This window comes from Lampetra fluviatilis, chromosome 38, assembly GCF_964198595.1.
Source record: "Lampetra fluviatilis chromosome 38, kcLamFluv1.1, whole genome shotgun sequence".
Taxonomy (NCBI): domain Eukaryota; kingdom Metazoa; phylum Chordata; class Hyperoartia; order Petromyzontiformes; family Petromyzontidae; genus Lampetra; species Lampetra fluviatilis.
The window spans coordinates 9,496,009-9,600,566 of NC_136312.1; the positions used below are offsets into that span (position 1 = coordinate 9,496,009).

Here is a 104,558-nt window from a genome sequence, read left to right on the forward strand (position 1 = left end):
TTGTTCCACAGATGTTTGGGTCCTTTTCTGTCTGCCTCATAATGTAAGCTCTCTTCATTTATTAATATATTTTTTAAAAAATACGAGCACGTCATTTTTTTTTACTTCCTATGTACTGCCGTTTAGTGCTCGGCCAATGTTATGGCCCTTATTTAGAACTAACTTCTACTGCACGTGTATGTTTCACATTTAGTTCACCCAGCCTCTCCAATGTATTTGTCCCACCGCCATTCTTAAAGGGACTTCGTGCTCAACCGAGCATTGAGGCAGTGCTCACCTCCCCTTTACAGCCCTGAGCCAGTGGTGGACATTCCTCGTTACTATGGCGGGGACGAGGTTCTTCACAGGACAACCACTGTTGACTTCCCCACAAACTGGTACTAATGTTATCGGCCACAGGGAGATGATGGGCTGAGTCGACCTTCCGATTGTGAGTCAATTACTTAATTCGTTGCCTATGCTTCCTATTTGGGTTTAATCTTTGTTATTCTTGGTTCTTTCGGTAAAGTCACGTAGAAGGGAAATAATAAAATAATAAAAATAAAACTATTACTTTTTATTTCCTTTCTACGTGACTTTACCGAAAGAACCACTAATATGAATCCCTGCATTCACGAAAGCTTTAAAGCTATGAATCTGAATGTAATCTTTGTTGTTATTGCATTCTGTCTGTGTTTTGTTTGAATGTAATTTTTTTTGCTATAAATATCTGACGGTCATTTTGAGTCTACTCATTTGAAAGGCGCTTCATAAAAAATGATTTTATTGTTGTTGTTATTATTATTATCTACCACTGAGCTAACAAACTACTATTTTACCTGATTAATTACCACCAAAAGCTTCTAAACACCCTGTAAAACATAATAGTGACTCGTAAGGAACACGACAATACAAGTGATGATTAGTTCCATCAAAATAGTTCACAAGCTGAAACACTTGCGCCCGGATTACTCGACCGACACATTTAATATCTAAACAACCTCAGGTGACGTAATAACCTCATCGAGAACACCTTTCTCCACCACAGTAGTTTCATCTCCGAACGTTTAGACAGCCGATCGGGAGACGTTCAGTTCAAAATTTCGTGTGTTTAATCGGCTGCATTTTCTTTGTAGAACACGCATTCCCACTGCAGCCGGTGACTGGGGAAACATTCAGCGGAGGCGATTGTGAGAGGACTGCCTCACTCTGGAGATGCGAACCGAGCACACGGAAGATGGCTGGAAGCGGCTGAGGAAGTTATTGATTGACTCTGTGGGCTTCCTGAAGGTGGGTGGATGTTACAGCTTCTTCAAGCGGCCACGAACATCATGAAGCTTCAGCTTCATCTCTCTCTCATTCGTTGATCTCCTGTCGATGAGACGGCTTGTCCCAAAATGCGGACGTCATCATCGAAGTTTGCGCGTTCGTTGAACTTCTTTTGCACCGTACGTAGCCAACCGTGATAGTCGGAGATGCGGGGGAAGTAAAACAAACGAAACATCTTCTTGGTTCTTTCGGTAAAGTCACGTAGAAGGGAAGACAGCGTCTCCCCGACAGACCTGGTCTTCACCTGAGGACGGCTGCTGGCTTTGTGGCCGAAACGTCGCGAGAATTATTTTATTATGTTTTAGTTTTTATTATTTTATTATTTCCCTTCTACGTGACTTTACCGAAATAACCAAGAAGATGAATCCCTGCAGTCACGAAAGCTTTAAATCGAAACAAACGAAACATTTAAAACATTTATTTTAAATAACTGAGTTTTCAGTCTAGATTTAAAAGTGTTTAGCTTCAGTGGCTTCCTAATATCGGACGGAAGAGCGTTCCAGACGGCCGTGGAAGCGCATCTGAAAGCGTGCCGTGCGGTGACCGTCTTTGTTCGATGGCCAGCCAAAAGATTGACGAGTGTTAGCACCTCGCTAGTTTTCAAGCACCTAGGTTTACTCAGCCTAAAACATGTTCCAGGTGCAATGTGATTACGATGTTCGTGCTGGGAAGACAAAGGTGGCTGGACATCGCAGAGGCCAGCGCGCTCACTAACGACGTTCACCAGGGCAGCAGCAACAGTCCCTGTTTTCTCTCAAAAACTCAGGACAACTGGACGGGAAACGTGAGCACATTCGGCATCTCTCGCCTGCCGCGTTCTTGAAAAGGAAACTCCCGCGATCAAAAAAAAACACCCGTTTCGGATCGTGCCAATTGATGGTGAAATTGACTGTGCTCCAATAGGCCGCGCACGGCGATTTTGTGGACCTTCCTTCGACTAACGTAGCGGAATCAAAACGTGAAAACATTCTTGTTTTACTTCGGGGCAACAGGGGCGAGCGGGGGTGGTGTGGGATGCGTGAAGTGCTTTTTAAATCCGTTAGCGCTGCGTCCGTTGCGATACCTCCACACACTCCGCTGCACTCTTTCTGCCGTGCAGAACTGGACCGCTCGACAAAACCAAAATAGCTTTCAGTCCCCCCCGCCCACCCACCACCACCCACCACCACCCTATCCCCCAGCTCGCGAAGACCGAGCAACACCCAGGCACGTTCGGAATGCACCGGAACGTGTGCGCGCGCTTCTTCCGGAAAACTATATGCGCGCAAAACGGTCAAATAGTATTCTTAGGTTTTTTCGGTAAAGTCACGTAGGTTAAAACATTATTTTATTTTACTTTTATTAATTTTAATGTTTGTACCTACGTGACTTTACCGAAAAAACCTAAGAATATGAATCCTTGCAGTCACGAAAGCTTCAAATCACGGTCAAATAGTGTTTTGACAGCGTGTCATTGCCATGTATCCTTCTTCGCTACCTCCTCGCTGACTTGATAACCGTTCATCTTGACTCACGTGCAAACAGGCGCTCGTGCACACAAAGACAAAGATGCCCCCCCCCCCCCCCCGTGTAGCCTGAGCAGACTGTTGGGGCAAGTGCTGTTAGCGAGCACCTATGAAGGCCGGCACGGCACACGAGGGGGTGGGTGGCCAGCACCACGCCCGGCCGCCTTTGTCTCCCTAGTGGCGATGTTTACACGTCGCACCAGGTACACACACGTGCATAGAGACGCGCGTGTGTTACGTACGTACATAAACGCGTCGAGAGACGCACATCAAAATAACATGAAAAGCCCTATAGCGTTTGTGGGAGGCGTTTGCCTTTTGACATCAGCAGCATTTGTAACGCAGGCTACACGCTGCTAATGGGCGCCGTGGTGGTGAGATGTTAACTCCCTGGCCGAGTGTTCAAGGAGGTCGTGGGTTCGATTCCGACCATGACGCCTGCTGTGTATTTGGAGTTTGCATGGCCATCTCTCTCCCCGTGGTTGCGTAGAACTTTCTCCGGTTTCTCCCCTCCACATTTAGAAACATGCACTTAGAGTATTTGCCGGCTATAAACGTCCACATTATTTGTGTATGTTGAACGTCTTTTCGCACCGTACGTAGCCAACCTTGCCAATCAGAGATAAGCCACTTCGTTCAGCTATCATTTGTGGTCAGGTCGTTTCTAAATAAAGAACTATATAACTAAATGGGCCTTACCTGGTAAAATAAAATAAAAATTGTTAAAATTTTTGGATGAGAGTCCCAAAGTCTAAATCGGCTCCGAATTGCGGCGCTTAAATAAACGCTGCTGAAAATCCATTGGTCCAAAGGCCCACGAATGGACCTCAATTTTGTTGTTTTGTTATTTGTTTAATTAAACAAACCATCATTGTCGATTTATTTACGTGTTAAGTAAATAAAGAGTAAATGTAAGTTATTAGGCAATGCCTCTTGATGATAGTAGTGATTGAGCATTCTTTAGTCTGTAAACTTGCGACTGGATTCAACTTTATGAGCCTAATCAGTAAGCATGCGGCCGTTAAACAAATGCAACTGGGAAGGGGAAAATATTGTCCAGAAGACTTTAGTATCATTCTATTCCGACAAATGTTGGTCACAAGACAGACGATCGCCCTTGCCCGTTCATTTGCTTATTAAATAATTCTAGATTTGAAGCTTTCGTGACTGCAAAGATTCATATTCTACGGTTTTTTCGGTAAAGTCACGTAGGTTAAAAAATTAAAATTAGCCGTAGTCTCAAGCCACACCTTACCATAATAATAAAAAGTGGGCCGTTCCTGGCCCATCCCCCCCCCCCCTCAACCATTATATATACGGAGTGGTATCTCTTGTAATCTCTTGATACAGCTATCGTGCTGTGACGGTTCCACCTGAAGACGGAAGCTTGTGTTGCCTCCGAAACGTCGTGATTTTTATTTTTATTTTATTTTTATTTTACTTTTATAAATTTTATTTTTTTTTACTTACGTGACTTTACCGAAAAAACCTAAGAATATGCTTATTAAATACTCAATTATTATTATTCTCGTTCACTGATTATCATTATTACCCTTTTCTGTTCAACGGCTTACGATTCATGATCATCATCCGCTTTTGAAGCGACTCAAACGTTGAACGTTTGAGTCGCTTTGTCGGCCCCCTACGAAACGACGGCGCGCGCGCGCGCGCGTGCGAGTGAAGAATTCTTTGGCCCGGACGTCGAAGAGAATTCGCGTGCTCTTGATCAAAGGGCACTCGAGAGGGAAGAAAGCCTCGGAAACCGTGATGGCTTCTCAGAACGGCCTTGGCGTCTTCCTCGGCACGACACTTTTCGAAGTACCGTCCGGCAATCAACGCCTGCATTGAATCGCATGCATTATTCAGAGCAATAAACATTTCAGCGAGTCGCATACATATTTTACCGAGTGCAAACGGTGACACCTTCGGCAGCATCCATTATATATTATTCAAGAATTTCTCCCCTTTTCGCTTCCCCCATCTCTCTCTATCTCTCACTCCACGCAATCCCCCCCTCCCACTCCACTCCACCCACCCTCAGCTACCTCGCACTCACCCATTTTAAGAAGCGGAAGTCACTTTAATGTCTGAAAGCAATTAGACGTTAGCACTAGCAGCGTGACTGCCACACCGCGATTTATTTAATACTTTACCGCACTAATGGCTCTCGCTCTCTCACATATTTTCTTTTCTCCTACGAAAGGAAAGATAAGCCAGTGTTTTTTCTCTCGTCTCCTTGCCAATAAAGTGTTAAAGACAATGTCACACCATAACATATAAATACCATCGCGTGCGCGTGTAACGTGACATGAAAACATTTAGAAAAGTCAGCGTTCAGATTATAGTTATTGCTCAAGTGAAGGCACCGCTGTCAATTAATCATCATAGCCAACGCTTTCACGTGATTTGGCACCTAATGATAATCTGTAGAATGAATGCACGTACGCATCTTTAACTTCTTTCGCACCAACGTACATAGCCGACCGTGCTAATCGGAGGATGCGGGGGAAGGACAACAAACGAAACACAAAAAGCTGTTCCAAAGAAATAGGTTTTCAATCAAGATTTAAAAGTGCATATCTCACTGAATCGCGCGTTTTAAGATGCGCTTCTGTGGCCGTCTGGAACATTCTTCTTTGCCATACGAGGAAGATTTGAAAACTCGTTTCTGAAGAAACTGCTTTTTGTGTTTAGTTTGTTGACTTTCCTCCGCACCTCCGATTAGCAAGGTTCGCTACGTACAGTGAGAAGTAAGTTCAACATACATAAGTAAGTCGGTCACACTTGCTCACGTTTACTGTGACAGTGGCCTAAGGAAAGAACACCTTAATGTACTTCTTCAGAAAATGCTGTTGGTGTTTTGCATATACACAAAGGCTGTGAGCCACCCTCCGGCTACCCAGTAGTTAACCACGTTCTTTAATGGATCACTGCATATAGACGAGCGACAGCATATGTAATGTCATTATTCTTCAAAACTAAAAAAAAAGTCTTCCCGCTGTTAGCGTGGTACCAGAATGCAGTTTAGGATGTCCATTTTTTTCTCTCTCGGGGAAAGTGAAATCACCAGCACTGCTAATATATCACGAATAGAGCCGTTCAATAAAATGTAACCTTACCAGCCATTGCTTAAGAACACGTTGGGGGAAGTTATTTAAAAAATGCTACCAAACAAAAATAAATGCGGACGTCTTTTTGTGCCACACTTGATATCACGAAGTGCGTGGGGCCCTGTTGAGCAAAGACTAGAGCGCTCTACCACTACTCGTCGTTGTTGTTGTTTCTAAAAAAACACCTTCAACACCGAGCCATAGGTCACCATTTTAATGACTAAGACAATAGTGACACGCTGGGATCTCAACGAAGGCTCCCTCCTCCATTGACAATTCTAAGCGTAGCAGGGTAATCGTTCCAAGCCAGCTTGTTTGTTTCGTCCGCCTTGTTGTTTCAATGTTCTGCTGCCTGTCGTGGCGTAATGGTTAGTGCACCGGACCTGCAATTTAGTTGTCGCAGCGTAGCAGTTGAAACAATGGGGGGAAGTTTTTTTTTCACCTTCGCTTCTGGTCGAACCGGCAGTAGAAACGTGTACGACACTGTCTCCCCGACAGACCTGGTCTTCACCTGAGGACGGCTGCTTGCGTTGTGGCGGAAACGTCGTGAGAATTATTTTATTATGTTTTATTTTTATTATTTTATTTCTTCCCTTCTACGTGACTTTACCGAAAGAACCAAGAAGATGTACGGCGCAGTTTAGTCGATGGTCAGGATTTGCTTTCCATCGAGTCAGGGCCCATGAATTAAGTAGAGGGCGTCGTGGTGGCGAGATGTCAACTCCCACGCCTGGTGTGAGGGAGGTTGTGAGTTCGATCCCGATCCCGATCCCGACCCTGACACCTGTATATTTGTATATTTGAAGTTTTCATGTTCTCCCCGTGGTCACGTGGGTTTTTCTCCGGGTCCTCCGGTTTTTTTCCCTCCACATTTACCATCAACATCACGCGTTCAGAGTATTTGGCTGCTATAAATGTCCACACGATAAGCCACTTCGTTGAGATATAATTTGTGGGCAGGTCGCTTCTGAAAAAAAAGCTATTATAGTTCAGTGGGCCTCTATCTGGTCAAATAAAACAGGGTTCATGGCTTGGTTTGGTAAAGCCCTACAAACTCGTAAGTGAATAATACGGGGAACGAGTCGTAGGATTTCAGGCTGTGAATTCTCGGTAACAGTAATTGCGTGCGCTGTGCGATTCGGGGAATGTTTTTAATGAGCCCAGGTTTCGGGTGGCACGGCTGATGCATTTGTTGCTCGAAGATTTCCTAATTCCCGCCCTCGTAAGAACCACGACCACGGCACTCTGATCGTGCGATGGCTTTTTAAGCTTCGCTCTCTTTAGGCGATGTGCACGTCACGTGGAATTACTGCACACAAAATTGCCAAGTTTACCCAAGCTTGGGCTTTTTTGTGCAAAACTCGGCTTCGTGCAAATAATGTGCATTCCAGAAAATGACGTGATGGAATTATATTGTGTTTGTTGCTATTTTGTTGTTGTTCAACCCATTCGATGCAAATGAATGTTATTAATTTTGACTCAGCCCACCATCCCTCCAAGATTAATAAATAGAGTCCCGCTTCATGTGGTGAAGTCAACCAGGGTTCACCTTTGGAAATACTCACCCCTGCCATTGGAATGTGGAATTTCCATCCGCCGGCTCTGGACTGTAAACAGCCTCCATGCTCATTTGAGCTGGAAATGACGTTAATGTACCCACGTATTTATTAGTTCCCATGCCTTTCCATTATCCACTGCTGGATGAAAGAATCCCAAAGCCAACCGTGGGGGTGGTTTCACCGGACCTCACAACACAGCCTCGTCGTGCATCGTTTTGATAACAGAACTAGGAACACATTACCGAGGCAGGGCACATGTTCGGGCTACGTCTTACTCACCGGAGCATCTTTACAACCTGGAGAATACGGTTACGTTGCCGTGCGGAGAACAATCACTCGCATTGTGCTCTCAAAGCATGGTGATTTGTGCAATGGGACGCTTCGCATGCATTGTTCCGAGTGATATGTATTTTTAAAACTATTAAAGGCACTGGTTTCTAATAAGATGTCTTGAAATGTATAAGTAAGAAGGGAAATCCGGTTAATGTTGCTTTACATTTTATTTTTTAATCCTTCAGTGTGCAGGAGATCATTTTTGTCAACTATTCACAAACCTGTGCGTTGACAAAATGTCTGCGTTTGTGCTGATTTTTTCAAACCATGAACTCAAGAACAGCATCAACAGCAAACCGGCTCCTGAAATAGCAATTTGGCCACGAGGGGGACATTTTAATCTTTAAATACGGTGGGATATGGTTTGGCATAGAAATTAAACCCGAGTGATGTTTTATTGAAAAAAGAAAATGATACCCACATATCACAAACAGTGTTATCACCCCCTTTTCTTCGCTGCTTTAATTTATTTTCTATTTGAACGTAAAAATACGTGTGTTTATTATAGCAACGGAACCATGAATCAAGTAGTTAACATTCAAACGTACACACAGTGCCATTGGTATACTGCCGTGTTAGGTGTTTGCACCAATCACGTCTCAGAATGTGCTCTCTAGGCCCTTCGTACACTCAGATGTGTCCGTCACGTCAAGTCGGAATGGTCCTGGACGTTGACACTGCAGAACTACTTCAGGAGTCACTTAAATCGTCCAAATATCACCGAACACTCGACTTTCGCGACCAATAGCATCCATAACAGGTTTTTTATATTCTTGGTTCTTTCGGTAAAGTCACGTAGAAGGGAAATAATAAAAGTATAAAACAATAAAATTCTCACGACGTTTCGAATGCAACACAAGCAATCGTCATCAGGTGTGAAATCCACAGCAAGAAAATTTGAAAAAAGTGGCGGTTTTTCTTAACGTCAGCACCAAGGACAGCGATTTGGCAGTTGGTCAGATGGACGAGTCCATCTATGTTCGGGAAAAAAGGAGGGGGGAGAAGAAGAGAATGGAATGCGGTCTGAAAGTCACCGTAAGCGTGAACACAATCAATTAAGAACCGAAATGGTTTATCAAATCCTTCCAATGATTGCTAAGCCAGAATCCATCTTCACGGTTGAAATTGTCTCTGTGTTTGTATATTTTTATTGTTATTTTATGATTTCCCTTCTACGTGACTTTACCGAAAGAACCAAGAAAATGAATCCCTGCAGTCACGAAAGCTTTAAATCTAAATGTAATCCCCTGTATTACTTTGTGTTGTGTGTGTGTGTGTGGTGGAAAACGGGGGCGCAGCGGTGAGCGCACTGCGCGAGTTCGATTTCCGCACACGGCCAACACCGATGACGAGTATTGAAACGGTACTGGGCCTTCGCTAGGTCGACTCAGCCTCAAACGAGGAGCTGGTGCGGTGTGTAAACATCGCCACTGTGGAGACTAAGTCGGGTCGTGTGCGGTGCCGGCCTTCATAGGTGACCCCTAACAGCACTTTCCCCAACAGTCTGTTGCAGGCTATATGGGGGGGGGGGTTGTCTTTGCGTGAGGGTAAGGCCGTAGCAGAGGCGAGGGATGTATCTTACCGAGGCAGGCATGGTGGCGGAGCAGTGGTTGACGCTCGTGCCTCAAAGCAAAGAAGTTCCTGGGTTCGTTTCACGGGAAATCCCCGGGCACATTTTAAAAAGTTACCCTGCACGGTATCAATGCCGCAGCCTGCACCCACCCCCAACCCCCGCTCCTCACCCCACGCATCTCCATGCCCCCCACTCCATCGAAACCACTTTGCACACCACAAAAAAAATGTGTCCGTTTTTGAAGTGGTTAAACCCTTTTGCAACATCCATTGAGATTATATAAGTGGATCGTGTGTTTATAAAAAAAAAAATTGCACACATTTATAGCCGAAATACGTTTTCTTTTCTTTATTTAATAATAGGCAAAATATATATTCGAACAGAAAAGTAGCAACAGGGAATTGTAGTTTTATCCTTAAGCACTACTCTACCATAATATGTATGTTTCCAATGACCAACCTGATAAATAAACGTTTATTAAATATACCAAACCACGAAAACACAATAGCATCTCCAAAAGTGTAAATAAAGGGCAGGAAATGTGCTTCTTAAGTCAGTGTCGTGGAGTTCAAATGGGCAAGGTTTATTGCGAGAAAACTGGAGAAATGTTTCCAATTTACCATCAGAGTGCATTAAACTAAAAAAAATCTGTAATAATGCCTTACGTTAAAGCATTGCATTAGATTGATAACTCATTTCTTTAGGACTGCATTTTGTGTTTAGTTTGTTGTCCATCCCCCGCACCTCGGATTAGCACGGTTGGCTACGTACGGTGTGAAAGAAGTTCAACGCACGTACTCATAAATACAAAACGCCACCATCCACCCAGGCAAATTAAAATATAATTGTAAATACATCCCCTCCAAAAAAAGTATCAATCTCCTACAAAATTTGACGATATGTTAGTGACTGCACGTTGGTCAATCTACCTCGATACATGCGAACCACTGTGCCAGTCGGTAAAATATGTTTCAGCGCTTAACACCCTGTCAAAGCAAGTCGTGTAGAAGTGTTAAATTAATGGACATTCAGTGAAAATAGTCTCCTTTTACAAAGCCTCATTAACTCATACACAGTTATAAAATGGGTCAGTTATGCTTCAACATGTGGCACAGCTGATGTAATGTCTCGTATAACCTATGTACATACAATCACCAGACATGTATCGATTCAGCGATGCAATACTTCGTCACGATTTGGACTCAAGGTTCAATTCTAGAATCGAATAATATTAATAATATTAATTTTCATCTACAAATTTTACCGTCTCATTAGTATCGTTGGCTAAGCAGCGGTGTTTCTTTGAGCGTTTGTGCTTAAGCAGTTCACGGTTCAAACCCGCGCGGCCGCCCTGGTTAACAATAAAATACGCGCCGACCAATTCACTGCGGACGTTAAAGATACGGGCGACATCATTCACTGAGGAGGCCATTGTGTTGTCGATGTCATGGTCCAGATTTGCAAACATTTGCACATTGCTCAATTGGGATTATACACACAGCAATCATCGCCTCCCCCTACTGTGAAACTATCACAAACCGCGTGAAGCACGGCGCCTGTGACGATAGTCTTTGAGCCATAAAAATTGGCATGACTATAAAATGTACCTGTAAATTTTGCTTTGCAAATTAAGTTTAAAAAATACCTATATTTATATGAACGAATCGATATTTGAATTGTGAGCATAAGAACTGATTTCAATCGACGAATTGTTACATGTCTCATGTACGTGTGCATTTTGTTTTTACTAATGATAAGAGCCACACGGTTTAAAAAAAGAAAATCTGCGAAACGTGATCCGTAACCCAGACTCACACCATGATCGTTTGTATCTCAAAGGGTCCTTTAAAAGTTGTGTTTGTACACAAGTAAATAAATAACCTAACTAACAGGACGTGAGCGAATGTCAACGCGAGTTCGCCAAAAAAAACCCATCGGTCCTACTTCACGTCCAAATATTCAAAACCATAAAACGAAACAAAGCGACGGGGCTTCTGGAACGTAGTGAAAGGAACCCCGTTTCAAGGGCGTTGAAAGTCGGACAAAATTCGAGCTGCGCCCGTGCCACCACGGCAGACGCCGGCGAAACGTCGCGGGCGGCTTTGGATTTGGATTGCGGCTCGGCGAGCACGTGACGAGCACGTGGCAGGCACGTGACGGCCACGTGACGAGCACGCGACGAGCACGTGACAGACACGTGACGAGCACGCGACGAGCACGTGGGCGGCTGTGACGTCGGCAGTCGATAACCGTCGTTCGGCGACGACACCACACAACAACCAAAAAATTAATATTTCGGGTTTTTTTGGTTGTTGTTGTTGTTTGAAAATTTGCAGAGGAAAACAGCAGCTGGTAATTGTTTGCCACGGTGCAAACGGTCGGCACCACTTGCACGTACGTACGTTGAACTTCTTTCGCACCGTACGTAGGCGACCGTGCTGATCGGAGGTGCGTGGTGGGAACAAAAAAACAACTTTGACTCGCAATACAGAGGTGACGGGTACTATTCAATATCCAGGCGCCGGCGGTTGAAACAACGGAGCAACGTTCTTAAATCGCCCACCTCTATCCAAGACGTCTCTGCAACCAGCGTGGGAGAGCAGAAGGCAAAATAGCATCTCGAAGTGGCTCTTCCAGAGCTCCCTCTAGTAGGAGGTTCCTTTCGCCAGCAGTGGCTTGAGCGAGCAATTGCAAGATTGCGCCTTTACCGTTTGCCTTTACGCACCCCGCCACCACCCCCCCTCAACCGTGGCGAGAGCAATGAGACGGCAAAGCCTAGGAAGTGACAGAATTGAGCGGCTCACGGAGTGACGGGCACGCACGCAGGAGCACGCAGGAGCACTCTCGCACGGAAAGAACTCGCAGCAGTAAGGGACGGAGCGGGTCGTCTGGAGCCGATACCGTGCACTCTAGACAAAACGTAAACAAAAACATTACTTTATACATGGCTATGCATTTACCAGGCTCCGGATAAATAAAGAGACCCTGGGCTTTAGCTAAGAAACGGAGTGGAATCAGTATAAATACATTTGCAAATCATGACACGGTACTTTTGACTTCAATATTTTTTCCACAATTTTTGTTTTTTTCTCTCTCTCTCTCTCGGCGTCTCTCCGTAAGGCTAGGGACAACTGTGTTGGGGCGTTTTATATCTCGTGGATTTTTATAAGAGTCTCTCTCTCTCTCTCGCTCCCCTCCCTCGCCCCCTCGTTTTTTACCCCCTTGTCCGTTTCACTCTTCTGTTTTGACGCCAGTCACATCTGTTGAATAAAAACCATCCGCTTCAAACGAAGCACCGTGGCGTGCATAACCAATGCTTCCGTTCACCCCTCACCGTTACCCCAACGTGGCAAAACCGCCCCCGTCTTTTGCAGCCCGGTGACGTTGCAGTCTTCGCCCGGAGAGCGAACGGCGCCGTCGCTTTACTCACACGTGGCGTTTTGTTTTTATTGTATCTCCGCCGTCGTGGTTTTCGCGGTTTTGGCATCGTCTCCTCCGTCGTCACGTGCCATTCGTCGTCGTCGTAGTCATCGTTGTCGTCGTCGTCATCTTCGTCCGCAAAATTTGAAACGTTCCCGCGAAAGTTGTTTTTATTTCTCTCTTCGGAGGGACGAACCGAGAAGCTTGCGTGGCCATTCACATAGGCTACGTCCTGACCTGTACACGCACACAGACACGCGCACGCACACAGACACGCGCACGCACACAGACACGCGCACGCACACAGACACGCGCACGCACACAGACACGCGCACGCACACAGACACGCGCACGCAAAAAAAACCAGTTAGGCAGTTTAACGCGTTGAGGCATTCGCGATCAAATATGATCCTTAACAGAGGTTTTTTTTTGGGTGACAAGATTTTTGGGTAAAAAATTACAACCAATCTCATCAGGCGACAGCCAGAGTTGTGGAGATATCTTCCTCCTGTGTCGTTCTTAAATAGAGCGATAGATGTGACGTCGTCGCTTGTGGGCCAATCAGGCGCAAAGACCAGAGGGGGCAGTTAATGTGTTCATTTAAATTACAATGGATAGTTGACTTGAAGCTTTCGTGACTGCATGGAATTCATATTCTTTGTGTCTTTCGGTAAAGTCACGTAGCTTTAAATATCAACGTCAGTAAGGGGACCACCTCTGCGGTGCTAAAACACATTCCTGCGGAGGGAGCTGGTAGGAACGTTGGGTTGCTCGATAAATGGCCAGGGTCAACGGCGGCGTGGTGTATTCCGCAAATATGCCCGACTGTGAGGGCGGGCACAAGCCGGCGTGAGTAGGTTAAACGTTGAGTTTTATAAGGGCACCACGGAGTGATCAGCCCCTCCCCACCCAGCCCCACCCCTCCCACCCCCCACCCAGCCCCACTCTCCCCACCCAGCCCCTCCCCACCCTCCCCACCCAGCCCCTTCCCACCCTCCCCTCTCCACCCAGCCCCACCCCTCCCATTTTAGATGCACGACGGACGGACGGACACAATAATCCCCTGTGGGCTGGTGGAACCAGGTGGTTCCTACCAGTATAACAGGGGACATATCATGGGAAGAACAAGAATGTCTCACGCAACTGTGCCGGGAAGACTCGCAGATTTCCGACAGGACGGCTGCCTCAATAAGCGCGGCATGCCTCGTTAAACCAGCACAGGTGGCAACTCTAGCCGGTGTTCATGACATCGCAAGCACACCATGTAATCATTTTATGCTGAGTTAACCTAGTGGTAGCCCAGACCAGCTTCAATAACCCAGTTTCTGCACAGTTTCCCAAACTCCAGTCCTCTCGACCCAGCACGCTCCGTCTTTTCCCGTTCGCGCAACTTACTCATCTCGTTAAAATGACAAATTAACTCGTTCCACGCCGCGCGCGCGCGCTGATTGTTAAACGCGTCCCCACGTGACGAGCTGAGCGTCTCTCAATCGGGAGATCACGGCACCGCTGACACCGCTGGTGTCACGGCCAAACAGTCGTGACACCATCTCTCACGCGCTCGATAGAACATAAAGCTTGCCGGGCCTCACGGAACCGGCCACAGCATCGCGTTCTTCTCCCTTTTGCAGGCCTGATAATTATTAAGTCATTAAATCGTCGGTCATTAAAGCTCAGGACCATGGTGGTGGACCTCAACCCATGCGTGAGCAGCTGTGGCAATTTTTACAAACACCCACAGGCCCACCAGTCGGCGTGTTAAAACACCCTAACGAGCACTCAGCTCCGGATTTATTGATCCGAGAGCGTGCTGGGATTGTACAACGCCGAGACTCTGTGTGTGTGTGTGTACTTTTACGACAATGTTGTTTCGCAAGTACAACTTTACCGTTGTTCTCTCTCTCTCTTTCTCTCTGTGTAAGTGGCAGTGCCAGAGCGAGTGTCAACCTCGTTCAAGTTCTTGCATCGAAAGTTGAATCACCGTAAAATAATTGTTTACAAGGGTCACGGCCGCTAAGGGGCCGAAGGTCAGGAATAATGATAATCATGGAATGGCTGTCATGAGAAAAAAGGAACGCGTCAGAAAGGATCGTCTACCAAGGAGATGGAGTGATGAGATCAGCCCGCGTGCAGCGTGGATTGTTGCATCACAGGATATCAGTGACTTGGGAAGGCCTTCATTGAGCAGTGGATTGACCATGGCTGATGATGAGTGACAACATCTTGCATTAGGCATTCATGAATTGCAAACGTCCTTAAATTGTGTTTTATTATTCACGAGGTAAAGCCCACTGATCTAGTCGTTCATTTTCACAGGTGACCTGGCCACGCACGATGATAGCTCACCGAAGTGGCCTACAGCATCACAACTTGGGATTGATAGTCGCAGCCAAATAATCTAGACGCATATTCTAAAATGTGGCGGAGGTGGGGGGGGCAAACCCGGAGGAACCCAGAGGAAAATCCACGCGACCACCACGGGCGAGAGGGAGAGAACATGCGGCCTCCAAATATACAACAGGCATCGTCAGGGTCCGGAATCGAACCCACGACCTCCTGCGTACCGGGGGGAGGGGGAGAGAGAAAGCATATCCTGGCCATGGCGCTGCCATTATGCTCCTCTTTCTGTCTCGCAGTGCAATTCCAAGCATGTACTGTATCTCTCCATGCTTCTTTGTTCCACGTTCTTCGTCATTGTCCATGTTTCTGATCCATCATGTGTCGCGGCAGGTGATGTACACTGATTCAAGCGTTGATCCTTCGGGCACCTGGGAATGTTTTCTTACAATACTAAGGCACTTTAAATGATCACTATAATTTCTCGCATCAGAAGTCCCCCGCAATGCATTTTAACATTCATGATTGACGTAAAAAAAAACAACTATGAATCATTTTCCCCACTTTCTTCTGTCGAAAACAAAACAGTTTCCCGTGCACTGCTTAGCGGAAGCGTTCCGGCACCAAACTTTGTGCGCACGCAACGTTCCGGAACCAACGCGATTCTTCAACGGGGCGGAAATAGTAGACTCGGCGACATTGTATCAACCTGAACATTAGCCTTTCATGACAGCAGCAAATGATCCATTTCGTGCGGAATTATCTTCACAATTGTAAATCTCTTGCCAAGCCTTGTAACCCATTAGGCAGAAATGTATGTACAGCTGAGGACATATTGCATACGTCGCTAATTTGACAAGCCGCTCCCTGAACACATTCATTAAAGGTTGAGTAATACATTAGTGGTTCCCCTTTCACGAGGCCCATCTTCGTCATCATCCAGTCGCGTAACGAGCATGGGGTGGGGGGGGGGTGTCTTGCCGCTCCTCCCCCTGGTGGCCAAAGCTGCGAGTTGGAGCCCCCCTTGACAGCCACCAAAAGTGTCAGAGGACGTAACAATAATTTAAAACGCGGTGTAAATTTATTTTCATGAAAGTGCTTTCATTTACGTGCCACGACTTTTTTTTTTTACTATTTAATTAGAGCGGAAAGGTTTGGCTTCCGCGAATTGCAGAAAATCAAATATTGGCGGCCACGTGACCAACTGCCGCACCCCCTGAGCTGATAATGTCGTGACTACGCCTCTGTTATCATCATCATCATCATTCAGAAGCCACTCACTGGCACCTGCCAGCAAGCGTGCGCACGAGCTAGCACCCTCTGTGGGGCCGTCCATAAATGACGTCACGCGATTTTGGACGATTTTTGACCCCCCCCCCCACCTTCGTTACACGGCGTCACAAAAAGTCAGACCCCCTCTCAAATATGACGTCACAAAGCTCTGCCCCGCCCCCCCCAAAAAAAAACATGCTTCAAATCGCTTTAAACTATTGTCATTGTAGTGCGTATTTAATGTGGCGCTGCACTCTGATGTTGTAGGAGAAAACATTTATTAAAACGTCTATTTAATTAAGTAGAACGTGTTGTCTATATTTTTATTTTATTTTACTTTTATTAATTTTAATTTTTTACCTACGTGACTTTACCGAAAAAACCTTAGAATATGAATCCTTGCAGTCACGAAAGCTTCAAATCTAGAATGTAACGTGTTGGTTTTAATTGTGCAGACATCAGTGGCCGGTCTGAGACAATCAACTCACTACACTTGGGAGGCCGGCCACGTGGATTCAAACGTGGGGATCTGAATCGTACCATCTCAGTGCTCGAACCCTTGAGCACACCTGGCCACGGAGATTACTACTACCGGTGAAAGCGATCAATATGTTCTGCAAAGAGTGTTCACGTGTTGACTGACAAAATGAAATGCAGCCCGTTGGAGCCGCGCTGTGCCGGAACAAGTGTAAAACCAAACATGATGACGTTTTGTTCAGCCAAAGGTTACCAGACTGACTCCGTCAAACCACTACGGTTGAGAACATAGTTTTACGTTGAACTACTCACTAGATTTGACCCCAAGGTTCAGCAGTGCTGGCTCAATGGTTTGAGCACGGCCATCGTGAAACAAAAATAATGGACTGTTCTGGCAAGGGGCAGGAAAGCGAGATTTTCGTCCGACGATACGCTGCTTTTCAGCGTGTCGGGCAAAGGGCCCTTCTTTCGACTGTGAAGATGCACCATGGCCATTCTGAGTCCCCTTGGAGAGAGAAAAACCCACCACGCGACCACTCCACCTGGTTCCTGAATTCGAGGCCGAGGCATCCGTCGAGGTCAGGTCAGCATCAAGGGGCTGTCCCCTATGTACGTATGCTGAACTTCTTTCGCACCTTACATGGCCAACCGTGCTGATCGAAGGTGTCACGACATGCGCCGTCACGCGTGACGTCCTCGTGGTCGGGTAGAGGAGGTGAGCGCACGACATCATCGACTCGGTCGACAAGAATCGCCGCTTCAAGCGCCGCGCTTTAGTCGCCAAGCTTCTGGGAAACTCCCTGAACGATTTCTGTCCGAATATCTCCACGGTACGACCGCAGCAACGTCACCCTGAAGGGGTTTTTGTCGACCATTGGATCGTCTTCGCGAGAGTTACCGAGACCCGCCTGCTAAGTTGCGCGTCACCGGTTTGAAACGCGACCAAACCCACGGACCGAGGGACATCCCAGGGTCAAGGGGCCCCCACAAGCTGCCCTCAAGGGCCGAGGATTAGCCTCGACGGTCCAGCACTTGCTGGGCCCCAGGACCTCTCTCTAGCTGCTGGCTCAGCCTACTGACACGGCCATGAAAAGCCCGACCACCTAATGATGATCGCTTGTGTTGCAATCGAAACGTCGTGATTTTATTTATTTTATTTTATACCTACGTGACTTTACCGAAAGAAACAAGAGTATACATTTGTTATCATGTTACAGTGTACTATCCATTATTTTCCCATTAAAAACGATAGTCCCATATAAGTGTGAACATTTTTTTGAAGCGTCCTGTATGGGGAGAGAGACAGGTTGAACGACCTACTTTCGCTGTGCTACAACTGCGTCGAAACGGGATTTGTCACGATTTGCGCTGTGAATATTACACAGGCGTGCCGCCTATTGACCACCTCAATGCAATAAGCTGGGGGCGCGTTTCCTCACCGCGTGTTTGTCTCTATCGGTAAGCTGTGTGGCCGGGCAGACCCAGTTACCTTGGTGGTTTTGACCTTGTTGCCGTTGGAGCAGGTCCACCCCGTGCGGTCGGGCAACACCTTGCACTCTTCTCCCTCCAGGCACGGCTTCATTTCACACCACCACTTCTGCACGACTATCGACGCTGCAGCACACACACACAAACCCACACGAGCACTCGCTGAAGAAAACCTTTACATAACTGGAAAACACAATAGCGGAGATCAGCACGGTTGGCTACGTACGGTGCGAACGAAGTTCAACATACATACATAGGGGCTGGGTTGGAGGGTTGGGGCTGGGTGGGGAAGAACTGGTCACCCCCGTGGTGCCCTTATAAAACTCAACGTTTAACCTACTCACGCCGGCTTGTGCCCACCCTCACAGTCGGGCATATTTGCGGAATACACCACGCCGCCGTTGACCCTGGCCATTGACCGAGCAACCCAACGTTCCTTCCAGCTCCCTCCGCAGGAGGAATGTGTTTTAAGAGGCTAGTGCGTGTGTGGGGAGAGGTAATGTGGCGGTTAGCACGTCACACTACAACCCCGACGACACGATTTCGACTCCCGTTCATGGCCAACACCAGTGACGATTATCTGAAATGGTCCGGGGGCCTCCCTTAGGTCGACTCAGTTTCAAATGAATACCTGCTGCAATGCGTGAACATCGCCACGGGGGAGAGAAAGGCGACCGACCGTGGTGCTGGCCACCCACCCCCTCGTGTACCGTGCCGGCCTTCAAAGGCGTTCGCTAACATCACTTGCCCCAACAGTCTGTTAAAGGCTATGCGGGGGATCTTTGACTCGCCAGCACTCTGCTATCCCTCCCCCTTGCTTCTGTGATCTTTGTCTACCCAGCGCAGGCGTTAACCGCAATGCATCACCCCCATCATCAGCAGCAACTGTCGATGCGCTGCTGGACAAAAGCCTCCCCCACACGATCATCCCTCGTGGCCCTGCGAAGCCACAATCCATCTCAATCCCGCACAAGAACTGATCTCTTCGCTCAAGCACGCCAGTTACTCACCGCAGGGTGAGATCACTTAGGAAGGGGGGCGACCCAGGTAAGTCGAATGCCAGCTGCCGCAGGTGTGGTCTGTCGTAAACTGAGAGTAAACCCACGTCTTTACTTATTTTATATTTGTCTAGCGCCTTCACTCGAGGCGCTTGACGTGGTTTTAAAAAATATTAATAAACAGTCATAAAATAGAAAGATTTTGATGGCAGGGGGCATGCTACAAGGTATTGAGGATTGGGCGACCGCGATAGAGGGGCAATTAGTGGGGTCGTGAAAGGGTAGGGGAGGGACGGGAAGGATTGGCGGGGGGGCGAGGGGAGGGACGAGGAAGAGAATGGACGATGGAGAAAAGGTGAGGCTTCAAGAGAGGAATGGATGGAGGTTCAGGAGGGGGAACTGCTTCATGTGCAGGGGCAGTGTTGAGTCTATGGGCAGTGTTGAGTCTGTGGGCAGTGTTGAGTCTATGGGCAGTGTTGAGTCTATGGTGCAGTGTTGAGTCTATGGACAGTGTTGAGTCTATGGACAGTGTTGAGTCTATGGTGCAGTGTTGAGTCTATGGTGCAGTGTTGAGTCAATGGACAGTGTTGAGTCTGGATGATCTTTGTTCAGTGGATGAAGTACTCCACATATAACAACACTAACGCCTATTGTCTTGTATTCCATGGTTTATCCCATAAGCAGGGCCATGTAGAAGAGGCATGAGACTGGAGGCACAGGGACACGATGTCTTATTCATGAGCGACAAAGAGCGCATTGTGGGGCCCTCTTTTACGTGAAATTAAAACTAAACTAAACAAATTTTACTTTAACAGGTAAAACCCACTGAGCTATACAGCTTTTTTCAGAAATGACCTGGCAACAAATGATAGCTCAACTTAGTGGCTCATCGCGTGAAAATTTATAGCAGCCAAATACTCTGGACGGATATTGATTCTAAAATGTGGCGGGGGAAACCGGAGGACCCGGAGAAAAATCCACGCGACCACGGGGAGAGAGAACGTGCAAACCCCAACTATACAGCAGCAGGCGTCAGGGTCGGTATAGAACCCACGACCTCGTGTAGACCAGGCGGCGAGATAACATCTCGCCACCGTGGAGGCTCGGGCAAAACTGCCTTTTCTTTCTTACCGCTCCCTCCCATTGGACGATCAATTTCAGCAAGTACTCAGAATTTCAGAAGGGTGTCTGCTCAAAGCATTGTGGCCGATTGCCATACGAGAAAGAAGTTCAACATACGTACATATGCCTTGTTTTGCATGTGGGAGAAATCCAGAGTTGGTGCCATATAAAAACCAACACGTACTTGATAATCACACAAAATATATATACAAGGTGCTTCAAAAAAATGTTAACGCTTCTAAGAATTTGCAACAACGCCACAAGGAATGTGCTGCCGCCGGGCTCTGAAGACCACCTGGAGAAGATTCCAGGCACGCGTTGACAATGATGGAGAACAAGTGGGAGACTCTATGACTTTTTGAAGCTATCAACATACATTTGTTTGAAGTTTTCGTGACTGCAGGGATCCATACTCTTGGTTCTTTCGGTAAAGTCACGTAGATATAAAATAAAATTAATTAAATAACGACGTTTCGATTGCAACACAGCAATCGTCATCAGGTGGGAAAACCACAGCAAAAAATTGTATTTTTTATTCTGAATGTGCAAAAAATTAATGTTATTCTAAATGTGCAAAAAAAATTTGCACATTTAGAATAAAAAACAAATTTCTTGCTGTGGTTTTCCCACCTGATGATGATTGCTCGTGTTGCAATCGAAACGTCGTCATTTAATTTATTTTATTTTATACCTACATTTGTTATCATGTTACAGTGTACTATCCATTCTTTTCACATTAAAAACGATAGTCCCATATAAGTGTGAAAAAAAAATGAAGCGCCCTATATAGGGAGAGAGACAGGTTGAACGACCTACTTTCGCTGTGCTACAACTGCGTCGAAACGGGATTTGTCACGATTTGCGCTATGAATATTACACAGGCGTGCCGCCTATTGACCACCTCAATGCAATAAGCTGGGGGTGCGTCTCGGTCGCGAGATTACACCGGGGCAAGCCGCCAACGCCTATACGAATCCGCCGCGGCTGTGTGAACACAACGGCGGTTACACAAAAAATACAAATGACTGCACCGCAACGCGGTTGGGCGCTAAAACTCGGGCAACTCTCGGCGTCAACTCACCAACTCTTTTTCGATTTAAAGCTTTCGTGACTGCAGGAATTCATCTTCTTGGTTCATTCGGTAAAGTCACGTAGAAGAAATTCAGACGCTGTCTTCCTAGAGTCGTGGAGTTCTGCCATTACCAGTACGGTACACTTCATTACAGCGTGTGTTTTTTTAAAGTATTTTTAAATATTACTCATTCCGATGTACCTTCAACGCAGGATGGCCGGGCGCGCGTGGTGCCGGCCACCTGGCCCGGCAGGCAGGAGCACTTGACGGTCTGCGATCGCTCCTCGATCTTGTTCTTGTTGCAGCAGCGGTGGGCTTCCACCACCTCGCACGTGCCCATCTTCACGTGGCCTGACGCACACGCGCGGGAGGACACGCGGGGAGACAAAAGATTGGGCCCCCTCCAAACCAACCCTGTGGCATTCGCGGGAACATTGGGGGGAGGGGGGTAGGGAGGGAGTCCTGTGAAGCGAGCACACCTGTTGCAAGCCAACGTGGCCCTCGTGTCGGGCCGGAACTATGCCCGGCCGTCTTTGTTTCTCCAGCGCCGGTGTTCACACGCCGCACATAGGTGTTCGTGTGAGGCTCAGGCCGGGCGAGGGAACGTCTGGGAACAGTTCGGATTGTTCGTCGTCGACGTTGGCCGCGAGCGGGAAATCGAACCTTGGTCGCCAAATTCGTAGCTCGTCGCGCTAACCACTGCGCTGCCGCTCGCCACAACAACAAAAAACTCGGGCTCTTAACCAGGCATGTAAATTCCATACATATTCCCGTGGCCGGAAACAGTAGCAATCATTAAAAAAAATGAAAGAGAGGTCTGCATTGTGTTGTTTGGCCAATTCCATTTGCGTTTGGCGTGTGTGAGACAAAATATTCGTAATCAACGTTTTTGGGTTAGATCGCGTTATTTATAAATGTGTCGTAACCCTCCACCACCCGACACGGCCAATCAGCAAAAAAGTGTCACGTTGACAAAAGACAAATAGTTCACTGCTTTAGCCCACCGGCATCAGGAGACGAAATATGATACCTAGAGAAACCCCACGTGTACGAAGGAGTATAAGACGTACACTTCTCCACGTGTCGATGCTACAATCCACCGCCATCCCGTCATCTCCCGTTGACCACCTCGCAAACCCCGAATTCTCACAAAATCTCTCATCCAAGGACCAACCGGACTCAACGCCACTTAGCTTCTAAGATCAGACTCATAACCGCTTGGCTTGCAGGCTTGTGTTGCGTTCGCCTTGGGGCGCGCAAGGACCCATTGCCACCAGGGTCCCCTAGGCTAAAATCTGCACTCTGTGACATGCATTACCTCGCGGGCGCAACGTAAATGCCAGCTGTGGTCGCCTTACAGGCTCAAGACAAAAACGGGTGACATCTCAACATGCGCGTCTCGTTTTTACCGACTTGCAACTAGGCGAGGATTTCTAAGATGTGAACTTGCGCGTCTCTCGTCGCGAAGGCAAGAATCCTATTCGCTGCGCCAGCCGGGATGGATCTGTGTGTGTGTAACAATGATTAAAAATTCAACGGAGTCAGGAGGTTGAAAATAGCCGCATGCGATACGAGCCTCGGTACGCGATGTTCAGGAACGCAAACTCTCAGGAGGTGGCTGTCGGGTTACCGAGGGGGGATCGTCGCTAAAACTAAACTATTTTTTTATTTTACCAAATACGGCCCTCTGTGCTACGAAGCTGTTTTTCAGAAGCGACCTGGCCGCAATTGATAGCTCAACGAAGTGGCTTATCGAGTGCGAATTTATAGCAGCAAACAAATATTCTCAAAAGCATAATGTGGAGGGGAAAACCGGAGGACCCGGAGAAAAATCTACGCGACCGCGGGGAGAACACGCAAACTCCAAATAAACAGGTGGCAGGGTAGGGATCGAACCCACGACCTCCTGTATACCAGGCGAGGTAGTTACACTAGTTCTTAGTCCATCAGCCATTCGGCTATCCAGACAAATATAACCAAGCAGCATTTAATGAACAAGCAAAGACTTATCCGGTTTCAACCTTCTCGGTCTCATCAGCAGCGTGGGACTCGTCAGATAAACGCCACTGGCATAAACATTCCATGTAAAACGTGGAACCTCATTAAAATGCAAACTAAAAAAAACAATAAAGCAAGCAAATCTAAGAGAATGCAATTCTTAGATTTGCTGGTCTGTGTGGGAAGAGCTCTGCACGTGCGTGCTGGATTGGACAGGGGAGACACCCCAGGACAGGTGATAGATGCGGGCACCGTCCTGACAGATGACACCAATTTGCTTTGAGCACCCGGGCGATGGCTTACAGTTACTGATCCCCCAATTAGCAGATACAGCAGTTCAGCGGCAAATGGGGAGGTTTAATTGATCAATCAGCAAACGAGTGCTATTGTTTGGTTTTGGAGTTTGGGGGGGGGGGGGGTGTTTGGCAGCGTTACAACTTGCCAGTTAAAAATAACTATAATCTGCGGACCAGCAAATGTCGCTGTGAACTTGTGCAGTTTTTGGTACCATTTACGCTTCCTTCCGATATCAGGAAGTCACTGTGGAGCTATGCACTTTTAAATCTAGATTGAAAACTAAATCCTTCAGGACTGATTTTCGTGTCGAGTTTGTTGTGCTTCCCCCCGCGCCCTCCGATTGGCACGGTTGGGTGCGTACGGTGCGAAAGAAGTTCAACGTACTTTGCGTTTCAGAAAAAAAAAACTATTGAGTTTAAGGAATCTTTGCGGGTTAAGCGAGATCTCTAAGTGGCAGGACAGCAAGTAGGTTTGTTATCAAGGCTGTCCGTGCCACCTATTTGATTACCCCACCATCTTTAAGTTTTCCACACACACACACAAAAGCTGCTGGGTTTAATGATGAAAAAATGTACAAATTATTGATGAAGTGGAGGTCTATTTTTAACAAAGATAATGGCAATTATAATTGTGATCGAGAATGTAATTTCCGTCGGTTAGGGGCGCCCTTGGAGGCGGCGCATTGTGGGTTTTCAATGATTTGCTTTGTAATGGCTAAGGAAACCTTATCACAAAAGCAATCATGCTGTGCGCCATACTTGTAATTTATAAATCTTTACCCAATAAAATATAGCAGAGCCTCAAGATGCCTTTAAGACAACAGTGCTTCTTGGGATGTTTGCATGTAATGTGGTGTTTTTTTAAAATGTGAATATAGATGTGTGCATATATATGTCTATAGCTGTGTATTACTGGTAGGAACCGCCAGGTTACACCAGCCCACAGGGGATTATTGTGCCCGTCGTGCAGGGAGGGGCTGGGTGGGGAGGGGACGGTGTGGAGGGGCTGGGTGGGGAGGGTGGGGCGGGGCTGGGTGGGGAGGGTGGAGAGGGGCTGGGTGGGGAGGGTGGGGCGAAACCATCGACCCGCAGCATCGTAACGTCAACGGGCCAAATGCGTGCATCTCCTTCGTGAATGGAAACAAAATAAAGAGAAGCCGCAGGAGGACCATCGTGGCCACGCACACCACACTGCGGGCCATAGTGTCAACCCTCCGTAGCTCGCTCTTCTTCAACAAGAGGACGATATTGTTTTCTCCGATACCAAGGTACTCTGCAAGGCGTCTGGATACCACCAAAGATTTGTCCATGAGGCTATACAGATATACAAACATAGACATCACTTCAACCGAGAAGATGGATTCAAATTGAGCAATCGTTGGAAAGATGTGATTAACCATGTTAATGACATGTTAATGACATGTTCAACCTCAACCGCCACTCTCCCCCGCTCTGCGTCCCCCCTCCCCCATCCGGGGCTCCGTCCTTCTTCTCTATCACATTCCTGGATCCGCCCACACCCCCCCCCCCCCATCCTGCGCCCGTCCTCCTTGGCTCCTCCCCCTCCTCTCAACCTCCTTGTCAATCACCTTCCTGGCTCCGCCCACACCCCAACCCCCCCCCCCCATCCTGCGCCCGTCCCCCTTGGCTCCTCCCCCCTCCTCGTCCCCTATGTAACAATGTCTCATCACAAATAACTCTCGCTACAGTTATTTTGCTGTGCCTCTGTATTACACCTGACGAGGGAGGCTTGTGTTGCCTCCGAAACGTCGTGATTTCATTGAGTTGTTTTCTTTTCTTTTATTAATTGTTTTACCTGCGTGACTTTACCGAAAAAACCAAAGAGTAAGAGGAGGAGGAACAGCAAAACGACACGAACACTCTTTCGCGAAGCCGTCTCGTCGTGGCCGCCTCGTCGTGGCGAGCAGACCTCGACAAAGGCATTTTTCTCCTGCACGTGGTGATGGAGCCATTGTGAGATGGAGTAGAAAATTATTCGTGTGACGTGCCTTGGAAACGGTCGTTTGCACTTTTTTTTGTCAATCCACTGGTGGACGAGGCCCTTCGCGTGCAATGCGAGCCAGCGGGGGCGATGAGGAGCAAAGGGGCCGTCCATAAATGACGTCACGCGATTTTGGACGATTTTTTACCCCCCCCCCCCTCGTCACACGGCGTCACAAAAAGTCAGACCCCCCCCCTCCCATCAAATATGACGTCACAAAGCTCCGCCCCCCCCCTCACCCAAATAAAACATGCTTCAAATCGCTTTAAACTATTGTCATTGTAGTGCGCATTTAATGTGCCGCTGCACTCTGATGTTGTAGGAGAAAACATTTATTAAAAAGTTTGCTTAATTATGTAGAACGTGTTGTCTATATTTATTTAAAGTTGCGCATTTAGATGTGACGTCACATTTCTCAAACCCCCCCCCCCCCGCTCGTCACACATCGTCACAAATGTCTGACCCCCACCCCCCCCCCCTAAGTGCGTGACGTCATTTATGGACGACCCTAAATCTCCAGGGACGCGGAAAGTACTGCACACAACAAATCGCCTCGGGATGACACTCACAAACTTCACATTGCAAGCTTTGCTTGCGTTGTTTTGTTTTGCTGCAATAAGCGATACGCAATTAAGTCGCAGTGCTAAACAGGAAACATTATTTATTTAAGTGTATTTACAAATTGTAATTCAACAGCTATTCTCATCATCAAAAACAACTGGAATCTTTTTTTTTCTTCCTCCTCTTAAATCTTGCCTTTGGCCACAACAAAACATAATCATTATGTTAATTTAATTTGATTCGATGTGACGAGAGTAACTGTGTCAGAGCTAGCAAACGAGTTCCGAACGGCTTAATTTGATGAGAGGAAAGAAAGAAAGAAAAAAAGTCATCGCCAACAATTTACAGGCATCGAAACTTTAACACGCAAATGTGCAGGCCCGCTCGCTGTTGTTGTCTGCATTTAAAGAGGCGGCGGTGGTGGGTGGGTTGTGGTGGTGGGGGGGGGGAAGAGAAGAGTCGGAATGATACCCGGCCAAGTTTTCCCGGCGTTGTCACTACGAATCTGTCACGAGCCGCAGCTAAACGTGATCGCATTTGCTGAGAGCGAGGCCCCCCGAATGTTTGACGTGAACGCAACTGAACGGCCCAGCTGACAAGGCCGCCAATTATTCTTCCATTCGTCTGACGGGGCTCGCCGACGAGAGGCTTCGAGTTCAAAGTTACTCTTCCAGAACTGCGGCCGTTTAGCCAAACTGCCATTGGGCAATATCTGTCGCAAGCGTGACACAACGCCGAACGATGTCGTTTGTTCATCTGCTTCAAGTACGTTTCCATTGGACGCATCTGTTTTGAGATGAACACGTTTAAATCGTTAAAGCGGCCACCACCCGACACAGCCGATTAGTAAGGTGTGTCACCTTCTTGGTTCTTTCGGTAAAGTCACGTAGAAGGGAAATAATAAAATAATACAAATAAAACATAATTAAATAATTCGTATGTTTTAGTTTTATTATTTTATTATTTAAAAAAAACATAATGAAATTAATATTATGTTTTATTTTTTTTTATTTCCCTTCTACGTGACTTTACCGAATCGAAATTTAAGGTGTGTCACGTAAACAGAACACGCCAATTCGTTACTAGTACAGCACACCGGTGTGTTGGAGAGTAAACCCACAACATTTACGATGCGAGTGAGTTGTTCAACCAGTAATTGCAACCAGCATCATCAGGCGACGAACAGAGTTGTGGTGAAATCTTACTGTTTCAGTCTTAAATAGTTCCCATTTAGTAGTAGTTTTTTACCATTTCAACTGGTACAAAAACTGTCACCTTTATACAAGGCATCATGTTTGCAATAACCGCAACACAAGCAGTCAAAATGGAAACAAAAAGAAACAACTCTGATGATGATAATGATATGCACTGTCCTTGAAGTTGATTGGTCCACACCCGAGATGTGTGTTGATTGGTCCACACTCGGGTGTGGGCCAATCAACTTCAAGGACAGTGCATATCATTATCATCATCAGAGTTGTTTATTTTTGTTTGCATTTTGACTGCTTGTGTTGCGGTTATTGCAAACATGATGCCTTGTATAAAGGTGTCAGTTTTTGTACCAGTTGAAAGGTTAAAAAACTACTACTATATTTTGCCACTGGTAAAGGAGGTCTCGTAGTTCACATTTCATCCGCTGCTCTTAAACATTTTACTCGCTACAATTCTTGTGGCGGGTCGTAGGAATTAGTTGCACCAGTGGGTGTTGGACCTGGCCGGATGTTTTGTTGAGCATGAGTGAGATTCCAGTTATGATGCTGGGGTTATGATGTTGGGGTTATGATGCTGCTTTCGTGTGACATTCCAAAGCGTTACACAAACCCCTTAGATTGAGGTTTCATCTGTTAGGTGGAGATTCACACTCAAGCGCGCGTGTACATGTATCAAATCACCAACCAACCCACTCCCTCACTCACCCTACCGAATCACCCAAAAACTCACTTTAGTCACCGAGACATTTACTCATGCACTCACTCACTCACTCACATATTCAAGTACTCGCTTGTCCACTAGCTCAATGTCACTCACTAACTCACCAACGCACTCACCCACGTACTCACCCGCACACTAACTCACTTGTCCATTCCCCTGAATGGAATATTCATAAACATGCTCACGGGCTAATTCAAAACTCACATATTCAACCACTCACTCACTCGAGTGCTCTCGCTCACCACGTATTCACTAACATGCCCACACACCAGCATGTTACTGGTAGAAACCTCCTGGTTACATCAGCCCACAGGGGAGTATTGTGTCCGTCGTGCAGGGAGGGGCTGGGTGGGGAGGGAGGGAGGGGCTGGTTGGAGAGGGGAAGGTGGGGAGGGGCTGGGTGGGGAGGGTGGGAGGGGCTGGGTGGGGAGGGTGGGAGGGGCTGGGTGGGGAGGGTGGGGAGGGGAGGGTGGGGAGGGTGGGGAGGGGAGGGTGGGGAGGGGATGGGAGGGGAGGGTGAGGAGGGGCGTTGTGGGGAGGGTGGGGAGGGGCTGGGTGGGGGGTGGGAGGGGTGGGGCTAGGTGGGGAGGGGCTGGTCACCCCGTGGTGCCCTTATAAAACTCAACGTTTAACCTACTCACGCCGGCTTGTGCCCGCCCTCACAGTCGGGCATATTTCCGGAATACACCACGCCGCCGTTGACCCTGGTCATTGACCGAGCAACCCAATGTTCCAACCAGCTCCCTCCGCAGGAATGTGTTTAAAACAGCAGACTCACTATGTCACCGAATAATACAGCCGATTACATGACATGTACCGTACATGTGTCGATGTAACGTACAATCCCGTGTGTCAATCCACTGCTGGATGAGGGCCTCCTTGCACGGTGCGGTTCATGGGGGGGGGGGGTGGGGGGGGGTTCGTTGACCATACTTCACCGCGCGGGTCACTGCGGTGTTGGTGAAGACGGAGCGTGGTATATCGCTGGACACCGAGTGTTGCTGAGACCCTCTCTGCTGCCCCGCACGCTGTAGGCCCTCATTGTGCACGGTAGTCGCCCATCCACGCACAAGCCAGACTCAAGGCTGCTTAGCTCGCGAGGTTCTGACGAGATGGGGCGATGAGCTCACCGACGCGCAGTGGAACGGCCTAAATGAAACTTTGGGAAGTAATATATTTTACAAGTCAAAATGATATCGAAGCCACTTTAATTATTTATCCCACGTAAGAATAATAAAATTAACGTGCACGAAAGTTGTGAAACATTAATCGAGGTGGCTCGTCAGATTAAACGAAGCCAGCATTTCCTTTGAATCTGACGATTAAAATATCCCGGTTAAGCGCTGCTAATTGGCGCGCGTGTCTGACGTTGCGCAATGAACAAAGGCGACGCAAATTGAGATTGCCAACTTTGGGATGGGTCTAATTGGGTATTTAAATACTTGGGGGGAAGCGTGCTGTTCGGGTTTTTTTATTGTAAAATCGAGACACGTGGCCTGCATCGTACGGGGTGGGGAACTAATTCAGAACAGAGAAGATCACGTGAAATTTCGATTTAAAGCTTCCGTGACTGCAGGGATTCATCTTCTTGGTTCTTTCGGTGAAGTCACGTAGAAGGGAAATAATAAAATAATAGAAATAAAATATAATAAAATACAATTCTCACGACGTTTCGGCCACAACGCAAGCAGCCGTCCTCAGGTGAAGAACAGGTCTGTCGGAAAGACAGCGTCTGAAGGACGAAACGCCGTGAGAATTGTATGTTTTTAGAAGGGAAATAATAAAATAATAAAAATAAAATTTATAAATTATTTTACAAAATAATAAAAATAAAACATAATAAATTATTTTATTATGTTTTGCTTTTATTATTTTATTATTTCCCTTCTACGTGACTTTACCGAAAGAACCAAGAAGATGAATCCCTGCAGTCACGAAAGCTTTAAATCGAAATGTACGGTATTGTTATCTTGCCATGGTTGCGTACGTAGGTTGGTGGACCCAACCTCGTGGTTGCTGGGTTTCCACGGGGCCCATTGCCTAGGGGGTCCGAACGGGAAGGGGGTACGACCCACAGAGGTTGAAGTTGCCTGTCGACTCAAGGCATTACAAGCCGTGGAATCAAACACGTGGAGCGAACGGCACAGCGCGATTGCGCCCGATGCGGCCACGGTTGCCAACTGGTTCATGTGATACTCACGCACGCAAGTATGTAACCCGTACGTTGAACTTCTTTCGCACCGCACGTAACCGACTGTGCTCGTTAATTAATCGATGGATGTTTTGCATGCCCATCGCAAGCCACCCCGCCCCCAACTTGTGAATATCGCCCCCCCTCCCTCCCTCCACGCTCGCCCACCCGCCGACTGCGAAGCGGCAACTGCACGCTCGGCCTGTGACACTCGGCAATTCCCACACTCGCCCTGCAAACACAACGCACGGGAACCTCGCCGGCTTTCTACGTCAAGAACACCGCAGCGCCAGCCACGAAGGTCTCACGTGTGTGTGTGTCTGTGTGGGTCTGTGTGTGTCTGTGTGTGTCTGTGAGTGTGTGTCTGTGTGTGTGTGTCTGTGTGTGTGTCTATGTAAAGCATCTCGGTTAACCCCATGGCACCTGGGTCTGCCCCGTGACCTTCTGGCAGAGGGCGTTCGTCAACTTCGCGTTGGCCTTAACGTGCACCTAGCCTGGCACAAGCGCCACGGTGACGTTACCGCCACGGTGACGTTACCACCACTTCGCGGCGAATGGCGGTTGTTGTTATTGTTGTTATGAAGTAAAAACAAAAAAACATTCGGGAAGATTTTCAAATTATGCATAACACCATTCCCAGGTTAACATTCGAAACTCGTGGCAACCTCGGTGGTAATTACAAAGATCAAGCAATTAACATCGCCAGCTCTTTGTGGGTAAAATGCACTCCCTCGCCGGGATTGTTATTAAATCTCGCCTTTATTAATTCTGTCCGCTAAACTGCGGGCTTTACTTTGGGGGAAGAGGTGCATTCACACACGAGCCTTCGATACAACCGGAATGCAAATGACATCCTCGGTGGAGCCTTAATTAAGCGAACCGCCCTCATTATTCCAATTATGTCACTATTCGTACGAGTGCGGCCACTATTGTGTGTGCGTGAAAACACGTGACCGGAGACGTAGCTTATGTGCGATGAACAGAGCCACCATGCATTAATGTAATATCCGTAATAATTATAGGGGAAGATAAATACAAATGGTATGGCCATTATTAAACAGTCGCAATATGCGTACAGTTTATGGGCAATGAGTGTCCTTTGGGTTTATTGGGCCATTCCATAGGAATGTGGAATTGGCACATGCTTATGAACTGAGAGATGTCACCAGTTAATGCTTGTTTGAGTGTGGAGATATTTTGAACTTTGATTTGAATATAAATATTGTAAGCTATATAATGTCAATATAATTTGTCTAAGAAAGCCCCCATTGAATCTCATGACTCTTTAGCAGGAGGGTTCTGCATTGGTGTTTGGCCGAATCATTTTTAAAAAGTGTTTGGCGCATCCCTTTGCGATGGGACCATTTTGTCTACTGCTGCTACTACCCATTTGAGAATGAGCAAACCTTTGGGAAAACACCATAGGTTTCACAAAACATCTAAATGTGACTGCATCTCAAGATGCTGTGAAAATGTGGTGACGTACTTCGACATAATTTGCACCAGCGAGGCTGTTTTTAGAATGTCTACATTTTTTTAAAGCCGAGGGGAAAGAAAAGGTGCGGCCTGCCATTGAGTAAAGGCTCACTCGGGGGCATCCAAGAGGTCCAGTGTCATGGTTGGCGACATGGCCCAGAGGTATCAGGATCGCCGCCTTTTGCGGAGGTTCATCATCCGAATCTGGCAGACCGCCCAGGAGCGCCACGGTGGCTTGGAGATGTTAACTACCTCGCCCGGTATACAGGAGGTCGTGGGTTCAATCCCGACCCTGACGCCTGCTGCTGTATATGTGGAGTTTGCGTGTCTCTCACTATCATCATCACGGTGGCTTGGAGATGTTAACTACCTCGCCCGGTATACAAGGTGTCGTGGGTTCGATCCCGACCCTGACGCCTGCTGTATATGTGGAGTTTGCGTGTCTCTCACTATCATCATCACGGTGGCTTGGAGATGTTAACTACTTCGCCCGGTATACAGGAGGTCGTGGGTTCGATCCCGACCCTGACGCCTGCTGCTGTGTATTTGGAGTTTGCGTGTCTCTCACTATCATCATCACAGTGGCTTGGAGATGTTAACTACCTCGCCCGGTATACAGGGGGTCATGGGTACGATCCCGACCCTGACGCCTGCTGTAAATTTGGAGTTGGCATGTCTCTCTCATCATCATCACGTGGCTAGGAGATGTTAACTACCTCGCTCGGTATACAGGGTGGCGTGGGTTCGATTCCGACCCTGACGCCTGCTGTATATTTGGAGTTTGCGTGTCTCTCTCTCCCCGCGGTCGAGTAGATTTTTCTCCGAGTCCTCCGGTTGTCTCCTCCACATTCAGAAACACGCGTTTAAGAGTATTTGGCTGCTGCCATAAATGTCCACGTGATGACAAGCCACTTCGTTGAGCGATCATTTGTGGCCAGGTCGCTTCTGAAAAAAGAGCTACGTAGCTCAGTGGATCCTACTTGGTCAAAATGAATATCTAAAAAAATTTATTCTTTCTGGTGTATCAAAGACACAGGACCTGCTTGTCCCGCATAGGCCTCTTCAGCCACCAGCGTGCCTGCAGAAGACGTGGATGTCCTTCCTAGATCTTCGTTCGCGAAGCCAAGCCATGATTAAAGGCACAAAAAAACGCACACCGTCTGCTTCCTAGCAGACGTTAAAGATGTCCTGACGTCATTGGCAAAAGTGGGGTCAATTTTGTGCCAGCGTGAAGGTCCAAATTTGCCAAATTGAAAAAAAAATTACACCACAAATGACTCAATTGGGATTTAAATTAAATATATGTATATCAATCAGCGCCCCCTACCTGCAACCCCAATGCCCCTGGTCGCTCTCGCAGATGAAGACTCTACCCTGGGTCCCTTGAGTTCCCACGTGGTTAAACAAAATTTACTTGACTTGATTCAAAGTGCGAGGAACGCGGCATGTTACAGTACTGCGTGCTCCGGCGTCGGAAATAAAGCGACTTTTTAAAAAAAATAACCTTAGCGTGTTATGCCCGGTTCATTCTCAGACTCAGTGATGCACTGCTTACTGCGAGAGTTCCAAATCTTCAATCACGTTAACTCCAAGACCGCCTTCTTCATTTCAAGAAGATGACGCGGAATCGCAACATCAGCGATACAATTGAAGAAAGCAAAGCAACATCGTGTTTTTTTATCTACATAGTATATATGAATTACATTGTTGAACAATGACCAGCAATTACAACTTCACAATGCTGCATTTTTTTGTTGTTTAGTTCGTCCTTGGCCCCCACACCTACGATTAGCACGGTCGGCTACGTACGGTGCGAAAGAAGTTCAACACGGCACATACATACCGACAGCAGGCCACGGCAAATGCCAAACGGATAGAGAGACATCTGGGTTGCGACGTGAACAGAATAATCGCGCGAGGTTTTTGGTCGGCCACGAGCGATCATTTCACCGGGGCATTTTCGGCGATTCCCAAGCCCAGCGTCCGATCGCTCCTTACAAGTGCGACATTTACTGCCGGGCGGCGGGGCCGCGAGCATCGGGCCACCTTACGGCCACAGGGCCACTGCTGCGGGCTTTGCCGTGTACGACAACGTGCGCCTTCGTGAAGCGGCAACGCCAAGGGGCACGGCCCTCGCAGCAGCGCCGGGCCGACACGGACAAAACAAAAAAAAACAATAATTGTTTTTTTACCCTTCTATCTGGCAACAAAACTGACACCTATTCTTGGGTTTTTTCGGTAAAGTCACGTAGGTAAAAAATTAATAAAAGTAAAATTAAATAAAAAATTAAATAAAAATCGCGACGTTTCAGAGGCAACACAAGTTTCCGTCTACTGTCTGTGTTGCCTCCGAAACGTCGTGATGTTTATTTTATTTTAATTTAATTTTATTTTTATTAATTTTTTACCTACGTGACTTTACCGAAAAAACCCAAGAATATGAATCCTTGCAGTCACGAAAGCTTCAAATCTAAAACTTACACCTTTTTTACAAGGAGTCATGTTTGCATAGACCACAATACCTGCAGCCATAATGCAAACAAAAAACATAACTCTGAAAATATATGCACTGTCCTTGAAGTTGATTGGTCCACACCCGAGACAACTTTCCTTAGAGCCTAGTCTCACATGGGTTGGACCAGATGACGCCAGATAGAAGGGTAAAAAACCAATTATCATATTTTTTTACTGGCAAATGAGGTTCCAATGGGGTAAAAAAAACGAGCCACGCTTCTCGAGATACAAAGAAGTTAAAAATAGGGGGGGAGGAGGTTTTGCTCTCGAAAACGGCACTGACCGAGCCGGCGAGTGTCAACTCCACGGTTGCGTGGCAAGGCTTGAGACGTCGTGATCATTGCCCCTTAATTGTCAAACTGGCCGCCCCAAAAACGAACTTCGTGTCAGCGCCGAGTCACTTGCACTGCACGGAGACAAGCAGCCTGCCCTTTGAATGGTGGCGATGTATATGATGCAAGGGCACTGTGAGATGCCGAGGCATTTAAGTGTCTTGTAAGTGCAAAGATTACGAGTATTATTATTATTATAATACCAACATGCACAGCTCAAGTTCCACGAAGCGGTCCTCATTTTATCTACGGGGATTTTCACTCACAACCCTTCCAGTCGCGAGCCATCACTGGATCAGCAGTGTGCCACCTGGGCAGATGTCCACACACAGTGCCCAGATCACGCAGTCTGTAGACGCCCTGCGCCCCGCGTAACCTCCTGACCCTTGCCTGTCCCCCCTTGCCCCCCCCCCCCCCTCAACAATCACCGCCTCTCATCTCCACCTCGGGCCTCGTGTGTAGCTGTGGCTGCCCTGGAAGTCATTTGGTGCTGTCCTGGCTACCCTGGGTGTCCCCTAGGACTTAGTGTTGTTGTCGGTGGTGGTGGTGGTGGTGCTGTAACAAGGCGTTGTCTCTATGTTACGTATTCCTGTCTGACATACCCACCCACCTGTCATCATCATCATCATCACGATCCGTGGACAGATCGCCTGCACATCTCGTCATTTGTTTTCACTTTGCGCTCTGTCTTGTGCGAGCATGCTCACGTAGTGGCCACGTCTCTCTGGCACCAACCTCTTACGTCGTCAGAGCCATCCTGCGTCATAGGAATGTGGACTTTCCATCACTGGCTGTCAACAGGAGCCGAGTGGCACGCCTACGCTGATTGGAGCAACAACAACAACGAATACTTTGCACTGGATAAGAATATGGACAGACTACGCAACGCTGTAGCTTGTGATATTCGCCGAAGCTGAACGTATACGTAGAAGGCTCTAATGTCCCAAATGTACTTGAATCAGGTGTTACTCTCCCCCCACCACCACCACACCAGTGTAACGTAAGCCCGTGTAGCTTATATTAGAGAGCTGCGCTTACAAAAGGTGTTCGTATATCCATTCTAGATTTGAAGCTTTTGTGACTGCAAGGATTCATATTCTTAGGTTTTTTTTCGGTAAAGTCACGAAGGTAAAAAAATTAAATTTAAATTAATAAAAGTAAAATAAAAATAACATAAAAATAACGACGTTTCGGAGGCAACACAAGCTTCCGTCTTCAGGTGGAACCGTCACAGCACGATAGCTGTATCAAGTAAGAAAAATTCCAAGAAAACAGTCCTTGTATATATACTGGTTGAGGGTGGGAGAAGCCAGGTAGGCCCTGGATATTATTATTGTGAGGTTCGGTGCGGCTGAACAGCGTGCTTCAGCCGCTAAGAATATTTCGTATATCCAGTTTGTATTGACAATTCTCACTCTCAACCATGACCGAGCCGACAAAAAGGTCAGTAACTCCACAACATCAAGCGTCATATGTTTTTATCGCTTGCGACGAAAAGTAAAACGAGTGGTTACCGCTGTCAACAAGTGCACAAGTATTCATCTTCTTGGTTCTTTCGGTAAAGTCACGTAGAAAATAAAACATAATAATTATTTTATTATGTTTTATTTTTATTATTTTATTAGTTCCCTTCTACGTGACTTTACTTATTATTTTATTATGTTTTATTTTTATTATTTCATTACTTCCCTTCTACGTGACTTTACCGAAAGAACCAAGAAGATGAATCCCTGCAGTCACGAAAGCTTTATATGCACAAGTATTCTTTACTATCGCCAACCTAGTAGCACACCCCTGTAGCCTGCTCTTAACATAAACACGACACGAGCTCTCTCCCTCTCTCTCTCTCCTGAAGCCCTCTCGTCGTGACCAGCAGCAGACCTCGACATGGGCACCATCACTGCTGCCATATGCACGAATGCAATGGAAGCATCAACACCAGAGGGGCGAGTATTTAACCACCCCAATGTGCTGGGCGCGTGGACACGCGCACACACATTGGATCGGTGCGAGGTTCGAATAGGGACATCACAATGAAGCAGAATATTGATGTCTCCATTTGGGGTGATGGGGAAACCACATTACCTGTCAACCCACACGGTTTACCCGTATTTTTGTGCAAGGAAGTTGGGGGTTTTTAGGTCCATACGGCATACAACCGTTTCAGTATGGGCAAATTATTATTTGTGTCTATTTGTTTGTGTTTCTTCCTTTGTAGGGTGAACTTTGAGATTTATAAGGGCACGGGGTGACCAATAAGGTCTGAATAGGTCTGTCATAAGGTAGGCACTGATAAGGGGTTTACAGGTTTGGGAAACACAAAATGAGACGAGATCCTCCGGCCTGAATGATGACACTTCAGCACACCGGTGCATTGGAGAGGAAACCCACAACAGTTTTAATTTAAGTACGACGTTTCGCTGGTGATTACAAAACCAGCTTCACCGGCGATTTGTCAGAAACGTTGTGAGTTCACTCTTCAACACACCAGTGTGCTGAAGTAGAAATTAATTGGCACGTTTTGTTTACGTGACAAACCTAACTAGTTAGCTGTGTCGGGTGGTGGTGGGTTAACGACACATTTATATTTAAGCGATCTAACCCATAAAAAAAACTTAATTATGAATAACAAAGCCGTAGCCATGGAGTCAACATTGGGGGGGACCAAATCGTCCAGGGTGCCTGGGGGTCCCAACCCAGAAAAAATATCTAAATTTGAAAACTACTTTCCTGCCTAAAATATAAAAAAATGCACTCACACATGGGATGGACTTTTTTTTTACAATAATGTCTAATCGTATATTGTATTACATTGCTCTGTTTTTACTTTTTTTTACCATTTCTTGTTTCATTGTATGTAATGGCAGAGAATAGGGATTAATAAAGTACAACCATAACCACAATCATATAAACAGGAATCTATGCCTTGATTTATATGAAAACAAGTGCAGATATTGTGGCCAAAGTTTAGCAAATTGTTTTTATTTACATAGCATAGCAATTATTTTTTCTATAGCAAGATATTGGGGGGGGGGCATTTTGAGCATATTTGAATATTGGGTGGGGATGTGTCCCCCCCAATATATATTATAATTACGGCCTTGATGAATAACATTTCTCGCGAAAGCCTACTACTCCGTGTTAAATTGAATAATGATGATAGCTCAAGGCGCATTGCTTGTCCCATAGTTCACGGTGGATGGGTACCGCCACCTAGCGAACGGAACGCACAATGGACGCGCTGGCTGCGAAGGGCTCCCTCTGACACAAGAAACCTCATTTTGCTTTACCCTTCCCCGTGTCGTTTCATCACCGCGTAGCGGTCATCTGCCGGCCGTGCCTCCATCCGAAATGACCAGTGCGCCGTACAGGAGCCCAAAAAGCAAAACCAAAGCAGCTAAATAACCACAACCGTTGGAACATCTTAACACCTCCCGTTTTAAATTTGGGTTTAAAGCTTTCGTGACTGCAGAGATTCATATTCTTGGTTCCTTCGGTAAAGTCACGTGGAAGGAAAATAATAAAATAATACAAATATTAAACAATAAAAATTCTCACGACGTTTCGACTGCAACACAAGCAATCGTCATCAGGTGTGAAATCCACAGCAAGAACATTTGAAAAAAGTGGCGGTGTTTCCATATATATACCTCCCTTTTTAATTGCCAGCGAGGGTAAAACCCCCTCCTTGTTTTTCACACTTTGATACCGGCAAAAACAAGGTCCCATGCTACACCAGTGCTGGTTCATGTTGTGTTTATACTTTAATGTTCTCAACAGAGCGACGCTGGTGATTACTTTGTGTCATTGTATCACCCAGTTTTGCTGTCGAACTAAAACCCAGAGCTAACAGAGGGGGTTCCTTGCCTATAAAAACACCGGGCAGTCGACCAGCATTGGTTGACGTAGGTCTGACTGCTGATAAGGACTCTGATCGTCGAAGCCGGTGCCGAGTGTTGTTCGCGTTGAATCAATGTCACCGACAAAGATGCACTCCCAGATGCCTGTGTGGTTGATGGGATGTGTAGACAAAAGAGATTTGTGTGGAGGAATATGGAATGGGGGGGGGGGGGGGTAATTAGTTATTTAGATTAGACTTAGACTCTCAATTCACTCTTAGCCAAAGGTAATCCAAATATAGGCCCCAACATCAATGAGCCATGAAGATGGAGTGGACCAAATCTATACATAAATTAAGCAACATTTCAACGATTGCCAAACATCATAATGTGACACTTCAAGGCAAATTTGGGTGTGGGTGAAAGGGTGGTAACACTTGGTGCCTCACGGCAAGCAAAGGGCCTGGGTTCGACTCCCGACTCGGGCAGCTTTCTGCATGGAGTTTGTGGGCCGACACGGTGGTGAGATGCCGCCTGATGGACAGGAGGTCGTGGGTTCTATCCCGAGCCTGACGCCTGCTGTATATCTGGAGTTTGCAAGTTCTCCCCGTGGGCGTGTTGATTTTTTTCCTCCGGGTCCTCCGGTTTTTCCCTTCACATTTATAAACGTGCGTTTAGAGTATTTGACTGCTGGACATTTCCACGTGATAAGCCACTTCGCTTCTGTTAAAACCTATACAGCTCAGTGGGCCTTGCCTGATAAAATACAAAAAAATGTTTAGTTTAATCTCCCTGTTCTGCATGGGTTTCCTCTGGATTTGCTGGTTTCCTGAACATCGCTAAGACAAAACAACACACACACAAACCAAGTCATTTACCTCCAGCAGAGTGTGAAGCGAAAGCTGATATTAAACGAGCAAAGCCTGCTGCTGGTTAATTCATTGGCCATGGTCAATCCACCGCTGGATCAAGGCCTCCTAAAGCTCCAACCAGCTCTCCTGCCACGATCAGCTGTGATGCAATTCAAGGCCAAAATTTGAAACACGCTTTAAACTATTTTTTTTAATCTACTAAAGATAACGTTAATAATATAATCCTCGCTCAGTTTGAAGACTCATTTTCACGAGGGTCGTGCTTGAGATGTTTGGCCAATGCCTTAATAAATATGTTTATTTGTTTTTTTTCGTAAAGGTGGAAAAACTGGAGCACTCGGAGACAACCCCACGTGCGGTCGACGGGGATGTCACTCACGAACACGGACAAGTCAAACAATTGCTTGGATTGCCTTCCAATGTCATCCCACTGCTGTAAAAAAAACAATAATAACAGTGATTCAATAATAATCATCATCCAGGAGAAGCCCTCTCAACGGCGGTGATTTGGTTCCACAAAAGCGGTCGTTAAATGATTTTGTCGTCAAGTGATTTCGTCGTACTCGGATTGTAAATGTTGTGGCTTGGCTCTCCAACACACCGGTGTGCTGTACTTGTGACGAATTGGCCACGTTCTGCTTACGTGACAACCCTTACTAGTTGGCTGTGTCGGGTGGTGGCGGGTTTAACGACACATTTATATATTTACACGATCTAACCCAAAAAACATGCATTGTTGAGTCTAGGAAATACGCGTTAAAGACTTAATTCGTTCCAATAGCATCGAAAGTTACCCCTTTTCACCCAAAAAACGAAACTAATAAAATTTTAACAATGGATATGAATCCATAAAGATACTAACAACATTATGAACACAATATTAAAATAAACATGGTTAATCAATGCGTTAATTATTTCTTACCGTACCTACAACAGCCCATCGTTAACAGGGGAATGGTGGGTAAGTGAACACATTGGGCTCTCTGTGTGGCACATTAGGAATGGGCCACTCTTTTCATTATTTCCTCGTGTAGCAAGGGAGTAAAGTGTGGTTTTGTGAAAGTCCTTACGTGCTGCGCAGTACATCAATACACGTGTGTACACCAGCGTGCGATGACTGAGTTGGGCCTGTGGGTGGCTGGCAGGGTTATTGATTAAACGGACTTGTAAACCAGTCACGTGGTTAGTCGTTAACAGGGGTGGTCGTTAAGCGGGATTCTACTATACACTACACCACTATACACTACAATACTATACACTACACTATACACTACACTATACACTACACTATACACTACACATTGGGCTCTATGGAGGCCCGTCGTTAAGTGATTAGTCGTTAACAGGGGTGGTCGTTAAGAGGGGTTCTACTGAACAATAATCAATGACAGTGCTTTGTCAATCCACTGCTGGGAGAAGGTCACCCCCCCCCCCCATTCCCGTGCCAGTCACGGGGGGTGGTTTGACCATACTTCACCACACTGGTCAGTCCGTGTAGGTGAAAGTTTGACCATACTTCGCCACGCTGGTGGTGTGTACAGTGACGATTATCTGAACCGGTCCTGGGCCCTCCCCTAGGTCGGCTCAGCCTCAAATGAGTACCTGGCGCGGTTAACATCGCCACGAGGGAGACAAAGGCGGCCGGGCGAGGCGTTGTCCAACCCACCTCCTCGTGCTCCGCGCCGTGCCTTCACAGGCGCTCGCGAGCGGCACTTGCCGCAAAAGTCCGTTCAAGGCTATACGGGCGACGTTCGTCTTTGCCTTTGTTAATGGTGGCACAATTTGTAACGGAGGCTGGAAAAGTGAACTCGCTCGCAGTCACCGGGAGAAGCTAATTAGGAGTAATAGAGCTGTGTTGTCCTCATTACGGCAATCGTCGAGCGGAGAGACGTATCGCTCCAAATTAAGACCGCCGCTGCTCACAGTCAATTGCAAGCAAACATTATTCCGTGAGCAGAATTATTTTTTCGCAAGCTCAGCGGTTGGTCCACCCCCCCACCCCCCATACTTTTCACGTGGCCGATGTTATTCAAAATAACGGGAAACATTTTTTTTGTTTACGTTCGCAGAAACCTCGCGGTAAATCGTTGTGCCCAGTTTCTCTGTTGTTGTGGGTTTCCGGCATCGTATCGTTCCACGCATCTTCACAGTCAATCTGCCAATAGAGCTCAACTCCACTTGGTTTTTTTTCATTGACTTCCATTTTAATCATCAGACTTGAACAAGGACATCTGTTTAAATACTTAACAAAAAATACTTTTGCGTTATCCAACTGACAACTTTTGTTGAAGATGTCTGTGAGATGCAAACTCCCTCGCCTGGTATGCAGGAGGTCGTGGGTTCGATCCCGACCCTTACGCCTGTTGTATATTTGGAATTTGCGTACCTCTGTCCATGTTCTCCGGGTCCTCCGATGTTTCCCTCCACATTTAGAAACATGCATTTAGAGTATTTGGCTGCTATACATTTGTACATGACAAGCCACTTCGTCGAGCTATCATTTGTGACCAGGTCGCTTCTGAAAAAAGAGATAAATGGCTCAGTGGGCCTTACCTGCTAAAATATAAAGTTTGGTATTGAGACGGGAGATCTCCAGATCCCTTCCACCGGTTTCCAAACCAATCCTGGATTTCAAAATGATAACTTTTAAACAAATTAAACGCCCTCGCTGTTTCGGGGCACATATCTTGATGGTCGAGTGTGAGCCGTGCAAGTGTCAGGATTTGAGCGATAACGCGCGCTGAGGTGATTTCTGGACAGCAAAAGGCGCGACTGAGACAATTAGATCAGTCGTCGACTGGCAGGTCACGTGACATCACCACCAGACTGCTTGGTATCACGCTCGCTGTCTTGTCTAAAGTTGCAGGGTTTCGCAGAAAGCAAGAAACTGGAACAAACGGTGGCACCAAAATCCACTGCACCTGTGAAGGCTGTGAAGGCTGTGATGATGATGATGATAATAATAATAATAACGATGACAATACAAACGTTTAGTACGTCTGGTATTCGAGCGATTTTTCACACATTCCTGCGGAGGGAGCTGGTAGGAACGTTGGGTTGCACGGTCAATGGCCAGGGTCAACGGCGGCGTGGTGTATTCCGCAAATATGGCCGACTGTGAGGGCGGGCACAAGCCGGCGTGAGTAGGTTAAACGTTTAGTTTTATAAGGGCACCACGGGGTGACCAGCCCCTCCCCACCCAGCCCCACCCCTCCCACCCCCCACCCAGCCCCACCCTCCCCACCAAGCCCCTCCCACCCTCCCCTCCCCACCCAGCCCCTCCATTCCCACCCAGCCCCTCCCTGCACGACGGACGGACACAATAATCCCCTGTGTGCTGGTGTAACCAAGAGGTTCCTACCAGTATAACGCGAGAGCTATCATGGTGAAGGTGGTCCCACAGTAGGGAGGCGATGGGTGCAATTGCAATTTTCAGAATTTGTAAAATTCGCAACGCAATGGGCTACGCGTTCCGAAAGACATCAGCGGATCTTAAACGTCCCCCGTGAAGCAGATGGAGCGGATGTTTGGCACCGTTACCCCCCCCCCACCACCCGCCCCCTCACCACCGCACTCTCCCCCCCCCCTCACACCACCCCACTCCCCCCCACCACCCCCCCCCCCTCACCACCGCACCCCCCCCTCACACCACCGCACTCCCCCCCTCTCACACCACTGCACTCTCCCCCCCACTCACACCACCTCACTCCCCCCCCATCACCACCGCACTCCCCCCCCTCACACCACCCCACTCCCCCCCCCCTCACACCCCCCCCCTCACACCCCCCCTCACACCCCCCCCCTCACACTCCCCCCCTCACACCACCCCACTCACACTCCCCCCCTCACACCACCCCCACCCCCCCCCTCACACCCCCCCCCCTCACACCACCCCACTCCCCCCCTCACACCCCCCCCTCACACCACCCCATTCCCCCCCCTCACACCACCCCCCTCACACCCCCCCCCTCACACCCCCCCCCTCACACCCCCCCCCCCCTCACACCACCCCACTCCCCCCCTCACACCCCCCCCTCACACCACCCCACTCCCCCCCTCACACCGCCCCCGCCCTCACCAGGGCCTCTGTGGTGGCTGGAGCCTCTGGCCGTGGGAGCCCCGGCCAGCACCAGCAGGCTCAGCAGCAGGGGGATGGACAGCGGCCCGCAGTCCTTCGCAGACCAGGGCAGCATCATCCTTCTACTCCCTGCTCAGCCACGTGGTGCGGGTGGAGGGGATGGGGTGGGGGGAGGGTCAGAGATTGGGGGGGTGAGACACAGGCGGGTAAAACAACGTCGTGGAAGGTGAGAAAGGGGGCAAAGGCTCCCCGTGTAGCCTTAACAGACTGTAGGGGCAAGTGCTGTTGGCAAGCAGCGAAGAACACCGGCACGGCACACGAGGGTGTGGGTGGCCAGCACCACGCCCGTCCGCCTTCGTCTCCCCAGTGGCGAAGTTTCCACACCATGGCAAGTACACATTCGAGGCTGAATAAACTTAGCTGGAGGCCCAGGACCGGTTCAGATAATCGTCGCTGGTGTTGGCCGTGAGCGGGAATCGAACTCGGGTCGCCGGGTTCACTGCTACACCACCGCTGCCCGTCACTCAAAAGACTCACAATGGCCGTGTCCCCACAGCTATTTTGGGTGAAAATTTAATTTCAGCATCGAAATGGCATGGACCAGTTCTTGGTTTTTGCCCGGCACGTCCACCTAAACGCTCAACACAGCTCATCAGCGAGCCCACGGCCACACTGCCTGGCTTCCACCTTCCACGGAAGCAATGGGCAGAGTGAATTAACCGGGTCGGCGCCAAGCGCGGAAGATGCGAAACGTCGAACGCACGAGCAAAGAATCCACGACTCTTCCCCCTTTGCCAACAACAAACCGCGGCGGAGCGCGTAACATCGCGCGCTGCACGAGACACATAACGCGAGAGGTGTGTCTGCAATTGACCAACTCTCACAGAAAGCAATTGGATGGCAAAATCACTTCTCTCTCTCTCTCTACACACAAAGCCGTACAAAAGATGAGGAATTGGCACCATGTCAGAGCACGGGGGTTTGGCAACTACCCCGCACCTCCGATTGCCACGATTTGGCGACGTACAGTACGAAAGAAGTTCAATATATTTTTAGATTTAAAGCTTTCGTGACTGCAGGGATTCATCTTCTTGGTTCTTTCGGTAAAGTCACGTAGAAGGGAAATAATAAAGTAATAAAAATAAAACATAATAAAATAATTCTCACGACGTTTCGGCCACAACGCAAGCAGCCGTCCTCAGGTGAAGAACAGGGCTGTCGGAAAGACAGCGTCTGAATGAATATGCTTGCATACCATGCCAAGTCCGGTGGGTTCTTGCCACGAGAGCGGTTGTCCGTCTCCCCGCGGGCAGCTCATGATGTGTTGTGTAACTGTGCATTTTATGAGACATCTCCTTTACCAGTGGCAAAATATAGTAATGGGTTTTTACCCTTGTATAAAGGTGTCAGTTTTTGTACCAGTTGAAAGGGTAAAAACCTATTACTATAACTGTGCATTGATTCATTGAGTTAAACCGAGTTGTATTCGTAATTTGGACGTATAGCGACTACTCTGCATAAAAACGGGTGCTGTAGGCTGCTACGGGACCACGTTTTGGGCAGCAGAGGGCAGTCAGTCAAAATTGAAAACGAATTTTTTTAACTGAAAACTCATCTCGTCCGAGCAGCTTTTTGTGTTTGGTTTTGTTGTCCTTCCGCCCGCATCTCCGATCAGCACGGTTGGTCTACGCACGGTGCAAAAGAAGTTCAACATGCATACATAAACCACTGCCAATTAGGCAATAGCGTCACAAATAAAAAAACGAATTGTATAAAATCAAGGCTGGATAAATGATCAACAATACGAATGAAATGACAAGGAATACATCAAATGCTTTCATCGCTATCGCAAGCCCCGAATCACGAGGAATTCATCTCATCGCTTAGAGAGTGATTCCTCAGGGTGCTGTCACATCGCTGGTATAGGTGCTATAGGTTTAACCCACGGTAACCGGGCAGCAGTCAGGGAGCTCACGATGGCCGTGTCAGAGCAATTAGCCAGCGCGACTGAGATTCCGTGCTTTAAGCCATATAACAGGTCATCTCGGTTGCTCGCTCTCTTGGGTGGTACACGATGGCCGTGTCAGAACGTCGGGACAATTTTCCATAAATGATATGAGGGTGGGTTGGTTGGTACCACGTGAGGTGACAAACACGACTTTTGCAGAAAGCGCGGCTTACCTGCATATCTGTTTTATAGGCACACATTTATACTTTAATATTTTGTAAACGTTTCAAAGCGCGTTTATTCTTTTCGGAAACTACGCGGTCAACATTGCAGCGTTGGCCCAACGGGTGCCAACTATTTCATGTTTACCCAGTATATCCTCGCTTGAAATGTGCCCCTTTTTTAACAACCTTTGTCTCAATAAGAGCTACCACCATGACTTTGCTATCCGACAAATGTGTAATGTAGAGATACAATGATTTAAGAAAAATCGTTGTCAGCATCTGCCACCCTGGGTGTTACCGATAAGCAGAATTGTTTTTATTATTTTTGGCAAACGGCTCAAGGCTGCAAACTACCGTTACATTTGTTGAAAAAAAAAATGTTGCTCCAAATCAAGCGCCTCGTCAACGGAGGTGTAGCGACACCTTGTGGCCACCATCGACATTTGCGCCGGAGTTGTCTGGCCCACGAAGAGCCCCTTCAAAATCAAAGTCGCCCCCATCCCCGCCTTCCTCCCCAACCAACCGCCACCCTCTCTCTTCCACGTTCCAGATGGCCACCCAAGCAGGGGTAGGCCACACTTCATTAGGCAGTTTCGTCAAACCGGATGGAGGCTTAACCCACTCTGACAAGTTTGCTCCTTGATGTCCTATTTATAACAAAGTCGTGCTGTGGCCATGCACGCCACAAGCAGCCACAATCGAGGGCCCGATTAAGGTTTGGGATTTTGGGGCCTCCAGCCCACGGACACAGATGTTAAGGTGTCCGGAAAAAAATATATCATCAGCAACAGCAGTAGCCATGTTCGATCCCCTGCTGGATTAAGGCCTCCCAAAAACCGCCTCTCGCAATCCTGCGGTGTTGCCAATCCACCCCAGCAACTGCACGTGAACAAATGTAATTCCGCTCCATCTCCGTCTAAAATACATTGTACTACTTTACAATGATTGGAATACAATATTGTGGCACTGTGATAAATAACCAGAGCAACGCGATGCGTACAGTTACAGTGCCGAAATTAAAGTCGTGTCGTTTTATATTTAATACAGATTTTACGATTCCGATATCACATTTACAAGCCAGACCCGAGATAACTAAGGTCGATGGAATATCAGTGGAGTGGTTGGCATTGGGCGAGGGTGGTGGTAAGAGTCAAGGAAAGGAAGTGAATATACAGAGGGGGGCCATTAAAACACGAACAGCACCCATCAAACTCCGAGACATATGTAAAGAAAAATAGCTTCATAGCTCATCGGATTCCTCTAGTATAGATAAATATTCCACCTGAAGACGGAAGCTTGTGTTGCCTCCGAAACGTCGTGATTTTTATTAATTTTTTATTTTAATTTTAATTTTTTACCTACGTGACTTTACCGAAAAAAACCTAAGAATATGAATCCTTGCAGTCACGAAAGCTTCAAATCTAGAAATAAATATTCTGATTCTGAAACGTAATCCGGTCGTGTCACAGCAATGCTTTTGCCCGAATGTCCAGGATTGGGAGTCTGAGCTCCTGGAAGTCGCACGACAGTGCCGTAGTTGGACAAAAGTCAAATTGAAATTGGGAGTTTGACATTCGATGCGTCCACTGTGTGCTTCGTGCGCAACAAAGTCGCCGCAGCGAAATGCAGTCACATTAGTGAGGCATTCGCTTCATGTCCGTGTATCGGTGGGATTTCGTGTTGTTTGTTTGTATGTTTTTTTGCTTTGTTCGTAAGGCATTTGTTTGGCGGCATGTATCGGTGTGATTTGTGTTAGTAAGGCAGTTGTTTCGTGGTTGATGTATGTTGAACTTCTTTCACACCGTACGTAGCAAAGCGTGCTAATTAGAGGTGCGGGCAGGGAGGGGGGGAAGGACAACAAATAAGTTTTCAACCGAAGATTAGTTTTCAATCAATGTTGTTAATTCTCAGTGTGTTTCATGTTCCCAAGGCATTTGTTTCACGTTGTGTTCTAGGTGCGCTGTCGCTTGCAACGCGGCAGCCTGTACCCAATTGCCCTCTTCGCCTGTGCCACGCCCATTTAAACCGCTTGTACATTCATAATAAAGGTTTTTGGGTTAGATCGCGTTATTTATAAATGTGTCGTAACCCTCCACCACCCGACACGGGCAAACAGTAAAAAATGCGTCACGTTGACAAAGGACAAATAGTTCACTACTTTAGCCCACCGGTGTGTTGAAGAGTGAATCAACATCATTTCAAACTTGAGTACGACGTTTCGCTGGTAATTGCATCCAGCGTCATCGGGCGATTTTCCAGAATGGTGAGGCTCTGCTCTTGCTCCCGGTCTTAAATAGAGCAGCAGCAGCAGGGTGATTCAACAGCCGTGCCAGGAGATCGACATCAGTGAACTATGGATAGTAGTTGCATATCATTTGTTCAGAGGCATAAATAATCTATTATCATGTGCACGTTTGCGCGTATTGCGACGGTCAATGGTTCGATGCACTTTTAACAGCCGCTAATCATTGAACAGATTAGGTAACTATATCGTCATCGTAATAATCATCATCTACCATTATTAGTTTTGCTTCTAAATAATTTTTACTTTTGATGTTTTCAAAGAAATTCGGCTGCAGAAACCTATATCTACGAGAGAAAATGTTATTTGATTTAATATTGATAATCATACATATGTTTCAATTGAGCGGCATATTTGAATTCTCATGAAACGCAGTTGTTCTGCTCCAATTCTGTTTGATTTTTCTTGTACGGTACTTTTCATTTGTTTAAAAGATGTTTTTACTCAGTTTTGACCTCTCTTGCAAATGAAACTCCTGAGAATCTCCTGTTCTCATGAGTTCTCACCTAGATAAACCAATCTGGATGAACACCTGGATAAATCAATCTGGAGAAACACCTGGATAAACCAATCTAAGCTAATTATGGCGGTAAAAAAATTTAAATTTAAATTAATAAAAGTAAGATAAAATAAAAATAAAAAATCACGACGTTTCGGAGGCAACACAAGCTTCCGTCTTCAGGTGGAACCGTCACAGCCACGACAGCTGTATCAAGTAAATGAGAGATTACAAGAGCTACCACTCCGTATATATAATGGTGGAGGGGGGAAGGGCCCGGAAAGGCACACTTTTTATTAATATGGTAAGGTGAGGCTTAAGACTAAGAATAGACTTGCAGATCAAAAGACTGAGCCTTTGTTATGGAGAGGTGCGGTTTGTGACTTTATTCATTTTAATTTCTATTTTTTACCTACGTGACTTTACCGAAAAAACCTAAGAATATGAATCCTTGCAGTCACGAAAGCTTCAAATCTAGAATTAATTATGGCGGCCCTGCTAATCACCACAAACTACCGCTAATTTACCGGGATGTGTGTGTGTGTTTGGAGGCGGCACAGTAAAAACCAAAAATCCATTCTCATTCTATTAGACTTTTTTTATTAAACAATTTTTTTTATTCTACCAGGCAAGGCCCACTTAGCTATACGGCTCTTTTTCAGAAGAGACCTGGCGACAAATGATAGCTCAACAAAGTGGCTTGTCGCGTGGCAATGTATTGCAGCCAAATACTCTAAAAAATCATGTTGATACTAAATGTGGAGGGAAAAACCGGAGGACCTGGAGAAAAATCCACGCGACCACCGGGAGAGAGAGACACGCAAACTCGCAATGTAAACCAGGCGCCAGGGTCGGAATCGAACCCAAGAACCTCCTGTATACCAGGCGAGGTAGTTAACATCTCACCACCGTGGCACCCCACGTCACCTCTCCTTCCCAACGTTCAACACAACGTTCAACACACCGTTCAACACAACGTTCAACACAACGTTCAACACAACGTTCAACACAACGTTCAACACAACGTTCAACACAACGTTCAACACAACGTTCAACACAACGTTCAAACAAACGTCGAGACGCTGGCTGGCGCGTGGGCTATACGCCAATCAGAACGTGCGAAGGGAATGGGTGGGGGTGCATCATAATAATAATAAAAGCATTCCCATCCCCCTGTACGCACTCCGCCGAACACCTGTACGTATGCATGTTGAACTTCTTTCGCACCATACGTCGCCAACCGTGCTACTCGGAGGCGCGGGGGTTGGTCAACAAACTAAATACAAAAAGTAGTTCTAAAATAAATGAGTTTTCAATCTCGAGTTAAAAGTTGCGTAGCTCAAGTGGCTTCCGAATATCGGAAGGAAGAGCGTTCCAGACGGCCGCTAGAAGCGCACCACTAATACCAGATACCTTGACAACGGTGTGTTGTTACTCGACACGTGTGTGCGTGCGTGTGTGCGTCGCGTACCCATAATAACTCGTCAGTGTCGAAGGCGTTTGTTTTATTCATGAATTCACATATTCATGAATTCGATCAATTGCGCAACATTCCTCTATTTAGCCACACGAAGGTCCATTGCATTTGTTTATTTATTTATTTTTACTATAAGCTGTGCATTTGACGGGGAAATTATTGGACTCGCAGAGTCCCGAGACAATTTCTCACGAGGGATCTTGTTTGGAACATTTGGCACGTGTGCACGTGTGTGTGTGTGAACACGTGTGCGTGTTCTCCCATTGGGAAGCGCCTTTAAGAAATCCCACACATGCACAAAGGGATCAACTTGAGTGATGAGCGATATCATAACCGGTCCCCAAGCCCCCACTATTCACCAACCCCCGCACTAACCGGTGTGGTGAAGTATGGTTAAAACAAATAAACCAACACCCCATGACCGCCACACATAAGCCACAAGCAGGGCTTTCCAATTGGGGGGGGTTCGGTGCTAGTGGCAAATCCCCCCCCCCACAGACGCCTTCAAACGAAAGAGAAAAAACGTCGAAGCGCGCCCCCCCCCCCCAAAAGCGAGGGGGGCCCAGGCCAGTCGCCCCGATTCGCAGTGTGTACCCTAAGGGACGGACACACAACCTCCGCCAGGCCCTCTGAGGTTGTGGATCCGTCGGCCACGTGGCATCGCCTGGGAGGCTGGCGGTGGTGCGGGGAAGTGATCAGAGCGGGTCAGTGCGACTTGAGTATTTCATCGGTCAAAAATTGAATGCGATCGTGAAAAGCAGCGTTACCCCCCCACCTCCTCCCCAACGCAACTGTGCCTGAAAAAATAGAAAGTATAGTAATAGGTTTTTACCCTTTCAACTGGTAAAAAAAACTGACACCTTTATACACGGGATCATGTTTGCAATAACCACAACACAAGCAGTCAAAATGCAAACAAAAATAAACAGCTCTGATAATGATAATGATATGCACTGTCCTTGAAGTTGATTGGTCCACACCCGAGACAGCTCGTTGCACTGGTCCAACACCAATGGAGCCTAGTCTCCATTGGTGTTGGACCAGATGACGCCAAAAGGCGTACAACTCAAAAACAGCGCACTATCAGAGTATTGAGAGCTCAGGGTAAGCATTTACACTATGAGACCTCCTGTGTCAGTTTTTGTACCAGTTGAAAGGGTAAAAACCTATTACTATATTTTGCCACTGGTAAAGGAGGTCTCAGTGTAAAATAGAAAATATTCATTCGGTTCATACTTCCAGCCGCAACGTTTGAATCAGAAACACGAAGCAACCCGAACAAAAGCCCCGAGGTGCGCGAAGAGGCGTCGAGAGATACATTCCTGAGAGAATGAAAGATGAACACGGGTCACGGAACAAAAGGCAAATCAGCGGCATGCTGAACGTGATGAATGGTGATTTTATCTCGGGCGAGTCAATATCGCCGGAAGAGATGTCGGCTGACAGACGAGACTGGCGATGGAATGGCAGCCAAAGGAGAGAATACACCCAAGAGGATGGCCACCACAGATATGCAGTAATGCGATCGGTGTGTGATATATTGATGGTGGTGATGGACTGGGGAGGCCTTAGACCAGACCAGCTGCGAATGGACAATGCCTGATGTTGACGACCGGTCATCTTTGCGTCCAATTGTATACCGTAAATTTAGCCAGATACGAATCGGGATCATTATATTCCGACCCAGCTATGCGAGCATAACGTCACGGGATGAAGACGCTTCCATTCGGAAATCTCGCAGCGAGCAGTTTGCACGGCTTTGTCAGAGAATTGCCCGGTAAGATGACATCTGACTTCGTCTGACGTCCCTTTAATTAAGCCTCGTTAGAGACAAATCAAGGTGCGGTTCTCGTTTTACATGCCCTGCAAAGAGTTCGGTTTTGTGTTTTCGTGCATCGCGTGGCAATCAACCCACGTCTTTTTAATGCCGAGAGCTGGTCCAAGCAAAGCTCCGAGTAAAAAAAATAGAATTTCATTGTGTGCTGTTGTGCTAATATTGGTGACCAGGCTAAGAACATCAACTTGCTAGACATATCTCCCCCCCCCCCCCAGAGGCAGCTGGGGATATTTAACATGTTGAAATCGTTACGAATCGCGTACTAATATCGGCGGTTACTGGACGATACCTGCAGGTGTAGAATTAAAAAACACGCTTTTGAATTCAGTGTTCAGTTCGCTCAGAGCCCTGAGCCGGCACGGCTGAGGTCGGGGGTTCCAATCCAGGCCTCGGTCACCTGCGATTGAACAGAGTTCCACAGGCTGAGCGAATTGATGGTCTCAGCCTCCTGGCCACCCAAAAAGCGTCGCGTTAAAGTCGCGTCCACAATTAAATTGGCGAATTTCCAGCAGCTGAGAATTAAGTTAGGAGTTTGACTCTCGAGGTGGCTGAGCCGGTGGGAAAGCGCTTGGCCCCCCCTTGCTGTGTGGAGCAGAGGCCGCTTGATTAATGGATTTCAGAGGTAGCCTTGTGACATCCGCTTCTCCGGGTCGTTCTCTAACACGAAGGATTTGCACTGCTCTGAAAATAGGAACTTGTAACGATCAGCACAGTTGAATACGTACGGTGCGCGAAAGTTCAACGTGCATACATTTGGGGGGTGAAATATTAATTTTAACAATACTTTTAAATACTTCATTATGTGACGATCGCTCATTTTTTGCAGCAGCAACAACAACAGAAACACGTCTAGTGCCAAGGTACACCTCCTTCAGCAATGCCCGATCTGCTATCTCCACCATCTGCCAAAACACTAAGGAATGCACCCGATCCCATCAGATCTTGAAAGCTAAGCAAGTTAAAGAGAGAGAGAGAGAGACTGGTTAACGCATGGATGGGCGCCCAACAGGTTGCACACAACAGGTTGCAGACAACAGGTTGCACACAACAGGTTGCACACACCAGGTTGCACACACCAGGTTGCACACAACAGGTTGCACACAACAGGTTGCAGACAACCGGTTGCACACAACAGGTTGCAGACAACAGGTTGCACACAACAGGTTGCACACACCAGGTTGCACACACCAGGTTGCACACACCAGGTTGCACACACCAGGTTGCACACAACAGGTTGCACACAACAGGTTGCAGACAACCGGTTGCAGACAACCGGTTGCACACGCCAGGTTGCACACACCAGGTTGCACAGGCCTGGGAAGTAGACGCACGTGCGGCAAAATCCATCGGTCACGTTGACACTGCACTCCGGTGCTCGCTCGCCGCCTTCAGCAAACCCGCACCGACCGGAGGGGTCAACTACCATCTCAGGGCCCTCCGCCAACACCGAGGTCCACCCATCGCCTCCAACATCGCAAATGCGCTCGCCGGCAGCATCGGTGTGTCACGGCTCGACTTATTGTAACTCGGTCCTCGCCGTATTATCTGTGGCTGTACAGCAAATGAAAAAAATACAATCACTTTGTTCGACTTCTTCTTGGTTCTTTGTTCGATTTAAAGCTTTCGTGACTATTGCAGGGATTCATATTCTTGGTTCTTTCGGTAAAGTCACGTAGAAGGGAAATGATAAAATAATAACAATACAACATAATAATACAAATTCTCACGACGTTTCGATTGCAACACAAGCAATCATCATCAGGTGTGAACACTACAGCAAGGAAATTTTAGCTGAAGTGGGAGAGATGGTGTAACTTCTATAACCCACTTACCACAGCATCTCTCCCACTTCAGCTAAAATTGTATTTCTGTAGTTTTCACACCTGATGATGATTGCTTGTGTTGCAATCAAAACGTCGTGAGAATTTGTATTATATATTATTTTTATTATTTTATTATTTTCCTTCGACGTGACTTTACTGAAAGAACCAAGAATACAATCACTTTACCATGGAAGTTTAAAATGTGTGTTTTAATATTTACGTTTTTTTTTTATTTCGGGCCCCTTTATAACACATGCAACAGGCCCCGCACTAGCTTCATCCGGCGCTGCTGCCAACACCACCACGAACCATCATCCTTCCCGTACCCGCTCGCCCCCGCGGCGCATAGCCAGCGCCCGTTTCAAAGGGACGACAAGAGCCCCTGCCAACGTTGCAGCCAACTGCTGAGCGAACGTCCCACTGGTTATCTGTGGCTGAGACTGCCATCCATCTCCTCGGTCTAATGACGATGCCCCGGTCTCGCCGCGTATGAATACGCCGCGCGTATCGCAAACGTGCGCGCGCGCGCAAACGAACCGCTGACTCCTGACATACGAGAGCGAGCCCTCCGATCGATGCGCGTGTGCTCTGTGGTGTTTCGCAGGGAGACTGAGAGGAGGGGGGGGGGACTCCGTGAGCGTGTGGCGCCACAACCCTCCAGATGTTGGCACGTCTCAATCATTCCGGACAAGACAACGATCCGGCTGGGTTTTATTTTTATTTTTGTTGTAAATGTTACCGTACACTCTCCGGATTGTGAGATGCTCCTGAAAGTAGGACGCGCACCCCACAACTGTGCCCGGTGTGTCAATAACGTGAGGCTAATGTGTTATTTGGTGACTGCACTGTGACCATCGACTCGCTTACGCTTGAGAAACCCGTGCCCCCCGACCAGTTGAACCGCGTGCCTGGGTTTTCCTGAATTCTCAGTGCTCTCGGCCGAGAGGCACTGACTTGCCTTGAGTAATCTTTACACACCGAGGGAAGCCTCACCAAGAGTATCGACGCTCATGTTGAATCGGGTCCAGGCATCAAGGTGAATTGGCCACATCATCGTGGAGATGTGTGTGTGTGTGTGCGTGGGGAGCGGTGGTGGAGCGGTTAGCGCTACGCTGCGCTACAAACCTGGCGACCCGAGTTCGATTCCCGCTCACGGTCAAAATCAGTGAAGATTATCTGAAGCGGTCCTGAGCCTCCCCAAGGTGGACTCGGCCTCAAATGAGTGCCTGGTGCGATGTGTAAACATCGCCATCGGGGAGACAAAGACGGCCGGGCGTGGTGTTGGCCACCCACCCCCTCGTGTGCCGTGCCAGCCTTCATAGGTGCTCGCTAACAGCACTTGCCCCAACAGTCCGTTAAGGCTACACGAGGGATCTTTGTCTTTGTTTGTGCTGAATACATCGGCCAATCATCTCAGTCAGCCAACCCATGGCAGCTGGGTCTGTCCCCTGACCTCCTGCCAGCGGGCGTTTGACACTTTACGTGGCCTTAAAGTGCACATAGCCTGCCACTTAGCGGCGAATGCCGCTGTTGTTGTTGTTGTTGCTGTAGACATCAGGAAATAACTGGGAGCTATGCAGCTTTAACTCTACGTTGAAAACTAATTTGTTTGGAAAATGTTTTTTGTGTTTAGTTTGTTGTCAATCCCCCGCACCTCCGATTAACGCGGTTGGCTACGTACGGTGCGAAAGAAGGTCAACTTGCACACATTTTTGAGTACCTGGAGAAAATCCACACCTAAGTACGAACGTTACCATTATTTACAAGCAGGTGAGCGTGAACCCAGCGAGACAAGAGGATATCGTTCAAGGGAGACCTGGGGGGTTTTGGACAAATACGTACAGGGCAACGTTCCACTGCTGACGATCACCAACTATGCATAGCCTACATAACACACGTTTCTCGAGTCCACGTGTTCCTCGTTCTCTCAATGAAAACGTTTAACTTGCATCTCCCCCCCCCCCCGACGCTTCTTTGCACACTTTTCATCCGTGGCTGCGTCCCCTTCATTAACGACCACGCTTCCGAGCGGTGCCAGGCTGACTCAATGGCTCTGCGTGCGAGCGCGACTCTCTCTCTCGCGATCTCTCCGTTACGACCCTCGTGACGTGCGCGCCGCGCGATGGAGGACCGTGTACGTTGCTTTGGCGGGCACCAATTTGTTAAAAGATTGCACCCTCCGCGCCTTGGCTGCTCTAAAAAGGCAGATCCATAAACGCGCATGATCCCCAAGAGATGCACTTTTTTGATCAATAGCGGTCCTTCTCCAGAGGGGGAGGGGAGGGGGGGGAGGGGGGAAGGGTTGCAGCGTGGCTAATGGCCCACCTCTCTCACTCTTTCTCTCTCGCTCGCTGCCTTCTGAGATGTCACTTTGACCACTGTGCATCAGAGCAGCGCGCACCGCCCATAAACTGAACCACAAGCTCAAATGCAATGCCGGCCCAACCGCTATTACTTCATGGGGTTGTTTTTTTTTGTGTGTGTCTGCTACTTAGATTCTCATCTCACGGCAATTGTTGAACGGGCCCCGACTCTGCCGGTGATGCCCAGAATGTCGAAACCGGTCAAGGGTTTGCTCGCTGGAACAAATGCCGTGGGATGTTGGTCCGCACTAACACGTGGCTTTATTTTGTTGGTGTAGACACACACAAAAAAACGGAGTCCTCCGCATATTTTCTTTCACATTTTCACGGTGCAATTGGTGACGCAATGCTGCTCTTGGCGTCGCTTATTGAGATGAAGACATTCACAATTGGAAGTGTAGCAGGAGGCGGTGCATCACCCTGTGTCAGATCAAAGACCACAAATGATGATGTCACTGAGATTGCTTCAAAAGGCCTCATCTCGATCCGAACTTTTATGGTGCTCCGCAAAAAGTGTTGTTGCATCGCCATCAAACTGTTGCGTTTTTGATTCTCAGCGCTCGAAAACGCGGGATGAAGTAAAATGTTGAATAGATTTTAACACGATGGGGATGATTCTAGATTTGAAGCTTTCGTGACTGCAAGGATTCATACTCTTAGCTCTTTCGGTAAAGTAACGTAGGTAAAAAAAAATGAAATTAAAATTAATAAAAATAAAATAAAAATCACGACGTTTCGGAGGCAACACAAGTCTCCGTCATCAGGTGGGACCGTCACAGCCAGATTGGCTGCATCAAGGTTTGCATCAAGGTTTGATGCAGCCAATCTGGCTGTGACGGTCCCACCTGATGACGGAGACTTGTGTTGCCTCCGAAACGTCGTGATTTTTATTTTATTTGTATTGATTTTAATTTCATTTTTTTTACCTACGTGACTTTACCGAAAGAGCTAAGAGTACGATGGGGATGAGACCATCAATTCGATACGCTACGACCGTTGCCTTGTCAAACATCCATTCAATTTATGACTCTTTCAGCACAAAATTCGTATTCGCCTGAATTAACGTAAAAACTCTAAATTCATCTGCATTAATTGTTCCGGTGATTAGTGACCTGGGGCTGGAAACCATTAACACCTTGACGCCAGAGAACTGCGTTCGACCACCGGTGAATTCCACCTTGAATATGACGCCGAAATCTCGGCGGGACTTGCTCAGCGATTTGACAAGAGCAATGCGAGGTCTCCTGAGCCTCAGCCACAGCCACCGAGTAAAACGACATTTTTAATGATGTGGGGTTTTTGGTTAGCTTTTTTTATTTTCTCCTGTGCATTCATTCATATGTGACCGGTGATTGTACCCATCACGCCTCACGCGCTTACGCAGATCTATCCTAGATTTGAAGCTTTCGTGACTGCAAGGATTCATAATCTTAGTTTATGTGTTGCCTCCGAAACGTTGTGATATAATTTATTTGTTTTCTTTTAACCTACGTGACTTTACCGAAAAAAAACAAAGAGTATGCAGATCTATCCGTCAACATCAAGCCCTTTGATCAGAACTTGACAAAATTATGCGGGAAAACATGTTCACAACTCAGGGTCGGATACAAATTTGCAAACCACTTCCGAGTTATCGTCGTTGGGCGGTGATGTGGCCGAGCGGTCGCTTTGTCCCCCACTTGTTGCGGTTCGAGCCGAGCGACCGCCCTGGTTAATGCTGCGTGTGTCGAAGATTTCAACAAAAATCCGAGTGATTTTTTTAATATCAAATGAGCATTGATGCGGTCCTTTATTTGGGGAGACGCGGTCAATCCGTACGACAACCGCTGTTGAATCCCCGAACAAATTGGTACCAAATTTTTCAACCCCGGAGGGATGATGGGATGAAATGGGCGTATTAACCAAAAAATACACGCACGGTCTGCTTCATGATAATGATGGTCCACTTGTGTGCTGGTACCACGGTGCAAATTTTCCCAATGAGGAAATTTTCCCAATGAGTAAAATGACCCACAAATGTATTATTTGGGTAAAAACCACATGGCAACGTAACCGACTAGCAGGCAGTACTCGTCTATGAAACATGGCACATTTGGGAAAGCCTCACAAGAATGGAGTGAATACCAAATGCACTAAATTATTATAATCATCAATGAGGGAGACGTAATCAATTCCCTGGTTCAAGGGGGGTGTTTTGTTTTATCGCATCCACACCGTGTCTAACCACCACACTGCAAGTCACAATAACACATTCACACAGACTCTCAACCACTCACTCACCCACCGGACCACTCACCCACTCACTCAACTACCCACTCACTTACCCACTCACCACACTGCAGGTCACAACAACACACTCACCTACAGACTCTCAACCACTCACTCACCCACCCGATCACTCACCCACTCACTCAACTACACACTCACTCACCCACTCACCACAATGCAGATCACAACAACACACTCACCAACAGACTCTCAACCACTCACTCACCCAGCCACTCACTCACCCCCACATTGACACAATCATTCACCCACCCACACACCCACTCGCCCATCTAATCAGTCGTCACGATGGGCGTCGCAACACTTCTCATTTCTGTTTTTTCTCTCGCACTGCTCCACTTTGGAATTGTATCCCATCGTTCTTTTCCCCGAGTTCTTATAATAACCTCGGTCGATTTAAGAAACCCGTTCACTCTCGTCGTGTACGCCTTTGAGAGCACTGTCCGTTTCTGGCCCTTTGGCCTCTTTGTGCTCAGCAGTTGTCAGCCAAAAAATAATTGTATTCTACGTTGTTGTTACTCTTTGGTTCTTTCGGTAAAGTCACGTAGGTAGAAAAAATAAAAATCACGACGTTTCGATCGCAACACAAGGTGGTTGTCTTCAGGCGGCAAAAAATATCATCCAGCAGTGGAACTGCTGAACGAGCGAGAGAGCTGTTACAACATCAAGATGTTATATATGTGGCGTTGGGCGAGCAATTCCTTTCCAGATCAGACCCCGCTTGCTTGCCCATCGCCACATAAATAACCTCTTTGTTGTTGCAACAGCTCTCTCGCTCGTTCAGCAGTTCCACTGCTGGATTATTATTTTTTTCCGCCTGAGTACGACCGCTTGTGTTGCGATTGAAACGTCGTGATATTTTATTTTTTGTTTAATTTTATTTTTCTACCTACGTGACTTTACCGAAAGAACCAAAGAGTATGGATTCCTGCAGTCACGAAAGCTTCAAATCAAGATTGCGTTGTTGTTATTGTTTTGCATGGGAGAAAAAAACTCGGCGATTAAGAACCGCGTGTTGCTGTAACATTTTTGGTTTTGTTTTATAATCAAGAAACTCATTCTCCGCTATTTAGCGCGACACTTGCGCGTTTTGGAAAGTTGCTAGGCAACGTTCACGGGCGCTGTCTTGAGCACCGCCGAGCGAGAATCCGAACTCCCCCTTCGAGCGAGAGCGTTTCAATTAAGGGCAGCGTGGAAATGCAGGCGACGGTGACGCGAGTCGCATTGTCCACATTTTTGGTGAAATTAATGCGGGAGACCGCCGGACATACGGCACCAGAGCTTGTCGATGGAACAAAGGGAGCCCTCTGTGAGCAGCCGATCTGCATTCATGTTGGCGTTGGCCTTCTCTGATGCATTTGCAACACCCGGAATCCACAACAATGAGTACCGAGGTCCATACAAATATAAATAAATGTAACGATTACATTGCTTTCAATCAGTGGCTCTTAACCTCTGCTACAGCCTTGCAACCCTTTCGTTCTCAATCGTGAAGAAAAAGATGTATAATGTCAATAATACGCAGAGGGTTTGATGAAACAAAGTAAGTTATATTTCGATTTAAAGCTTTCGTGACTGCAGGGATTCATCTTCTTGGTTCTTTCGGTAAAGTCACGTAGAAAGAAAATAATAAAATAATACAAATAAAACATAATAAAATAATTCTCACGAAGTTTTGGCCACAACGCAAGCAGCCGTCTTCACGTGGAGAACAGGTCTGTCGAGAAGGCAGAGTCTGAATGGCACGCCCCAGGCTTGGAGCGACTATTTATGCTGGGATGGAGGGGCGAAGAGCGTCTTGACAAAATAATTTTTTTATTATTTTTTTATTTTCCTTCTACGTGACTTTACCGAAAGAACCAAGAAAAATAAGTTCTACTCACGTGCCCGTGCCTAATTTGCGTTTTCGATTATTTACCTTCCAAACAAATCTGGCCATGTCTCGTAGCCCCCAGAAAGGGCATCGTGTACCCCAGGTTAAGAAGAACAAGAAGAGCCACTCCTTTTAAATGATCGCTGGGCATGGTGAAACGTGTCCGTCACCCAGCGCTTCTAAAAAGTTGGTGGATCGGGCAGATGTGTGAGACCGTCAGACCCGCTTGGCTGCGAGGTGACGGGGAGGTTGGCAGTACAGCAAGTGGGTTGTTGATAATTGGTTTTTTACCCTTTATCTGGCAACAAAACTGACACCTTTTTTACGAGGAGTCATGTTTTTATAGACCACAATACTTGCAGTCATAATCGGGTGTGGACCAATCAACTTCCAGGACAGTGCATACATTATCAGAGTTATGTTTTTTGTTTGCATTATGACCGCAGGTATTGTGGTCTATGCAAACATGACTCCTCGTAAAAAATGTGTCAGTTTTGTTGCCAGATAAAAGGGTAAAAAACCAATTATCATATTTTTTACTGGCAAATGAGGTTCCAATGGTGCAAGTGGGTTGTTGCGAGGGTCGCGTTGGGGGTTACCACCTCGCAAGACAGGCCTCTTCCAGATGATGTCTTCTGCCACCGGAAGACACTCCCATAGGAATCTACTATCGGAGGTTGTGGCTCACCACCACTATTTACTTATTTGCTCAATCTCTTACGACAAATAAACTTAAATATACGCTGCCAAGCTTGGTGGTGTTCATTCAGACGCTGTCTTTCCGACAGACCTGTTCTTCACCTGAGGACGGCTGCTTGCGTTGTGGCCGACACGTCGTGAGAATTGTATTTTATTATGTTTCATTTTTATTATTTTATTAACTCCCTTCTACGTGACTTTACCGAAAAAAAAACCAAGAAGACAAAAAAACTAGTAAAAATATTTGTTTTATTCTACCAGGTAAGGCCCACTTAGCTCTTTTTCAGAAGCGACCTGGCCACAAATGATAGCTCAACCAAGTGGCTTATCAAGTGGAAATTATAGTAGCCAAATACTCTAAAGGAATGTTTCTAAATCTAGAAGGAAAAAATGTAATAAAAATACAGCAGGCGTCAGGGTCGGGATTGAACCCACGACCTCCTGTGTACCAGGCAAAGTAGTTACCATCTCACCACCGAGTGTCCCCACACAAACCACCAAAGCATTTGACATTGGTGCCGTAGGATGCAGGGCCTGGACAGGCAGGGAGACGCAGCAGTGAACCCGTCTCTGCGGGCCATCGAGCCCCACTCCATCGCACGCGTGGGTCTGATCCAGATTCCTTCGTGACCTCGCACACTCAAACCACTCGTTCGCGAAAATTGACAAATATTACAGCGCAGGAGCCTCCTGAAAACAGAGCATTGAGGCACTGTGAGGCTTTTCCTTAGTAAATGACTGGCATAGGATTCACAATAACTTGCCACGAAAAGGTTTCATGAACTGGGGGTGAGCGGTTCGTTCCCTTGTGAAACAACAATATTCTCTCACGCGGTCATAATAAGAGGTTTTAAATGAAAATGTGTAAATTGTCTAAATATGTGGCAAATGTTCAGCCCTGCAATTCCTCACTTAGGTCACTGCTGGCAGAAGGACCTCCACTCGAAGGATCTCTGTAAAAACCCTCTCCAGACACCTTGGAAGAGGTAGGCGTAGCCACACTTAACCTCACCACACGCCACGTCCTGCCAATTCATCTCACCATTTCTAATACTGCTGCTGCTGCTGAGTGGACAGCGGGGACTCACAGATTGCAGTGAGGCAGCAGCAGGGTCACGCTCTCTCATTTGCTTCCGTTCAAGGTGTCCTGTCAGCTCTCTGGGTCAACTCACGCCCTCTCAAAAAAATAAAATCTCACGTTTTTGTAAATGGTTAAATGTTCCACGGTAATATAGTGCGTTGCTCATCTTTGCACCGGATTTGACTTCCTCCCTCGCACTGCATCACGATTTTAGAATCGCCACCACCGCCCCTTCCCCATCGTCTCTTGTTTCTCCCCACCAGACTCTGAGAACAATAACCTGCGCTGCATTCAGGAAATCACTTTGCAGTGAATTCTCCTGCGAGCGCGACGACACGTATACAACATTCGCTGGATCATCGTCGTACAATGAACAGGACAGAACGAATGCTCTCTGTACCCAAAAGCCCCGCGAAATAATTACCGTGTGGGGTAATCACCGCGGTTAATCCTGGTGCACGCGATCATTTTTTTCCCGTAATGATACCAGGGAACGCGTCGGCCGTGGCAACGACGATGACATTCGCGAGCCGAGTGATCGTTCGCGCGGGCGCGTCAACGTTTTCCGCGACCGGCTCGCATTGACGCGCGTGCACAGCGCTCCTTGGACTCGCTCCGCATGGGCACCACGGACGCCTCTCCAGCTCCGCCGCTGATTAAAGGGAAAGATGCAAATAAAACACCTCCCGTGAAAATAACACGATCCATCTATGTGCACCTAACGATTACGCTTTGCACTGAGCGCCACCTTCCTCGGCTGCCTTGCGATTGTTTATCCGGGCTGCCGTCATGCAAATTGCATTGTGCATACAAGCAGGGCCGCCTAGGGGGTGGAGGTGGCGTGTGGGGGAAGGGGCCATTAACACCACAAGCCCCCCCCCCCCCACAAATAAGAGTCCCACAATGGGCCTTTGGAGTTAGATTGTGGAATTCTAGTCTACACTTGTGTCTGAAGGCACTACGTTCAGGAGGTAGATGGTGGAATTGTAGTCTATGAGTGTGTCTCAAGGCTCTACGTTCAGGAGTTAGATGGTGGAATTCTAGTCTATAAGTGTGTCTCAAGGCTCTATGTTCAGGAGTTAGATGGTGGAATTCTAGTCTATAAGTGTGTCTCAAGGCTCTACGTTCAGGAGTTAGATGGTGGAATTCTAGTCTATACTGGTGTCTCAAGGCTCTACGTTCAGGAGGTAGATGGTGGAATTCTAGTCTATAAGTGTGTCTCAAGGCTCTACGTTCAGGAGTTAGATGGTGGAATTCTAGTCTATAAGTGTGTCTCAAGGCTCTATGTTTAGGAGTTAGATGGTGGAATTCTAGTCTATAAGTGTGTCTCAAGGCTCTACGTTCAGGAGTTAGATGGTGGAATTCTAGTCTATACTGGTGTCTCAAGGCTCTACGTTCAGGAGGTAGATGGTGGCATTCTAGTCTATAAGTGTGTCTCAAGGCTCTACGTTCAGGAGTTAGATGGTGGAATTCTAGTCTATACTGGTGTCTCAAGGCTCTACGTTCAGGAGGTAGATGGTGGAATTCTAGTCTATAAGTGTGTCTCAAGGCTCTACGTTCAGGAGGTAGATGGTGGAATTCTAGTCTATACTGGTGTCTCAAGGCACTACGTTCAGGAGGTAGATGGTGGAATTCTAGTCTATACTGGTGTCTCAAGGCTCTACGTTCAGGAGGTAGATGGTGGAATTCTAGTCTATAAGTGTGTCTCAATGCTCTACGTTCAGGAGTTAGATGGTGGAATTCTAGTCTATACTGGTGTCTCAAGGCACTACGTTCAGGAGGTAGATGGTGGAATTCTAGTCTATACTGGTGTCTCAAGGCACTATGTTCAGGAGGTAGATGGTGGAATTCTAGTCTATACTGGTGTCTCAAGGCACTGCGTTCAGGAGGTAGATGGTGGAATTCTAGTCTATACTGGTGTCTCAAGGCACTATGTTCAGGAGTCAGATGCCAATGTCTAAGTCTGCTAGCCATGATGGGAGTATGTTGTACGTATGTCGAACTTGTTTCACACCATACGTGGCCAAGCGTGCTAATCGGAGATGTGCGGGGGAAGGACAAAGATCTGAAGACAATACGCAGCTCTAAAGAAGCGGGTTTTCAATCTAGATTATTTACAAGTGCATAAAATAATGTGGGCAGTATCCCTTTACGTTGCTCAGCATCGCCGTTTGAGCGAAGCGATCACCACTCGCCTTGGAGAGAATAACCACGGGAGGGCAAAACACCCAATAGTACATCCGCTGTGGAGATGGAGCGATGAAATCAGCTCACGTTGCAGGTGCTATGTGGATTGTTACATCCAGAGGCGGATCTATAAACGCCCGACCGCCTTTATCAATCTTGATTTGAAGCTTTCGTGACTGCAGGAATCCATCCCTTCTGGTTCTTTCGGTAAAGTCACGTGGATAGAAAAAAAAAATCAAAGAACACGACGTTTCGGTCGCAACACAAGCGTCCGTCATCAGGTTGAGAAAGATTGATCCGCTGTTGTGGCTTTATATAGGCACGGGGGGGGGGAAAGGGGGGTTGGGGTTTTGTAGAGTAGTGGCTGCAGGAGTTGTTCGAACACCACACCGAGAACTCACGTGAGACAGAGTCAACTTCGGGGAGGCCCAGGACTACTTCAAATGTTCCCCACTGAGTGGGAAGCGAACTTGGGTCGCCGAGTTGGTCGCGCGGTGCGCTGACCACTACGCCACAGCCCCCAATAAACAACAACAACAACATCCGCCATTCACCACTAAGTGGCGGTGATGTCACCACGGCGCTTGTGCCAGGCTTATTTTCACTTTAAGGCCGCTGGCAGGAGGTCACGGACTGACCCAGGTGCCATGGGTTGACTGACTGAGATGACTGGCCGATGCATCACCTGTGCCCTTTACTCTGCCAACTTGCTGTGTTTTATCGGCCTGACGTTCTGCTCGTTGTTGTGAGCGTCGCTCTTCTGCCCTCCGTTGTTGCTGGAGGGCGACTGCCTCCAACTGCCCAGTAGCGTCCTTCACGAGCCTCCTCCACAAAGGCCGATCTTGACACCGCTGGTACCAGTTATTGCCATGTCCACTCAGCACCATATCTTCTCGTACCATATCATTCCATCTCTTTTCTAGCCCGTGCCCCATGAAATACATATATACACACACATATTAAACACATATCCATAACGTCTATATGGTGAACACATGCACATTCTGTATGTGAATAGCGTTAATCCCGATGTGTGTGTGTGTATATATATGCGTGCATACATTTACAAATAGCTTATATATTTATAGCATTGGGGATATCCATGACATGACAAAATATTCATTCCAGGCGCTATCCATTTTCTCAGTGGACAGGGGTAAAATTAAGTCCCTGGGATCCACTCATCAATATTAACAGAATCTGCCAATATCCGTGGCCCAGCCCTGTGTGCATGTGAGAGCAGCATGCGTCTCTGGCATGCAAGGCAGTGGGGGTTGCTCGCCAATGGGGCCCACCTTTAAAATTAATGAAATCCTAATATGTACGTTGAACTTCTTTCGCACCGTACGTAGCCAATTGCGCTAATTAGAGGTGTGGAGCGAAAGGACAACAAGCTGAACACAAAAAAGCAGTTAAAGAAATGAGGGCCAGATAATAAATACCAAGAAAGACAAAGTAGATGTATCTTCTTGATTCTTTCGGTAAAGTCACGTAGAAGGGAAATAATAATGTATTTCCGACAGACCTGTTCTTCACCTGAGGACGGCTGCTTGCGTTGTGGCGGAAACGTCGTGAGAATTGTATTTTATTACGTTTAAATTTTGTTATTTTATTATTTCCCTTCTACGTGACTTTACCGAAAGAACAAAGAAGATGAATCCCTGCAGTCACGAAAGCTTTAAATCGAAAATTAGATGTAGTCTAAGTGAATTCCTGCTGTAAAAATCAGCTATCGACGCATCTGTGCTCATCCTCCTATATACAGCCCTGATCTAGCGGAGAAAGTCCCACACAGCAATGGCAGTGGTGTGTCCATCAAAATGACAAACACTGTTGATTTCCCTGCGAAGTGGAACCTACTTTATCGGCCCCCTGGAGGGATGATGGGTTGAGTCATCCCCCCCTCCGCCCGCCAGGATGTGAACTCACAACGTTGCCATTGTAAGCCGCTCGCTCTCCCACAGAGCCCCCTGCCCCCTCGACCATTATTAAATTTTATCGTACAATTTAAATGTTAAAGTTCCGTTTACTATAACAGTACTTAGCTACGTACGAACTGCCGTTACGTCATTGTTAAATATAGGCCAGGTTTGTGAAACATAAAATGCGTGCAATTATTCTGTCGCTTTCTAAATTATTTCATAATAACCCAAGTCACACCCTTGCAAAAAGAGGCAATGCATCACGTGTCTTAATGGGCCAATACTTAATCTCCTTGTTCAATAAAGGATCCTACTACTACTAATCTATAGGTATGAGATTAATGTGGAGGAAATTAGAGATTTAGCAAGAAGGGTTATGCACACAGAGATGACAGCTGTTAATTGGATGTTGTGTTAATTAACTGACTTTATCAACATTTCAAAGTACCTGCACCGCACCATCACGCTTCATTTCAGCCGGAACAGTCCCGAACGCCATCCCAAGAATTGTTCTAGCACGCAATATCCAATTTGCATTATTGTGTCATGTTACTGTACCTCTTTTATACGCCTGTCACATCATTTTCAGATATACATACCTGTTAACCCATATGGGTTACCCGCACACTTGTGCAGGGAAAGTGAGTCAGGTCCACACGGCATACAGCCGTTTCAATACGGGCCACATATTTTGTTGTCTATGTGTTTGTGTTTCTCCCTCGTGATGGGACTTTGTAGGATGAACGTTGAGATGCATAACGGGCACGGGGTGACCAGTAAGGTCTGAGTTGGTCTGTAATAAGGTAAGGGCACAGACAAGGGGTTGGCAGCTATGGATATATTTCGGGTGTAATCCTATGGCATCATTATGTTATAGCTATACCGTGTACTCGAGTGGCACACAGTGCCTGATGCAGACAATCCCTAAAAAACACACATTGAGTTCGAAGTTAGTGATCACCGCCGCACCCCTGTTTATTATTAATTCCGCTTGAATCCACGGCCCCCTTGAGCCACTTGGATCCTGAAGCTTTCGCTTGAGATATACTGTTAGTTCTTTCGGTAAAGTCACGTAGGTAAAAAAATGAAATTAAAATTAATAAAAATAAAATAATAAACTCACGACGTTTCGGAGGCAACACAAGTCTCCGTCATCAGGTGGGACCGTCACAACCAGATTTGCTGCATCAAGTGAGGCAGGGATTCAAGATGCAAGCTCTTAGATACAAGTTAAGGGGGGAGGAGAGGGGGGGAGGAGCTTATCAGAATGTGGTAGCCAATGAATGGAACGTATCGGGAGGGGGGGGGGCTTGAATCTGGCTGTGACGGTCCCACCTGATGACGGAGACTTGTGTTGCCTCCGAAACGTCGTGATTTTATTATTTTATTTTTATTAATTTTAATTTCAGTTTTTTACCTACGTGACTTTACCGAAAGAACTAAGAGTATGAATCCTTGCAGTCACGAAAGCTTCAAATCTAGAATATCGCTTGAGATCTTTGACGACCCGGCCGCCTGTGTGTGGGTGGGTGGCATTCGCGAGACCGCACGCGGCTCCAACAACGCCATAGTCAGTGAATGCATCCCCCACGACCCCCCCCCCACGACCCCCCCCCCCCCCATGTACCTCTCATTTACAATGCCCCCTGCTGAATTGGAGCATCGGGACGGGAAGGAAGGAAACTTAAGAGAAGTGGGGGGGGGGAAGCCCACTCCAGCACCGCCTCCTGCACCACTGCCATTATCACTCAACGATCAGCGAGCGAAGGCAGGGTGAGCTCTCTCAGGGCGGATGAAGTCGGCTATAATGGCATCCCAGCGGCTGATTTAGGAGAAATGTTAATCCACTGATAGCCAAGACGGATTTTAAAGCCTCTCCTGAATTTTCTTTCGGTTTTTTTGTTATTATGCCGAACGCTAAATACGGAGTAATTTTTTTTTAAACTGCGGTACTCGTGTGTTTTGCTAAAACGTAGCTTTGTTTGAATCTTCAAAGCTGGCTATACCTTTGGCACAATCACGTGATCGTCCCTTCACGATCCACAGGCGGCCCACCAAGCTGGTTCAGCCGATTTCAACCTTCGTCCTGGGAGTGACATTGATCTGCATTCAAATGATCACCATAATCATCACCGCCGTGGTCAGTCCACTGCTGGATGAAGGCCTCCTCACTCAGGGCACCACCATCTCTCGCGGTCCGATGATGTAACCTGTGACGGATACAAAGAGGGCGATCCCACCCCTCTCCCCCCGTCCCCTTGAGATGAAGAAATTTAGTATTTCATTGATATTCATCAGAAACATCCATTGACTTTGTTTTATTATTTATTCATGTAGGAGCCAATTAAAAAAAGCATAAAATCTCGAGACCCCCCCCCCACCCTGCCACCGCCAACTCATCCTCCCTCGGGACCTTTCTTGATCCACTTCTGGATGTAACAATCTGTCTGTGCAATGGCAGAAGCCCCTGTCTCACTCTCCCACCATTCCATCTGATGCCACGCTCTTAACAACTCAAACTAAACTGTAAAATATGAACGATGTGTGTTTTTTTTACTTTACCAGATAAAGCCCACTGAGCTATTTGGCTCATCTTCAGAAGCGAGCTGTCTGTCACAACTGATAGCTCAACGAAGTAGCTTATCGCGTGGAAATATATATAGCAGCCAAATACTCTAAATGCGTGTTGATTGTAAATGTGGAGGGGAACAAACCGGAGGACACGGAGACAAATCCACGTGACCACGGAGAGAACGTGCAAACTCCAAATATACAGGCATAGTCTGGGTCGGGATCAAGGCCTACGACCTCCTGTATACCGGGCAAAGTAGTTAACATCTCGCCACCGCGATGCCCTTCAAACCCATCGCGAGGGATCTTGATCCTTGACCGGAGGATAATGCCTGTATGTTGAAATTAGCTTTCAATTATACCGACGTCCTTGTGCTGCCCTATACGTAGTTCCACAGCGGCCGACAGCACCCGTGCACTGCAAGGTGGTGGCCCATCCATGCACTATGCAAGCTCAGAAATAACTTTCCGACGATCATAGTGGCTCCCTTCGAGTGGTGGACGATGTTTTGACCCAAATTTGTCCAGGACCCTACGTGGCCCAATGAATATTCGTGTGATCATCATGGATCAAGTTCAATACAATTACGGTACTGTAGAGCTCTTATCCGCGATGCGGTGAGGTGGCGAACTTTGCAGATCCTACCTGCAATCAACCCAATGACCACCGAGGAAACATTCACCAGCTGAGGCGCCCCCAGCTTCCACGGCGTGACCTCTCCACATGCCTCCACGCCGAGCATGGACGCTCATCGAAAAGCGCCCGACCGATGATGGCCGCAATTTCTCTTTGCGACGGTGGAAACACCTCGCCCGCCAGGAAAATAATAAAACATATATAAAGCCTGCGGGTCACCCCCACGTGGTTGTCGCGAATAACACTGGTCAACACACTTTTTCTGGCAGGAGGTATTCCAACGGTTTCAAGATAATTTTGGGGTGCTGATTCCAAATATGGCATCAGTTTTTGTCTATCACATCAGTTTTTTTGAGATATAAAATATTGCATTTTCAATAAAAACTGCAGAAGAAAAATATTAAACAAATGTGGATATCTACATAAAATTATATTATAAACACACTATCCTAAAAATACAGCAACATATTTTAAGACTAAAGCAGTCACTGACTCGCAACAACTTGCAATCATAAGTGACAGAGTTAATTTCGGGTAAAATCAATGAAAATGGGGTATGCCGATAGCATCAAAATTAGATGTGATAGAGCAAATCTGAGATCAGATTTGGAATCAACACCCTGAAATTAGTCTAAAACAGCTGCAAAAGTCCAGGCCAGTGTTATACATTTACACTATGAGATCTCTTTTACCAGTGGCAAAATATAGTAGTAGGTTTTTACCCTTTTAAACTGGTACAAAACTGACACCTTTATTCAAGGCATCATGTTTGCAATAACCACAACACAAGTAGTCAAAAAAGCAAACAAAAAGAAGCAACTCTGATAATGATAATAAACAGTGCATATTATTATCATTATCAGAGTTGCTTCTTTTTGTTTGCTTTTTTGACTTACTTGTGTTGTGGTTATTGCAAACATGATGCCTTGAATAAAGGTGTCAGTTTTGTACCAGTTTAAAAGGGTAAAACCCTACGACTAGTGTTATACATCACACAGAGACCACACGCGGCACGAGACGAGATGCGCTCGCGGGTGGAATTCTCGGGGTCGGTGTGAGCAGCAGCGACGGTCGTGTCGCGTCCGTGGCTGTGGAGGCCCCACGTGTTGAGAGATTGATAAAAAAAAAAGCAACGTGGGCGCAACTGCACCCCCCCCCCCCCTATGCAAGTCAAAATTATTCGCACGCTATACACGACGGCCAGACGGTGTTATCAGGCGTACACTGAATGTGAACAGATACCCTAAACAACACAATAACTCAACAGAGTTTTTTTTTATCTTACCAGGTAAGGGCCCCACTGATCTACGGTAGCTCGTTATTTTTTTTTTTACAGAAACGATCACCAATGATAGCTCAACGGAAATGGCGGCTTGTCATCACGTGGAGATTTATTTCAGACAAATACTCGAAATCAACAGGCACCCGCCGGGTCTCGTCAGTTCACAGAAGCTAAGCAAGCGTTGAGCCTGGATAGTGCATGGATGGGCGACCGCTGTGGATCAAACGGGTGCCTCCACATGTCGGGCAGCAGAGAGGGCAGGCATTAAAATAAAAATGTTGCACTCTACTCCTATGCTCCCCGCCTTCGCCAACTCGTGCTGACAGGCATGGTGAGGTATGGTCAAATAGTCCCCATGCCCCACACGGTGTGGCGAGGCCCTCATCCAGCAGTGCATATGTACGGTACACACCATCTGTACACGCGATCCAACCCAAAAACACCTCTATTGTGGATAACATTGGTCGCGAAAGCTTTACTGCCGCGTGTTAAAGTGACCTTGTTTTTGTACACTTCCACCATCAGCCCCGCTTGCACGTGTTTCTCTTCCACCCCCCTCCAGATAAAACGTTTCTTACGTAACGCGCTCGCAAGTCCGCGGTGGCTCTCTCCATGCCCCCCTTCCCCTTACTACCTCTATGCCCCCCCCCACCTTCCCCTTGTTATTTTCTCACGCTCTGCACCGGCCTCTTGCCCAACAACACGAAACTTTCACCGTCGTTCTAACTTGCCGCGCCGCGCCGAGTGGAACCGAGCGGGCGATCCCTACTGTGCATCGCGATGAGCACGGTTGGCTACGTGCGGTGCGAAAGAAGTTCAATATGCATACGATGCAGCTGCCGTTGTAGCTTTGTACGGCCTCATTCAGTGGGGGCGGGGGGGTACAGCTGGGTGCATCCACCGGTCGTGTCAGTCAGCCAACCCATGGCACCTCGGTGTGGACTGAGACCTCCTGTCAGCAAGCCTTCGACACTTCACGCGGCCTCAAAGTGCACGTAGCCTGGCACGGGCGCCGTGGTGACGTCACCGTCACTTCGTGGCGAATGGCAGGTAATGTAATCATTGGTATTGGCCTCATTCTGATGTTGTTTTGGCTCCACATGCCGAGATAAAGCCACCACCCCCACGCCCTCGATACAATTATTTTAATTTTAAAAAATAATTTTGCGCCCAGCATACAGGCGGGGGCAGATGTTTGCATCAAGCACAACAATGAAGAATGTCGCTTAGACCTTCGAGACACACCTGTGCCCGCGTGCAGATTCAAAATGTTAAACAATCGGGCGACGGCCAAAACAAAGAGGCCCTCTCACGAGCCTGTCTGAAATGAGAATCGTAAATTACGTAGCCAAGGACTCAAAACTCAAGTGCAAAGTGAAATGTGGGGGCTAGTGGGCTTTGCAGAGCCCTGGGCGTGAAGCACATGCTAAGCACATGCTAAGCACATGCTAAGCACATGCTAAGCAACCCCAAGCAGCTCAAGGGGGGCCTCCATAATCAGAGGGTGGGGAGTGTCCGCAATGTGTCCATTTCAAATTAATTTCAAGTCACCCCGATGTAAATGCTTTTCGAGATGTGCGTTTGCCCTGAGTTGTATTAATTGGCGAGACAGCTGAGCTTTCTTAACGTCCGATGGCGCTGTATGTAAACCTCCGGCGAAACGTCGCACAACGTTGCTAAAACTTCCGCTTGCTTTTCAATATTCCTCCTCCTGGTTTTAGCTGCAAAGCCCAATCCAATTCGTGTATTTTCCTATGAGTTGATAACTTGATGTGATTGGCTGTCGGGTGGTGGAGGGTTAAAATTGTTTAAAAACGTGACATTATACCTAAAAGATCGCACCCAAAATTAATTCATTATGAATCATAACTTTAGCGGTTCCAATTTCTATACGTGGCCACTCTCTGTGAATTTTATGGAAATCATATCATGTACTGATCATAGAAATAAATATGCACTCTTCAAGTTTTGCGATACCAATTTCTCTCCATCGCTCTGTTTGCCCTCCATCTCCTCCCTGTTTCGTCTCTTTTAGCTCTCTCCATCTTGTCTCCCTCTGTCTTGTCTCTCCGTCTTGTCTCTCTCTGCGGTGCCAGGGAGGATCTGCCCCAGCAGTACTTATGCTGCCAGCGGCTCAAACCAATGTTCCGCCTTCAGGGGGACATCTTCAGGAAACTGGGGGTGCCCTTCTACAACAGCAGCTTCGTATATGGGGTGCCTTACCTGGCTAACAAGTGCCATGACCTCGCCAACTTCGACTGTGCTCAGGCGAAGATGGCGGTGTACAGAACGAGGAAGAAGATGCTGGAAGGTGACACTGACGGCTGCCCTGTGCTTCCAGTGTTCAGGGGCCTGCTTAAGGCGCGGCTCCGGCTGGAGCACGCCATGTACCACACACATGTCGGTGATGTGCACGTCTTCTTCGAACGCTGGGGAGCCGGAAAAGCCCTCTGTACCAGCGTGAACGGCACCCTCGTGTTCACCTTCTGAGGCGCTCGCTCGTCACCGTGGCGTGCGCGATGACCACCACCACCACGTGACTTTTCTTTCGTGTTGTGCGCGCTGCATTTAGCGCCACAGCGCGTGGATTTATAGCGATTATTGGTTTGCTGGTGACTTTGTGTATTTCATATCGGAATCGCCTCCAGTGCTGTTGCTGCTGGCAGCAATAAAAGTTGTTTAAAAGTCAAGTCTGTCTTGTCTCTCTCTCTCTCTCTACCTCTGATGAGAGTTGTTCATGTTGTTCATGTTGTTGTTGATGTTGTTGTTGATGTTGTTGTTGATGTTGTTGATGTTTGCAGCTTCCACGCTGCCCTCCTTCCATCCCCTCCCCCTGGGCCGCGGTGCTCTCGACAGATCACATGGCTTCGCATTTCTCTTTTTTTCATGATTCAATGTGGCCTGGCATTCAGACAAGACTGAAGGCAAAGACATATTTGGTTCACCCTCACTTAATGTCACATGGGCGGGGGGGGGGTTACCTGCGTAGCAAATCAGCGCTTTGCAAAGAAGCATTCGATGATTTCACTGCGATGTTTTGGACGTATGTGAACTTCTTTCGCACCCTACGCAGCCAATCACGCTAACCCGAGGTGTGGGACACGTGACCAAGGTGCTGGGGCAGCGCTTCTCAACTCACGTGGTGCACCCCTCCTGACATTCAGGGGGAAGGGGGGGGCGTAGGCTGCGGCATGGAAACCGTGCAGGAAATGTTTGGAATGTGCGCGGGGAGCGTCAGTGCCACTCTGCAGCGAGAACACGCGCTCAAGCACAACATTAAACGCAAGACACGCTTCATCCACAACGTGAAACACATGCTGTACACACACAAAAAACACCGATACACAACAGGAAACTTAGGAACACCACGTTGACTTATTGTGGTCGGGGGGGGAAGCGACGGCGTGGGGACGGGGGGGGGCACAGGGAGTCTTCATTGGTGGGGCCGCCAGTCAAAAAGGTTACGAAGCCCCTGTGCTCACGGGGAAGAGGAGGAGGAGGAAGACAAAGAATCCCACGAGCTGAGTGGACGTCAAACCTGAAACACCGCGTGGGATGGGAGCCGTCTCGGGTTAATCGACGCGGCGACGGACAGAGACAGAGAGCAGTGGAAAGGCGTTGCGAGAATAAATTAGTAACACCACACGGCCATGACCCAACGGCCCCAAAAAAAAGGTCAAGGGACTAGAAAAAGAAGATTCTATTGCTTACATTTGTGCGATTGAGCAGCGTCACCTGTTGTGGTGGGTCACAACGATGACAACCATTGTCAGTTATAGATGTATGTCAATCCACTGCTGGATGAAGGTTTCTTCCACGCATTCGGGGTCCGTTGGGGCTATTTTACAACGCCGCACCGCACCGGCCAGCGTGCGGAGGGCAGAGATGTGCGCGCATAGAAATACAGTACAACAAAAAGATTTTGATGAAAAAAATAACAATAAGGCTTCACCCTTTCTGGCAAAAACACCGGAGGTGTTAAGATGTTCGGACACTAAATAGCAGAGGTGGGACAAAGTCATTGTTATGCAAGTCCAAGTCGAGTCGCAAGTCATCAAATTCATGACTCGAGTCTGACTCGAGTCCAAGTCACATGACTCGAGTCCACATCTCATAGGTGGGACAAAGTCATTGTTATGCAAGTCCAAGTCGAGTCGCAAGTCATCAAATTCATGACTCGAGTCTGACTCGAGTCCAAGTCACATGACTCGAGTCCACACCTCTGCTAAATAGTGCCCTGTTGCAAGAGGTCAAGTCTGCATTAAGCATACCAACTTGTGGAAAAACATGCAAACAATCATGCTTGGATACTATTTGCATTCTAGATTTCAAGTTTTCGTGACTGCAAGGATTCATACTCTTTGGTTCTTTCGGTAAAGTCACGTAGGTGAAAATAAAAACATAAAAAATAAGAATAAAAACAAAAAATAAAATAGAAATAATTAAATTAAATGACGACGTTTCGGAAGCAACACAAGCTTCCGTCATCAGGTTGGACACCCACAGCAAAAAAACAAAATTACTGTAGTGGGCATTGCTGTAGTGGGCATTACTGTAGTGGGCATTACTGTAGCGGACAGTAATTTAGTTTTTTGCTGTGGTTGTCCCACCTGATGACGGAAGCTTGTGTTGCTTCCGAAACGTCGTGATTTCATTTAGTTATTTTATTCTTTATTTTTATTCGTATTTTTTATTTTCACCGACGTGACTTCACCGACAGGGCCAAAGAGTAATATTTGCATTGTCATTGAAACCGATTGGCCTCCACCAGAGGCATCCCTCTTCATGGCTTTGCCGCACTATCCTCTGCTGCTTACAAGGTATCCCCCCACGGCCGATCACACCTGTTCTACAAAAGACACGCACACACATGAACATTGCATATTAGCCGTACGTGTCAGAGAGCCAAAAGATAAACCTCTGTATTATTACCGCATAAGTTAAGGGTGGAATGGTTTTCTTTTTCAAATCGATAGAAGGTCATTTCCCTTGGCTACCGTTCCTCACACGCCCGGGCCTCCATTCCGAATCTTGTGCCTCCCCGTGCACTTTCAATTACTCCTCGGAGCTCAGTGTTCCATCAGCCACCTTCATCACCACTTCAGCTAAATCACCTTTCCCCCACGCACTAATTCCAATAAACAAAGCCCAGCGTGTGATCATTAGCGTCCACGCACGAACCTCAAAGTCCTACCCACCTCATCCCTATAAATAAAAAGTGTCTCTCTCTCTCTCCCCTGCACACAGGGTCAAATCCGCCGTGGCGAGATGTCACCTGCCTCGCCTGGTATACAGGAGGTTGTGGGTTCAATCCCAACCCTGACGCCTGCTGCTGTATATTTGGAGTTTGCGTGCCTCTGTCTCTCTCCCCGTTGTCGCGTGGATTTTTCTCCGGGTCCTCCGGTTTTTCCCTCCAAATTTAGAATCAATATGCGTTTAGAGCATGTGGCTGCTGCTTTAAATAGCCACATGATAAGCTAGTTCGTAGAGCTATCATTTGTGGCCGGGTTGCTTCTGAAAAACAGCTTCATGGCTTAGTGGGCCTTACCTGGCAAAATAAAATAAATATTCATAATTTGATTTAGAATCACCGCAAGGGCTTTAGAAGTCTGCAACCAAGGGCATCACATTTTTACACTCCCCACCCCCTCCACAAATAAATATATTTCATCATCATCATAAGCCACGTTCATTCCACTGCTGGATGAAATCCTCCCCGAGGTGCCACTACCTCTCACGGCCCTGCTGGACAACAATCCACCCACAGCATCTGCACATCAACTGATTTCATCGCTTTCATCACCAAGGTGATGATGAATGCGATGAACTATTACAGCTGTACGCAGCACGGCAGCATCCCTACGAACATCGTACACTTTCACAACCACAATGCACCCACATTCTCTGTTCCATGACACACACCTTCGAAGCGACAGGGCCCTGACTTCTAAATACGACGTTATATTTTCACATTTACATCTTTTTCAAATACACCTGGAAGGTTATTTCACGGAAGCCATGTTTGAGACCCTGACACTGCCCGTCGAACGTGTTAGGTCTGCTACATTTTCTCATAAATCTCCCGCTGTTGAGATGTTCGTCACATGGCCATAAAACTCATATATTGTTCGACCTTGGAGCTGAGACAAATTACGAGTTAAATTGAACGTGATGGATTTTTTTTTTATGCATAAATTGGTGAGCAGCCTAAGAGCCTCAACTTGCTCCATTCAATCATGAGCGAGTGTCTACACTTTAACTAGGGTTGTTAATTTAGTCTAATTAGTTCATTGAACTTCTTTCGCACCGTACATAGCCAACCGTGCTAATGGTGGCCAGACGAAAACGCCTAATTTTACGAATCATCATTGCTCGCAAAACCCTACGCGTGAAACGAACCCTTCATTTTATCCCAGGATTTCAGTCGTGCCGGCTGAGAACTCTGACATGGATGGCATCAGTCCTCTGCGCCATCTGGCCAACTACCTGCAAGTTACCCCACGTGCAAGGCCACGTGACAGCAAGTTACCCCACGTGCAAGGCCACGTGACAGCAAGTTACCCCACGTGCAAGACCACGTGACAGCAAGTTACCCCACGTGCAAGGCCACGTGATAGCAAGTCTACCCTACGTGCAAGACCACGTGACAGCAAGTTACCCCACGTGCAAGGCCACGTGACAGCAAGTTACCCCACGTGCAAGACCACGTGACAGCAAGTTACCCCACGTGCAAGGCCACGTGACAGCAAGTTTACCCTACGTGCAAGACCACGTGACAGCAAGTTACCCCACGTGCAAGGCCACGTGATAGCAAGTCTACCCTACGTGCAAGACCACGTGACAGCAAGTTACCCCACGTGCAAGACCACGTGACAGCAAGTTACCCCACGTGCAAGGCCACGTGATAGCAAGTTTACCCTACGTGCAAAGCTGTGCCCACGATGAACGCCAGGCAATGTTTAATTCGGTGTGCCCTCCACCAATCAGCGTTAGCCTTCGCCTAGCAACCCCCACGGCTGCAGTTGACCCCCCAGACAACTCGTAAAGGTCTCGCCAGATGCCTCCCGCTGAGCCCGACTCGTGCCACGGCTGCCACTTGTCGCTAGCCTCCTGCTTGCAGCGTGCGTTACATAACGCACGCGCGCTGCACAGAAACTTTGTTGTACAGCCGGAACCTTTTATGCCAATCCACTGCTCGATGAGTTCCACCTCGTGCCGTTCGGGCCATGGGATTGGGAGGGAGGGTCATTTCACCAAACTCCACCGCATTGGCCAGTTCGGGTTTTGTGAAGGTGGATGTTGCTGCCTGCAATTCAGCACGACACGGCAGGAACTTGTGGCAACACGGCACGCAGCTGTTTGACAAGCGGTCCAGGCTCAACCCGACTTGGACAGGACTGGGCACAGCCCCTTTGCCATCTGTGAAAAACTTCACTGAGTCACGGGATGAATTCTCACGAGAGCCCTGCATTGGAATATTTGACCAATTCCATCAATGATAAGCGTGTGCGGAGGACACCAGCGTGCATGTCGAAACCCCACGCATGCGTAGATAATAATCAAAGCTCCACACAGATGGATTCAATAGTCCATTACTGGACTGCGATTTCCTGACCAGCTAACAGCCCAAGCCGACACTATCTATAATTCCCAAGCAAGCTCCAGTCTCACCAGGCTCAAACCAACTTAACTTGACGAGACAGAATCAGAATATGTATTTATACTGGAGGAATCCGATGAGCTATAAAAAAAATTCTTGCTGTGGATTTCACACCTGATGATGACTGCTTGTGTTGCAGTCGAAACGTCGTGAGAATTTTTATCGTTTAATATTTATATTATTGTATTATTTCCCTTCTATGTGACTTTACCGAAAGAACCAAGAATATGAATCCCTGCAGTCACGAAAGCTTTAAATCAAAGCTATAAAGCTCTTTATCACAGATGTCCAGTAGGGGCGGCTAAGAACGTTACAACAACAAACAGTACACAACACGACAATAGTGAAAAGCACAAGAAAGGTAAACAAATCACCCAAACACACACAAGTAAAACTAAACCATCCCTATTCTCTTTCGATTTAAAGCTTTCGTGACTGCAGGGATTCATCTTCTTGGTTCTTTCGGTATGTTTTATTGTTATTATTTTATTATTTCCATTCTTCGTGACTTTACCGAAAGAACCAAGAAGATGCATCCCTATTCTACCAGGCCAAGCCCACTGACGTATTAACTTATTGTTCAGAAGCCACCTGGCCACAAATGGTAGCTCAACAAAGTGGCCCATCATTTGGACATTCATAGCCAGCAAAATAATCTACACACCAATACAGCTGGGCGATTCTCACGATTGTGAATCTCTAATCATCATTTCATGGCGATTGATGTGTGACACGCATGCACACACAGAGGCTCACTCGTACATACGTGTGTATAATTTAAGAAATTAGCCCACAGAGTCATCACGAAGCTGAGTGGAAGCATAGGAACCGAATACAATTCCTGCAGGAATCGCTTAGCTCTGATCCCCTAAACATTGCTTTGGCGCAGACTTACCCTAAGGATATCATCAAAAACATAATGTAACAAGGTAAGAACCCAACCAGCATGCACGCTCAGAATGTTGCGTATATTTTATTTAAATCCAGCCAGGAATGAGGTTGCCGGGTGGCTCAGAGGTCGTCGCAACGAGTTGGCAATGCTGGCACACTGCGTCTGAATCCTGGTTTCAGCCGCCCGTCATTAAAAGCTGCATCTCAAGTTCAACGAATTAATGGGGTCAGCCAGGTCACTAATGACTCTGTACAACAATAAAAGAATAATATTAATTTTCGATTTGAAGCTTTCGTGACTGAAGGGATTCATCTCCTTGGTTCTTTCGGTAAAGTCACGTAGAAAGGAAATAATAAAATAATAAAAATCAAACATAATAAAATACAATTCTCACGACGTTTCGGCCACAACGCAAGCAGCCGTCCTCAGGTGAAGAACGCTGCCAAGCTTGGTGGTGTTCATTCAGACGCTGTCTCCCCGACAGACCTGTTCTTCACCTGAGGACGGCTGCTTGCGTTGTAGCCGAAACGTCGTGAGAATTGTATTTTATAATGTTTTCTTTTTATTTCCCTTCTACGTGACTTTACCGAAAGAACCAAGAAGAAGAATATTAATTTTAGCCATTTTTATTTATGTTGGGAATTTAAAATATCGAGTTGGTTGCCATCCAATGTGGTGAACGTGTCCCTGTAGGCAGGGCTCGTGGGCAAGTGCAGAGCTACCTCGGGTGAGACAGAGAGGTCGCTTGAAAGGGGACCGCAAAAGTCGTTCTGTCAAATCAGCTTCCGCGGGTCATTGTCTGACACTCAGGGTTATGTACTTCTCAGCAAGAGTCCGGAATCGACCATTTATCTCATGGCGCGGCGGTGAATAGCACAAATGGAATATAAAAGTGTGACTGGGGTGGTGGGGGGGGGTGAGAGCGAAATTCCAAAATTATTTACGAAAATAAATTTGTCCCCCAGCTGTAAAACTCTACACGTTGAAGGCAGGTGCTTGGTTGTCTATGACCAGACCAGTGCGTGAGGCTTACCCAGCCGAAGTAGGGTTGTGAGATGGCCAAATTATTCAATTCTGTCCGCCAATTTTATCCCGAGTGTGCTATCCGTGGCACCTCACGAGACGCAGAATCTATTCGCAACTCTCACAGAGCAGCGTCACCCTTCACCCTTGAGATCCCTTCAAGTGACCTCTGGTCCAAAGAGTCGTGAGTAGGTGGCAGCACTTACCTACACGTCACTCCACGCAGCGTAATAATCAGCACGTCACGTGGCTGAAATTACTTAAATATTAAGTGAAGAACCAAATTTTGCATGATATCTTCTGCAGCCATTCGTGACCGGGCCAGGCCCATCGACTCAGTAAATTCGCGAAACCCGGTTGAAACCACAGGCAGTTAAACTAGACTCAACAATTTTTTTTCATTTATCCAGATAAGGCCCACTGAGCAATTAACTGGAGGGGTGGGGGGAGGGGAGCAGTGGGGGCAGACGGGGAGGCGGCGGGGGGGGGCTCCATAAGAGCGACTGGCCGCTAAGGAGCGTGAAGTGCGCAGTGTGGGGGGCCGAAGAGACATTTGGGGTTGCAGGTCCCAGCCCACCACCCACCCAGCGCCAGCCATGGACCACACGAAGACAAAGATCCCCCGTGTAGCCTGTGACGGACTGTTGGGGCAAGTTCCGTTTGCAGGTAGCAGCACCTATGAAGGCCGGCACAGCACACGTGCCGGTTTGGGTGGACAGCACCACGCCCGGCCGCCTTTGTCTCCCTCAGTGGCGATGTTTACACACCGCACCAGGTACTCGTTTGAGGCCGAATCCACCTCGAAATGTGGCCTACGACCGCTTCAGATAATCGTCACCGGTGATGGCCGTGAGCGGGAATCGAACTCGGGTCGCCGGGTTTCGAAGCGCAGCACAACGCTAACCGCTGCACCACCGCCCCGTGTACGTCCGTACGTACACTGTATATATAAACCCCCCTATAATAATAGCAGGGCAGCCAGGCATAAATAAATAAGCAAGCGGGCTTGACAGAAACTCCTGTGGTTGTTGTGCCTGTGGCGGCAGCAGCAGCAGCATCATCATCAGCAGCGCTGCCTTCGTAGGCAATAAGTCTGCCCTCGCAACAGCAAGCAGCCAGACCCAAGCCCGATTTGACCCTGCGACCAGCGGCGTAGTAACGACACAGTCAGCTCAGGTGGTGCGGCAATCGGTCACGTGGGGCCCCAATGTTTGATTTGTCTCGAGCGGTGGCACCTCGCCTGTGTTGTGCTGTAGCCAGGCCCGCTTTGCCCTAATCGCATCGTTGCGCTCACGGTCTCGAACATTTAACCCTGCAGAGGCGCTCGGTCTTCGCAAAAATAAGCTTTTGTGTTTTTTTTACACTGTTGTTTGAAAACAAATATCACGATGGTTGACAAAGGGGGCCACCCCATTTGTAGCTATGGCCACCAGGGGGGAGGAGGGATTGAGGGGCAAGGCCCAGGATGTATCTCGTGCACGGCAGAGCGCACAGCAGCGCGTGCACCTGCGGTTGGAGCACCTCCAGTCGCCAGCTCGCTGCACGCGACAGCCGTTCGGCGTCGACAACCCCCTCTGCACTCACCGATTCAGTCGCCTCCCTTGCCCGCTCTCTCACTGCTTCTGCTCAGGTTTCCCTTTCCCGTGACTGATTGGTTCGTAGCCACCGCGGGCTGGCTTGGGGAAGCCCTGGCACGATCCCGATTGTCCGATGGGAGAAAAAAGTTATTCGAGACGAGAATTGAGTGGATCGATTGATGGATTCCGGACAAGGATTCTAGACATGGATCGGGTGGATCGCCTGGGTATTTTTTTAACTCGCAAACCCATTGGACTGCGGTGTGAACCGGGAGCTGGCAAGTACAGCAAGCGGGTTCACGAAACCCGTCTGTGTGAAGCTTTGGGTCTTAGAAACTCGTACGCAGTATGGGTTGCCCCTCCGGGCACTCGTAAAACAAAACTCATTGCAAAGCAAAAATAATTATCTTGAGAGCCAGTGAGGCTTCCCTGGGTGAATGAAGCGTGGTATTTTTATTTATTTATTTTGACAATGACCAAATCACGCAATATATGCGGCGGACCTCTTCATCACTCTGGGTGGCCCATGGATGGCTGACACGATGCACGGGGCAGGCACTGTGGACTTTGCCAGCAGAGGGCAGTGCAAGAAAAACTCATCATTGTACTCTACAGGCAGTCCAATACTTACGGACACCCCACTTACGGACACCCCCACTTACGAACACCCCCACTTACGAACACTTGACTTGCGAACACCCCCACTTACGAGCCAGCTTCCATGCAGACAATTTCTTTTTACTTAAAACGCAAACTCGCACTTGCAAACTGAACCGCGGAACTATTTTGCTCAGCGGAGCGATCCTCCGCGAGATGTAATGAGTCAGCCTCATGCGGGGAGTGAGTGTGTGCGTGTGCGTGTGAGAGTGTGTGTGTGAGTGTGTGCATGTGAGTGTGTGTGAGAGTGTGTGTGTGAGTGTGTGTGTGAGAGTGTGTGTGTGCGTGTGTGTGTGAGAGTGTGTGTGTGAGTGTGTGCATGTGAGTGTGTGTGAGAGTGTGTGTGTGTGCATGTGAGTGTGTGTGAGAGTGGGGAGCGATAGTGTAGCGCTATGAACCTGGCGGACCCGGGTTCGATTCCCGCTCACGGCCAACACCAATGACGATTATCTGAACCGGTCCTGGGCCTCCCCTAAGTCGACTCAACCTGAAATGAGTACCTGGTGCGGTGTATAAACATCGCCACTGAGGAGACAAAGGCGGCCGGGGGCGGTTCTGCCCACTCGGCCCTTCGTCTACCATGCCAGCCCAGAATCCATTCAGATAATCGTCACTGGTAGTGTCCATGAGCCGGAATCGAACTCGGGTCACTGGGTTCGTATCGCAGTGCGCTAACCACTGCGTCACCACTCCCCCTAGTAACAACACCGGGAGAACGTACAACGGGGAGATGGAGCGACAATATCAGCTCGCCCGGTGCACTCACTACGTGGACTGGACATCTGTGAAAAAGAGCTCTGTAGCTCATCGGATTCCTCCAGTAGTACCGTGCCAATAAATATTCAGATTCTGGTTCTGGACTGTCACATCGCGAGATCAATGGGAGGAATCAATGGGGGATCGTCGATGGCTGTGGAGAGGCCTTCATCCAGCAGTAGATAGATAATAGCTGATGATGATGATGAGTTATGTAACACCTGCAATACGACAGACACAATGCAGCGCACACGAACAATCCTCTCAGCAAAGACGACTCAGCGTACACACGTAGAGACATGACCGCACATCCCACGTGACAGACAGCGCGCACACACACACACCCCGCGTCACGTCCAGTACTGACGGTACGCACATCCACACAATATTGCCAGTCCGCACACAAATCATAGACACAATCGCGACAGCACAAAGACACGCGGGCAGCACACGGACGCGCACACATCATACTCATGACAGCACACACACGCGCACTGAGTACACACAGCGCACAAGTAGCACGCACATGGCCTGAAATCGCAACAGTATTTCGCGTCTTGTCCTCCCCACGGTCGCATTCGCCGTGTTATTGAGGGAAGCAGAACATGGAGCTGGGAGGTCCTGGCCCACAGGGTTCTCCCATCTATACCCATGCACACAGCGCCCATCTGCCAACACGCGTAGAGCATGTATTATTAATACCGTGTGTAGGCTCTCACAAAGACAACGATTTCCCCGCGTAGCCTTCACAGACTGTTGGGGCAAGTGCCGTTAGCGAGTAGCACCTAATGAAGGCCGGCACGGCACACGAGGTGGCCATCATCACGCGGCGAGGCCACCTTTGTCTCCCCACTGGCGATGACTCCACACCGCAACAGGTAACTCACTTGAGGCTGAGTCGACCTCTAATGTCGAGCGCCAATCAGCTTTGGCGTCACTCTGCGCCGTGGGAAGCGAATTACTCGGCTCACCGATGATGATGATCATACCTGTTACGAGGCTTGTCCCCGACGGTGCCCGTCTGAATGCCACTATTTGACCGAGGCTCTTTGCGTGCCAAAAAATGTGAAAATGTTGGCTTTCGGATTTGCTCTCTTGTTAGGAGCCAATAATTCGCTGTGTGTGTGGTGTCCAACGTCAGAATTTGTAGGTCTTCTCGAACATTATCAGAGCGTAACATTAATCACCCGAGTCAGGCATGATTGTCTACATCTATTAGATGTACCGTCGACCTAATCCCATTATGAGCTGCATACACAATCTAATCCCTTGCCAAGGTCGCCATTGTCCCGATGGGGAACTCGGTTATCAATGCAGAATACGTGAACTCTCGTGTTGTCAATCAATCACAGGGTCAATTAGTTAATCATCCCGGGCCACGCCGTGGTAACGGGACTACATAGCCTGGGGCCTCGGTGGCTGAAAATCATGAATCCACAAACACACACACGTGAAATGTAACACAGCCGTGTACAACGTCGCATATCCGACTCGATGCAGACTAAGGCACAGGGTGGACGCGTAGGTGAGAGATTGAGTGAGTGAGTGAGTGACTGGGTGGTTGAGTGAGTGGTTGAAGGAGTGAGTGAGTGGTTGAGCGAGTAATTGAGTGGTTGAGAGAGAGGTTGAGAGGGTGAATGTTTGATCAAGTGATTGATTGAGTGAGTGGTTGAGTGAGTGGTTGATTGAGTGAGTGGGTGAGTGAATGGTTAGTGAGTAAGCGAGTGGTTGAGTGAGTGGCTGAGTGAGTGAGCGGCTGAGTGAGTGAGCGAGTGGTTGAGTGAGTGAGTAAGAGGTTGAACGAGCGAGTGGTCGATCAAGTGGTTGAGTGATTGAGTGAGTGAGTGGTCGAGTGAGTGGTAGATCAAGTGGCTGAGTAAGTGAGTCGGATACGAGAAACGACAACCGCGTTAGACAAAAAAACCGCACGAAACACCGCTGCATCGGGTGTAAGTGCTTAATTGGCCAGTCAGGGTGTGGGATTACGTGGCGGTCGGATGCGCGGCGTCGCCTGTGCACCAGGCTTTGTTGTTGATGTTGTGTGTTGTTATTTTAGCGGTTTGCTTGTAAGCAAGCGTCCTTCCCGTGCCAAGAGAGGAGTTGGAGCGGCACGCATCGCGCCCGAGGGCCCCGCGACGTCGCCGCCTCGTCACGTGGGCATTGTTCTCGTGTCTCGTAGCCACGTGGTGGAGGTGGTCACGTGCGTGGTTTGTAAGGGGCAGGTGGGGGGCTCTGACAATGCCACGGAACAAAACGAAGCAAAAAAACACACGGGAGGGAATATTTACACTCGCGTTGTTTACTCGCTTAAATAATATATTGAGCACACAACCCCTACTTATTTTGGTCCAAGAATGTAAACATCGTTGTATATGCGTGCGATAACTCAACTTGAGTTTTTGCTCAAGTGAGTAATGAGGGTGATAACAGCCACTCGGCCGGTGGTGGGAATTCCACGTTTCTACGGCGCGGGCAAATGTGTCCGTAAGACTGCTCACCTTCGCCTTCATCACGGAGCAGTACTCATTTTATAGACCCCGGATGGATGATGGGCATGGTCAGCCATCAACCAGAATTTTAACTGGCTCTCCTGACCACTTAGCCACCTCGGCTGCGTCACGAACACATTCATTAACAGAGAGAGCCAGCAATGAAAAAATAATGAATAAATAAAACAAATTCAAATTGCTCGGAAAAAAACTACGGGATGTTGAGAATGATTTACAAACGGGGTGCAAATTTAACTGAAGTAAATAATTTAACGTTGTCCAATGTCCGTCCATAAAAATGAATGTACACGTAAAATAGTAATAAACATATACTCATAGCATACCTAAACATTCACCGACTTAGCTGCAACCGTACAAGTCACTCCACGTGGCAACCACGTGCAGACAACGGCAACGCTTACACCCAATTAATTCTGACACACTGTTGGTGAAACATTCTGTTAGTGAGCACCTATCCAGACAGGTATGGAACACAGTGGATTTCTGAGCAGCCTACAGGACACGCCTAATCACCTAATGTGTTCCCAGTCCATCATTTAAGGCCGAGCAGACCTAGGAGAGGCCCATGCTCTGTCGGGTAAAAATCGCTGTGCAACCACGGGCAATGAATCGAACCGAGGTCGTCGGGGTCATTGTGCAGTGCCACTGCTCCCCACGATGTTTAGACGCAAACACAAAGACCCCCCGTATAGCCTCAACAGACTGTTGGGGCAAGTGTTGTTAGCGAGCACCTATGAAGGCCGGCACGACACACGAGGGGTTGGGTGGTCAATACCACGCCCGGCCGTCTTTGTCTCCCTAGTGGCGATGTTTACACACCGCACCAGGTACTCATTTCAGGCTTAGTCGACCTAGGGGAGGCCCAGGACCGCTACACTACAGCTGCCCACCGTTACACACACGTGATAATGTGTGGTTGTACATTCACTAAACCACACTGATGATGTTGAAGGTCTCAAGGCCCTGTGCAGACAGTTACTAAACCTCACACGGGATGACCTCTGTGACCTCAATACCCTCCCTCCCTCCAACACAATCCTTCCCAATGCCTCCACAAAGACATCGCAACATCATAATCTCCTTCTCTATCTCTCTCTCTCTCGCTACGGCTTCTGAAGAGCAGCTGCTGATATATTGCACCTCTCTGTCGAGTCTGGAAATCCATTCGGTGGCATCGGGAGTCGCTTCACCCACTGCGCAAGCCGCCTCCTGTGCGGGCAGCGTAAATGGGCAGCGTTCGGTTACGCGGCGAACGGAACCCGCTCTTCGCCGCGTTCGCAACGGGGGATATCTCTTTCATTCTACACGTGTAAAAAAAAAAGTGTAAAAAAAAAGGAAATTGCCACAGCCGCCGCCGTGCAATTTTCGAACGCGATTACGCCCCGGTGCTCGAGGAAGGCCCAAGTCAGATCGTTACCTTCGTCGGCTTTTTTCGACATCAGAGGATCTATTTAGCGTGTTTTTATATATATATATATGCGGCTTTCTGTGCAACAGGGTCTTGGGGTGTTTTTTTTGTTGCACAATTGAAATAATGTGTGCGTCTCCGGTGAGTGGTGAGTAGCTGTGAGCCAGCCGAGCAAGAAGGTGAATTTGAGAAACTGAATTCCCAGCCTTGTGCAGACAACTCCACAGATGTGTCAGATGTTGTTTTACGTTTTAATCAACGTGTGCGGAATTGGCAGCATTTCGTTTATTTACCCATAAGGTTCGCGCACTGTTCGGGAGTGGGTGGGTGGGGGGATTAATTTATAAGACATTCTGAAATAATAATAATACTTTCGATTTAATATGCAGTATATCGGGTAAAAGGTCTCAGTGTTGCAACGTGGGCTGCCTGTTAAACGGCTCTAGGGGAGCATGCCAAATCGGCACCTAAACCTCATCGTGGCTGATGACATCGTTTTTGTTCGCACCCGGACAAAACAGGCCTCCCTGACCCACCAAAACTAAACTCCTTTTTAATTTTGTCCAGATAAGGGCCCATTGAGCTGTATAGCTCTTCTTCAGAAGCGACCTGGACCACAAATGATAGGTCAATGAAGTGGCTTACCGTCACGTGGACATTGAGAACAGGGAAAAAACCGGAGGACCCAGAGAAAAATCCACGGGAAAGAGAGAGAGACACGCAAACGCCAAATATACAACAGGCGTCAGGGTCGAGATCGAACCGACGACCTCCGGCATATCAGGCGAGGTAGTTACCATCTCGCCACCGTGATGCACCTTCCTACGTGCTGGGTCACGTTGTCAGCAGAGGGCAGTGTAGGCAACATCCAATGCTGTGCTGTATTTCTATGCTTCACGTCTTCATTAACCAGAACAGGACCAGCGTGATGATGTATGGTAACATAACTCCCACGGTTTTGGGGGGAAGCCATGATCCAGCAGTGGATTGACAAGAAGGGCTGGCTGCACATACATAGCACACAATATATTTCACTACGTTTTTTATATATTTTGTAAAAAATCAAACAAGTCGTAGTTTTTCATTTATTGAAACTAAATCTGTGGGTAAATGCTCAACTCAATTGGTGGCTCTGAGCCAGTGTTGGAAATTCCACATTACTATGGCCGAGGCTAAGCTAGGCCATAGAGCAGCCCACCTCGTGATGTGCTGACATTTCCCCAGAGTGTAATGACACTTGACCTGTCAAGCCACACAGATCGTGTACCCTTCGCAGCATTTTAATCAAACATCAGGGCACAGTTACAGAGCAGTGACACCGCATTTTAATCCATGAGGGGGTCATAATGATACACACGGAAGGGGGAAATCCACTACTGTAAGGACTACACAGGATACGTCTAATATGTATGTACTGCATTTCTTAATTCGTATTTGGTGGGCTCGCATCTTAAAAATAAATAATACATTCAGGTATTCAAATCCATCTACATTCTGATGAACAGGAAGAGCTCACTGCTCGCAAAGGTATCTCGGGGTTCACCGCCTGGATTATATAATGATGTGTACACAACATACGCAGGGTGGCCCAAACATCGGGACACACGTGGTTATTTCATGTATGTTAAGCCCCGCACCTGCGATGAGCGCGGTTGGCTACGAGCAGTGCGAAAGAAGTTCAACATACATACACACAAAATCTTGTAATTGTTTATTCTTAAATATTTGAACTCCTGTCATTACCTCATTTTCAGCTGACGTTGACAAAACTCGACCTTGAACACCCCGAATTAATTTTGAGACAAAACAGAAATTTGATGAAATACGTTCAAATATTTCCACAGCTGCAATCTTTAAAGAGGAATATACCAAAAAAAAACATTTTAAAATGTAATTTCAAAAGAGAATTCACGCGCGCGTTCATGTTAATTGACATCAGTTTGAACATTTGCTAAAATCCACGAAATAACCCTTTGTGATCTTCTTGGTTCTTTCGGTAAAGTCACGTAGAAGGGAAGTAATAAAATAATAAAAATAAAACATAATAAAACAATTCTCACGACGTTTCGGCCACAACGCAAGCAGCCGTCCTCAGGCGAAGAATGAAACACCACCAAGCTTGGAGCGTATATTTAAGCTGGGTTAGAGGGGGGGAGGTGGGAAGAAGAGCGCCTAGACAAAATAATTTGCATATCAAGAGGAATTTATTATTTTGTCTAGGCGCTCTTCTTCCCACCTCCCCCCCCCTCTAACCCAGCTTAAATATACGCTCCAAGCTTGGTGGTGTTTCATTCTTCGCCTGAGGACGGCTGCTTGCGTTGTGGCCGAAACGTCGTGAGAATTGTTTTATTATGTTTTATTTTTATTATTTTATTACTTCCCTTCTACGTGACTTTACCGAAAGAACCAAGAAGATGAATCCCTGCAGTCACGAAAGCTTTAAATCGAAACCCTTTGTGATTTGTTATGACAAATTAAATAACCCCGTGTGTCCTTACTTCTAGGTCACGCTGTAAGGTCACTCGCTTGCAGCAGGTGGGTAGGCAGGTGCCTTGTGGGTAGGCAGGTGCCTTGTGGGTAGGCAGGTGCCTTGTGGGTAGGCAGGTGCCTTGTGGGTAGGCAGGTACCTTGTGGGTAGGCAGGTGCCTTGTGGGTAGGCAGGTGCATTGTGGGTAGAGAGGTGCCTTGTGGGTAGGTAGGTGCATTGTGGGTAGGTAGGTGCTTTGTGGGTAGGGTGGTGTCTTGTGGGTAGGTAGGTGCCTTGTGGGTGGATAGGTGCTTTGTGAGTAAGTAGGTGCATTGTGGGTAGGTAAGTGCTTTGTGGGTAGGTAGATGCATTGTGGGTAGGTAGGTGCTTTGTGGATGAGGACATCGCGGGACCGTGAGAGATGAGAGCGGATTGGAGAGGAAAGGCCTTCAGCCAGCAGTGGATTAACCATGGCTAATGATGATGGTGGTGGTGCTGTATCAAATGTGTGTTCAGTTGAATTCAACTTAACGTACATATTCTATGACCACGTTCTATTTAGACAACAAATGTGTGCGTGTGTAAAGTTGACAGCGATGATGAAAAGGAAAATAAATCGAACCCCCCGCTCGCCCCCCCCGTTGTATGCATGAGTCAAACCTGTCTGTCTGGTTTAGGTCTGCATGGCGCACAAAACACAAACAGACGTGTACATTACTAACCAAAGACGAAGATTCCCCAGACTGTTGGTGCAAGTGCTGTTAGCGAGTAGCACCTATGCAGGCCGGAACGGCACACGAGGGGGTGGTCAACGCCACGCCCGACCGCCTTTGTCTCCCGAGTGGCGATGTTTACACATCGCACCAGGCACGCATTTGGGGCTGAGTCGACCTAAGGGAGACCCAGGACCGGTTCAAATAATCGTCACTGGTATTGGCCGTGAGCGGGAATCGAATTCGGGTCGCTGGGTTCATAGCGCAACGCGCTAACCACTACACCACCGCTCCCCACTAACCATGCACACACGTACTAAGTACACAATCCCATATAGGCAACCAACGTGCCTACATAGATCACACGCGTGCCGCCTTGTAACCGCACCCTCCCGATTGGCACGGTTGGCTACGTACGGTGCGAAAGAAGTTCACCGTACATACAAACCCAGATGCACGCGTTCACAACGCACGTTGTGTGTTTTTCATCGACGACTGAGTCAGATTGTGCGAGAAACAACGCTTGTCGTACCACCCTCCTCTACCCACAATGCACCTCCCTACCCACAATGCACCTACCTACCCACTAAGCGCCTACCTACCCACACAGCACCTCCCTACCCACAATGCACCTACCTACCCACAATGCACCTCCCTACCCACAATGCACCTACCTACCCACAATGCACCTACCTACCCACAAAGCACCTACCTACCCACAAAGCACCTACCTACCCACAAAGCACCTACCTACCCACAATGCACCTACCTACCCACAAAGCACCTACCTACCCACAATGCACCTACCTACCCACAAAGCACCTACCTACCCACAATGCACCTACCTACCCACAAAGCACTTACCTACCCACAATGCACCTACCTACCCACAAAGCACCTACCTACCCACAAAGCACCTCCCTACCCACAATGCACCTCCCTACCCACAAAGCACCTACCTACCCACAAAGCACCTACCTACCCACAATGCACCTACCTACCCACAAAGCACCTACCTACCCACAAAGCACCTACCTACCCACAATGCACCTACCTACCCACAAAGCACCTACCTACCCACAATGCACCTACCTACCCACAATGCACCTATCTACCCACAATGCACCTACCTACCCACAAAGCACCTACCTACCCACAAAGCACCTACCTACCCACAATGCACCTACCTATCCACAAAGCACCTACCTACCCACAATGCACCTCCCTACCCACAATGCACTTACCTACCCACAATGCACCTACCTACCCACAAAGCACCTACCTACCCACAAAGCACCTACCTACCCACAATGCACCTACCTACCCACAAAGCACCTACCTACCCACAAAGCACCTCCATACCCACAATGCACCTACCTACCCACAATGCACCTACCTACCCACAAAGCACCTCCATACCCACAATGCACCTACCTACCCACAAAGCACTTACCTACTCACAATGCACCTACCTACCTGGAGACTGGGTGTCGTACCACCCTCCTCTACCGGGTTTTTATTAATACATCGTTAATGTGAATAATATGGGACACGTTTAAAAAAATAAGAACTCGGATAGCTACTCATTCACAGGTTACATAATCAACAGCCTACTCAGAGAGCGGATTGTAACATTAAACATTAATACTCTATTCTCAACATGAAGAAAACATAAAATACTGTAACAGCGCTGGGTCGATCCACTGCTGGATGAAGCCTTCCCCAGGCCGTTTCGGTCATGGGGGGGGGGTTGTTGACCATACTTCACTCGGGTCGGTGTGGATCACTCGACACTGACGTTGTCCGTAGCCGGGCGTGCAACCCATGTGGGTGGGAGCTAGCGGCGCAGTCTAACCACTGCGCCACCGCTCTCCATAGCCAAGGCAAAGGTCCCCCGTATAGCCTCAACAGCCTGCTGGGGCCAAGTGCTGTTAAGGACGGGACGGCACACGAGGGGGGTGGGGTGGCCAGCACCATACCCAGCCACCTTTGTCTACCCAGTGCTGACGTTAACACACACTGCACTCGGTACTCGTTTAAGGCTGAGTCGACCGAGAGGAGGCCCAGACCTGGTGAGGATACATGCCACTATTATTGGCCGGAAGCGGGACTCGAACTCGGGTGGTGGAGGTTCGCAGACAAAGTGCGCTAACCATTGCGCCACCGCTCCCCACTCAACCCCTTACATCGCGTTGTAGCCACAATGTGTGGATTTGCACAGAGCTAAGTTTCCATGCACACCCAACATTGTCCATCAGTGTACGTTTACATGCAAGGTCAACGCAGCATTCATATGCAATACGCGCGTGAGGAGTGTTGTATAGACACGAGTTACGCTGAACACATGCCGCGCACGTGACTATACGACGCGAACATTGTAGGGAATTGATGCGAGTGCTGTATCATGAATGACCGGTGCAATAGTGCGGCAGTCACTGCAAGAAGGTTAATTATTGATCACAGCAGTGTCGGAGTGGATCTAGGGCACGGCTCGTCGTGTATGGAAGGAATTTCTGGCCAATGGCCAAGCCTCGTGGCAGCCAAGTGATGGAACAGAATCAGGATATGTATTTTATATTGGAGGAATCCGATAAGCTATAAAGCTCTTGTTTATTTCCACAGACGTCCCAGGAGGAGCGGGTGAGAACATTGCAACAACAAACAACACGAACTAAAAACACGGTAGGAGCGAAAAAGTATAGGAAAGGTAAACAAATCACTTAAAAATATATACAAATAAAACCGTTTTTTTTTTATTTCACCACGTAAGGCTCACTGAGCTATTAGCTGCTTCTTTTGTTTCAGAACCCACCTGGCCACAAATGATAGCTCAACGAAGGCGGCTTATCGCGTGGAAATTTACAGCGGCCAAATCGTCTACATCAGTGGTTCTTAACCTTTACTGCAGCCTTTTTGCTATCAACCGTAACAAAAATTGTAAAATGTTAATAAATACATCGATGTGTTAAAACAAAGCAATTGTACGAACGTGCCCCGTACTTAATTTGTGTTTTCGATGTTCGACCTTCCAGACAAATGTGGCCACGTCTCGCACGCAACAGAAAGGGCATCTCGTCACCCACAGGGGGTGCAGCGTTCACCCCCAGGTTAAGCAGACGAACCACTGTCTCTAAATGATCCAAACGCGTCCGAGAGGACACCCACCGCGGAGATGGAGCGATTCAATCAGCTGGATGTGCTGGTGCTGCACTGATTATCACTTGGCATGAATGTCAGAAGCCAGCGGCGGTTGATTACGGAGGCCCTTAATCCAGCAGTGGATCAACCATGGCTCGTGAAGCTGATTAGTCATGTACTCGCAAGCGTTGCTGTATATACACTCACCCATGCTGGCTATACCGCATGCGATGTGGAGGGCGGGGGGGGGGCTTTCCAACAATTATCTAGGCTGTGAAGGAACAGATTAACCCCTTACCAATCGGGCTCACGTCAACCCGAGGCCACTTTGGCAAAATAAAAAAAAACATCGTAACAAATAGAAAACTCCGTGTTATCTCTCTCTGCTTACGTGTCTGTCTACGTGTCTCCCGTTCTGTGTTTAATCTCTCTCTTAAATGTAGCAATCTTTGGAAGAACGTAATCAACCAGGTAGGGTGTTGACTGTTATGTTAGCCGACTATCTGTGTTGTGTCGCATTATATTTCTAAATTTACTAGGTGTTTCTTTTATTTCATTTGTACCTGATGACGACTGCTTGTGTTGCAATCGAAACGTCGTACGCTATTATTTAATTTATTATTTTCTCTTTCTACGTGACTTTACCGAAAGAACCACAAAGAGTATGGATCCCTGCAGTCACGAAAACTTTAAACCTACCAACAGCTTCATTGGAGGTGTATCTGGCGAAACCCGCTCGCAATGTGGCCGCTATGCACTTTCCAGTCTCAAAATGCGACGCACCGCCAGTGACAGCAACCCACGGTGCAAGAACGCACGCTGTGGAAACGCAGCATTTTATTTCAAGATCAAATATACACAAAGATTGCCCGTGTAGCCGACACGGGCTGGAAGGGCAAGTCCTATTAGCCGAGCACATGTGAAGGTCGTTCCGGCGCACAGGGCCGTGGTGGTGGTGGTGTGTGTTGGGTCAGCACCACACCCGACCGCCTTTGTCTCCCCCGGTGCTGATGTTTACAAAGCTCGTTTACTGCCGAGCAGACCTGAAGCAGCCCCAATGAGCGGTTCAGACAGATATTCGCCGCTCGTTCTTAATGAATAATTGAGTCATTGATAATTAATTAATAATACATTCAGACACACACATACAGCCGTTGATAATAATGAATTAATCTTCCGTGGCCGGGTGAGTCGAACCGAGGTCGCGCGGTGTTTCGCAGTGCAGCGCGCTAACCACTGCGCCACCCCTCCCCATAAAACACACAAAGATCCCCCCTATAGCCTTTAACATACTGTTGGGGCAAGTGCTGTTAGCGAGTAGCACCTGTGAAGGCCGACACGGCACACGAGGGGGTGGGTGGCCAGCAGCACGCCCGGCCGCCTTTGTCTCCCCAGTGGCGATGTTTACTCCACACCGCAACGAGCTACTCATTTGAGGCTGAGCCGACAAAAGTAGAGGCCCGGGACCGGTTCAGATAATCGTCACCGGTGTTGGCCGTGAGCGAGAATCGAACCCGGGTCGCCAGGTTCGTAGCACAGCGCCCGAACCGTTTCAACACTCCCGCTCACCCACACATACGCACACATACATACAGACACACACACATGCAGACACACACATACATACAAACACACACATACAAACAGACACATACAGACACACACATACAGACACACACATACAGAGAACAAAGACAAAGATCCCCCGTATAGCCTTAACAGACTGTAGGGGCAAGTGCTGTTAGCGAGCACCTATGAAGGCCGGAACGGTACACGAGGGGGTGGGTGACCAGCACCACGCCCGACACACACACACTGTGGATGACACACACACTGTGCATGACACACACACACTGTGGATGACACACACACTGTGCATGACACACACACACTGTGGATGACACACACACTGTGCATGACACACACACACTGTGCATGACACACACACTGTGCATGACACACACACACTGTGGATGACACACACACACACTGTGGATGACACACACACTGTGGATGACACACACACTGTGCATGACACACACACACTGTGCATGACACACACACTGTGGATGACACACACACTGTGGATGACACACACACTGTGCATGACACACACACTGTGCATGACACACACACACACTGTGCATGACACACACACTGTGGATGACACTCACACTGTGCATGACACACACACACTGTGGATGACACACACACTGTGCATGACACACACACTGTGGATGACACACACACTGTGCATGACACACACACACTGTGGATGGCACACACACACTGTGCATGACACACACACACACTGTGCATGACACACACACACTGTGTAAGACACACACACACACTGTGGATGACACACACACTGTGGATGACACACACACTGTGCATGACACACACTCACACTGTGCATGACACACACACACACACTGTGCATGACACACACAGACTGTGGATGCCACACACACACTGTGCATGACACACACACACACACTGTGCATGACACACACACACTGTGGATGACACACACACACACACACACTGTGCATGACACACACACACACTGTGGATGACACACACACACTGTGCATGACACACACACACTGTGGATGACACACACACACTGTGCATGACACACACACACACTGTGCATGACACACACACACTGTGCATGACACACACACACACACTGTGCATGACACACACACACTGTGGATGACACACACACACACTGTGGAAGACACACACACACTGTGCATGACACACACACACTGTGGATGACACACACACACTGTGCATGACACACACACACTGTGGATGACACACACACACTGTGGATGACACACACACACTGTGGATGACACACACACACTGTGCATGACACACACATACTGTGCATGACACACACACACTGTGCATGACACACACACACACTGTGGAAGACACACACACACTGTGGAAGCCACACACACACACGCTTGGATTACATTGAGAGTCAGGAACACGCGGATTAGGCAGTGGTGGTGGTGGTGCGGGGTGGGGCTTGGGAAGGGACAAACATCCAGACGAGCGAGGGTGATGGTCCCACATGGCCGAGAATGAAAGTGACAAGGTGACGAGCCCCAGACGCAACATTTCAACAACAACAACAACAAACCGCAACGCGTCCGAGAGAACAAACAACAACAACAACATCAGCAGCAACACAAAATCCATCCGCGGAGATGGAACGCTGAATTATTATTCCCATCGCGGGATCGCGAGAGACAGCGGCGGCTTGGCAAAGATTTCAATACAGCAGTGGATATGGGATCACGGCTGACCGATGCTGCCGATTCTGATGCCACTCATCAGAGACGCGTGCTGCATAGACTCTCCCCCGCGCCGTGCAGACAGCCCTTGCTCAATCCACTGCTGGATTAAGGCAGGCCCCAAGCCGCGCGTGAGAGTCGTGGGGGTGGGGGAGTTGAGTATGTGGGTGCGTGTGTGGGGGAGCTATTTGACCATACTTCAGCACGCTGGTCAGCGCGGAACTGGTGAACTAGAGGGGTGTGGGGGGTGTTCGTCCCCGGGATCGGTTGAGGTAGCACTCGCCGCTGATGAGAGGCGTGCGCGGCACGGGAATCGAACTCGTGTGGCCGCCGGGGGTTCAGCAGCGCCAGGGCGCTCACCCCGCTCGGCACGGGGCTCGGCACGGGGCTCGGCACGGCGCGACTGCTGCGTGCTGGGAACCCCGACGAGAGCTGTCGTTTGTGCCCAGGCGCCTCCTCGCACTGACGGGCGAGTGGCGCGGTCACCACGCGGCTCGTGTCACGACGCACGCACGCGCGCACGCGCACACACGCACACGCACGCACACATGCACACATGCACACGCACATACGCACACACGCACGCACACACACGCACGCGCACACGCACGCACACACACAGACACACACGCACACACGCACACGCACGCACACGCACACACACGAACGCACACGCGCACACACGCACACACACACACACGCGCACACACACGCACGCACACACACGCACACAGACACACACGCACACACACACAGACACACACGCACATGCACACACGCACGCGCGCGCGCGCCCATGGGCACAACATCGCCAGGGATCCTTCGCTTTCGAGAGCCATCCGGGCAAGATTTCGGAAGCTGGGCAAAGGTTGCGTCCGGACAGTCGCTCGGATGGGCGACTGCCTTCCTTCCTTCCTTTGTTCGCGCATCGTCTCACCACGCTCAGAGCGGCAGAGGGCGGTGCAGTCGACGGCGTCTGTTGTACTCAACTTCTGTGCTCCCCCCCCGGCCTCACGAACCCCGAGCTGACGTGCGTGGTGAAGCATGGACCGCATGGCCCCCGTACGACGCGTACGCGCTGTGTGTGTGGGTGTGTAGGCAGCCTCGTGGGGAGCGGTAGTGTAGCGGTTAGCGCGCTGCGCTATGAACCCGACGACACGGGTTCGATTCCCGCTCACGGCCAACACCAGTGACGCTTATCTGAACCGGTCCCGGGCCTCCCCTAGGTCGACTCAGCCTCAAATGAGTACCTGGTGCGGTGTGTAAACATTGCCACTAGGGAGACAAAGGCGTCGGGCGTGGTGCTGGCCACCCACGCCCTCGTGTACCGTTCCAGCCTTCATAGGTGCTCGCTAACAGCACTTGCCCCTACAGTCTGTTAAGGCTATATGGGGGATCTTTGTAGGCAGCCTCATCCAGCAGTGGATTGGACATGTACCTGCAGCCCGATGCGTGCGTTTTAACGGGGCGTAGGTAACCCTGTCACTGATGATTTTCCGGCTCGTTTTGGTCGCCTGAATGAAATGGCACGCGACTCTAAGCCAGGGCCGTAACGAGCGACTTCTTTGTGGATGTGGTGTGACGGGCGCGTGGATATCTCTCCCGCTCGACGAATGCGGACAGATCCCGCCCGAATCGATCCCGACACGTGGAATATATCGCCTCGGTCACAGACAACGATCACCACCAATAAAACCCGAGCAGACTGTTGGCGCAAAGTGCTAAAGTGCTGTTTGCGAGCACCTATCAAGGCCGGCACGGCACACGAGGGGGTGGGTGGCCAGCACCACGCCCGACCGCCTTTGTCTCCCTAGTGGCGATGTTTACACACCGCACCAGGTGCTCTATATATGTTCCAGAACGCTGCTTTGAAGGCTGCCTTGCGAGTAGGGATTATCGGCCTAAGGCACTACCACTAGATTACAAAGTGAGCCTATCCATAATAATCCTATATTGTTGCAATGTACCCCCTACGTGTATCCATATCATGTCACAAGAATACAGCACTTATCACGAGGACGCTATAAGGCGAGATGGATTGGGCTTGCCACATCCATTCAGCACCAGTCATAGGCAAACGACACTTAACGTTCGTCAAATCAGCTGGGTCCTCTATAGCTTTGCCCAAAACAAAGACAAAGATCCCCCGTATAGCCTTAGCAGACTGTAGGGGCAAGTGCTGTTAGCGAGCATCTATAAAGGCCGGCACGGCACACGAGGGGGTGGGTGGCCAACACCACGCCCGGTCGCCTTTGTCTCCCCGGTGGCGATGTTTACACACCGCACCAGGTACTCATTTGAGGCTGAATCGACCCAGGTCACCAGGTTCGTAGCGCAGCGCGCTAACCGCTACACCACCGCTCCCCACACACACACAGTGAGCGGTGCATGTAACGCATCAGGTTAGCAACTTACCCTCCAAGCAGTACGCTCCGGCCACTGAAAGAGTCCCTCCGAACGGCACGTTTCCCGCACGGCCAAAGACCCAGACGAGACATGAGCCGGACGCAAACTTGACACGACGTCGTTTTAACTCGCTAGGCGACCCGCTGGTAACCCGTCCTCCATGCCGCTCGCCTCGCTCTTCAACACGCAGAGCCAGCCAGCCAACCCTATCTACACACCATATGTATGTACACACACACACACACACCCCTAGCAATTCCCCAGCCCGAGGGGCTATATCGCTATCCCGCCTAGATCCAAAAACAATGAGTGAATGAAAAACGGATCGTGCTGTGAAAACTCGAATACTCCTACACACACTCTCTCGCTCTCTCTCTCTCGCTGCTACTGATTCACGAAAGCTCTATTGATTATACAACTAATAGTATCATTTTTTTGTTATGTTCCAGGTTTAAAAACGACGGAGAGCACGCTCATAATATGCTCGCTTGCTTAAAGACACGGATGTATGCCGGTGATGCGCGCGCGCGCGCGCATCGGAAGAGGATGAGGAGGAGGAGGTGGTGGAGGGTTGCCTGCGTCGATGTTGTCTGCCCGTCGCGGGGTGTGGTGCCAGGAGGCGTGCTGTGATGTCAACTGTGGTGGTGGTGGTGAAGGAGGGGAGAGTAATGGGGGGCGGGCGGGCGGGGGAGAGACAAGTTGTAATGTCTCCCAGCCATCCCCCCATGTGGCGGAGCGGTGGCGCTGTGGTTAGCGCAATCGGCAGACGAACCCGTTGAGTTCGAATCCCTGAGCCGCGGTGAACGTCAGCGTCGAGCGATATCTGAGCCCGCTCGGAGACGCTTTCATGCGGTCGTGCATTGGCAAAGCGCCGTGCACACACAACGCGCATTAAGCCACCTTCGTACAACCGCCCACCGATTTCGCTCTACGGCAATCATGCCCCGCTATACCCACCAATCAACACGCCTAACAACCTGTGCTCACCGAACGTGATACCCGCGAAGAACAAGGCACCACGCTATCAGCTGCGAAAATAAATTCTCGCCCCTACCTACCACTCGAGCCAACCCCAACGAGTCTTAAACCCACTCACAATACAGTCGACGTAGACTGCACGTACACAGTCTATGCATGGCACGCGTACGGGTCTATACGTATCTAGAGCACACGTGTAGGCACGCTACACGTATACAGTCTACAAGCGATGTGCGCGTGTCTGTAGTGTGTGAAACGCGTGGCTTATACCTACCCCGGTCCTCGATGCGCCTGGGTTAGTCAGCCAGGTTGAGCGCAGGTTCCGGAGAATCGCCCCAAATCACTTTCCATTCATCGCAAATCCAGAGAATGGAAACTTTATCACCACCGCCACCACCATCAACATCTTCTGCACTGCCATCACCATCAGCAGCAGCAGCAGCAGCCGGAGCCGTCAGCAAGGTTGATCATTAAGCAGCAGCAGCAGCAACACCCAGAGATGAGATGATAAAATAATTGCTCCAGTCGCATGTCCTCCATGAAGATCTCCCGCTAGTTTTTCATGTCTTTTTGTTGTTGTTGTTGTTGTTTGCTTATTAACGTTTAGGCGTATTACAACAACGATGATATTAGAAGTAGCAGTCGTTTAGTGCTAATAGAATAGCAGCAGTGCGTGCGAACCATCAACTCGCGAGCAGCACCAACATCCCAGGACTGCCGCCTTAACGCACGGCTCTCCGCTCGCCCTCTCTCGCGCTCTCTCTCTCTCGCAACTCGCAGTTGCGAGCGGTGACGGAATTGTCGGCAGTAAGAGCGTGTTCGTTCGTGTGTGTGCGTCTGTGTGTGTCTGTGTGTGTGCGTCCGTGTGTGTCTGTGTGTGTGCGTCCGTGTGTGTGCGTGCGCGCGCGTGTGTCTGCTATCACGCAAAGGTGGTGGTGGTGGGGGGGGAAACGTGATCTGAATGAAGAATTAATCTGACGTGCCACTCAATGGGTGCTGAGATTCGAGAGAGCGAGACAACCCCGGGTGTATATTATTCACAGTGGGGATGTGTGTGAGAGAGAGAGTTTGATTCTCGCTCACGGAAAAACTAAAAAAAAACACACCAGTGACGATTATCTCCCCGCGGTCGACTCAGCCCAAAACGAGTACCTGGTGCGGTGTGTAAACGTCGCCACTGGGGAGACAAAGGCGGCCTGGCGTGGTGCTTTCCACCCCACCCCCTCGTGTGTCGTGTCGGCCTTCATGGGTGTTCGCTCACAGCACTTGCTCCTACGGGTTTTGAAGGCTATACGGGGGATCGTTGTCTGCGTACATGAAAGGGCCCGCTTTTGTTTCTCCACTGCTGGATGAGTGTCTCCTCCTCAAGAGCTGCCACCCACGCGATTTGCTGGATATTGTGACCATACTTCACCACGATGGTCAGTGCGGGTCGGTGTGTGTGAAAGGTACTTGGATCGATGATGAATATGCCAGGATATACCTGGACGCGACACCTCACGTACCGTGCAGATACTGGCGTGTTCGCATACGATATGCATACAGCACGCACACACACACACACGCGCGTCTCGTAAATAAATACTCTCTGCACTAAAATACCGTACGCAAAAATTGGCATTCACAGGTATGTCATCATCAGGAGCCATGGTCAATCCACCGCTGGATGAAGTCCTCCTCCAATGTAACAACACACAGTACGATGCTATATATGATTCTATTTTTACGAACATAATATACATCAACGTATACCCCGCCTAAGGATTGTAACCTTATCGCGGTGGTGGGGTTTGTGTGTTCCGATGATCCTTAGAGAACTCCAGGTAGGGTCTCCCTTGTGCAACATCTCTGGGGGGAAGGAGAGGTTCCAAACGAGTAACGGTCCCAACAAAAGTCCCGTCGTGAATGGTTCTGAAATATTTTTTTTTTAAATCAGGTAACCTCGCCCGGACAAGGGGTAACCGGGGCCAGGCCTGAGGGTGACCGGGTCACTCCACGTTACCCGGACGTGCCCAGCCCCACACAGCGACGTTGAGCCGTCACGCGGGGGGCCCAAAATCCGCGAGCCTCACCAGGACAAGCGGACGGAGAAACGAACGAAAAAACAAATACCGTGTCCGTGCATGTACAATAATACAAGCGTGCATCTCATCCCGTTGTACACTCGCTATACACCACTGTCAATGTATCTCACCCACGTGAGATGCATTGCATATTCACAATCGTGTATAACAGAGCCAATGGAAATACACATTGCATGAATCGACTGAATAACTTAACACAAGATGCAAGCCGGCATGAAGATGCTAAACATGCAAGTTTAATAACATAAATTATGTACGTTACAACTGGACTCAACTGGGAATCACAATAAGTGTGTGAGGCCTCAATCTGAGCGGTGATGCGGCCCAGCGGTAGCGACGTTCGCCGCTCGTTCCAGAGAGGTTCGCGGTCAGATTTCGCCGGCCGCCCTGGTTAATACTGCGTACAGATGATTGGACATTAAACAAGATCCCCCGACGTCATTCATAAGAGCAGGCCATTGCGGCTGGCGTCAGGGTCCAAATTTGCCAAATTTCTGTTCAAATGACGTGAGAGAATTACCCGGTCGGGATTACTGTATGCACACCCGCACAGCAGCAGTAGCAGTAGCAATCACCACCCCATGCTGGCAGGCTAATGCCCCAAGTCGCTCACCCAAATGAGACTCATCTTGGTCTCTTGAGTTATTATTTGATTGAGATATATATTGTGTAGGGCAGTTATCGAAGGCAGACCGAGATCAAACTGAGAGCAGGTTGCAGTGATTTTTGAATATTTTACTTGGAGTATGTATGCTGGCAACCGCGCAAATCAGAGGTCCCAATAATAACAAATAACAAAACTACGTTGCCATAAAAAAATAACCCTATTGTACTCTTCTTGGTTCTTTCGGTAAAGTCTAAGTGACTTTACCGAAATAACCAAGAAGATGAATCCCTGCAGTCACGAAAGCTTTAAATCGAAATTTAACCCTATTGTAATCGGTGCACATGCTACTGCTCTGACACTCGCTTCAGATACAGAAGGCACTGACAGAGAAGAACGCAAAGAGGCTTGGGTATGACGTGATAGCTCGGAAGAGACGACGGCAACGGTGAGCGAGACTGGTGGTGGAACGTCATTCAAACGGCAACGGGAGAAATGTAGCGACGAAATGAGCTCGCGCTCAGGAGCGAGATGGTCTCAATGGCATTGCGAGGCCGTCATTTGACGGTGAAAGATGTGAGGGGGAGACTCATTCATCCAGTAGTGGAGAGACCACTGCTGATGATGATGATGATCCAGGACCGGTTCAGGTATTATTATTAATATTATTCAAGTTCAAGTTCATTTCAAGTTCATTTATTAGGTATAGCCCCGTGAGCCATTCGGCTCTTGAATCGGGTGCAACCGCAACAAACAAAAAACAAAAACATGAACAAAAAAACATCTTAAAGTGAATATGTGACTGAGTGCAAACAGAAAATCCAAGAAAAGACAGCAAAATATTGCAGAAAAAACACCACTGACGTTAACAACGGCCAGGGATGGAAATGGACCTCGGGTAGCCGGGTTCAAAGTGCAAGTGCGCTAACCACTGCTAAAACGAAAGTGAATTCTCCCTTCATATGTACATTCATCAAATGCTTTATTTTTTTTTTAAGTAATGCAACCGTGGAAATATTTGAATTGCTGTGGGGCAGTTGTTAAAAGGCACAACGTACACTTTAATTAGTCAATTGTAAAGAACGATGCTTTGGTTAGGTCACTGAAAATCTACTCATTCGTCAACAGCTAATTGGCCACATGTGCCTATACAAGCGTAAAACTAATCAAGATAATGGGAATTGAATCGTGAGTCACTTACGTGCACGCAGGGGTAACTAAACAATGGATAGCACATTAATAGCAATAATGCTTCACATTAATGCGTGCATACATATATCGCACGGCCTTTATTTAGCGACGCACTAATTGAGATGCATGCATAGCCTGGATGCGATGCACAGGGCTGTAAATTAACAATTTAAACAACAACGACGACGGAAAACGGTTTAATGGTATATTGTAATTAATGGTAAACTAACTCGTGCACGCATAAACATCATTAGTGTATGTTAAAAAAAAACCTGACATCTAATTTACACGATCAACCGGAAATCGTCACCGCGTACGGCTTGACAAGACGATACACACACACACAAGACGTCCATCGTAGAGGTTGTTTTGGGTTAGATCGCGTAAATATATAAATGTGTCGTTAAAACCCTCCACCACCCGACACAGCCAACTAGTAAGGGTTGTCACGTAAACAGAACGTGGCCAATTCGTCACTAGTACAGCACTAGTGTGTAGTGT

At 48.1% G+C, this 104,558-nt stretch overlaps 1 protein-coding gene across 2 annotated transcripts; it reads right to left on the reverse strand.

Moving 5' to 3' along the window:
* Nucleotides 1-9,735: 9,735 nt before the first annotated feature.
* LOC144945614 (chemokine-like protein TAFA-2) lies at nt 9,736-100,943 on the reverse strand. 2 transcript variants are annotated; one of them, XM_078874142.1, is made up of 5 exons: nt 100,453-100,943; nt 43,666-43,794; nt 21,776-21,925; nt 18,384-18,508; nt 9,736-13,045 (listed from the first exon to the last, which is right to left on the reverse strand). In XM_078874142.1, exons 2-5 carry the CDS (start codon nt 43,781-43,783, stop codon nt 13,034-13,036), a joined length of 405 nt encoding a protein of 134 aa, XP_078730268.1. In that variant the 5' UTR covers nt 43,784-43,794; nt 100,453-100,943; the 3' UTR covers nt 9,736-13,033. The 2 variants fall into 2 exon arrangements, with proteins under 2 accessions (XP_078730268.1, XP_078730267.1); XM_078874141.1 differs by lacking the exon at nt 100,453-100,943 and adding an exon at nt 99,210-99,788.
* Between the last annotated feature and the right edge of the window lie 3,615 nt (nt 100,944-104,558).

What these genes read in the sequence shown, in the direction of transcription:
- LOC144945614 (XM_078874142.1), bottom strand. Translation starts at nt 43,783, where the DNA reads ATGATGCTGCCCTGGTCTGCGAAGGACTGCGGGCCGCTGTCCATCCCC. An exon ending in CAGCCACCACAGAGGCCCTG is followed by an intron (nt 21,926 to 43,665) that starts GTGAGGGCGGGG and finishes CGTGTGCGTCAG; the next exon opens with GCCACGTGAAGATGGGCACG. An exon ending in CCGGCCATCCTGCGTTGAAG is followed by an intron (nt 18,509 to 21,775) that starts GTACATCGGAAT and finishes TGTGTGCTGCAG; the next exon opens with CGTCGATAGTCGTGCAGAAG.